This window comes from Panicum virgatum, chromosome 5K (genome assembly GCF_016808335.1).
Source record: "Panicum virgatum strain AP13 chromosome 5K, P.virgatum_v5, whole genome shotgun sequence".
Classification (NCBI taxonomy): Eukaryota; Viridiplantae; Streptophyta; class Magnoliopsida; order Poales; family Poaceae; genus Panicum; species Panicum virgatum.
The window spans coordinates 48,166,787-48,308,443 of NC_053140.1; the positions used below are offsets into that span (position 1 = coordinate 48,166,787).

General features: G+C 48.4%; 6 protein-coding genes and 1 pseudogene across 10 annotated transcripts; 3 read left to right on the forward strand and 4 right to left on the reverse strand.

Moving 5' to 3' along the window:
* Nucleotides 1–474: 474 nt before the first annotated feature.
* Nucleotides 475–10,347, reverse strand: LOC120708020 (zinc finger CCCH domain-containing protein 19-like). Of its 2 annotated transcripts, XM_039993104.1 has the most exons (13): nt 9,957–10,314; nt 8,385–9,926; nt 8,195–8,274; nt 7,212–7,399; nt 4,991–5,969; nt 4,657–4,784; nt 4,173–4,232; nt 4,029–4,079; nt 3,863–3,933; nt 3,490–3,638; nt 2,318–3,403; nt 2,020–2,079; nt 475–1,832 (listed from the first exon to the last, which is right to left on the reverse strand). In XM_039993104.1, exons 2-13 carry the CDS (start codon nt 9,920–9,922, stop codon nt 841–843), a joined length of 5,382 nt encoding a protein of 1,793 aa, XP_039849038.1. In that variant the 5' UTR covers nt 9,923–9,926; nt 9,957–10,314; the 3' UTR covers nt 475–840. The 2 variants fall into 2 exon arrangements, with proteins under 2 accessions (XP_039849038.1, XP_039849037.1); XM_039993103.1 differs by having other exon boundaries at nt 8,385–10,347.
* An 18,158-nt stretch (nt 10,348–28,505) lies between these two features.
* LOC120708021 (nuclear pore complex protein NUP85-like) lies at nt 28,506–42,145 on the forward strand. 4 transcript variants are annotated; one of them, XR_005689219.1, is made up of 19 exons: nt 28,510–29,055; nt 29,495–29,597; nt 29,714–29,824; nt 29,928–30,011; nt 30,418–30,489; nt 30,571–30,627; nt 31,408–31,527; nt 38,012–38,212; nt 39,080–39,190; nt 39,282–39,319; nt 39,405–39,561; nt 40,018–40,119; nt 40,198–40,254; nt 40,493–40,639; nt 40,789–40,859; nt 40,940–41,027; nt 41,237–41,293; nt 41,397–41,708; nt 41,976–42,145. XR_005689219.1 is itself a non-coding variant. In XM_039993105.1 (18 exons), exons 1-18 carry the CDS (start codon nt 28,637–28,639, stop codon nt 41,592–41,594), a joined length of 2,193 nt encoding a protein of 730 aa, XP_039849039.1. In that variant the 5' UTR covers nt 28,534–28,636; the 3' UTR covers nt 41,595–41,878. The 4 variants fall into 4 exon arrangements, 3 of the variants coding, with proteins under 3 accessions (XP_039849041.1, XP_039849040.1, XP_039849039.1); XM_039993105.1 differs by lacking the exon at nt 41,976–42,145 and having other exon boundaries at nt 28,534–29,055; nt 41,397–41,878; XM_039993107.1 differs by lacking the exons at nt 38,012–38,212; nt 41,976–42,145 and having other exon boundaries at nt 28,506–29,055; nt 41,397–41,849.
* Nucleotides 42,146–43,286: 1,141 nt separating this feature from the next.
* On the forward strand, nt 43,287–57,761 carry LOC120708022 (dolichyl-diphosphooligosaccharide--protein glycosyltransferase subunit STT3A-like). The gene is made up of 12 exons (XM_039993108.1): nt 43,287–43,448; nt 49,643–49,763; nt 49,853–49,933; nt 50,016–50,144; nt 55,798–56,001; nt 56,083–56,226; nt 56,302–56,488; nt 56,574–56,671; nt 56,784–56,863; nt 56,948–57,035; nt 57,161–57,248; nt 57,337–57,761. Coding segments are annotated over exons 4-12 (933 nt in total). The 5' UTR covers nt 43,287–43,448; nt 49,643–49,763; nt 49,853–49,933; nt 50,016–50,102; the 3' UTR covers nt 57,339–57,761.
* Nucleotides 57,762–80,162: 22,401 nt separating this feature from the next.
* On the reverse strand, nt 80,163–85,712 carry LOC120708023 (carotenoid cleavage dioxygenase 8 homolog A, chloroplastic-like). Its single transcript, XM_039993109.1, has 6 exons — nt 85,515–85,712; nt 84,668–85,426; nt 82,058–82,254; nt 81,825–81,942; nt 80,626–80,800; nt 80,163–80,504 (listed from the first exon to the last, which is right to left on the reverse strand). The coding sequence occupies exons 1-6, from the start codon at nt 85,695–85,697 to the stop codon at nt 80,341–80,343; spliced, it is 1,596 nt and encodes a 531-aa protein (XP_039849043.1). The 5' UTR covers nt 85,698–85,712; the 3' UTR covers nt 80,163–80,340.
* A 6,259-nt stretch (nt 85,713–91,971) lies between these two features.
* Nucleotides 91,972–95,158, forward strand: LOC120710743 (glyceraldehyde-3-phosphate dehydrogenase 3, cytosolic-like). Its single transcript, XM_039996333.1, has 12 exons — nt 91,972–92,064; nt 92,193–92,216; nt 92,307–92,407; nt 93,084–93,199; nt 93,272–93,371; nt 93,466–93,612; nt 93,694–93,754; nt 93,834–93,931; nt 94,177–94,319; nt 94,510–94,593; nt 94,715–94,804; nt 94,903–95,158. Exons 1-12 carry the CDS (start codon nt 92,061–92,063, stop codon nt 94,946–94,948), a joined length of 1,014 nt encoding a protein of 337 aa, XP_039852267.1. The 5' UTR covers nt 91,972–92,060; the 3' UTR covers nt 94,949–95,158.
* A 9,174-nt stretch (nt 95,159–104,332) lies between these two features.
* Nucleotides 104,333–106,702, reverse strand: LOC120710744 (annotated as a pseudogene).
* Nucleotides 106,703–108,429: 1,727 nt separating this feature from the next.
* On the reverse strand, nt 108,430–112,219 carry LOC120708024 (carotenoid cleavage dioxygenase 8 homolog B, chloroplastic). Its single transcript, XM_039993110.1, has 4 exons — nt 111,777–112,219; nt 109,578–110,515; nt 109,133–109,425; nt 108,430–109,007 (listed from the first exon to the last, which is right to left on the reverse strand). The coding sequence occupies exons 1-4, from the start codon at nt 112,134–112,136 to the stop codon at nt 108,850–108,852; spliced, it is 1,749 nt and encodes a 582-aa protein (XP_039849044.1). The 5' UTR covers nt 112,137–112,219; the 3' UTR covers nt 108,430–108,849.
* Nucleotides 112,220–141,657: the final 29,438 nt, after the last annotated feature.

Below are 141,657 nucleotides of genomic sequence, written 5' to 3' on the forward strand. Positions count from 1 at the left end.
GACGGTCTAACAACGTAAGTGGGGGAAGAGTAGGGACATATCAAATATCAACGAGACGGGGATGACGAACTGAAGAACGAGGAGTCATGGGCCATCATCATGCCCGATGGGCCTTTCATGTGCCGTCGACAGCGGGTCTCCTCTCTACCTGCCCGGTCCAGATCCTCCCGACCATCCGAAAAAGAGTTGTATTGTTTGATCCTCCGTTCTAAAATATAGATCATTTTTGTTTTTTAATTCATAGTATTTGTTACATCTCCCTCTGTTCCAAATTTTAGATCATTTTACAAAATCTAGATGCAAAATTTTTATCATGCATCTAGACATAATATTTATCTAGATGTATAATCCAATCTATGTATCTAGATTTATCAAAATGATATACGGTTTGAAACAAAGGGAGTACCTAGTATTGTTAGATTCATACTAGTATTTAGTAAAATCTATAAACTGGATCAAGAATATACTGGATCATTAGGATTTCAAAAACATCCTCATGTAGGTAACACTACCAATCTTCAAACCCTTTAAAAACACACGCAACAGTCGGGACCATAGAGAACCAGGATGTGGAGTCCCAGGCCCCAGCTTTACATCAGAGTTCATACACCACGATTTATTAGAGTAAATTATTAAATTCAAAACTAGGATACCCACAGCATCAAACTAGGATACCCACAGCATCAAACTACAACTGTTGTAACATGATGATTCTTGCACATGTATGCAGCTCGCTATAAGGCGGAGTTCAAAACATGCATGGATGCTACTAGGCTAGTATGCTACTTCACATACAACAAAACGGAGGGAAGTTGCAAGATAAAAAAAGGAAAAAGGGTTCTAGTGCGGATCTCTTGACTGAGACCTATCAGCCTGCCTGTCATCATCCCTGCCACTGTGCCTGTCATCAGACCTATCATGGTGCCTTTCATTGTCTGAAGGCTGCCTATCAAACTGCCGATCATTTCTTTCATTATGATCGTCATATCGCCTATCATTGCTTGAGTGCTGCCTATCAAAGTGCCGATCATTCCTGGAGGAATATCCATCTGTGTTTGTTGGATGGACGAACCTGCAGTCAACTTTAAAGCACTGCCCCCGTTCAAGATAGGTCCAGCATACTCCCTGCGGTTTATTTACCCTTGACCCTCCATCGCCACTAGAACGTGGCTTCCATGGCCTTCCACCTGAGTCACGGTGTCCAGAGTGCCTGCCCCCATTATCTCTCTGCTGATTGTTCCAATCAGGGTTACCATTTGGTGCATTCCAGCTCATGTTATTGTTTGCCTGACCTGGATTTCCCTGCACAGGAGCACTCCAACTGACATTTTGGTTCATGTTTCCAACTTGTTGGGTTCCCCAGCCAGGATAAGGGTTTACATTCCCTGCTGCAACGCCACCCCATTGAGCCACTGCAACTCCTTGCATCTGACCTCCCATCATGGCCGCTGCATTTGGAGTCCCCTGGCCTTGAGTTGCCGCCCATATCATGTTCATGCTTGTGTTTCCAGGATTTGGTAACCAACCCATGTTCGGGACTGCATTTGGCTGTGATGGCATAGTTACCCCCATGTTGTAGCCTGAAGCACCTTGAGCTGATGCTACCCAAGGCATATTCATATTGCTCTGTCCCATCATTCCCCAGGCCATGCTTGCATCACCCTGAGGTGCGGTTCCCCAGGTCATATTTCCAGCTACCTGAGGTTGGCCAGATGTGTTGGCCGCTTGTGCAGGTACAGCCCACCCGCTGTTTTGAGTATCACTACCAGCAATGGCTGTCACCGAAGGTTGTACTGATGCAGCAGATGGTGTTGACATCTGGTTCCTTGTGTCTGCACGTGATACCACAACAATGTTGTTAGGTTGGCTTACACTAAAACCTAGTAGCACTCACTAAGAGGAAATGGTTAAGACTGAAATCACGAAAGCACACTTGACATTAAAGGAAATAACAGAATCCAACACTTAAGACTGGAAAGCAAACATAGCATAAACAATGGTCAAGCATTGAGCTAACACCTTCAAGTTGCTGAGTGTTCAGTTGTGCTGGTCCACGCTGAGCACCCAGTGCTCCAACAGCTGCAAGAAACAAAAAATTTTTACATCAAACAAAAATATTTCTGTATTATAATTTCCAAATTTTAAACTTATCACCTCCTATTAAGGTAAAATAGGTGGAGTTGCCACCTAAACAAGTTAGGATAAATTTATAACATAAATTTGGTTCCAGATTCACAGTTTTGGGCAAAACTCAGTGGATCCAAACTGGCTGTAAATGAATTTCATTGAAGCAGAAAAACTTTCTCGAAGGGCCTACCTTCATCCGAAGAGCTCACTCTTCCATGTGAAGCATTTTCTCCTAACTTAGAGTCACTTCCATCTGGTAATCTGTCACCCATTTGTGGTAAAGCAGATGATATTTGGTTCTGGGAGGGTAAATCTGAGGTTAATTCTGCAGTTGCAGTAGCAGGAGTCATCCCAGGAGTTAAATGACCCATATTTCCTGCAGCCACAATATTTTGTCCCGAAAAGTTTCCCATGGCAGGCTGGGTAGGTGTCATCGGATTTGCAACTCCAAACTGGCTAGAGACAGCATTCCAACTTCCAGTAAGAGACTGTTGGTTTGTGTATGCTGCTTGAGAATTTTGCATTCCATAATAACCTTGTGTGCCAGAATGGATCATGGTTGCTCCAAGGTTCGGTGAACTGTAGTCCTGCCTTTGATCACTACTTGAGAAAGACTTTGGAACTACTGATTTTGGAGTTCGCTCACCAGCTATTGTGCTTTCCTCAAGTGGGGTTTTGCCAATTTGAGATGCACTAACATGTGGTGGTTCCCATGGAGGAAGGTCTTTCTCAAACTTCCCCGCCAAAGCATCAGTCAATAGTATTGAATCATTCTGCTTCTCACTAGCTTTCCATATTTTCAAACTGGGAGGGAAGTAACCATTGCAGTTCCATTTCCGCAGCTGTATGATTGAGAAAGGGCCTTGGATTTTATTAGAAGGATCCATGTACTGCCAGATCTTCTCAGATTCGTTAACAGCTGATTGCGGTGCAGTTTTTGCCCCTGAATCTATGTTAGTAGCCAAAATTCCAGATGAGACACCAGATGGCCCTTGTGAAGCACTGCGTGTGGTACCTTCCAATTTCACTGTTTGTGCACCAATGTTAGGACTTTCCGATTTACTTGTATAACCAGCACTTTCACCTGGAGAAGAGAATGTGGATCTCCGTGAAAGGGGTGACTCCACATGAGGACTTGATTCAGCCCATGTGTTTCGATTAGATTCCCAGTTAGTTTTTGGATCTCGCTGTAAAGGATTTCTACCATCTCCTTTAACTGGAGACACAAGATTACCATCTTTCCTCAAGAAAGAACCTCTCGACTTATTAAAGCTACCTGTACAATCAAAATATGGAAGTCAATGTCAGAGTTGCAATAAAGTAGAAGACGATACTATGGAAGGGAGTAATAAAGCCAATTACTTCTTTCAGTCTCCTGCTCCTGTTCCTCCGGAGATTCATACTCTGGGTCCATCGCAGGGTCAGCATGTATCTCAGGTTCTTCATTTAGCCTACGAGCACGCTCCTCTGGAGTGCTTAGCAGCTTCAGTTTCTCCACACATTCCCTAAGCGTGGATACCAGTTAAGTCATACAAGCCAAATTCTCAGTTAACAAGGAGCAAAGCACACTATAATTCTCCACACATTTCAAATTCCCAATCTGAAGCTTCTTCAGCACAGAAAGGAGCAAAGCCTCCTGACAACTGTGACAAAAGCATACTAACTGAGCACAACTACACTGACAATATACAATGCTACTTTATAAATGATAACTATAATGTCATAAAAAGGATATTCTTTTCTATGGCCCATATCACTCGCGCGGTCACGAAGATGCCCAAGTCGCATCTTTTCACTTTCAATCCACTGCAAAGTTTGTAACGCAGTCAAGAATGCATCAGCGAAACAGATAACTTAGTGGCAATAAAAACTTCTATAGTTCATTAATGCAAGTTTCATACATCATTGACTTTCAAAGTTTGGAGAACCCTTGCTTTCTCCTGAACCTCTCCCTGGAAGACAAGATAGTTAAGGCAAAAAAAAGTGTAATAACACATAAAATGTGCAAGACACAGTCTGTAATAACTAATAAGTTAGTATGTTACCACTGTCAGCCTTGGAATGAATCCATACTTTATGCTTTGACGCAAGCGTTTGCATTCCTCCTAGAAAAGAGAAAAAAGAACAATTGCAAATCAGCAAAAGCATGATGTTTGAACCAATTAGAGTAGCAGATTTAGAGGCTGTTTGGATGCCAGCCGTAAAGCGGCCGACTGTGGCGGCGCCACAACTGTGGCGAAAATTGCTAGCTCGGAGCACTGCTTTTTTTCTGTGGCTGCCTAAAGCTACTGACCAACCAAACAGGTGCTTCAATCGAGGTGGCAGCCACAGTTGCGGCATGGAGATTTGTGGCGTGCAACCAAACAGCCTCTTAGAAATAAAGTGTGTTTGTAGGTCCAGTAGCAAGGTCAGGATATACCAACAGCAACTAACGTTAACATTATTTAGTCTGAAAGATGGCCTTCTACTTGATTAGCAAACTTGGTGAAACTAGTAAAACTATTATGTTCATACTGTGAAAGAAAATACCTCAGTGAACTCCTGGTTGGAGATTATGTCAATAGTTACTGCCTCCCGTTTGTCTAAGTTTAGTATCTCTAGCGTTATATCAGTAGTTTTTTTCCCAGATTTATATTTTTCCGCAGCTCTTCCAGTCCCTGTAAACAATAGAAGGAAAATTTAGTATAATGCAGTCAAAACAAATCATGCCAATTAGGGCATGTTTATTAATCCTCTTCCCAAGGGGATTGGAGGGGATTAGGAGGGATTAAGACTTTTAAGGGATTTAATCCCCCTCAACCCCCTCCAATCCTCTTCAATCACCACCAAACTGAACAAGCCCTTGGGACGTAAATCCACTTACCAACAATTTGTACAAGTCGATAAATGTCTTGCCTTTGCCCTGTACCAGGTATTCTTATTCTTACAAATGATCCAACAACTTTCTCATCAAACGTGTCAACATCACCGATCAACTCTTCCATTAGGTTGCGACGCAGGTACATCAATCCAATGTTATGGTTATCTATTGCTGCGTAGTCATCAAGATTAGGCTGACGTTTCTGGTCATACTTGCGTGATTTTCTTCTTTTTTCTGAACTCATAACAACTGAAGCTTCACTGTTACCATCAGCATCCAGACTAGGATCAGGATCTACTACACCACCATGATTTTCATCGGCTGATGGTGAAACCTCACTCATGGGAAAATGTGATTCAAGAAGTTTAAGCATTTCAAAATGGCCAACACGTTTTTTGCCAAAGAGACTTTGGAGCAAAGAATCACAAATTATCTGGCTTGTTCGACGAGGATCACGCAGATTATTGCGTTTGATATAGTCAAGTAAAAGGGGTTGAACGTCAAACTGACTGATCGCAGATTTATCACCATTTCTCATATGGGCTACAAAGTTCAAGAGTTCCTCAGAAGCCCAGCTGGCCTCTTCAGCTGAGGATGTAGATGTCCCAACACTTTCAGATACTTTGGATGAACGCCTGGATAATTTTCTAACCTTTTTCCCCGAAGAAGTCTGAGCATCACGGATGCCTGACAGGCCTTGTTTGGTAGATTTTCCAGAGCTTTCTTTTCCTTCAGAACCATCCTCGATGGCAGCTTCTTTTGATCTTTTCCTTCCCCTCTTTTTTGGTGTATTGTTCTCTAGATGTCGCCCCGATGAACTCTCCGAATTAGCCTCTTCATCATTAGTATCAGGTAGTTCACCACTCTTTTGAGATTTGGCTGCTGATATTTCCTCAACTGTCAATGACAAGTTTGTCTTCAAATTTAACCAATAATCCTTGAACAAATACCACCAGCTGCTTTTGTCGTCAAAATCCACATCCTGTTAAACAAATTCTCATAAGAAAAAAAAACACAAGTAGAAAAAAGCTACTGTAAAACCAATTGTTCTTTTCACAGACAGAGCTGTGGACACTACAACAGTTTGAAAGTAATGAACACAACATAGAATAACAGGGAAAAGGAATGAAGCCAAAACCAACCTGAAAATTTACCAACAGCCTAATTTGTACTCGCTACAAGAAACTGATGTTGGTTGATGAGTATTGAAACAGGATAGGTCTTTTGTGCATTATGATATCTTGTGAAATCGCATGCTTTAAGTATTGATTGTGGTAAATGCCAGAATTACCTTCCGCAGTTGTGACCATATGACTCATTATATCATCCGCATCACCAAGAGTTAGATCGGTACTCTACGCATAATTTTACATGATGAATATGATAGCAGGTAGAGATTAAACTCGCAGTAGCCCTAGACTAAAATATATTGTATAATACTTTCACCCCCCAAGTAGTCACATTTGTTATTTTAAGGTGTGTCCAGAATGCAGAATAATCTCTTTTCTTTCCAAAACTCATGCAGAACACATTTAAGGTCCCATTTGGAATGCAGAAATTCCGTAAGAAATTTAAAAGAAGGGACAATCTTAATGTTTGTGCAGTGTAGAAATAAGAAAAATAATAACTTTTGCATCAATGGATATAAATTGTTATGCAAGTGTTGCATCATAATGCCATCCATCCATTATCTACCCCCTCCAGTCGAAATTGAGTGATGCTTTTTTAAGCATGCTGCCTTCCATACTTTTGCTATCCATGTCTTTGTAGGCATCTCATATCAGACACCAAAAAGAGACATTTGTCGTATAAAAATGTTAGAATCTTACCAAAATTATACAAATATATACAAAGAAAATAGCAGTCAATGTTGTGTTTTGGGGACAGTATAGATGATCACCTCCTATTTGTGACTAGGAGAGTGGCAAACTGTAAAAACGTATAACATCAGTTCAGAAACACAGTTCTCGGTACAGCAAATTGCCTACAAGTTGGACTTGCTCACTAGATTTAACAAATCAAATATTTCATTCACATAAGGATCAACAACTTAATTGTATTGTGTCACTTCTATAGCTGTGTGAATAGGGAAAAAACAATATGCATCATGCATGCCAAGTCTAAATCATCTCCATGGAAAAGTCATAAAATAATACCTTGTGACCTCATGCCATAAAGAAAAAATCGAAAAAATAACTAGACTGAGGAAAGTAGAATGTGGTACCATTTGATCAGTTGCCTCCTCTCTATTTTCTATCAACATCACAGTGTTCATGCATGTCTCACAAAAGCCCTTGTTTTCTCTGACACAGCTGAACTTCGCATCTTTCATGCATGCCTTGCACAATGAATAGGTGCATGTGTAACACATATGGCGTGCAGGTTTCTGACAGTTGCTGCAGATGTGCCACCCTGGCAGCAAAGTAAACAGAATCAAATAGGTATTTTAGAGAAATCATATCCATGCAGTACACAAGAGCACTCACAACTACCATAAAAAGATACACCTCTAATATATAAAAAAGATACTAAGAAATAGATCCCATGTTTCAGAAGCCAGAATACCAGTAAAATATCAAGTTTTTGAAAGTAAATGAGCATCCATGAGTGTACAGTGCAAAAGTTAAGCATACTTCCTAATTCATAGACAGCAAGATACTTTCTAAATGATATGTTAAACGAAAAAGAGGAGCATGCAAGACAGATTTCACGAATTTCAATGTTAAGGAACAAATAAAACATTTTATTATAAGTAAGAAATGGTAGTAAGAACAGGAAAGTTGTGTGATGACCAATGTTGCAGGGTCATTGTAAAATTCATACAAGTTAAACAGATTGAGAAGAGCATGCTAGACAAATTTTAATATATCAATCAGGGGCGGAGCTGCCCTTAGTTGTCGGGGTCGGCAGACCCCCACAGATTTGTGCAAAATCGATAGAGATTACTGTTCTATACTGTTTTTTAAAGACAAAGACCACAGTGTGCAACAGCAACACACAAGACCCGAATGCTATTTTGATCTGGCTTCGCCCCTGATATCAATGTTCATGAACAAAAGAAACATTTTCTTAAGTTATGACAGTAAGAACAGGAAATAAACCTTCAAGAACACAATTCTTAAGGATATGGTACACACATATCACAAGATTCAAACACAAGCATTTAAGCAAGCAATGTGGGATGGTCAGACAAAATATCATACATACCACAATTCCATCGACCCTTTGACTTGAAGAAATCATCATCCCGATTAACACAAGAAGGATGATAAGCTTTAGGGCAGCCCCTGAAATGAGATCACATACACGATGTCACGATCGACCAAAAGCTGTAACATGTTTTATGTTCTATATCTTGGAATAAAAAAATATGAAAAAGTCCACATGAAGCACAAACCTACGATCACAAATCACAAGGTCACCACCATCAAAGCAAATGAAGCAAACCTCCTCCTCATCTTTCCTCTTTACAGATAGCTTCGCCACAGCCTGGGCCTTGGAAGATGGACGGCCTCTCTTTCGACGCCCTCCGCCTTTCTTTGCCATCAAAGGAGGAGGCTCGTCGTCGTCGTCGTCCATATGCGCAGCATCTTCTTCAGGGGTATCATCACCAACTGTGTTAGTGACAGCTTCTTCTGCAACATCTTCACCAACAATTCCGTCGTCTTCATCATCATCGTTAGTTGTGGCAGCTGCATCCATCAGCACGGCATTTTCTTCCACTCCATCATGATCAGCTGTCACAGCCTCTTCTTCAGGAATATCATCACCATCCTCATCCATCTGCACGGACTGTTCTTCAGGGACAGCTACAGCATCAACAGCTTCATCTGCAATGTTTTCAGCAACTACTCTGCCTTCCTTGTTCATGTCTCCAGTAATGTTTACTGCACCCATCCGCATGCCTTCCTCTTCCACGCGATCTTCACCAGCTGTTGCAATCTCCTCTTGCTCATTATCATCTCCAATTAGTCCATCTCGATCCATCTGTATCCCCTCATCAGATGCATCAACACCCACTGCCCCATTATGTTTCTCGCTGTCATCTCTGGTCATGGTAACTGCATCCATATGCTTGCCCTCATATGTAGCAGCATCAGAAATAGTGCCAACACATTCCGCCACATTGTCATCTCCAGTTTGGAGCAGCATATCAATATCTGTGCCCTCCTCTGCAACATGGTCTACAGCTTTCATAACCTCTGTTTCCCTCTCATTTAACAGATCTGTTGCCACATCCATCTGCAGCTTCTCATAATCTTGAGTGTGCACAATATCATCACTAACTGCAACATTTTTATCCATCCTTGTACTGTCATCCTGTGCATCATTTACCAAGGGAGCTGCCTCGCCAGCATCAAGGGAGTCACCACCAACCTCCTTATGAGTCTGGTCATCCGACCTATGCACAACTTCAGTGGAAACTATATTGCAGTCATCATTGACCAGAGAAGTACTCACCTTTGTGGGATCATCCACCGATGTAGATGATACCAGGGCAGCACCCACCTCTGTGAGATCATCCACAGCAACAACCTCGTTGGTTTGCATGCCAACCTCTGTGGGAACATCCACCAATGTTGAGGATGCCGCAGCAGCACCCGCCGCCGCGTGAACATCCACAGCAGCAGCAACAATATTTGCGTGCAGCTCTGCACCAGCATCCCCCTCTGACCTGTCAGCCTTAGCAACATCGGGAAGATTCGGGTCTTCCGCAATCACCAAGAGTTCATCTGCCACAGCATAATCACCACCGGATTTTGCACCCTCCACCTTGCCACCTCCACCTTCACCATAAGGAGCTCCGCCATCCTTCTCACCCTCAGCAGCCTCAACATACTTGTAGCGCTCATTGTCACCGTCTAGGGCAATATCCGGGGTGGTCGGCATGGCCTCCTCCACCTCCACTGTAGGAGGTGGCTCAGCGTCGGTCATAGGGATTGTATCAGTGGAACCGTCGCGGACCAAGATTTGGTGATTGGGTATTCCCAACCACCCCTCCTAGACACCGTCTAACTGGCGTGTGCGCGGGAAGGGCAGGACGCGGGATGCTGCCCGCCTCCTCTGCTGACCGCTGGCTGCCTGGCACCCCGCGGTGCTCGCGCGCTGGGCGTTGGCCGCGCGGTCGCCGCCGTCGGCCTGTTGCGGCGTCGAGCTGGGCCTTTGCCGCGCGGTCTCACCGTCGCTCCGTTGCGCCTGCTTGCCGGCGCCTGCTTGCCGGCGCCTGCCTGCTGGCTTCCCTAGGGTTTGGGATTGGGGATTGGAGTTAGCAGAGACCGAGAGAGACGAGAGCGGCAGGCCCCGCAGGAGAGATCGAGGGAGAGGCGAGAGAGACTACTGACGACGAGAGATGAGATGGGCGTCGGACGTTGCGGTTGGGCTGTAGTTGGGCATTTGGGCAAGGCCTTGCTGTGACGGCCCATAGATTTACTCGTGTTCGACCTCTCGTTTGCCGAAGAAATTGGCGCAACCCATATATGTACTCCTGTTCCTATTGTTATTGAATTATTTTATTGTCCTAACGATAATAACGAATCGATTCAAAAAATAACGACAATAACGAATAGTAATAACCATGGATATGTTGGGTCACCCAATTTTCAAATACAAAGTCTTTTATTTCTATATACTCCCGTTTCAAATTATAGATCTTTTGATTTTTTCTATACTCATAGTGAAACTATGGGAAAAAGTTCATGGATATGTTGGGTCACCCAGTTTTTCAAATACAAAGTCTTTTATTTCTATATATTCCTGTTTCAAATTATAGATCTTTTGATTTTTCTACACTCTCAGCAAAACTATGGGAAAAAGTCTATATAAACCCCCTCCCCCCAACGTATCATCAATGGTGGATCACATCACCCCTGCAAAACCAGACATTTATCCCCCTGATTTTGCAGCCCGATTTTGCTAAAGTGGTGCGGTTTATAATATAGTATATTTTAGTACAATTTTTCTATTTAGCTTTAGATCTATGATTTTTATAAGTAATTGAAATAATTATAGATGCAGCTTTTATGGTCCGGTGAAATTTTTATGGTGGGCGGATTGTAGTATGCTTGAATTGTAGTAAAAATTTCATACTCATTGGATCATGTATAACTTCAACACAATTGGACCATAGAAACTGCATCCATGAATTATTCCAATTAGAGTAAAATTCACGGCGGGTCCCTAAACTTGCGCATCTGTGTCATCGCAGTCCCCGTACTTCCAAAACTGCATTTTTGGGTCTCCAATCTTGGGTCGGGCATCATCCACATCCAAATGGTCACAAACTCGACCTGATCGCCGACGTGGCCCCTCCATGCTGGCGGCGACGTGGCAGTGGGCGCGGCTAAAACACATGGGGCCCTATTTTCCGCTCGCCCCCTCCCCCATTCGCCGCCGACCCGACTCCCTCCAGTTCCCCTTCCCCTCCTGTTTTCCTCGTCGTTGCCGCCGCCGTCCCAGGCTGCTCCGGCAGCCGGCGAAGGGCGGCGGGCATTCGGCGCCCGCCCGCGGTAAAGAGAAGGAGAGCCGATGCCTTGACCCCCCCCACGCTGCTGCAGGAGGCGCCGACCCAATTCCTTCCCGTTCCCCTTCCTCCGAACCCTAGAGCCGCCGGCGTTCTTCTATTCGCCGGCCTGAGCTCCGGCGTGAGGTACGCGCCCCCCCTTCCCCCCACCTGAGCGATTTGGGCTGCTTTCGACGCCCATCGCTCCACCTATCCGCCATGGATTCGAGCTCTAGTGCCGCGGGGGAAAGACTCCATAACGGCATGCCGGACCTACCTCTGATTGATTGCCCGAATTGCCAATGTCGGAAGCTGAAAGGCATGAAGGCGCGAACAAAGAAGAACTTTGGCCGCTTCTTCTTCGTTTGCCTTACTCGTCAGGTTAGTCGGCTATTCTTGTTTGCCGTTGTGTGTTCTGTCTTTGGTCTGAGTGGACTTTGCTGCTTTGTTGCCGTGCAGAGGGATGGAAGTGGATGTCAATTTTGGCGCTGGGAGGATGAGTACGAGGAGTATTTGATTACCCATGGACATGTGGATGCTAGTTACCAGCCCATCTTCGCCAGCAATATGAAGCTGGTGCAGAGCCAAGTCATCCCAGAGTATGAGGCAAATCAGGCAAATGAAGGTCCAAGAAGCCCCAAGGCAGTGCAAGCTGTGCAGGATCAAATCCTTCAAAAGATGAACAAGTTGGAAACAATAGGCAGGGAAATTGTTCTGTTGCTAAAACTTGTACTTTTGGCAAGTGTGTTTGCTGTGATTGCCATCATTTGTGGCTTATGTAAGATTGCTTGACAATATGTAATGGTTGAAGTCAAAATCAATGGAAAATTCCTTTTGAACTCAATCTGTGTCATTCATTTTGTATAAATATCAATGTCCCACAAGAAAGGAAATATTTATACCCAAAATACCATCTCAAATTGTTCTGAGAGGATTTTTTCAGACCATAATATCATCTCCAAATGTTGTTAAAAGGACATAACTAGACACCATCTGTATGATATCATCTCCAGGTGGACAAAAGATATGGAGTACTCAAAGATAATGATATGTACAAGGGCATAACTAACATTCAAAAGATATAATCTCCTAACATTCAACAGATCTCTTGACATCAAACACGCTTCTTGGTTTTTTTTTGCAGTTGCAGTAGCCTTGCCGTCCTTGGTAGCCTTTCTCTTGGTTGTTGCTGCCTTCCCTTCCTTGGTGGCAATAGTTAGAGCTTGTGGCCTTGGTAGTAGTTGGTTTGAACTAATGAAGTGTGAGTCTAGTAGAGGCCCAACATGCTGATTGGAGTAGGCTGATTGAGCACCCTGCAAAAAAAAAAGAATGTTAGTGACTAATGGGCATGAAAAAGATATGCAACATATAGAAGTTACCATTTTTACCTCTTCCATCATCCTCATCAGCATGGTGGAACTCATCTGTGAAAGTCGCATAGTTGGCTGGCTTGAACCTTGTGTACTTTCTGTATACATAGCAGTTTGACTTAAACCTTGCAGGTCATCTTGTGTCAATATAGCAGGCTGACTTGCAAAGGCATTCATGCTGATCTCTTCATGGTACTGGTCAGTTTGGACCTCATCTTCAACTGGAGGGACATCTGTGATGTAGTTTTCAGGCCTTATTTTCATTTTCTTCAGTTGACAACCTTTTGCATTGTGTTTTCTCCCTTACAATAGCCATATTTTATGATAACGTTGTGTTTGGACATTTTTGGACCATGACCTCCCTGAACTTCATGTGGTTGCTTCCTCCTAGATTTAGGTGGCCTTCCCACTTTCTTCTCATATACAGGTGGCAGCACCTGAGGTCCATTCACTCTCTCCCAAGTTTCCATATCATGGTAGGATAATATTTTCATATGCTCTCTGGAAAACCTGGACTGAGTAACATTCATAAACAACACTCTCTTGGGGGATCATTTCATGTCTCAGACATGAGATGGCATGTTGACAGGGGATCCCTGTTAGTTGCCACCTCCTTGACTCACACTCCTTGGATCTGATATCCACGATGTACTGCTTATCTCTCTCATGAACTTGAAAGATCCCTTGTCCAGCTGGAAGTGCATAGCACACATTAGCAAACTCTGCATTTTTTGCAACCTTTTTCCTTATCTTAGGACAAATAGTGCCTACAAAACCTTCACATTCTTTCTACTTGCTGAAGTACCTAGTCATCAGTTGTTGTTTCACTCTCTGCAGCATACTAAGGATAGGCATCTCTCTGGCCTCAAGAATGTATTTGTTGAAAACCTCACAATTGTTGTTCAACAAAAGGTCACACTTAGGAAATTCAGCAAAAAAGGCTCTTACCCAAGTCTTTGGTGGCATCTTCTCTAACCACTCAAAGGCTTTCTGATCAAGTCCTTTCATTAAATCCATATTATGATTCCACCTCAGCACTGTGCTTGATCTTGCACAAGTCCACAGTTGGTTCTTCAAAATGTCTCCTTTGAAACCTGCATCTCTAAAATTGGCCCAAAGATGCCTCACACAAAAACGGTGCTCTAAGTCTAGAAATATTTGCTCCACTGCAGGAATCAGACCCTGCAAATAATATAACAACAAATATGTAAGTTAACAAATATGTTTAAGATTTCAGGAAGTTAACAACAAATATGTAAGTTAACAATTAGAGTCAACAATTATATGCACAACATTACCTTTTGTTTATCAGTAATGATAGTCCAGGGATAGGTATTATCAATGCCCAAACCATCTTTAAGAGTTTGTAAAAACCACTTCCATGTTGCCAATGGCTCCACTTCAACCACACCCATTGCTATTGGGTAAATGCAATCATTGGGATCAACTCCAACTGCTGTGAGTATCTGGCCACCAAATTTGGTCTTGATGTGGCAGCCATCCAAACATATGACAGGCCTACACCCAGCCAGAAAACCTCTCTTGCAGACATACAAAGACATGTAACAATTGGAGAAGTGACTGTTAACAATGTTCAGGAAAAATGTGCTGCCTGGATTACTCCGCCTTAATTCCTGCCCATAATCCCATAGTTGGTTGTACTGCTCACTGTCATCTCCATATATCTTCTTGAGAGCCAGCCTCCTTGCTCTAGCCAACTTGCTTCTAGAAGGAGTAAGATTCCATTCCTTCTGCACAGTTCTAGCAAAGTTGGTGAGACTCATCTTGTCATCAGCTCTGAAACGGTCTAGGTACTTCTCAGCCAGCCAATTAGAGGTGCACTTCTTCAACTCCCACTCCCTTTGGCAATTGTGTTCTCCAAAATATGTCTTGATCATGAAAGCCTTCATCTGCTATCTTTGAAAGCATACAGTGTCCAAGGACAGCCAGCAGCACAATGTGCTCTAATTCTCCTCTGATTATTTCTTAGCATCTTAATATCAACCCTATTCTTCAGGCTATACTTAGTTATTGCCTTCCTCGAGATCTCTACTGACTCAAACACCATGCCAACCTTGAATGTAGGGTTACTCAAATCCTCTCTAGTAAAATTCTTGAACTTGAGATTAATGTGACCCTCCACATCATCATATGGTACTTGCAGATCTTCATCATCACTGGATTCATTATTTTCTTCCTCACACTATATTGTAGTAGACCTTCTCCCAATTGTCTTCCCTTTAGCTACTCCCTCATCAACCACATCCTGATCAATATAATCCACAAACAAATCATCATCTCCATGCTCAACCTCATTGTCACTGTCCACAAAGTCTGAATCGTCACTGTCATCATCACTGCTACTGTCATTTTTTCCTTGTTCACTCTTCTGTTCTTCATCAAAAATGCCTCTCAAGTTCTTATAAAAATCTGGGAGTACTTCACTGTAACACCCGGTGTTAATTTTGTGCTTAATTTGCTAATCATGATCCTAATTTGGTCATTAGAGTTAATTAAGCACGCATAGTGTTCATCAACTTAGCTATGTTCGATCTTATTTTTCTCCCTAATCCGAGCTCTAAATCAACTTTCACCCAAAACAAAAGTTATAGATTTTCTCTTCCTCTACAACTTCTATTTTGGCCAAATTTCAAGTCTCTATATGAAATTTTGAGTTCTGGATGGTCAAAATCGGGTCAAAATGTTTCAAGATGGGCACTGTGCTCCCCTGTTCTTTCCCGTAAATAAACTTACTGTTTGTATAATATTTCTGTGATGTACTGATTTAATCATGAGTAATGCTTGTTTTAGTTTGTTTATTTAATATCTATAGTTCTGAAAGTCGAAAAATTATGAAATTTATGTAGTAGCTTACTCTTTGTATGTTTAGTTCGCTGTAAAAATTTCAGAACCAGAAGCTATGTGCATGTTTGTAAATCTATTTTTGTTCAGTTTGTCTTGTTGAGGCTAAAATAAATACTTTATGTTAGCAATAAATATTGGTAAATTGTTTTTACACTCCTTATTAGTATTTTATCATGTGAGTAAATCTGTGCTATCAGATCCTTGCTGCATGTCTGTTGGCGCTCCTTAATTATCCATTTTATTATATGATTAGGAGTGATTTTGGTAAATTCATCGGGATGATTCATGTACTAACCCGCCACTTGGAACCCGAACTTGACCGTTTTAGATTTCGTCCTGGATTTTGGAGCATGTTGTGTTTTAGCAGGAAATTGGACATTTTCGGAGATGTTTTGACGCATGGTCACAACTGGGCTAAGATGAGGAATAAGGAGAAGAGGCCGCATGCGAAAGATGGGACCGAAAGGGGCCAGAAAGGGCCCAGGGCGGCCGGCCTGGGGCCCTTTGAGCCGGCCGGCCCAGCCCATTCCGGGGCCCAATCGGCCTCAGTTTTCTTCAGCGCGAAGAATGCGTCAACCCTAATCTGTGTTTTACCAAAACCGCCGACCAGAACCGCCTATATATACCCCGAAGCCGCCGTCAAAGTGAGATAGTAGGGAGATCGCAGAGAGAGAGCATCCAGAGACGAGTTCCAGAGATCCATTCGAATTAGACACAAGAGAAAGGCAACACCGGAGGCCTCATCGTCCCTCGGCGCCGCTGCAAGTTGGAGGACATCAAGGGATCCATCCCTTGCCGGAGATTTCGTTACCATGATCGACTACGCTTCGCTTAGCTTCATGGGGTAAAGTCCTCGTTTGTTCATGGGGTTGTAAGGAGATCTTGAGTTGTAATTGCCGAATCCTTTATGAGATTGATCTATCACGATTCTTGTTGATGATGCTTTGATGCCTAATAGTTCGCGACTTGGCTTTGGGTTTGCTTTGTTCTTGCATGGTTTACTTAGATTACATCAACTATCGTGTTCTTGTTGATTCGTTACCGATTATCCTCGTGTAGTGACAGTATGCGGGAGGGAAAGGTTTTGATCTTGGAACACACCTTTGGTAGATTAGATCTGTTCTTCGTTGCTTGGCGATTACATCTCTAGTGATCCTAGACCCTTTGGACAAATGCTCTTCATATCTTGTGCACACACCTATCGTTGCTCACTAGTCTAGATTAGATTAGATTGGTTAGATTAGATCTATTTCACACTCAATCATTCAATATAGATCTTTTACCAACATTATTAGTGCTTAGTTAAGCATAGTAATACACTTGTTCCGTGGATTGATAAACCTTGGGAGAATACTCTAAGGGAAAAGCTACACGATCCGTGCGTTTGCGGTACGTAAATTGGCGCTCTAAGGAGCGTCAACAATGTCAAGTTGTTGCATTTGTTTGGTTCCTAGATATAGTTTCATTTTGTGTGTTGCTAAGAGGTGCTTTCCTACATGCTAATTTTAGTAGCTAATTCTTATTCCTGTGTAAATCATGTTAACCCTTTTAGGACCAGAAAATGGTTTGTGTTTATTCACATTGCTTATGTTTGCTTCTTAAGTTAAATAAAATCTATAGTTAATTCTTCTTGATTTATAACTTGAATTTTCTAAATGAGTTTACTAATGGTTTTTGGAAGAAAACACTTCAGGCTTAAATAAATTGAATGAACTCTTGTTTTGTAGCACCAACCCCTTTTGCCCTTTAAGTTTGTTTGTTTTGTTTACTCAATAAATGATTGTCCAGTCATATCTTTCTTTATAATCGCATTGAATTGCATTGCATCATCAGCACCCATGCAATTGTGACCTTATAATTGCCTTTGTATGCTTTTTAAATGCATCATGTGGTGTTTCCTTAAGTTCATGCACTTGGATCGTTGCATCTCATCTAGGTACGCTAGATGCGCGACGCATGGAACTGAAGGATAAAGTTGGAGCCGAGCCAGCAGATGGTGTACTGGTGGACGCATCTAGAAGATGGACGGATGGATCCCGATGGGCATGACCGAAGGCCGATGCTCGCCAAGCGAGTATCATCTAACTAACACTGACTTAGTGTTACTTTCAAGCAAGCCCCGGAGCATAACCCCTACTTTAAAACTTATGCAATGTGTTATTTATGTACTTGTGCATTAAGTTCTAGGAGTTACTTGGAACCTTAAATGCATTATCTTTAGGAGACCCCGGTCTTTTACTAGCATGATAGGTCGATAGCACTGCCATGCTTAAGTAGGATACGGTAGAAGACGGGTGATTTTCTGTCACCCGCGAGATATAGGTTTGGTACTTCAGTAAGAAAGTAAGAAATAATACTATGAGAATGGAAATGGAGACCGGGCGGAGGGAAAGTTGGACATAACCATGGAATAAAAGGAAAGTTGAGTATCCGCCTGTGTCGATTGAGGACCGTACCGTAGCTGGCCGTGCTGACCAAGATTGAACAATACTAACCACATGCCGGAAGTAGGAGGTAGTCGAAACCGGTAAGCTCATTACCTAAATTGCGTCGGAATCTGATTCTCGACCCGTGGTGCTGGGCAAGGGTTGACGGATGGTGAAGTCGTCCACGGGTTCACCGAGTGTTCGCACGTGCGGGGCTCATCATCCGGGTGTTTGCGGGCTTGACTTAGGCTTCGGGTTAATCATGGGAATAGTTGCTCGGTGTGACTTGACGGGGTCGCACTTGGCGTGTGAGTTAGGTCCACCTTGCAAGGTTAAATCGGATCGATTCGCCGTGACTCGCGGTTATGAGAACCTTGGTCACTTCGTCGCATCGTAGTAAAGAAGTGGAATGAGACTGGAATGAAAAGGTTGAGTTGTATGTTACTAAAGATTAATATGATCAACCATGTATGCTCTAGAGATCTAGGCAAACCTAGTTTATAGCTGTCAACTTAATTGGAGCTAAAATATTGAAAATAAGGACCCAGTATTAGTAGCTTTACCGCAAAATAACTCCAGAGCCAAACAGCTTTGCATGTCTAGATAATGGGCTAAGTATACCCATAGGCGGGTAAGTCTTGCTGAGTATTAGAGTACTCAGGGTTGGTTGTCACCGTGTTTTCAGGTAACTGTTGCTGGTTGGAGCTAACCAGGATTCACATCGGTGGGCTCGATGTGACGTCCTCACGTCATCGTAGTATCGTTGTTTTTCTAAACTAAACTTCTGTTAAATTTTCGCTGCATTTTTGAACTCTGATATTTCACGTAAACTTGTTGTAAAACTCCGCTTTGTAAATTAAATTTAAGAATTTTTGTCTGCTTGTAATCATCTGTGCTCGTCTTCGTGCGAGACTTCCAGTGTTTTTTTATCCTTAACCCGACAGATGACCGGATTACACCGTTTTAAGTGCGGGATAACTTGATTAACCATTAAGATGATAGTTAGCGCACTTAAGCCGGTTTAATTTGGCCGGTTCTACTACATTCACCTTCCTTCTTTTCAACATGTACTATCTTAGTTGGGCTAAAAACCTTGGGTAGATCAGCTGAGGGGTTCACTACCACATCATCCCAAATTCCACCACAAAGTGTGTCTCCATGATCAATGTACACTACTAGGGTTTTTACTCTACCCACTACTGATCTCATAGCATCATTGTCTGCACGATCTTTGATTAATCTCAACCCATCTGACAAATCCTTACCTGGTAATAACCAATATACTTTCAAAGGACTCCTCAAACTGTCACTCATATTACTGTATCCTACAACTTCCAGTAAATCCTCCCACCATTGCGGATACAGAAAATTACCCTCGCAATAATCAAACCAACTAATCTTCTCATCAACATATGTCCTCAACTGACCAGACCCAACAAAAAAACCCACCATGATGCAACTGGATTGTGAAAAGATTGTCACTGACACCTACATTACAAGGCAAAATTCAACCTAGGTTTAGTCTCCAAATCGAACAACCCTAGGGCAAAGGTCCAACCTTTCAGACTCCTCCCCCACCCTAACCAACGAATCGATAAGATGAATGGGCTGAAGAACTTACTGTACATAGGAATTGGGTCCGTCTTCTCCCGCAACCTAACGTACCTATCTGCCATCCCCGGTCGACGCCTCCTGCAGCAGCGTGGGGGGGGGGGGGTTGTCGGTCAAAACCCACTGGCGAGTAGTGACATGCAACACAAGGAGCCGGGAGGCTGCCGGGGCGCTGGCTGGCACCAGTCCCTCGGTCAACGGCCCAGATCCTGGCACACGCCGTCGCTTCCGGAGATGCAGGGCGTGCCACCTGATCTATACCCGATCAAGTCGTATTCGCTTGGGTACGGCTTGGAATAGCCAATCGCCTTTCTCTTAGGCAGAATGCCGAACTGATCCCTTAGTATTGCGCTGATCTGATCCACACTAAGAACTCATGGGGCCGAGGGCTTAGCACTCGGCCCGGTAGCGTACTTCGCTAGCCATGCCTGTTTCTCCGCATCTGCCCCTGAAGCTGTCAGGTATGTACACGCGTGTGTAGCCGTGCGGGATCTCCTTAGGCGGCTCGTTTAGGAACTGGCCCTCCCCGGGATCACCGCCGATCTTGTAGACGACGTAGATCGGCGAACCCTGCGGACCTGGATTTGTGAGCGAATACGATATTGGTGGCCTAGACTGAAGTGAGTCCTCTCCCCTGTGACTCCCCAGGATTGGTCTTGATGGGGAGTACTGGTTCTTGATCACCTCCTGGACGACACGATGTGCCACACGCTCGAGCTCATTCACCAGGCTTTCTGAGTGCCGATGAAGCGAGCGAGCCACCATGTAGTTCATCTCCTGGCGCAGGGGTCTGGTGCGCTCCTCTGATAGTACGGACAAGTCAATGTTGTCGAGAGCGCCTTCGGGTGAGAACCCCTTACACCTGATGCCGTGGTTGCGGGTCCTCTCGAAAGAGCCGATGAGATCGGCTTCAAACTGAGCTGACCTCATCGTATTTCTTCTTGTGCTCGGGGGTCAGCTCTTCATACATGACAGGGCTGGTGATCGGTGCTTGGCTCTGAGGTCCAGTCATTCCGGCAGTGGACATTGTTGCTGATGAGTGTCCCACCGAGCGTGCCAGAATGTGTTGTCGGTCAAAACCCACCGGCGAGTAGTGACAGGCAATACGAGGAGCCGGGAGGCTGCCGGGGCGCTGGCTGGCACCAGTCCCTCGGTCAACAGCCCAGATCCTGGCACACGCCGTCACTTCCAGAGATGCAGGGCGTGCCACCTGATCTATACCCGATCAGGAGGGTGCGAACGTGCCTTTGACGATTTGCCTACAAGCACAGACACGTGTAAACATTAGTCCGAGCCGTGGTCGGCTCCCCGGGACGACTCTTGCATCGGCTTTAAAGAGTCGATCGAGTCCCGGTGTCAAATTGGATCTGCATATCCAGATGGTAATGGATAAAGCAAATAACTGCAAAAACTGCTTCAATTAAATCTAGCTAATCTAATCCACGACGGTAAAAGCTTCACTGCTAGATCGGAACATCCTACACATAGTTAGGCCTAACGAGCGTAAAAGATAACCGAACCTTGACCAGAAAAGAGGCCTAAGAACAAGCGAAAGCCGATTCCCGGATCAAACCCTATTAAGATCAAGGCAAAGCATCTAATACGTCGTCGGATCGTCCAACCCGTTTGCAAGGCCTAAACTAGCAGATATTACACCAATTCTTAAGTATAAGAACTAACCATAACGGATTAGATCTACTAGATAAAAAAGGAGCAGAGTGTCATCTCTACGCGACTAATTCCATGCAACGAGAATTAATATAAGATTAAAACATGATCGCGCAGAGATGACATGATGTTCGTAGATGATAAGCAACAAAAGCACGATGAATCTACTAAAAATCACGCAAGAAAATCAGGATAACTAGCACTACTCGCCATAAAAAACGCTTCAGTACGAGTAATACCAAGGTAAAAGTAAGAACAACGCTGCCCTGATCGCAAGAAGCGATCAAGGCAGCATGACGCTTACTTGGACGAAACCCTAGAATTAGGGGTGGCGGTGCGCCGAGAGTTATTGTTTGCAAAACGTGATGACGTTCTCCCTTGACAAATGTCGTAGAGTACATATTTATAGTCTGGAGACTTGGACAACAATCTAAACTAACGTGTCCATATCGGACTCTATCTCTAACTCAAACTGAACTAAATCTAAAGATACATGGCCCACATGGCCCAAACGCTCACGCAGGAGCCGATTCGTAAGCCTCTTTTAATTTCTTCATTAAGCCCAATTCACTTGCGGCCCATTAATTAACCTGTTAATTTATGGCGATAACAGGGGATCAAGGTGCCGGCTCTCCTTCTCTTTACCGCGGGCGGGCGCCGAATGCCCGCTGCCCTTCGCCGGCCACCAGAGCAGCCTGGGACGGCGGCGGCAACTGCGAGGAAAACAAGAGGGGAAGGGGAACGGGAGGGAGTCGGGTTAGCGGCGAATGGGGGAGGGGGCGAGCGGGAAAGGGGGCCCCACGTGTTTTAGCCGCGCCCACTGCCATGTCGCCGCCAGCGTGGAGGGGCCACGTCGGCGAACGGGTCGGGTTTGTGACCATTTGGATGTGGATGATGCCCGGCCCAAGATTGGGGACCCAAAAATGCAGTTTTGGAAGTACGGGAACCGCGGTGACACAGATGCGCAAGTTTAGGGACCCGCCGTGAATTTTACTCTTCCAATTAATTTCAGAAAAGCACGGATCGAAAGGTACTACAAAAACTTTGTGCTAAAGCATACTATATTATATATTTATAGATCTACTCACGTGGAGTCCAACGAATTTTCTATTTTATGAGTTTCCTATGATTTACTATGATTTTTTAAAGATTTAGCGAAAATAAATAAAAAGGACAAAGACGAAACCGCGCCACTGTAGTAAAACCGGTCCGCAAAACCATCTTGGGGTGTTAAATGCCTGGTTTTGCAGAGATGAGGGGGTCAGAAATCCAGTTTTGTAGTTCAAGAGGTGATTTGATCCACCATTGATACGTTAGGGATTATATAGACTCTTTTCAAAACTATGTACCTGCATATAGCGTATGTCCAGGTGACATGATGATCTTATGTCCACGTGACATGATGATCTTATGTCCACGTGACATGATGATCTTACATATTACGCCAAATCCATTACATTGAATTTGTCCTAAGAGAGCATGGTGGCTAAAGTATACATCTAAAGCCTTTTAAAATACCAATACACCTCATTGTTGCCACCTTGAGAAAAGTCATGTAGTCAATGTCCTAAACAAAATTCTTGTAGTGGATTTTTTTGCCTAGTGTGCAATTAACTCATCCGAAAAATGAACTCTTGAGCTTGTTGTTCACGATCTTTGAATTGAATGGCATCTCTTTGGTGGATTAGAAGCATATCATTTAATGGGCCAGAGATGTATTAGCATTTTGTGACTTAGTGAATTATTGTCTTACTTTTGCTAGTCTATGTTTTCTCTTTATCAATTCAACTAGTATGTCTAACAATTGTTTGGTTTGATAGTTTCTCATCCAAATAAAGTATACGTCTTTCTATACCTTCATCAATAATGTTGGTGGTGATGAATCTTCCGATGTTAGTCCCATTCAATTTTCTTATGTGGTTTCTTTTATAGAGGTTTTTTTTACCTATTGGGTTTGTGTTTGCTGTATCATTGTCCAGTAAAATTGATAGGAGATATACTAACTATCCTCTTTCTCTATGCTTTCCGGTGGTGTATCCGATAATGATAGAGGGCTTGTGAAAATTGTAATTTCGTTGTTAGATTGTGGCGCTGTAGCGAATCTGGATTGGGCTTGCGGCGTGAACTCATTGATGTTTCTTCAACAATTCTATATATTTTTTTGAGCGGACAACTACGGCAATCTTTAGAAGCCATCATGTGATTGGCATTCATCTAGGTTTTATTTAGTTTCGGTCTGTCATCTTTTTCTGCTGCCAGTAGAATTAGGATCAATGTGATAGAAAATGACATAGAGAGGTCACGACTGAGATGGATGCAATAGACAATGCCAGTTTGAAGTTTGATGGTAACTTATTTTTAGCACAACTTTTCACATTCCTATGTTCCTTAATATAAATAAATCAAGTATAAGAAAAAACTAATGACCATACTAAGTATTGGACGTATGCAATTGATTGAGTTTTTTTGTGTAGAAACTTGTTTCGGAGATTAGTATACGTGATAGATGAAGAGGTGGCTTCAACAATCTTAGAACTTCTGTTAGTGCAGCTTTTCAAAGATACTAATAAAGACTTGTTATAAATTTTTTATCACTGGAGAAGATAATAAATTATTAAAAAAAACTTCTACCAAAACTTATCAAATATCGACTCGCAACCCTCAAAGCTCCAAGTAAAGTTGCAGCAAGGGAATAACATAAACAATAAAATGCTACTGTTTGTAATAATATAAATAATATATATTAATAGTATACTATAAGTACTAAAATAAATTGAATTCTTTAGATTTAGGGTATATTTAGAGGAGTTAAAATTGAGTGCTAAATTTTAGCACATATTAGCATCACACATATGCTAAAGTTTTTTTAATCTTTACTAAAGGCCACGGTTGTTCTAGCTTATGGCCGATTTTAAAGTCTTAATTTGAAAAATCCAAAAAAGATAACTCTCATAATCAAGAATCAAGAATTCAACAGATTATATATTCTCAATTCTCGATTCTAGGAGTCATCTAATTTTTAGATTTGTCAAAATCGAGTCTACAAAATCGGCCATAAGCTAAAATAAACAGAGCCAAATTTAGCCCACCCCCACTATCACTCCCGGCTGGATGAACTAGTGCTAAAATTTAGTACTTTCACCTATTAACACAGCCTAAGTAAATTGATTTGGCAGGGTAAATTTGGAGAAACAACAGTAAAAATCGCATCCCACATACTCTCCTCCCCCCGCTATCCCGCTTGGCATGTTCTCCCCTTCGCTAGCCTTTTTTGCTGAGCGCTCTCCTCTCGCCATCTTCCTCCTCCCACGCATGCCTATTTCTGCGCCAAATTCCCTCTCCTTTTCCTGCCGCACGCGCTACTCTTGCCCCCTTGTGCCTCTCCCGCCCGCTCGCGTTGGTGTTGCCCCCTCATGCCGCTCCCGCCCCATCACTTCAGGCCGTGTTTGTTTTCGTTTTTCTGAAAATCAGGATTCTGAGATAAACCAGCTGTCTGGAGAATCGGCTGTCTGAATAAGCTGGGTGTTTGACAATTCTGATTATTTTCAATCGATTCTCTGAGTTGAGTGGTAAAATAACTAAAATGCCTTTGAGCCTGATGATATCTCATTTTCTGCTGAATATGAACATAATTCAATAATACTTATATTTTTTTGAGTTTCTTGACTATATAATTATATTACTATAAGATCAAATAGATGTAGCAGTACTAATTTCTAAGGATATCTCCAACAATGGAGACTCAAATCAGATACCCATTCTACAATTTGGGTCATCCACGGAAAAAAAATCACTCCCCAAAATCCCCGTTACTTCCCTGTCTCCCCTACCTCGCGTTCGACGGCCGGACGCCGGTGCCGCCCATACCCATCCCTCTCTCCCTCTGTACCTCGGCGCCGCCCCTCCCTCCCCGGATCCGGCGGCGGCAGCACCTTGGTGGCGGCGCGGCAGCAGCTGGGCCGAGGCGGAGGTTGCAGGCGCGCCGGGCGCGCGCGGCGGCTTTGAGCAGCGAGCTCCTGTTCTCCGCGCCGGCCGCCTGTTCTCGTATAGCTTCGAGCTCGCTCCGGGCCGCGCGCGGGATCTCGCGGCGCTCGGCTCCCCGCGCAGGATGCTGTCCGCCATGGACGACGCGGTCGGCGACAGCGTCGACGTCCTGAGCATCTCCATCGGTTCCACGGGGGCCCCGATGCGGTTCGCGGAAGACGGCATCGCCGTCGGCGCGCTGCACATTGCCAGGTGCGGCGTGGTCATCTCGGTTGGGGAGGGGGATACCGGGGTAACGGAGCTGCAGGTGGTGCTGCTTCGGTTGGGGGAATGACAGGGACAGGGAGGGCAGCGCTCAGTAAGGGAGTTGCAGGCGGTGCAGGGAGAAGGCAGGCGGGGAGGGGCCGTTGCGGAGAGAGACGGAGGGCAGGTGGGGAAAAGGACCCTCGCTTGCCAGGTAAGCGACCTGGGGAACACGATGGACAGAATCGATGTTCACATTGCATCCAAGATTTTCAGCTGAGCGGCGTCCACGAGAAGCGAAAATTAATCGAAGCGTTTGGGTGGGATTTTCACTTATTTTCAAGCGTTTGGGTGGGATTTTCACTTATTTTCACCGAGAATCCGCTTATAAGCGGAAACAAACAGGGCTAGTCGAGGTCGGGCTGCTGGAGGAGGAGCGCGGCGTCAAGATTGGGCTGCTGGAAGAGGAGGTGGTGCCGACCCGTGGGGCAGAGCGCCGAGAGGAGCGGGAGGAGGGGCGGAGGAAGATATGGCCCAACAGCACGCCTTGGTGGGTAGCGGCAGGGGCGGAGCCCAATAAGAGCCCGTGGGTGCCCCGGCACCCCTCCAATTCCAAAAATTCTTTAGAGCAAGTGAATTTCGGCCCTATAGGCACCCCATGCCCAAATAAAGACACCCCATCAGTCCAGCCAACAGTCCGACAGGGAAAAAAGCCCACCACGAGTCTTTCCTTCCATCCGAAGCGTCGCACCTTTCGTCTCCCTCGCGATCACCTTTTGTCTCCCTCGCGATCGATCATTTCGCCTCCCTGGCTCCATCTGCCGCCGGCCGGCCCTCGCCCACAGGGGCCTGCTCCGCTGCTCGCCCAGGTTCGCTCCCTCGACCCTCCCAGCCTCCCTGGCTGCTGCCTGCCTCAGTGTCGCGTCGTCACCTCGCCTGTCAAACCGTTTGGCGGTCAGGGCCAGCGCCACGCTTCCTACCCGCCCTGCACTGCAACACTCCAACAGGCCTGCCGCGGTGCCGCCCCTGCCCAGTTCGTCACTTGGTCAGGCAAATAAGATGGAGCTAGCTAATTGATTTTGGCTTGCTGCCCAATCATCACGCCGCCACCAACAGGTACTCGCCTACTTGGTGGTGTTGTCCGGCTAGAGTTAGCTAGCTAATTGATTTTGCAATTTAATTCTATATAATTGATGCTGCAATTTACTGAATGCAAATGATTAAATTTTAGGTAATTATGGAGAGGTATTTTAAGCGGAAAGCTAGCTGCCTGGCTGAAAATGAAATTAATTGGGATGAGGAGATTAAATATGACCCTGGTTTAAGGAAAGAAATTGATTCTTATCATCCTAATCTTAGAGAAAAGGTGAGAAGAAAATACTTGGAGAATGGACCTTGTTAACCTCGCGGCATAAACTTCCCACTTCTAAAAATTGGAGACAAAGAGAAGCCAAGAAGATTTATGCAAGAATGGTTTGATGAGTTTGGTCCATGAACAAGTTTCGGCCACAACAATAGCTGGCGGGGTGACGGACGCAGCTCCGGAGGGTCGAAGGGCGCCGGCGAATCCGTTTTACCTATCTCCAATTGGAGCTGGAGATCGCACAGACTGATTTTTCTAAACACAGGCGTGACTTTCTGGCTGGCGGCGATGGATATCGGGGTAGAAGCAGCATGGAGATTGGAGGAGGGGGAGGGGGAGGTGCTGCGGGGCTCCTATATAACTTCTGAAAGATGTATAAGCTATGCATCTATAAAGTCCATTAGACTCAACTTAAATTCAACATTTTAAAAAAATAATTCAACATTTAAAAATAGTAGATTCAATATTTTTATAGACTATTTCAACATCTCAACAAAATAGATTAACAAATCAAAAATTTAGATCAACATTTCAATCCATCTTCTCCGGTGCCGGCAGGGAGCGCCGGCGCAGCGGCGGCGGCAGCGTGCCAGCAGCAGCAGCAGGCCGGCACAGCGCGCGCGGCAGCAGCAACAGGGCGGCACAGCGCGCGCGGCAGCAGCAACAGGGCGGCACAGCGCGCGCGGCAGTAGCAGGCCAGCAGCAGGGCGGCACAGCGCGCGCGGCAGCAGGCCAGCAGCAGGCCGGCAGCAGCACGTGCGGCGGCGGCAACAGCAGGCCAGCAGCAGCGCGCGAGGCGGCGGCGGCGGCAGGCCGGCGCAGCAGCAACACGCCGCGACGGCAGGGCGCAGCGGCGGCGGGCGGGGGGACGGCGGCGCTGGCGAGGAAGCTGGAAGGAAGAAGGTTAGGATTAAAGAGATCTAACGCACGAGAAAGTTTGCACGAATTTCAAACACTGGAAGGTGGAGAAGAAAAAATCTTGCGGACGATAGATAGGATTTCCGAGGTGCTGTGCGTGAAGGTAGCAGCCCAATTATAATGGGCCTAATTAAAATGATGGGTCTAATTATAATGATATGACATGTTTTGAAATATTGGGGACTAGTTATTACTCCCTCCTTCCCCGTTTATAAGGCATGGTGGAACATGACACGGTCTTCTAAACAACACTTTGACCATTTATTTATCATATATTATATCACTTTTGATTATAAACTTATAATCATTGTAAAATATATTTGATTATGAATCCAATCATATGAAATTTGCATTATAAAAATAAAAATTTAATAGTCAAATTATTGGTCAAAGATGACAAGGTTTGAATCTTGATATACGTGTATGCCTTATAAACAGGGAAGGAGGGAGTAACAATCTGGGATTAATATATTTTTGGAGAATTTTTTTTAGAATGAGCTCCCAATACATAGTTTTGAGGAAAAAAATTATGGTATGTCCTTGGAGTTGCTCTTAGCTGTCCAAATTTCAGCTGAACTCTTCAGTAGTCTTTGGATTTCGAATTCCTAAAACCCCCTTCTCCAGACGCATTGCTCACCCAAATCCCGCTCGCAGCTGTCACCCGCCTCCAAAACCCTAGCCCGTGCTCGGCCGGCGACGAGGATGCCTGGCATGCCGACGACGGACGGCAGCGGCGCTATCGTCGCATTTAGAGGGGAGCCTGGCCAAGGGACGCCGTCGCCACCACCTGTGCGGCTTATCCGCCACGGCGTGGCCCCGCCCATCTTCCGCGTCTACATCTCCTGGTCCAGCGGCAACCTTCTGCAGGTCGCGTGCCTCCGCCCGCCGAACTCAGAGGTGTACGGCGGCGCGGAGGGGGTCGCTGGGAGTGTGGTGGAGGTGAACCTCGGCTGCGGCAGCAGTGGTGGCGCGGAGGTCGAGGAGGAAATTGACGATGCAGAGATGCGGCGGATCGAGTACGGGTCGGTGCCGGCCTTTGCGCTGCTGCAGAGCAGAAAGAACGCCCTCGCTGATGCTGCCGCTATGTCGCGCATGTCCGCAGTCCCTGATTGCGCAGAATGGTGAGCTTTACTTTGCGGCTGTGTACACTTACATGCTTATGGTCAATTATTAATTTGGTTTCTGTTGTAACAGCTATCTCCTTATGGTTAGAAATTAACTGTTCAAGCTACTGGCTAATTCCCACACGATCCTTATGCAAAATTTCGTAATGTAACTCTGCTATTAGAAAATTTTGACTTTACCAACATGTGTTACAGTAGTATTTTTAACAGCTATGCAACTCTTATGAGTTCAGTTATCCTTAGTATTATGGATTGTAGAAGCATTAAGTTGTAAGTTTATACATTCACACTGATGCACGAGTTTGCACCAGTGAAAATATGGTTGACACCTCTATTGGCAAAGGGGAACAACAGGAGTGTTGTTTACTTCACTGGTTAGCTAAGGTATGATATATCGTAGTTGTGCTTCCGTTTGATTTCAGTGGTGTTTCATTAGGTGGCAATACGTGCTCGAATACAGCAAAACCATTGGCAATCTCCTTGGGAACCCGGATTCTTCCGCTGCTTTCATGATTGAAGACCCCAAGACAATTCTTAAGGTGTCCATATCTATTTGTTGTGCTTATATTTTACTGGTGACATGGTATCCATTAATTCACATGATATTGTTCAACTACAAATGTAGAAAGTAATTCATACTTCATACACTTTACAGGTTAGGGAGAAGCCCACAAGTTTAAGGGCTGCCTGGGAGTTGTTGGAGATATTCTATGTTGATAAACAGTTGCAAAGCTGGCTTCCTGAGCGTCTTGTTGATTGGTTAGCCGTAATGCTCTTTCCTTTCACCATTTCCTTGTTCCACTTGCAACAACACTTCATTCTAACATTGCCCAGGGATGGCTATCTCATTCTACTTACTTTGATTTTAGGATTTTGACTGCCTCTTGTCAGCTAAGGAGAGCACAGTGTATTCTAAACTCAGCAATTTCCAGAAACAGCTCATTAATTTGCAGGTTGGTTTCAATATGAGTAGTGCCTTGCTATGTAGCACCGATACGGATAGGTGTATCAGTATCGGCCCGATACGGATATGTGGATACGTCAAATTTCTGCAAAACTTAAAGGCACAAAGGTGTATCGGAGTATCGGATACGCGGATACGTATCGGATACGTGATACGGGGTCATGTTGAAGTATCGGGGTTACAGAGGTGCCTTGGCATCTTCCAAGGTCCAATTAAGTGGTTTGCATTATTTTTATACGGACTGTCTGACTCCTAGTATCTTGTGTTAATATGATGAGCCCAGCTTCTGATTGATTCTCTGCTTTATACTTTGTACTACTGTTCATCTGTGTTACTTCCATCCTTGTTGTCCTTCTGTTGATGAGGTTAAATGCATAACGAGAGATCATTTATAGATTGTTGAAGATGACCCTGATTACTGGAATGGTTTGTCAGCAGCACTTTCGGTTGGGTGGCTTGACATTGTGGTATGTCTGTATTCTTCTGCATTTTCTGATAGGTTGGTGTTTTGGTTGGATGCCTCCCATCTTAAGATGTTTTCCATGCAGGTGAATATGCTACGGTTTCATGGATCATATCAATTGGATCAGATGGATAACCGTGAGGTATTTCAGTTGCTGTTGCTAGTTTGTTTGAGGTTATATTTATTTCTTATTTTACTAGTTTATGTTTCAAATAAAATGCATAAGATTTATCGACGGTTCTATATATTGATTATGTTTTGTGTTTATAGAATATGTTGTTTTTACCATTTATCTGAATCATGAGACTGTGTCCAGTTGTAGAATAATAGAAACATATGGATTACTTTTATTTTGCTCCATGTCATTTTTCTGTGGAGGTTGGAGTGGTTAGCCTGTTGCTACACATACAATTAACTTAAATGGTGGCTGTCTAATGAATGATTTCTGTGATTTCAAGCCAATTCGGTTTGAGTTGAACAGTAGCATATAAGTAGTAACTCTACTATGGTTCTTTTATTTTATTTTTTGTGCGCGACTGTTTTGAAGATGAAAGCGGAAATACTGGATGGATCTGTTTGAACTTAGATTTAGGTGGTGGCTTGTATTATGCAGACTTGAATTACTCTCTTCTGTTTTGGATTTGATTATATCTTTTCTTCCCTCCTTTAATTCATTTATTTTGCTAGTAAGATTCCATGAAAATGTAACTGTGCTATGTTGTAATGTTTTCTTTTGCTTTATGTATTTTAGTTTTTTTACTCTTTTTTGGGACATCGTATTTTGTTCAAGAGTTATTTTGAGGCTATAGTAGTAATGTATTCCTTTAGGCTTTGGCCATATGCCACAATGTTATGTTGTTGGTTGATTTTATGTTACCTGGTTGCCTAAAATCATTAGTTTTTTTTCTTCCTTTGGCTACAGACAGAAAATGGATTAGTCGAGGCTGTTGCTGTTCTTGTATCAATGATGCCCCTCTTGAGACCGAATTTACCAACCGGTAAATTAGGCCAGTGCTGCAAAACAAGACCCGATTTTATCAAGGTTTGTCTTATAAAATGATGTCATGTCTTCTCTAGCAAGGATCACTATTTCTTCTGTATCCCTTTAATTTCGGACATAGTGTATTTGCAATAATTTTACACCACTAAAAAAGAAACTTGACCACATGATGAGGTGTTCCCTTTGTTTCCTCTTAAGTGAGGAGAATAGTGAACACTTTAGGAGGTGCTCACACGATATGTTAGTGATAGAGGGAATAATTGTGTGTATTCCTCCAAACCCTAGAATGGTGGGATATATAGTTTCTATACATGAGCCTCTAGATGTGCCTCTATACATGGGCTCACATATACACCAACACCCCCCGCAGTCTGAACTACCGGCGCAGCGGTGTTCAAGACTGGACAACAAGAAAGCCAACACCCCCTGCAGTCTGAACTACCGTCGCAGCGGTGTTTAAGACTGGACAAGAAGAAAGTACAAAGGGCAAATACCCCCCCCCCGCAGCCACAACTAGCCATCTGCTACGTTGAGACTGGAGCGAAACTCCGAGAAGGTTGAGGAGGGTAGTCCCATGGAGTGCCCGAACATCGCCGACGGCGACCTTGTCGCGCACGAAGTGTAGGTCGATCTCCACGTGCTTCGTCCACTGATGTTGAATGGGATTGGTGGAGAGATACACGGCGCTGACGTTGTCGCAGTAGACGAGCGTGCTCTTGGCGAGCGGGCTGTGGAGCTCCGCCAAGAGCTGTCGTAGCCAGGACGCCTCTGCCACGCCGCTAGCGACAGTCCGGTACTCCGCCTCGGCACTAGAGCGGGAGACAACCGGCTGCCGCTTGAACGACTAGGAGACAAGGTTGCCGCCCAGGAAGACGGCGTAGCCGGAAGTGGAGCGGCGAGTGTCCGGGCAGCCAGCCCAGTCAGCGTCGGTGTAGACCACCAGCTCAGATGTGGGAGAGCGGTGAAGAACCAAGCCGAAGCCAACAGTGCCACAGACGTAGCAGAGGAGAGTAATGTTTTCAAATCGCGCGACTAATCGCGATTAATCGTGATTAATCGACCTTATCGGTCCAGCGTGCTCGACTAGGCTCCACGACTCGATCAGGCACCCTGATCGACCGGTCGACCGACTAATCGGCGACTAGAAGCGATTAATCGTCCGACTAGGCGTGATCTCGACTAGGTTTGTGTAGCTGGTTTGCTTGTGGGCTGGACTGGAGAGTGAGAGGCCCAAGCCCACTTGGTTAGAAACAAAACTGGAGGGGCACGACCGCGTCTAGGGTTGTCGGCAGCCACTCGTCTCGACAGGGGGCGGCTCCCGCGACCTCCCGCTGCTCGCCAACGGGGAGCTCCACCCCGCGCTGCCGTTCCCTCACCTTCTAGCTCAGATCAGCCGGACAATCCAATGCGCCTCGCTCTGCTCTCGCCACTCATCCAATTCCCTAGCACAAAGCCTCAAAGCTCACGCGCGTATTAATTGATTTTCTTGAGCACATGTTGCTGCTGGCCGTCGAACCCTCCTCTCCAGGCCGCTGTCCGGCCCCTCATCTCCTGGCCTTCGCGACCTCCTTCCCTCCTTTCCCTCCGGCGAGCTCCCTTCTTCCCTCTGTTCTCTTCGGTGAGCTACCCCGACTGGCGACCTCCTTCTGCCGGCGCGCGAGCGTGAGCACGGGTGACTGGTCCGGCGAGCTCTAGATAAGCAAGGAGCAATAAGAGATAGAGATAGAAAAAATCCTAGTAAGTTTTCAGAAATTGTCTCCTTCCTTTCCTTTGTCCTTCTTTGTTGAAGCTAATGAATATTATATATATATATACATACATACATATATATATATATGTATATATATATATATATATATGGATCCTAAATGTCCTGGACGACTAGCGTCGATCAGTCGTCTGGTCCACCCATTGTTCGATCAGACGATTAGGCGATTTAAAAACATTGGAGGAGACGCTTCAGTGCAGCAAGGTGAGACTCCCGGGGATCATGCATGTGAAGACAGATCTGCTGAACGGCATAGGTGAGATCCGGCCGGGTGAAGGTCAGGTACTGCAAGGCACCGGTGAGGCTCCGGTAGGCAGTAGGATCAGCCAAGGGATCACCCAGATCAGCAGACAGCTTCGCCTGAGTATCAATAGGAGTGGAGCATGGCTTGCAATCAGTCATCCCAGCCCGCTCCAAAATGTTGAGTGCATACTGCCGCTGGTGAAGGAATAGGCCAGACGGGCGAGTCTCAACAGTAACGCCCAAGAAATGGTGGAGCTAACCAAGATCCTTCATAGCAAACTCCCGCTGCAGAGAGGAGATGACGCGCTCAAGCAACTGCTGACTGGAGGCGGTGAGCACAATATCAACAACATAGAGCAGCAGGTAGTCAGTCTCATCCCCACGGCGGTAGATGAACAGAGAAGTGTCAGCCTTGGCCTCGGTGAACCCCAAAGTCAGCAAGAACGTGGCGAACCGAGAGAACCAGGCCCGAGGAGCCTGCTTCAGACCATAGAGGGATTTGTTGAGCTGGTAGACCATATCCGGACGACTCGAGTCCACAAATCCCGCTGGCTGAGAGCAGTAGACAGTCTCTGACAGAGTGCCGTGAAGAAACACATTCTTCACATCCAGCTGGTGCACATGCCAGGAGCGAGAGAGTGCGAGCGAGAGGACCGTGCGCACCGTAGCGGGTTTCACCACTGGACTGAAGGTTTCATCGTAGTCCACACCAGGCCGTTGGGTGAAACCCCGGAGAACCCAGCGAGCCTTGTAGCGCTCCAGTGTGCCGTCAGCCCGACGCTTATGCGTCCAGATCCACTTGCCTGTGACCACATTGCCACCAGACGTACTCCTCTTCCATCGCGCGACGCCAGTGAGGGTCTGCCAGGGCGTCGCGGACAGAGGAGAGTACCGGAGAGACCTGCGGCTCCCCCTCGGTGGCGGAGAGAGTCGCGGTCTGAGACGCCATCCGCCGAGTCACCATGGGGTGGATGTGCCGAGGATCCCAATGGACGACTGGCGGGTGGTACACCTCCGGCTCGACTCGAGAGCGAGTCGGCGGCGGTGGCGACGGCTCCGGTGTAGGCGTCGCAGGCGCCTCCGGTGTACGCTCAGCCGGAGCAGGTGTATCGGCATCGCTCGGCCTCCGCCACCCCCGGTCTGGCCGGTGAGAGGAGCACCAAGGAGGGGGCCGGGCGCGTGCAGGGAAAGTCTGGCAGTAGGGGTGGCGCCAGGGGCCTCGGGGAAGACGGTTCCGGCGGCCGGGGTGGCGGCGGCGCCCTGGGGCAGCCACGCGCCGGGGGCGGTGGCCTGCGCGGCGCGCGCGGCGGCGAGGGAGGCAACGGCCCGCGCGGGATCCTGGGCGCGACGACCTGCGCGGCGTGCGCACGCGCGTCGGGCGCGACGGCCTGCTCCCGCGCGGCCTGGATGAGCTTGGCCTCAAGGTCCCGCAGCATCTCCTGCGCGCGCTCGTAGGTCGGTGCGGACGCGGGCGTGTGCACGGGCGCCGTCGGCGCGGCCATCGCGGGCAGAGGCGCCGCGGGCGCGGCGCGGCCACAAGTGCGGCGGCTGCCGGCCGGCCATGGATGTCGGCAGCGGCGGCGTCAGCCCCGGCACCCACACCCCCTGCGCCCTGAGTGGCCACTGGCACGGGTTGCAGCGGGAGGAACGACTGCAAGGGTGTGGCAGGGGCGTCGTGGGCGTCGGGGGCAGGGGCAGGGGCTGCGGCAGGGGCAGGGGCGACGCCCGCGCCCACCCCCTGCCCTCCCGGGCCGGCGACGGCGTGGCCGGCTGCGACCAGCTGGCAGTGCGCCTGCAGGAGCACGCGCGGGTGCTGCCACGCCGGCGGCACCGCAGCCTGGTGCAGCACGGACGCAGGGACGGGTCCGCCGGCGACCAGCGCGGCGGCGGCGGCGGGGCTCGCTGCGGGCTGGGCAGCGGCAGCGCTCGCTGCAGCAGGGCCCGCGACCCCCGCACACCAGGCAGGGGCGGGGGGACCAGCACCCCGACGGCCAGCGCCCGCCGCGCCAGATCGAGAAGCAGGGGAGAGAGGACCGGCGGCGGCACCAGATCCGGAAGCAGGGAGAGGAGGGAAGGAGAAGGGAGGGAAGGAGAGGAACGCCGGCGGCGGCGGGCGGGCGGCCGGCTATGGTGTGCAAACCCACAGCCGGGTGGCGTAGTTCACCCGCCTAAACCCAGAGGGTGAGTACTCGGGGGTTTGCTAGGATTAGCCCAATCTCGGTGGAAGAACACGATGAACACAGAGGGTTTAGAGTGGTTTGGGCCGTCGGAGCGTAATACCCTACGTCCACTGTGTATTGTATTGCTTGTGCTCTCAAGAGGTTGAGAACGGGATTGTTCGGAGTGAATCCGAGCTTGTGTTGTATGTGCCTTTTGCCTGGCCTTCGAGCGTCTCGGTCTTGGCCTGTGTGTATCTGTTTCTAGCGGGCGTGCTCTCCCTTTTATATGTCCAAGGGGAGCACGTACAATGAGCGGGGCCCCGACATGTGGACCCGGTGATGTATTATAAACTACACTTTAGCCTTCAATGCCTCAGATTCGGAGATCTTGTCGTCGGCTTCCGTGCGTAGCTTCTGACCAGGGATGGTCTTGAGCTGTCCTGTCAGAGTAGAGTCTAGCCTCTGCAGCCGCGCGTCGAGGTCATTATGAAGCGCCGAACTACTGACTCAGTCCACTGTAGCAGCGTGCACTGTTGCTCCAGTCAGTAGCTGGTCATCATGACTCGTCGCCCATGCTCGCGGCACCGAGTCTTTAATGCTTGCCTTGGTAACTGACGAGCCGCCTCGGTAACTGGCGATCCACAGTGTGGACTGACAAAAGCTGCCCCGTGCCCAGAGGCAGCCTCTGTTACGCGGATACTCCTAGGAGGTGGCGTATCCGTATCCGATACGTATCGGATACGGATACGCCCCGGATACGCCTCAGATACGTTTCTAGCCGTATCCTGAAAAAACGGATACGTATTTGCTTGAATACGCGTATCCGATACTTTTGGGCCAGATGGGATACAGCTCAAAGCAGTAATCAGCCCACCCAAATGCTGTTTTGGTAGAAGAGATGATACAAAATGATGAACTTGCTGCAATAGAACTAGATGAGCAGCAACTGAAGAACCCCTTGTGGAATCAGTTATGCTTTTAGAGAAGACTAGTTATAGAGGTAATGTTATATGGACACGCAAGTATTGCACATCTGAGTATAGGGGAAGTTACTCAAGAGTAAAATCTCACTTGCTGAATATCTATGTGATATTTATATATAATTATTAATTATCCTAGCCGTATCCCCGTATCAGTGTTTTTTGGGAAAGTGCGTATCCGCGTATCCGATACATATCGTATCCGATACCCGTACCAGTATCCGTGTAACATAGGAGGCAGCAGAGCCCGCCTCAACCACTCGCACTTAATGCGGGTGGGTGAGGGAGCTTCCAGCGGAAGGCTTGCGCCCGCGCCCGCGTCTGCGTGACACGTGGCGGCTCCGGACCCCTCCCGAGCAGCTAGCTGAGCCGAGAGCTCACGGGGGTCCGGATAGGCACGTGGAGGTCCCGGACCCATCTGCGGGAGTCCGGATGGCACGTGGAGGTCCCGGACCCACCTGTGGGGGTCCGGGTCCGCGGCCACAGGTGCTGAGCATTTCCACCTCTGGGACACGTGGTGACACCGGACCCGTCCCCGAGCGGGAAGCGGGTCCGGGACCGTTGGTCCGGTGAGATGGAGTCGGACCCCAGGGGTCCGGCTGCTCAGCTCCTTAGGGCGTAGTTACGGATAACTACGCGAGTCTTGGCACAGTAGGAGTGGGTACCCCAGTTGCAGGGTACCGACAGTGGCGGCGGCGGCGCACAGTGACTCGGCGGCTGGAGAGAGAGCTAGGCTATTGATACCATGATAGACGGAATAATTGTGTGTATTCCTCCAAACCCTAGAAAGGTGGGATATATAGTTCCTATACATGGGCCTCTAGATGGGCCTCTATACATGGGCTCACGTATACACCAACAATTAGCACCCGGGGTTGAGCTTGAGTGGGCAGCCACTCAACTGGAAGCTGTACGGAGCCATTAGCAAAAGCTATTTTTTTATTTTATCATTGGAAAAGTCCTAAAAAATAATAGGTTAGCACATTTTACCCTTCTCACCCTGTTAGTTTTGAACTGCATGCTAGAATCTAGTTTTTTTCACACCTATGTCTTGTATGATCAGCTTGATGGTTGCTGGGCAAGTGGGCACTACTGCAGATGGAAGTCCCTAGGGCACACTATGATTTGACCATCTGATTGATCCTCGTTGCACATGATGTGACTACTATGCAGCATTGTCTCTACCTTCTGAAACTGTTATTTTGAATATAAAGAAGTGAAAGATGCACAGTTTTGGTTATAGAAAATAGAATATGGACTACATGCTCCAAATAGAACCCCTTTCATGTGCCTATTTGTAAGTTCTTTTTGTTCATATTTGTGAGCCTTCTGATCAAGACAGTGGAAAGCTTTTTCTACGGTATATGTATTTACAGGCATGGGAAAAGTGGCGAGGTCAAGTAACTAAACTGGAGTGCAGTGCATTTTGGATCCAGTGTGGTCACCAAAAAACCCGTGATGGTTTGAAAAAATTGCTTCATATTATGATGGGGAACATAAAGGAACTCACTGCTTCTACTTCCCATTGGCTGGAGCTGTTTGCTTCTCATTTTCTTTACATAAGACCATTTACAGTGGTTAGTACATTTGCTCTTGTAATGTAAACTTAAGAGCTTTGTGGTTCTCTGCTTGATTAAGTTATTTACTGCCGATGTAATTGCATTGCTTAGATCTGTAATGGCCTTTTCTCCTTAATACCGGAAGGGTTTGAAATGTTTCCACTGGAAAAAATCCCATTTCAGAATGTCATGAAACCACCTGCTTGCCAGCGAGATCATTTATTTGATCTCTTTGATTTTAGATGTGAAACTGTGTTTTGGACCCTTATATGAGTCCAGATGTGGATTTTAACCATCTTCTCTAGATCAATGGCCAGGCAAATTGCCAGTATTAGTTTAGAGCTGTACTGCATAGTGATTGTGTAGTGACCAGATGTTTTCTGGGAGCGAATTTTCTATGAGTCTGTGTCCTATTTCCTTTTTTCCCATGCAAACACTTCTGTTATATAGTTTTATTAGTTTATACCCTCTTTCAAGTTTTTTTTGAAGGAAATATGTATTTGTGTTAGCGCGCCCCACCTAGCCAATCCGACCATAAAACCCAGGTGTTATAGTGGGAGGGGTGATGGCTTTTATCCATAGTCCATCATTCCCCCTACGGCGTGCGAGCCCGGCGTAGCCCGCAGCAGGTTCTAGTGCCCGGCGTAGCCCGCAGCAGGTCTCAGCAGACGAGAGGCGCAGGGGAAATCGCGCAGCGGAAATGCGTGGCCGGGTGGGTTCGAACCCGGGACCTCGGCTCTGATACCATGTTAGCGCGCCCCACCTAGCCAACCCGACCATAAAACCCAGGTGTTATAGTGGGAGGGGTTGGGGCTTTTATCCATAGTCCATCAATTTGAAAAGTTCACATAACTTCATGTTGCTTTAAAATCTGCATTTTTTCAGGGTTTTGAAGGGATGCACCATTTAGCACAAAAATGCATACAGCTTAAGCCATCCTCTGGCACTAATGGATTAATAGGCCTCGTTATTGGTGTCCTTTCAGAAAACCCAGAGGTTGGAACATAATGTGATTCTCTATACTCCTTATGTCCTTTGACTTTCGCATTCTCCTTTCTTGGTGTAACATCTTCTTTTCCATGATTAGGTTATCCTGGCAGAATGCACACAAAATTTTGGCCCATGGTAAAATGGACCAGCTGCTAAGTTGCTAATCTCTATTCAACATTGAGACACCATCCTAAACTGATTTGGGCATTTGTTACCGCAGGTTTGTCACGCATGCTATGGAACTGCTGACAGCTGATAATGACTATGCTGATACAATGTTGCATGAAGAGCGGCCTAACTTAGGTGGTATAAGCATAGAGGAACTACACCGGCTAGTCTATGCTCAAGTTTTGTGCTCTCATTCTTTAACTTGGCAGGTTAGTCATGTAACACTAACACAGTAACAGTAGTATACCAAGGACTAACTAGATTAGTTTTATGTATCAGTATTATTATTTGGTATTAGGCATTTTGCCATTGTCCATATGTTTTCGGAACTAGCAACTGCATGGATAGCATTCGATGCATACCTCTTGTTTCGATCCTTGATTCCTTTTGCCTCCCTTCCATTTTGTTTTTTTGCCACTAGGCTGGGTTACCGAAGTGTGGGACCATCCAATGTTAAATAGGAAACAGGTCACAAGTAAAGAGGAGCTATTTTATTCTGCCCATGTTTGCTCAATATTTAGATGTGCAGCTTTAATTTTCTACTGCTGTTTTATTTTTATTTTAAAATGAGATAAACTCATGAGCTTTTGCTGTCTGTTGATTGTAGCAAAAACGTCTCCTTTTGACAACATTTGTCTTGGCTATCTTGCATGTTTGGTTCTCAGATTGCGCCGACTTATCTGTCTTCATGTCTAAACCAAGGCCTAGGGCTCTTGGAGATTCTACTTCTCAAGCAACCTATACAAGATAATCGCCTAGTACTCAAGGTACCATGTATTTTAATTCGATACTTGCAGAGTCTTAAATCTCATTATTTGTAATCTAATGCACATATCTGTGAGCAGACTATGGAAATTTGCCGTTTGTATGAACTGGACAATGTTAGCGCAAACATAATGAAGGTAAATATGGTTTCTAATGGTTGCACAGCTTTGATTTTCAAAAAAATAAAAGCTCGTAGAACTTTTCTGTTATTATATAGAAATAGGAACATGTGTAGCTTATGGTTTGGATGTTTCTTAATATCTTTCTAATTATTCAGACTTTTACAGGTAGCTTACATTTTCCATTGTTCTCAACTGAACTCAATTTTAGCTTAACCTAAGATTCTTATCTAATTAATTTTAGCTTTCTCTTTAGATTGCTGGCATTTACCATTGGAAACATGGGCGAAAAGGGGCTGGTGTATACTGGTTCCAGCAAGCTCATGATAAAGTTCGTCTTGACAGAATTGCTCAACAGTTATTTGAACGCATTGGGAAGTCAGTCACAGATGATAGTTTTAAGGTATCAATCTTTGCTTCTTTCTGAACTCCTTGGCTGTAATCTGCAGCTTGTTCTCTGTGCAATAGTAACCTTAAAAAACGATAAAGAAATTAGAATATCCCCTTCAGCTAGTTGTTTTAACATAGAATATAACGATTTTGCATGGTCAGCAATGGGAAGGGCTGCTCGAGCTACTTGGTCCTGATATTGGTAGTGCTGGTGGTCTCGAGTTTCTTCATAGGTATTTCTTTCTTTGCCCGTCAAATTTGTCTCTGTACATGTCAATGTTGAATGCCAACTTAAAAGTATGAGTGTGCAAAGGTACCGTGACTTTAAGAGGTCTCTGCAACAAGCTTTAGATGGAAGGTCTGGTGAGGCTGCTCGGCAAACTGTAGATTTTCTTATACAGGTGAATTTCTTACACATCATCTGTGTGTGTGTTTTTTTTAACACATCTGACACTTCAGGCCCCATATCTCGTTAGACATGATAAAAAAGGGGTCCCTGCAATTCAATTTGAAGCAGTCAGCAGAGGATTGTAAATAACATGCGCCTTGGAGGATGCCAATAGTTTGTTGCCTCCAGTCTCCTGACCTCATAGATGTGTTTTGTTTGTAGCTTATGAGGAACCCATCCACACCGCAACGATTCTGGCTGCCCCTTTTACATGATTCAGTAAGTTATTTCTGTGTTTGTTTAGGACGCCAGTAACCTGTTGTCTCCACTCCTGGCTGCAGAAATCAATTTTATTCTGTTTTTTTTTCCACCACTTTTCCAGGTGGAGCTACTTAATTGCAAACCCAGTCCACTAATGAATGTTGCTGAGACGACCTTGTTGCTCAACAAGCTGCAAGAGCTGTTGCTCGCCAAGCTGCGCCCTGATTTTTCGAACAGTCACCTACCAAGCCATGCGTTGAGCTCCGTGAGATTGGCTGTGGCATCGAATCTGGCACGTGCCATCCTTGAAGACCCCTGAGTCGAGCACAGTGTAGCACAAGTTTGCTGGTGAATTGTCGTCATGTTCCCTTGTTTATCAGACTTGAGAAACGGTTGATATTGGGTCTGCTCTGGACGAGCAGTTGTGCTATAGGCTGTGTTTAGATCCGTAAAATGGTGGTAAAAAGGGTCACATCGGATACTGTAGTACACTGTAGTATTTTTCGTTTGTTTGTGATAATTGTTGTTCTATCATGACCTAAATAGGCTCAAAAGATTCGTCTCGTCGTGTACATTAAAACTATACAATTAGTTTTTTTATTTATCTACATTTAATGCTCTATGCATGAGACAAGATTTGATGTGATAGGTGAATAGTAAAATTTGGACAGAGAAATTTTGAAACTAAACACAGCCATAGATGTACCGTACATTGTACTTTAGTTTAGTGCGTGCGGCGAATAGATCATAATCATTGTAGTTTGAAGGAAAAAAGAACCTATTAGCATGTTGTTGCTTGTAAACACTTTCTTCTGCGGAGTATACTTTTGTTGTGAAAAAGAGAACAAAATGATCTGGTCGGTCAACTGCTGTTCTCTGTTTGGAAAAATATACTAGCTGTTTGTTTTGCACAAGTTCTTTGATTTATTTAGTCACTGATGTATTTTTTTATTTTTTACTAACCTTTTTTTTAGAAGAATGGATGATGTCCTTTTCACTTCGATGCCATACAGCCATCGGGGAAGGGGCATAGCATCATTTAGTCCTCACGCGTAGCAACACACGAGCGTTATCTAGTGATTTTGCCAACACGCTTCACTTGTACAGAAGGATGTAACCGGCGCTCTGGTTTGATAGGAGAACTGTTCTGCGTCCGTGTCTATTTGCGTGCAAGAACCTAATATGCGATCGGGTTCCGTCTCCCGTTGCCAGCTTCATTCCACTGATTTCTCATTCATACGAGTGTTGTTGAGTATCACTCAGGTCATGCTGTCCATTTCGACTGTCTTAAGTGTCTCCACTTTTTTAAGATCAAATAACTCCATAAATTATTTCTGAATTCAATTTATCTCTAAACTATATAAATTGGTTTAATTTACTCAAAAATAAATTATATTAGAAGGCAAATTGAATCAAATGATATAGTTTAGGTGCTAAATTGAACCAAGAGATAGTTAAGGAGGTATCTCAACTTCGATCAAATTTGAGGGGAGTAATTTAGACTTTTTTTTATTATTTAAAATCAAAATAGGAAACCTCAAACGCGACCTTTAAACACGTGCAATGGTATGCACAGAACTTCTTTGATTTATTCGGACAATCATATGTCATTTTGATTGTCGACGAACCTTTTTTTAGAAGAATCCTTTTGTTGAGGGAAGAACATGAAAAGTTTCTTGGAAAATGATTCAGGGGACTTCTCTGACAAATACTCCTACTAATTAGTGTCCAAACACGAAAATGTTCAACAAAACCTCCTCTACCCTGCTTTGCCTTTCTTCCTCCGCCCCAAAACTCTGCTTCTCGGCATAAAAAAAAAAACTCTGCTTCTCGGCAGCAATGCCGGAGCCTCTATCCTCTACGGCGGCGGGCGGGGGCGGCGGTCGCCTTCGGAACGCCTTCGGCGGAGTGCTGTGCGCCTTCACCCTCCTCCTCATCGGCGTCCTCGCATTTTCGATCCGCCTCTTCTCCGTAAGATCGACCCTAACCGCACAGTTTATGATGTAGCAGCTGTTCATGATGTAGTTGCTGAATTGCTAACTATCCACTGACACAGCTAATGGCAAGAATCCTGCAGGGCTGTTTGTTTTGCTGTTGTAGCAATTCTCATTGCATTGGTGGCATCTAGCCCAACAAAAGGTTGGAGTGGTCGCAATTTGAGTCTGCTTGACCCGTAAGTTCTCATCAGTCATCACGATGTGATTGGTAGTTGAATTGTTGAGCTCTCTTTGTTCTGTTGCTAAGTAAGATCTCAGGATTGGTCTCTAGGAGTACATAACTTTTTAAACTTTATTATTTAAGTTACTAAGGAGGTTAACTAATGCTACTTTTAAACTTAAGATTCCCCCTTTTGGTACATAAAGCGCAATGATGTTTACAGGTGTACATGAGACAACTTGAGTTTTTTGCCTGATGATCTTTGAACATAATCTCCTGTCATAATGAAGTAGCCAAATCAACGTGTGGCTTAGCTTAATTTATTTGCAAATTCTGAGAAATATAGTTAAATCTGATACTATAAGAGTATATTTGTTGACAAATTTCAGTCTTAGCTTCAGATTAAACTCCTGTAAACGGGAGTGCGCTATGTCGATTATCCTGAAAATTATGTGTTATGTTCGCTGATGGATGGAGGAGTGTTGGTGGAAGGGATGAGGCGTAGGTTGTAGTCGTGGTTCGTGGCTGGTCGAGGTCCGGGACCTCGGTGTTTTGGCGCCGTCGGAGACGTCGCCGATAACGGAAGCAGGGGGTATCGGGAGTAGAGAGAAGGGATCAGGGAAGACTAGATTATTTTCTCATTGCTTAACTTCCAAGTCCGATACAACTCTTTCTTATATATGTTTATCTCTAACAAAGGAAGGATACTAACTGACTATATAATATATCTAAACTGATCCCCTAAATCCTCGCTTGCCAAAACTGCAGATCTTCATGTTTCTGAACCTGGGCGTGTAGCCCATCGGGCACGCCAACTAGCCGCCACTATTCTCCGTCTCCTGCTCCTGCGTTTGCTTCTTCTTGTTGCGACGTTGATAAGCTTTTCCGGTCATACCCCCCCCGCTCCGGAGCAACAGCTCGTCCTCGAGCTGAAAATCTGGATAGGACCGGCGAAAATCTTCAAGAGAGACCCAAGATGAGGACACTGGATCTTGATCACGCCACTGAACCAGCACTTCATACCGGCCACGAGCCAAACGACCTCGGAGCACCTGTGCCGGTCTCGTGCAAGCTTGCCCATTCTGGATTGGAGGAAGAGGTGGCGGAGCTCCCGGCGGCGTGCCATGGAATGGCTTGAGCAACCCAACATGGAAGACATCATGCAAACGAGCGCCTGGAGACAAGGACAGTCGATACGCGACGTCGCCAATCTTCTCGAGCACCTGATAGGGCTCGAAATATTTGGGTCCTAGCTTGCCACGGCCTTGTATCTTGAGCGAGGCGAGCCTCGCCTGGTTCGTATGCCCGTAGTGCCGGCGGTTCCCGCCCATATACCACTTTGAATGGAGAAGTCTTCAAGGATATGCCTAATACGAGGAATTGTAGCCGAATTCTGCCCAAGGGAGCCATCGAACCCACTGGCGAGGGCGGTCACCGGTCAAGCAACGAAGGTACATGGCAATAATCTTGTTAGTGGCCTCTGATTAGTCATCAGACTGGGGGTGGAAAGCTGATGTAAACTGAAGCTTGACCTCAGCTAAACTGAACAACTCCTTCCAAAAGGCACTAGTAAATACCGGGTCGCGGTCACTCACAATAGAGGAAGGTAGGCCATGCAGACGCACGATTTCTTGAAAGAAAACCTTGGCGACCGAAGCAACAGTATATGGATGGCTGAGCGGAACAAAATGAGCAAATTTGGAGAAACGGTCCACCACTGTTAGAATGACTGATTTGCCGTTTACCTTGGGTAGTGCCTCCACGAAATCCATGGCAATATCCGTCCATACAGCAGATGGAATTTCTAGTGTCTGCAGCAATCCCCCAGGTCTGAGATGCTCAGTCTTGTTCCGTTGACTGACTTCACAATTACGGATATTGTCCATGACTAGGCGGCGATCCCTAGGGATATAGAAATCTCAACGGAGTCGGTGTAGTGTTTCTTGAATCCCCTCGTGGCCCATGCCATGCGCCAAATCCAGTAGGGATGGCACCAGTGCATACGAGGCTGGAACAAAGATTTTCCCCTCCTTGAGTAGCAGGTTATCAACCACCGACCAGCCATCCTCGCCCTTCCCAGCCTTGGCTCAAGTATCGGATAGAGACGCGTCTGCTGCTAGCTGCTGTCGTAATTAATCAAATAGGGCGAAAGATGGGGTGGACAATACCGCCATAGTTGCAGAAGCTTCCTCATCAAGACGCGACAATGCGTCAGCTACGACATTGGCCGCACCGGGCTTGTACTCCACACGGAAATCAAATCCCAGCAGCTTAACAGCCCAATGATGCTGCGGAATTGTTGAAAGGCGCTGGTTGAGCAGAAATTTCAAACTATGATGGTCTGTGCGTACCACAAATACCCTGCCCCAGAGATAAGGCCGCCAATGCTTGACCGCTTGTACCAATCCAATCAACTCACGTTCATACGCTGCAAGTTTAGCATGGCGAGGTGCAATCGGCCGACTGAAAAATGCGATCGGTCCACCTCCTTGATGCAATACTGCTCCAAACCCGGAGCCCGAAGCGTCGCATTCGACCACAAAAGCAGATGAAAAATCTGGCAAATGCAGAACCGGCGCTGATGATAGAGCTTGCTGAAGTGCTTGAAAAGTTGTCGTAGCCTCTGCAGACCATTGAAAACCATCTTTTCTGAGGAGCTTGGTGAGGGGAGCGGCAATTAATCCATAATCCCGTATGAAATGGCGATAATAACCCGCTAATCCAAGGAAACCTCGGACCGCCTGAACAGTTTTTGGCTGCGGCCATGAAAGGACAGCCTTCACCTTGCTTTCGTCCATGGCAACCCCTTGAGCTGAAATAATGTGGCCTAAATATGCCACCGAGGGCTCACCAAAGGAGCATTTTGATTTCTTCAAAAACAGTGTATGCTGCTGCAATACGTCAAACACCGCCCGGATATGCAAAAGATGGTCAGCCCAAGATGTACTATAAATGAGTATGTCGTCAAAAAATACCAGCACGAACTTGCGGAGGAAGGCCTTCAAAACTGCATTCATAAGTGCTTGAAAAGTAGCTGGAGCATTGGTGAGACCGAAAGGCATGACCAGGAACTCAAATAAGCCTTGATGGGTGCGGAAAGCCGTCTTCTCCACGTCAGCAGGATGCATGCGAACCTGATAATATCCCGAGCGAAGATCCAGTTTAGTAAAGAACTTGGCACCCCGTAATTCATCAAGGAGCTCTTCAACCACTCGGATAGGAAATTTATCCTTCACTATGCATGCATTGAGGCGCGATAACCCACGCAAAGGCGCCAAGACCCTTCTGATTTGCGCACTAACAAAGCAGGGGATGAAAATGCAGATGAACTGGGTCGGATGATGCCTTGGCGAAGTAATTCGGCGCATTGTTTTTCGAGTTCATCCTTCTGGAGGTGAGCATATCGGTAGGGGCGCATTGCTACTGCATCCGTGCCTGGTTTCAGGTGAATCCAGTGCTCGAACTGTCTCTGTGGTGGCATGCCATGAGGTTCTTGAAAGAGGCCCGAAAATTCCTGGAGCAATTCCGGCAGGAGATGGCTGGGACTGGCATCCATGGAACGGAAAGAATGTGGTGACGGCCTGTCAATCCCACACCATAATATCCTCTTATCGGCCACACGAAAACCAAAAGTCTGTTCATTGAAATTCCACTGAATATCCCCCAGCTGACTCATCCAACTGACACCAATGACCATATCCAGAGCGCATGTCTGGAAGGCCCGGAATGCGATGATCTTCGAGCATCAAAACCTCTCCCCTGAAGATATTCTCCGTCGAATTGTAAATGACATGGACGCTTGGTCCTGTCGCTATAGGAGACTACGCTCTGTTCTAAACGTCTGGCGTGAGTGGATTGTAAACTGTCTCCCCTCCCCTTCTTCTCCTTCATCTCACCCCCTTGTAACTCCCTCTACCTCAGACTGCTGAGGTCCGATTGTAAACTGCTCCATGATTTCAATGAATGGTAGGTGGGGATCTTCCCCCCGATACGATTCAAAAAAATATCCAGAGAACCAAGTTGCAATGAGTGAGAATCAAACCAGAAGTAGTCGCTGCCTACCATGCCCCAGACCTCAGCTAACCTGCCCGGGCTGCGGACGTGATCCCCATTACCCACAGTGACATTGAGCGCCTCATCGGGTACAAAGGAATGCCCAAATCTTCTGCCACTTTGGTGTTGATGAAATTCTTGGACGAGCCTGAATCAAGAAGAGCTATGAGCCTGCGGCCTCCCAAGAATACCCAGACATGCATTGTTGGCACCTCCCGGGGTCGGATACCTGTGAGCGCGTGGAGTGATATGAACGGCGGTGAGCCTCCGTCGGCACGAGGAGTTGGCGGGGCATAAAGGAAATTCAATTCTGATGCCAATGTCTCCTCCGTGACCTCGTCCCCCTCGGTGTCGTCGGGCACGATCTCGATGACTGCTAGCTGTTTGCAGCGGTGGCCGACGAAGTATTTCTCAAGACAGTTGTAACATAGACCTTCCACGCGACGTTGGGCCATCTCCGTGACCGTGAGCTGTCGCCGGGGAAGCGCCGCGGCGCGAGGCGCTCCTGCTGGACGAGGGGCTCCTGGTGGAGGCCCTGCGGCTGGCCCGGCATACACACTGGTCGGGTGGCCGACCTGCTGACTTGCCGAACGGAACGGAGCACGACCACTTTGTCGTTGCGGAGCCGGCTCTAGGGCCAGCCTCTGCTCATAGGCGCGGGCATAGCGGATGGCGTCGTCCAAAGTTGCCGGTGACTAGATGGCAACGTCTGTCTTCAATGGGTTGGTCAGACCCGTGATGAAGAGCTGGACTTGCTGGCGTTCCAAGAGCTCCATCTCGCGGTAAGCTAGCGACACGAATTGCTTGGCATAGTCCTCCACCGTGCCGCTGCGGCGCAAGAGAGCCAACTCGCCAAGGGGAGATTCTGTAAGGGCCGGTCTGAACCGGCGATTCACCAATTGACAGAAGCGACGCCACTCTGGTTCACCTTGAACCATCTCAAGCCTATAATACCAAAGCTGTGCTGCGTCCGTCATGTGCAATGAGGCCATCCAAACTTTCCTGTGATCTGGTGTATTATGGCCGCGAAAGTAGAGCTCGCAGCGGTTAATCCAGGGCAACAGATCACCAGGGCCATCATAAGAGGGAAACACCATCTTGGGTTTGAGGAAGGATTGGTCGTCCTCCAGGTCCAATCGAGGTCCTCCGCGGCGCGGGCCGTGTGAACGGTGGTGGCGGTGGCGGCGGCGGTGGCGTGTAGGGTAGCTGTGGCCTAGGGCCAAGCAACCCGTCATCCTCCGTGCCATGCCCGCTCGAACTGGACGCTCGATCGCCCACTTCAATCCGTTTCACCGCTATGCTGACGGACTTGAGTTGATCTCCCGCTTCCTTCATGGTCTGTTGGAGCGACTCCACAGAAGCCGGAAGTGCCACCAGGGAGGCGATGCTGGGGACCAAGGGCGCCAGGGCGGACACCGTGGTGTTCATCTTCTCCATGAGAGTCTTGAGATCATCCATCGATTGTTGGAGAGCATCCATGGTGATCAAAAGGCCTGAGCAATCTGATACCGGATTGTTATGTTTGCTGATGGATGGAGGATTGTTGGTGGAAGGGATGAGGCGTAGGTTGTAGTCGTGGTTCGTGGCTGGTCAAGGTCCGGGACCTCGGCGTTTTGGCGCCGTCGGAGACGTCGCCGATAACGGAAGCAGGGGGGTATCGGGAGTAGAGAGAAGGGATCAGGGAAGACTAGATTATTTTCTCATTGCTTAACTTCCAAGTCCGATACAACTCTTTCTTATATATGTTTATCTCTAACAAAGGAAGGATACTAACTGACTATATAATATATCTAAACTGATCCCCTAAATCCTCGCTTGCCAAAACTGCAGCTCTTCATGTTTCTGAACCTGGGCGTGTAGCCCATCCGGCACGCCAACTAGCCGCCACTATTCTCCGTCTCCTGCTCCTGCGTTTGCTTCTTCTTGTTGCGACGTTGATAAGCTTTTCCAGTCATAACATTATGTTTGCCTCTGTTTAGTTTCCTCTTTGATCTCCTTGTGGACCTCTGTGTGTGCGCGCACATGTGTGTGTTTTCCTTCGCTGCTATTGAACTTGTAATCAACTTCCATTATACAATCAATGCGTGTTTCTTCCTTTTCTGTATAAGTTGACACCTCGACCGTTTGCCCTTTATTTATTATTTTTTCTCCTGACAGAACCTATGCAAGCAAGTACATCCCTATTATTGCTAGTGTGAGTGAACACCAACCACCAACCTGGCCTTCGTATTTTATGGATATCAATGTGCTGGTATTCTTAGTTCCTGCTGGGATCATAGTAAGTATTTCATTTCTTTTTGTTGAACTAGCAGTTTAGTGTTACCATGGTTTTGACTTCTGACTGATTGGTGTCAACTCAATTTGCAGTCATGCTTCTTACCGTTGTCTGATGCAAGCTCATTTTTGGTCTTGTACTTGGTCACATCAGTGTATTTCTCTGGAGTAATGGTAAGACTTTAGTATGAACTTTTGCAGTCAGCAGTGCTCTGCTGGTTTATTTATTAAAATCCTGATATTACTGCAATGGTAGGTCCGACTTATGCTCGTCCTTGCTCCTGCTGCATGCATTTTGTCTGGGATTGCTCTATCTGAAGCTTTTGGTGTCCTTACAAGATAGATGAAATTTCAGCGTCCAACATCAGATGATGACTCTTCTACAGTATGATTGTTTTCTTTGTGTTTTTGTTTTCGAGTGAAGTGCACCATCGGTCCTTGAACTTGTCATGGGGTGCCATCTAGGTCCCTAAACTATTAATTTGCCATTTTGGGTCCCCGAACTTTCCTAGCGTGCCATTCAAGTTCCAAACCACCCTGATTAGTGTTAATTTTTTTTGTGGCATCCAGAAAGTGTTGATCCTCCCCGCACAGTCGTTGCTCGATTCATAGGAGATGAGGAGAGAAGTAAATGAGGCAAGGAGAGATGGGTCGTTGTCATGTGGGTTGCTAGGATGCCATGTGGGCAGTAAACAGTATGTAGGAGAGAATGAGTAGTGTATTCCTCCAAATCCTAGAAGGGTGGGTAATATAGTAACTGTACACGGGCCTCTAGATGGGCCTAACACACAGGGAGGTGGTCGGGACATGGAGGACCCGAACATCGCCGATAGCGACCCTGTCGCGAACGAAGTGCAAGTCGATCTCCACATGCTTCGTCCGCTGATGCTAAACGAGGTTGGTGGAGAGATACACGGCGCTGATGTTGTCGCAGTAGACGAGCGTGCTCTTGGTGAGCGAGCTATGGAGCTCAGCCAAGAGCTGTCATAGCCAGGACGCCTCCGCCACACCGTTAGCGACAACACGGTACTCCGCCTGGGCACTGGAGCGGGAGACAACCGGCTGCCGCTTGGACGACTAGGAGACAAGGTTGCCGTCCAGGAAGACGGCATAGCCGGAAGTGGAGCGGTGAGTGTCCGGACAGCCAGCCCAGTCAGCGTCGGTGTAGACAACCAGCTCAGCAGAGGGAGAGCGGTGAAGAACCAGGCCGAAGTCAACAGTGCCACGGACGTAGCGGAGGAGACGGTTCATTGCAGCAAGATGTGACTCGGGGGGATCATTCATATGAAGGCAGACCTGCTGAACGGCATATGTGAGGACCGGCCTGGTGAAGGTGAGGTACTGCAAGGCACCAGCAAAACTCCGGTAGGCAGTAGGATCAGCCACGGGATCACTCATATCAGCAGACAGCTTCGCCTGAGTGTCGATAGGAGTGGAGCAGGGCTTGCAATCAGTCATCCCAGCCCGCTCCAGAATATCAAGTGCATACTGCTGCTGGTGAAGGAGAAGGCCAGAAGGGCGAGACTCAACAGTAACACCCAAGAAATGATGGAGTTGACCAAGATCCTTCATAGCAAACTCCTACTGCAGAGAGGAGATGATGCGCTGAAGCAACTGTTGACTGGAGGCTGTGAGCATAATGTCATCAACATAGAGCAGCAGGTAGGCAGTCTCATCTCCACGGCGGTAGATGAACAGAGAAGTGTCAGACTTGGCATCGGCCTCGGTGAATCCCAATGTCAGCAAGAACATGACGAACCGAGAATACCAAGCCCGAGGAGCCTACTTCAGACCATAGAGAGACTCGTTGATCCGGCAGACCATGTCCGGACGACTGGAGTCCACAAATCCCGCTGGCTGAGTGCAGTAGACTGTCTCTGACAAAGTGCCATGGAGAAACGCATTCTTCACATCCAACTGGTGCACAGGCCAAGAGCGAGAGAGAGCGAGCGAGAGGACCGTGCACACAGTAGCAGGCTTCACCACTGAACTGAAGGTCTCATCATAATCCACACCAGGCCGCTGGGTGAAACCCCGGAGAACCCAACGGGCCTTGTAGCGATCCAGTGTGCCATCAGCCCGACGCTTATGCGTCCAGATCCACTTGCCAGTGACCACATTGCAACCAGATAGATGTGGCACGAGGTCCCACGTCTGGTTGGCAAGAAGAGCCGCATACTCCTCTTCCATCGCGTGACGCCTGTGAGGATCCGCCAGGGCGTCGCGTACAGAGAAGGGTACCGGAGAGATCCGCGGCTCTCTCTCGGTGGCGGAGAGAGTCGCGGGCTGAGAAGCCATCCACCGAGTCACCATGGGATGAATACGACCAGGGTCCCGATGGATGACAGGCGGGTGGTACACCGCCGGCTCGACACGAGAGCGAGACGGTGGAGGCGGCGCGGTGCCGGCACCGAACGATGCCGGTACACTTGCTGAGCGTAGCGCGCAGGTGCAGGAGGAGGCACTGGGGCCACGCGTGGCGTAGCAGGGGACACCGGGACCGCGCGTGGCGCGACAGAAGACACCAGGGAGGCGGTGCCGGGGTACCGGGAAAACCTACAGGGAAAGGACAGACAGACAAAGGTGGCTGAACCACCGGGTCAGGCGAAAACAGGGACTCCAACTCGGGGTCAGGGGAAGGTATAGAGGAGGTGGAGTAGGGGAAATCCGACTCGTCAAACACAACATGTCGGGAGATGAGGACCCGGCGAGAGGTGAGGTCAAAGTATCGGTACCCCTTTTGGTCAGGGGAGTAACCAAGAAACACACAACGAGTCGAGCGGGGCGCCAGCTTGTGAGGAGTAGTGGCGGAGATGTTAGGATAACATGCACACCCGAAGACACGAAGGTGGTCGTAGCGAGGAGGGGTACCGAAAAGAGCGTGGTGTGGTGTGGGAGCAGGGGAAGCCGTGGACGGAAGGCGGTTGAGCAAGTAGGTGGCGGTGTGGAGACTCTCAGCTCAGAAGCGGGGGGACAGAGAGGCCTGGATCAGAAGCGGGGGGACAGAGAGGCCTAGATCAGAAGAGTGCGCATGACGTCATTCGTCGTGCGAATCATCCGCTCAGCCTTGCCGTTCTGGGGAGAGGTATACGGACAAGACATACGCAGCTGAACACCCCGAGCGAGGAAGAAAGAACGGGAGGTGGAGTTGTCGAACTCACGTCCGGTGTCACACTGGACAGCCTTAATGGTGAGGCCGAGGACACCCAGGCAAAGAAGTGGAGGAGGGTGGGAAAGGTCTCAGACTTGGCACACAAAGGAAAAGTCCAGGAGGAATGAGAGAAATCATCAACCATCACCAAATAGTATTTATAACCAGAAATGCTGAGTACAGGAGAGGTCCACAGGTCACAGTGAACAAGATCAAAGGCATGCATCGCATGCGAAGAAGAAGAAGAAAAAGAAATTCTAACATGATGACCTAGCTGGCACGCATGACAGAGGTGCTCAGCAGGAGCCCTAGTACAAGGAACATCGGTACTACGACTGAGCTGAGCCAAAACGTTGTGGCCGGGGTGACCAAGCCGGCGGTGCCCGTTGGTGGAAGACGGCGTCGCGGCAAAGGCAGCAGACGAAGAAGAAGTCGAATGTGGAGCAGCGGAAGTAGGAAGAAGAAGGGTGTAAAGGGCCCCGAGTTGTCACATCGGAGGAGCGGACGCCGAGAAGCCGAATCCTTCACAGTAAGACTAGAGGAGTCAAATTCGATGAAACAAGAATTGTCAGCAGTAAACTGGCGAATGGAAAGAATATTATGAATCATCTGAGGAGCAACAAGAACATTGGGAAGCCGGAAAGAACCAAGAGCAGAACCCACGGCGGTGACAGGAAAACAAGACTCATCGCCAACCATGATGGAAGAAGGACAAGAGGGATGTGGGGGTCGGACAGAAGAGAGGATACCGCCATCTGGGGTGGTGTGGAAGGAGGCACCCGAGTCAGCGATCCACTCGGTGCTGATCGGCGGTGTCAGCCCCATGGTGCTGAAGGACTGCGCCAGCGCAGCCTGGTCCCACCCCCCAGACCAGGTCGGTGGCTGGCTGGGCTGAGCAGGTGGAGTGCAGGACGGCGTGAACAGGGGAGCAGCACCGGTGAACATGGCCGCCGGCTGGAGCTAAGGACGAGCCCCCCTGACCCTAAAATGGCCACATCGAGATGCGCCCTGACCATGGGTTGCTGAAGGATGGCCAGGGCGTACCTCCAGAGGTAGGAGCAGAAGCAGGAGCCGGAGTCGGCGTGCCCCGGCGACCCCCACCAGCACCACCGGTGCCCGCACCACCAGGAGCAGTGCCACCAGCACCACCACCACGACACCCCCCCCCCGACGATGTCCACCACGCCCCCCTCCCAGTCTGCCCGGTGGGAGGAGCACCAAGGAGGGAGGTGGCTGGCGAGGCGGAGGAAGTCGGTGGAGCATCCACGAGCGCGGTGGAGGAGGACGAGGACGAGCCGGTCGTGGGACCCCTGGTGATCTCGAGAACGAGGTCGTCCCGGACCTGCAGGAAGGAGGGGAAGGGCCTCTGGCGGGTGATCCATGTCCGCAGATGGTCATAGGTGCTGTTGAGACCCCGTAGGACATTGAGCACCAAGACCTGGTCGGGAACCGGACACCCGAGGTCGTAAAGAGCATCAGCCATGCCCTTCATCCTCCTGCAGAACTCACCAACGGAGAGGTCCCCCTGCTTGAAGGTGCGGGAGGCGTCGAGCTGGAGAGCGCAGAACTCGGCATTGCCGAGGAACTGCCCCTCGAGTGACGGCCAGGCCTGTCGAGCGGTACCGCCGTGAGTCCTGACGATGTCCTCAAAGATCCAGGACATGACGATGCTGTTGAGGCACAACCACACCACGTCCATCGCCTCGACCGGCGTGTCGAGGAGGACGTGGTCGTCGAGGGCATAGCGGCGGAGGGCGAGGAGGACCTGGTCCCGCCAGCCCCCGTAGGAGGAGGACGTGGGGTCGAGGAGGACGGAGACCAAGGCCTTGATGTTCTGGACGTCGACGGCCTGAAGGTGGAGCTGGGCGACCATGGGATCGGTCGGGTCGAGCCGGGGTCTAGAACTAGAGGGCGGAGCCTGGTGGGAAGAAGAGGCGCCGTGCTTAGTGAAGGGGACGAGGGCAGCCGCACGGACCCGCTCCTGAGCCGCCGCAGCCTCGGACTTGGCGGCGAGGAGGGCCGCGGCGAGAGCATCGTCGGCCGTAGCAGCTCCTGCGACGATCTGCTTCCCGCGGAGGTCAGCGGCGGCGTACGGCGCATCCGCGGGGGGCATCCCGAGCGCAGGCCATGGAGGAGGAAGGGCGGCATCGGCCGCGGCGGCGGCGGCGGCGGCCCACGCTCCTGCCGCGGCGGCGGTGGCGGCGTCGTCGGCCTCGGGCGCCTGCTGCCTAGGCGGCGGCAACGGCCGAGGCGGGCCCATGGTGGGGGCAGCGGCGGCGCTAGAGCCCCCCGCCCCCGCGGCCCTCGCGCGCGCGCCCGCAGCGGCGGGGGCGGCGCCGTCGGGCGCGGGCTCGAGCAGGGCGAGGGCGGTGGCGGGTCGGGGTGGCCGGATCTGGGGCCAAGTGGCCGGTGCGCCAGGGGCAGGGAGCGTGGCAGCGCCAGCGCTGAGAGGGAGGGAAGAGAGGGGAGGGAAGAGAGGGAGGGAAGGAGGAGAGGGGTGGCGGCGGCGGCGGCCGGCCGGCCATGGCGCCGGCGGCGCCGGCGGCAGCTGGAGGGTGGGAGGAGGAGAGAGAAGGCTAGGCTAATGATACCATGTAGGAGAGAATGAGTAGTGTATTCCTCCAAACCCTAGAAGGGTGGGTAATATAGTAGCTGTACATGAGTCTCTAGATAGGCCTAACACACAGGCCATATGGGCCACTCATATATACACCAACACAGTAATTAGCTCAATATAGCAAATTTAGGGACATGAAACTACAAATTAACTGTTCAGGGACCTAGGTGGCACGCGCAAACAAGTTTTGGGACCGATGGTGCACTTTACTCCTTTTCTATCTATTATGTTGAATTATTCACTTACACATGAGATTTTGTCAAATTCAAGGCACATGATGGTAGTTTTAATACTCCTGCCAACTCAGAATCTGTTTCAAAGGAAAAGCCATCCAAGAAAAATCGTAAGAAAGACAAAGGCTCAGAGGGAAGTTCTCCTGTTAATCCTAGAACAGAAGAAAAACTTTTAGTGCTGCCTTGTGGACCATCTGCTGTGGGTATAATGTTGCTCATCATACTTTCTGGGTTTTACGTGGTAATGAATCTGTTCCTTCTGAAAACAACATTCTCCCTAGATTAGATGAAGATTACTAGTAAATGATGCATTGGTTTGTAGGTCCATTGTGTGTGGGCTGCTGCAGAAGCATACTCAGCACCCTCAATTGTGCTGACATCTCGTTCACATGATGAGTTGCATGTTTTTGATGATTTCCGTGAAGCTTATGGATGGCTGCGCCATAACACAGATGTAGATGATAAGGTATGCCTTCTTGCTTCTTCTTATTAGTACACCTCCTGTGTTTGTTCTGAAATGAAGATGGAGCTGATTGTTCAGGTTGCATCTTGGTGGGACTATGGTTACCAGACAACTGCAATGGCCAACAGAACTGTTATTGTAGACAATAATACATGGAATAACACACACATAGCAACAGTTGGGACAGCAATGGCATCCCCAGAAAAAGCAGCATGGGAGATCCTAAATTCCTTAGATGTCAAATATGTGTTTGTTGTCTTTGGAGGTTGATACATTTTTGGCTTCTCGAAACTAACAATTGCCGTAAACAAGTGCTGCCATACTCCCTAACACCTGGCAAATTTTTTCAGGGCTTATTGGCTACTCAAGTGACGATATCAATAAGTTCCTCTGGATGGTCCGAATAGGAGGTGGTGTATTCCCGCACATAAAGGAAGCAGATTACCTTGTAAACTGCGGACTTGCCTTTTGCAATTCCTCGTTCAATTGTCCTGTGCTCTATCAAATACCTGAAGCTTCACATTTTTTGAATATTCTTGTGTAATTGCGTCATATTTCAGAGGGATGGCAACTATCGTGTTGATGCTCATGGCACCCCAACGATGCTGAATTCCCTCATGTACAAGCTTTGTTATTACAGGTCTGTGACACATAGAAGTTATTATACTGTGCTTAAATGACACATTTGTGAAAAAATGTTTAACTTTGTTTTCCTTTGCCACAGATTTGTTGAAACTGATGGCAAGGGCTTTGATAGAGTGAGAAGATATGAAATAGGGAAGAAGCACTTTAAGCTGACCCATTTCGAGGAGGTGGAGTGCTTTTCGTTTCTCCATTTCTTTTCTTTTGTGAAAATATCGTTTCTCCAATTTGGATGTGAAAATTTCCCTACTGCTTGAATAGTGCATTCGTTGTGTTCACATGCTGCTGAACGCAGGTTTTCACTACCCACCATTGGATGGTTCGGATTTACAAACTAAAACCTCAAAAGAACAGAGTCAGAGGGAAACTGAAACTAAAAAAATGTAAGCCAGAATGCAAAATTTGCTTAGATACAACCATATTGAAACTTCTGCATTTCAAACATCTTTCCACTCATTTCGTTTGCTGCAGAGTTCAAAAACAAGTTCCAGTGGAAAGAAGCGTCCATGGTAATATAGATCAGAAAGGTGGGGTGCTGGACAACTGGAATCGTCCATGAACCACAAAGCACAAACTAATGAAAAAAGGAATTAGACTAGAAAAATCAGCATTGGTTTGTTCTTGATTATTGTCATTGAGCATGGTATAGGGATACTCTGCAATTCATAGTTTTTTTGCCATTCCACCCTCCCAATACGTTTCTCCAGACAGTGGAGGTCTGATGATTTTTTTTAATGTGTTCTGGAGTGCGTCTTTTATTATCGTTAAAAATACGGCATTCGTTTGTAGGGATCTGACTGGGTGCCTGCCCATTAGGAATTATTGGATTCCAGTTTCTATCAAGTAGACATTAGTGACATGTTGTAGCAAGTTGCTTACTATTTACAGTTTACAGATATCCATGCAATGCAAACATATTATATACTGTCTCAGCATTCTAGTTCTTGGTAGGATCATCAGTTTATTTCTTGTATCGGTTTGGATCTAAGAATTATTATTGAATAGATACTATACTGTCAATTTCTGAGCAAGTTGCAACTTGCAAGTACGCCGTTATGTTTACTAGACTATTTTGCCAAACCACAAAGATCTAGTATACAGATCTGGTACTTAATATATTTATTGGTGATTACCACCTGTAGAATGAAGCTTAAGCCAGAAGAATGCTGCAATGTGAGTTTTGTGCAACATATTTATATTTGTAGAATCTCCCTGCAATTTGAAAAAAAAACAAACGCGAGCAGCACTATAAATTTGCGTGCATAACAAAAGGAAAATGTGAGGCTCGGTGATTTTAATGAGATCGTTGCTCCTGGAGCTGTCTTGAAGTCAGCAGGCGAGCATCTTTAGTAATAGCCTCTATTTTCAGCTCCTACTTTATTAAGTTTTTTTAGGGAAAACCTACTTTATTAAGTAGGGGTTGACACTGGCTTTATGGGCTGTATCTTTAGCAATAGCCTCTGCTCCCGGCCCGGCCCGCGGTGGCGGCACGGAGAATCAGGGGTGGGGTGGAGAAAAGCGGCTAGCTTGCGGTCGAGCTCGAACTAGCGGCGGTGGATCCCGAGCTCGGTAGAGGAGGGCAGCATCGTGGCGAATCGAGCTTGGGGTGCAACAAATCGAGCTCCGTGTGGATCTAGGTTGCAGCACTCGAGCTCCCCTTGGCGGCTGGTAGACACGGCTCGGTGGCACTCGTGACAGCTCCCCCTGCGAGGCGCCGGCCGGATAGAGATGGGGGCGAGAGGGCCACGACGCGGCGGGGGAGGGGAGGAGGGGATGCTGGAGCTTGGGGCGGCGGAGGTGCAGCACCTTGGGGATGGCGTGGTGCTCGACCTAGGGCGGGGGTGGCACGGGTGCTGCAAACCCGGGGATGGTGGGTGCTCGAGGGCGAGGGCGGAGGAGGTGCTGCAGCTTTGCGGCCGCGCGTGAGACGAGGGAGACCATGTGAAAAAAAATAGCCCCTCCCTAGCCATCCATGAGAGAAAGGGCCCTGAATTTGGAGGCCTCTACTTTAGGGACTTCGGCTTTGCTGGAGTCAATTTTTTTTTACCTTCGGTCCCTACTTTAAAAGTAGGGATTCAAAAACAGCAGCATGGACGGGAGGTAGTGCTAAGGTTAGATTTGTCATCTGAGTGCTACATGGAACAAAACTCTCCAACATATAGCAAGCATACTCTAGTCCCTACTCCCTACTCCCTACTCCCTACTCTTATTTAAATACCTAGTTTTAGATTTTTACGATTAATTTTATGCCGTGCTTAGTGATACAGAAACATTCGCTCTTCTGAACACTTCTTCCTAGCGAACAGTCCACACAAGGACAAGCTGCGTCGGTGCCGCTTCATCCACCCGTGCGACATGGAAGGTCCCTTTCTAGATTGCTGCTGTGACGACGGTGGTGTGACCTGACTGCTTTGCCTTCGAATTTTTTTATTTTAATCCTTTTTAATTTAATATTTTAATAATAACTTGTCCAGATCTAAATTTCCAACAACTAGCTCTTTTGGTTGCGCTAAGTCTCATGACGCGACTCCCTGGAGGGTTAAGCCACATGCTTCGACGCGACTGAGCTGCTACCCTGGCACACGCGTGCCAGCGAGCCTGACGTGGCAAGGCTAAGTCGCGCCACATGCTTTGGCGCGACTCAGTCGCGCCATGCGCCGTGGCGCAACTTAGCCTAATATAGGTCCACCCGGCCAGCCTTCTCTTCCTTCCCCTCCCATTCTTTTTTCCTCCACTCCCCACTCGATCCGACCTCCATGGCGCCGCCCCTCCCTCTCCCCCTCTAGATCCACTCCATCATCTACCCGATTCGAAGGGGATGAAGGGAAACCGATCTTTGAAGGTAACTTCTCCATTTTAACCGATTGGTTTTCCTCCATTTCGCGGATTTTTTAGGTTTTGAGTTGGTTAGGGTTTTGTAGGGTTTGAGTTGAAATGGGGGATTGAGTACGAATTGGGTCATGTTGCGGCCGCTAAGCTTGGCATAGGGCAAGCTAAGATGAGTGCAAAGTTGGAGATCGAGGAGATGGTAAGGGAGGTTCAGATGGAGGCAATGAAGGCTAGGGATGATAAAGGAAAGGGAGTCGCCATTGACAGCAGTAATAATGATGATGACTGTGGTGATGATGAGTTGCTTTACGATGACAATTTCGACTAGGTGAAGAAAGCGTCTTTTGGTGCACATGGACCTTGTTTATCTATCATGGACTGTTGTAATTTGAATAATTCTTGTAGTGAACTTGTAATGTGAACTTTGTGGTCATCTATTGGGACTACTATTATTAGACGTGTAATGGACGACACTTTGTGCAATCGAGTATATTGTAATGTCCTATCAAACTGGTAATGTGATATCTACAATCTTGTGATGGGCAATCAAATATCTTGTCTTGCAAGGAGTCGAGCCATTTTCCTTGGCACCAAAGTATCTTGAGCCAAATCTGGTCGGCACCAATGCGAGGAAGTCGTGTCATTTCCCTTGGCATGACTAATTGGCGTGTAATTACCCTACTCCAGATCTGGTCGGTGCTATCACGTGGTGTGACTCCTTTATAAGTCGCACGGAGTGGCTTGGCACGACTCTTCAAAGAGTCACGTCATTTCCAGCAGCGCGACTCAGTGAGGAGTTGCGCCAACCTTTGACCGCGACCAGATTTGACTCAGGCCAAATTTTTGCTAACTAGTCACGCCAAGATAAATGACACGACTCCTGATAACTGAAAAGAGTATGAAAATAAAATATAACAACAATTTAAAAAGCAAACATAGTAAAGGAAGTGCTATGCCGAGTTTAGCTTCTCATAAGAAAATCAATGCCAAAACATCTATCATTTAAAAAAATTGCTCTCCACATCATTATGAAATAGCACCACACTAATAATCTTGAATAGATACATCCAGACATACAACAAGTGAACATGGACACTGAGTTATATAATCCTACAATTTAAATGTAGATAGAGTAAAACAATTAGCTATTTGTGGACAGGTCCTGATAATGACTTCTCATGCATAGGAGGCATCGTCAGTAGTGGCACAAAGGGAGCCAGATAGTTAGGATCACTAACGATATCTTGAGGTGGTGCCTCCTTGCCCCTCCTACGAGGGGTTGCAATACCGAGAGCCCCTTGTTGGCCGTGTCGTCCTCCTATGAAAGAGAATTTATTCAACATATGTATAGCTAATCACAATCATAAAGTATCAGAAATAGAAATAATATTGCAAATACGGCACCTGTAGATGATGTGGCCAACGAAGTTGTTCTACTCGTGCTCCTTCCACCACAATAGCGTGATCCAGAAGGTTCATCTTGATCGGCCTCGTTATGAAAACGACCAAGTTGTTGCCCCTGCAAGTGCACAGGTCACACACAAGGGCGAACCTAGGACTTTAACTATGATGCACAACTTTAGCAAATATATATAAAACATAGACTATTATATAGTCAAAATTAGCTAATTGCTATTATTTTTTATTCTTCTTGCTGCAAATGACTATTACTCCTACTTTTACGTAGTGACAACACAAGGATTGATGACTCGATTGAGCTATATTATATATCTACTATGGTACATGAGTATGGCCACAACGGGAGCCATAAAAGCATGCTAAATCCCATCTGGATGACTGAAATCATACCCAAACATCTACACACTTGATCTAGCCTTGTTTGTGGACAACAGAGAGATATACGTAAGCAAATTTGCATCAGTCTTTAAATTTGTAAACACTAAATTTTCAAGATTGGTATATTTAGTCCTCAAGCAGTAAAACAAATAGAAGAGAGGAAGCCAGAGGGAGACGACCTGCTGAGAGAGAAGGGGGGCGTCGAGGAGGGGCACGTCGGGGAGCGGCGGGCCGCACGACTGTCGGAGAGGCCCGGCGTTGGCGGCGGGGCAGCCGGACTGGAGGTCGGTGTTGGAGGTAGGGCGGCGTCGGCAGGAGGGGTGCCCTCTGCGCACCCACAGTAGGGCCGCGGCACCCGGCGCAGGCGGGAGGGGTGGCCTCAGCGCTAGCCAGGTAGGGCCACGGGCGGGACCCGACAGCGACAGGAGGCGCAGGTGGCGGCGGCCTACAGCGCCAAGGAGCCTAGCGAATTGTTGGGTCCATTTCAACTCAACAAAAACCCTAACTAACTCAAACCCTAAAAAATCCGCGAAATGGAGGAAAACCAATCGGTTAGAATGGAGGAGTTACCTTCAATGATCGGTTTTTCTTTGTTTCCCCTTCGAATCGGGTGGAGGATGGAGTGGATCTAGAGGGGGAGAGGGAGGGGCGACGCCATGGAGGTCGGGTCGAGAGGGGAGTGGAGGAAAAAAAAGAATGAGAGGAGGAGGAAGAGGAGGCTTTCCGGAAGGACCTATATTAGGTTGAGTCGCGCCACGATGCATGGCGCGACTCAGTCGTGACAAAGCATGTGGCGCGACTCAGCCTTGCCACGTCAGGCTTGCTGGCCAGCGTGGCAGTTCGGTCGCGCCGAAGCATGTGGCGTGACTTTCAGGGAGTCGCGCCACGAGAATTGGTGTGACCAAAAGGGTTAGTTCTCGGAAATTTAGATCTGAACGAGTTATTATTAAAATATTAGATTAAAAAGAGTTAAAATAAAAAAATTCTTCGCCTTTCAGCCCTTCACTGTACCCTTGTGGCCTCCTGCAGCGCCTGGCCATCGTCCGGTCCGGCAGGCTCTACTGCACCTTCACGGCTGTCACGAATCACGATACCGCTGTCAGTGAGAGACAGTGGTGACTGGTGAGGGCGACCTGACCTGACAGGCGTCGGCAAGCTTCGGTAGTGGCGGAAGCTGTTACTACCTCAATGGAGCAAGCATTTGGAATGGGACTTTGATTGAACAGCGTGATAACCGTATCTTTGGAAGTGAACGGCGAAGCAACTCTGGGAATGGTTGGCACAATCCTTTGCACTAGTGATGTTGGACGCAGCCACACAGGCTACAGCTACCGTCGTCCTACCGTGACCAGGGCGGTGGATAGAGGCAGCAGCGGCAGAGACGAGAAGAGTCTATTTTTCTTTCGATGAAACAGTATCCTTGCATTATTGGCGTCATTAGCTGACAAGAGTATTGCCCGCAGATCTCATCTAAAAACTTGACTGCACATATAGGTTGGAAGAAATTAAAGTTAGAATTGTTTTGCTCCTATCAGAAGAAGAAAATAATTTTCCCTACCAAATGTATCCTTGCATTATTGGGGTCATCTACGTTCTCCCCGTGAAAGATGTTAGTAATCTTAGCCATTGGTAATAGCCTATCGTCCTTGGTCTTGGTCATCATCCATGCTCACAGCCTTACAACCATCGTCTACAATTACTGTCGGTGTCCTGACCCGGCGGTCCGGACCCAACCAATGATGATGCTGCGTGTTCCTCGTCACAAATGTTGATGCAAAAGGCAATACAGTAACACACGGGTTTATCCTGGTTCCGGCCGTGGGGCCGTACGTCCAGCAAAGGGGTGTGCGAGGGCACTATACTATCTTGCACCGGGGGTGCCTGTAGTAGGGGGTACAGGCGAGGCGAGAGAGGGAGAGAGGCTCCCAAGTCTCTGCTAGAGGAAGAGTTAATTGAGGCGAGTGCCAATATCGGGGTTCAGAGGAGCGTGTGTGCTCTGCTAGTTGTGCGAAGCGTTGTGTTATACCGAATGGGCCGACCCCCCTAAGGGAACGCCCGCCTCCTCCTTTTATAAATACAAGGAGGGACGGTTGTACATGCACAGGGGGTCATGAAAGTCGTCGTCTTTTCCCGAATCTCGGGGGGGGTGCAGTGATCGAGCACTGTGGGAAGTACACTGTGGGGTATGGCGCCGGGCGTGGCTGTCGTCCTGGGCATCGTCCTTGGTCTCGCGGAGATCACGCCGGCGTCCTGGCGGCTTCAGCGGGCGGTGTTCCGAAGGTCCTGCAAGCCAGGGTCTTGTCCTGGTCAAGGCCGGAGCCGCTTCCGAGGGTCGTGCCCATGCCTTTCGGGGGCTCCGCGGAAGGGAAAGTACGAAGGAGGCATGGGGAGTTGGCAGCATAGTGGCTGGAGCAGTGCCGAGCACGTCTTGCACTGCGTCGCAGGTTCCCACAGTGTTGTCACAGCACCGGGGAGCAGTGACAGGAGTTGGCGAATGGGACTCCGGTCCCAGCCACTGTGGGGAATGGCGGCCTGACGTTGTCTGACCCGGGCGCTGTGGAGGAGTGGTTGGCATTTTAATGCCTTCGTACGGGGGCTGTGAGCGGAGGCCGGTTGCCCAGCGGCTCCGGACCCCTCCCGAGCAGCTAGCTGAGCCGAGAGCTCACGGGGGTCCGGATAGGTACGTGGAGGTCCCGGACCCATCTGCAGGGGGTCCAGGTGGCAAGTAGAGGTCCCAGACCCATCTGTGGGGGGTCAGGGTCCATGGCCATAGGTGCTGAGTGTTTCCACCTCTGGGACTTGTGGTGACACCGGACCCGCCCACGAGCGTGAAGCGGGTCCGGGACCGTTGGTCCGGTGAGATGGAGTCGGACCCCAGGGGTCCTGCTGCTCAGCTCCTTAGGGTGTAGACGATCCGCTATCTCGAGGGCATGCCCGCTACCCTCGAGCGAGGCGGAGGCGCGGGGCGCGGTCGAGGGCTTCGGCGGGGAGCCCTCGAGCGAGGCGGAGATCACCCCGCGGGTCCGAGGGGGGTGCGGATGGGCCGCACTGCGCATGTGGTCCGCGTGCTGGGCTTCTTTGAGTCCTTTCCTTTCTTCCAGATTAGAAGGAGCTACAGGCCTTCGTGGGTCCGGTTGCCCAGCATGCGTTTATTTTTAGGGAGATTTTAGTCCCCTGATTAGGGTGCCCCTAATCATGGTACCCGGCAGTAGCCCCCGAGTCTTTGGTCGAGTCAGAGGATTCGGCCAAAGGGTATTTCGGCGAATTTACCCTTTGATTTGATCGATCGGTGCTGCGCTTCCGCCAAATGCATCCGGATGCTGGCCTGGTGGATGCGACGACTCGTCGGTTGGGGTAGTGCGCCTGGAAGAAGCGCTCCGAGGCGCGTGCGCGCCTTCTTGTCTTATTCGGGTGGCGAGTCGCGTCAGCGCGCTGAGCAGGCTAGGGTCATGATGGCCCCGCTGCCCTGCAGCTGGTGCTATTGCCGCGCTGTCCCGCGTTCAGGGCCTTAGCCCTACTTTCCCTGGTTGCCTTACGACGCGCCGTTTGAGGGCAGTCGGCTAGCGTCGATGCTGGGCTGCTCAGCGTCCAGGGGCTCGGCTTTGTGTTGTTTGGTCACATCTTGGTACGGTAACCGAGGGCATCTTTTGCTCGTGGGGTGTCGTACCGTCACGGGCAGTCCAAGCCTTCTCCTTGCGACAGGCTTAATGCTTGGCGCCCGATGCGGCTATAAATAGGGATCGTGGTACTCCCTTTCCTCTCCAACTTCCCTGCTCTTACTTCTAGCATCGCCTAAGTCTAGTAATGTCTCCTTCTGCCTTTCACGGTCGTCCCCCGGATGGGGTGGCCTAGCTTCTTTAGGCTTTGGTGCTAGAAGAATGTTTGCGAGTGGCAGGGGAAAGCTGGAGAGGGCGTGCTCACCATCCCTCGGCTTCAGTGGGATTAGCAGAAGAACACTGGGCCCGAGGGGTCCTGCTTCTGCGATGTCCCTTAGCCTGAAGGGGCGTTGAGACGCCTGACCACGGCGTCAGCGCCAGGTTTGGTGGCCGTTCTTCACATCGTCCCTCTTGGCGACAACGTCGCTCCCGGGGAGATGGTGCAGAGGGTGCTATCCGCCAGCTTGACCCCCCGCAAGGTCTTCGGTGGAGGAGACGCTAAAAGAAAGCTTGCGAGGAGGGCATCCCGCCGGACCTGTGCGGTCTGGGGGCTGCTCGTCGCAATCTCGAGCAGCCTGGTCGCGTTGTCGGCCAAGGACTCGGTGCTCTTCATCGGCGCTCGCTCCTCCCCAAGACAGGGAAAATTGCCACGCAGGTGGCAATGTGTTTGTACTTTTCGACGGCTTCGAGCCGGTAACCCTTTGTAATCTTTGTTTGTAAAGAGTAATGAAGTCTCCTTCTCCTTCGCGGAGAGGATGATCGAGGTTGTAAGGGTGAGCGTCACCCCGGTAGAGGATTTTGGTCCTCGAATGTGTGAAGTTTCCTCCGCGGGGGCGCGTCAGCGCACCCGCGGGTGTAGCCCCTGAGGCCTTGGAGGAGTGTTTGCACTCGTCCAAGGGCTATAAACATCGCCCTGCTTGGTTGCTTCACTGAGGTGGCCGTCCAGCGTCTTTTTCAGCCGGCCTTGGCTTTTTTCGTGCTGGCACAGCGACCCAGTGTCTAGCTGAACCATCTGGCAGGCGTGCGTCAAGAGTGAGAGTTTTTGTTCAACACATGGAACTTCATAATCGACGGTCGTCGATCCATTCGACAGTGCGGCCTGAGCCGCGGTGTGCGAGGAGCCCCCGAGCCCCGGCTTGCGTAAAGGCATTCGGGGAAACCTCGACTTTTATTACGACCCTCGTCGCCCTTCCACAGGGAGGAGGGGTGAAGCACACCATGCTACCCATGCCCGAGTCGCGAGCTATGGCTGCTTCAGTGAGCTGTTATCGGGTAGTTCAAATGGACGTCTGTGCCCCGTTCGATAAGGGTCGGCTCATGGTCCATGGACACGTCACATAAAGCGCTCGCAAAGGTTCGCTAGGCGGGGCTCGGACCCATTCGATAGGTCCAAGGGCTCGATGCTCTCCCTCGATGGGATCCCCTGCTAGGCACCCTCGACTGGCCTTGAACACTGTGTAGGATGTCTCGAACTCCGTGTTCGAGGGTAGCTTGTACGTCACATCCATGCAGTCCCTGACTCTGGTGATCTGGGGCACCTGTCGAACCCTCGACGGGCCAGGCTTCAAACCCCTGATCAGTAAGGCCTCGGAATGAGGTTCCTTCGAGGGCGAAGAGCCCCCTAGAGGAACATTCCGTCATGGTTCGAAAACGGCGCGGAGTCGCAGGTCGTGTGCACAGGTCTTTCGCTGGTCGTGGGCGACGTGGCCCAGTATGTACGGTGCAGTGCGGGCGCGCCTTTTCAGGCGGCTGCCTTAGGTAGGCGAAGAGGCGTGGGCGGCGGCTGACGGATAGTACAGTGCTACAGTTGCGCCGCGCCCGTAATTATTGCCAAGTGCGCGTGTGTGAGACTCCGCGGTCGCGGGGCCCAGCTGCCAGCGACAGTGAAATCTACCGCATTGAATGCGGCGGATTCGGGCCATGGCGGCGTATCCGCCCATTTTGATGAATAAAAATGGGAAAGGGGGATTCTTTGGGCTCACCTGGCCATTTTGCCTTCGTCTCCCCTGCCTTTTCCGCCTCCCCTGCATCCTGAGCCCAGAGCCGAGAGCGAGAGGAGGAAGAAGGAGAGAGCGAAAGCGCACCTTAGCCGCCGTAAAGCTTGCCTTCCCGCACCCCCAGCGGTTCGAAGCGATGTCGGATGTCCAGGAGCCGTTGTCGTGGGGGAAGTCCACCGCCACCGAGGCGGTTTCGGAGCAACTGGCCAACGACAGGCTGCTGCCGGTGAACATCAACTCGGAGCGGCCGGCGTGGATCCCCCCGCGGCCAGAGGAGACCGAACCGAATCCCCCCGAGGGCTTCGTCGTGAGTCTCGTGCGACTCCACGAGCGGGGGTTCAGCGTCCCCGTTGGCAGATTCATGCGAACGCTGTGCGGGTACTACAGGGTGGAGCTGCACAACTTCGGCCCCAACTCCATCTCGCAGGCGGCGGTCTTCGTCGCTGTCTGCGAGGGGTATCTTGGGATCGAAGCTTACTGGGATCTGTGGATCCATTTGTTCCGCGGAGAGCTCTTCATCGAGAACGTTTGGGGCCAGCCGAAGAGGTTCACCCGCGTCGGCGGTCTGATGCCCCACTTGCGCCCAACACAGAGCAGTTTGTACATCCCCAACAGAATGACGACGAACAACGCCGGGTGGACTCGAGGGTGGTTTTACCTGCGCAACTTCGACAACCGGCTCCCGGCGTTCACCAATAAGGTGCTCCGGGAGAGGCCGGAGAAGTGGGACTGGGGGTTATCGCCCCCAGCGCATCAGGCCAGGCTCGAAGTGCTCACCGAGGCTTTGCGGCACCTGGCGAGGAAGGGGTTGACGGCGGCAGCCGTTATCATGAACTTTCACTGGCAGAGAGTGATTCCTCTCCCGGAGAGGAGCCTGCTGATTTTCGATCTCACCCCCGAGGCCCGTGCCTCGGGCTCGAGGACGTCGCTCGTGCTGCTCCCCCGTGACGTCGCTGCCCGAAGGGCGAGGAATGCGGTGAAGGAGTTTCCTGACAACCCCGAGGATCTTTGGAAGATCAAGATGCGCCCCGAGGCGGGGTACCTTTCTGTGGTGATTTCCAGTTTCGATTCGTTACCGATTTGCGCTCCTCCTCTCCCCACTCCCTAATTCTGACTTGGTTGCGTTTCGCAGGGGTTGAGCCGGAGGGGCTACACCTCGAGGCCTCCGGTCCCGGAGGAACGCGAAGTCAACCGCCTGCACGCAGAGGCGGTGAAGAAGTAGAAGGACGCGGCGGAGGCGGCTGGCGCCAGGAAGAGGCAGAGGAAGCAAAAGCAAGATAAGGCGTGCAAAATCGCGCACGCGGAGGGGAAGCCACAGCCCACTACGCCCGAGTCCACCGAGGAGGAGGAGGGCTCCTAGGATGCCGAGATCAACTTCTCGGACGACGACGAAGCGGCGACAGGGGCGGGTTCCCCGCCGGTCTATCGAGGGGCTGGCGACGAGGATGTGCCCGTGATGCTGGGTGAGGCGAGGCTCACACCAGGGTCGTTGGTGAATCCGCCCCTCGTAGGGGCGGAGCGGAGATCGCCCACGCCAGCGGTGGGACGAAGGTCGCCCACGTCGGCAGCGGGCGGGAGGTCGTCTACACCCGCGACAGGACAGAGGTCGTCTCTACCGGCGATGGGTAGGGGACTCCCACGCCCGCGGTGTCGACGGGTGGCGGCGGGTCCGTAGCGAGTGCGGAGACGCCCGCGTAGACGGCTTCGAGTCTCCTGGCCGATCCGAGGGCGACGCCCTCGGGTCAGTCATCGAGAGGTGTCAGTGTGTTGCGGGCCCGATGGAGCGGCTCGGGCAAGCGCAGCATGAGTGCTCGATCAGGGTGAGTGATTTTGATTTTATCCTTCGCATTCGTTTATTTGGCCCCCCAATCCTACTGACTTCAACGCTCCTTCCCCGATTACCAGCTCTGGGGCCATCGCCAGGGATGCAGCCCCGCTTGCGCCGACCAAGGCCCACAAGACCGGGGTGCGAGCCACACCGCACATGGCACCGCAGCCCCTGCCCGTCGTGGACATTGTGGCGGAGGCCGCAAAGCTCCAGGAGGCGATGGTTCGAGTGGCCCAGAAGGCCCAACAGGCTCTAGCGCCGGAGAGTAGGGGCGACACTGGCCAGAGCGGCACTGTAACAGCCGCACAGGCTGACGCCGAGGGGAGGTCGACCGTGGCGGCGTAAATGGCGCCACCCGGCTGGACGTCGAAGTCGGGGCCGGTCGGGACGACGCGGATAGCACCGCCCGACCGGTCGCAGGAGAAGGGGAAACTGGTGGGGGTGCGCAGGAATGCCCCGCCAGCCAAATAGGGGTGGAGACCCTCATCCTCGTGCCCCCGAGGGCTGGGGTCAAGGGTGTTGCGAAGGAGGAGTCGGCGCCAGGGGCGCCGATAAAGGGGGGAACTCGTGTCCCTGAGCCTGTAGGGGCCCAGGACGACGGGGTTGTTACGGCGGTGATGGCGCTAGCGGCACCGGAGAACATGGCGCCGGTGGTGCAACTGCCAGAGAGCAGCGAGGAGTACGGGGACCCGAGGGACATCGACCCTGCTGGTGCCGCCAGCGCCGCCGACCGGGTTGGCGAGTTCACGTCGACCTCTGAGGAGGTACTCAATGCGGGGACGTCCGAGGGGTCCCGTCCCAGGGCGATCGTCCAGTCCGGGGTCCCTCTGGAGTTTCTCCGCAGCGAGCAGGAGGAGGAAGCCGTCTGGAAGGCGCAGATCGAGGCCGGCTCCCAAATTCTGGGCCACCTCGACCACGCCTTAGTGCTTCATAGAACGACAGATTTCCAGATCAGCCAGGTAGGTGGCTCCCTCCCCAGAATCGTTTGTGTTTGGCCTTGATTTTGTTCATTTCATTCACGCTCTTCCACTTGCAGCGGCTGAGGGACATCTCGTGCAAAAAGAGCAACGAGTTGAACCGGCTTTACTCCCAAATGCGCTGGCTTGGGCAACACAATGCCGACTTGGTGCTGAAGAACATCGACGCCAACACCAAGATGACAGATCTGGGGACGTGTCAGCAGGCGTACAGGAAGAGTTGGCGCGAACCGCCAGCGAGCGCGACATCCAGAGGGCCGCGGCGGAGCAGAAGGCTCAGGAGGCCGAGGCGCGGACTGCCGAGCTGCACATGTGAGGGCGCTGCTCGAGCAGAAGAAGGTCGAGCTCCAGCACAAGGAGGCCGAGCTCCAAGACAAGGAGGCCGAGCTCCAACGCGAGAAGGCAACCGTCGCCATGCTCTCTGGGACCCTTGAGGAAAAGGAGGTGGCCATCCGGAATGCGGAGGCCGTCCTGAAGGAGAAGGAGGACTCCTTGTCCTCGATCGACGAGGCCGCCCGAGTCTAGCAGGAGGAAGCGCAAAAGAATATCACGGGTGAGTGCTCAAGATTTCACTGTTGTCGGATCCTAATTCATCGCAGCTTATCTTGGTTCTTTTGACCAGAGCTGAGGCAGAGAATGACGGACGAGACTATGGCAAAGGAGGCAGTCAACACTGCGCTCATGGCGGCGCAGGCTGAATATACGGACCTGGAGCGGACCACTGTGAGCGTGTGCCAGGGGCTCGAGGGGGAGGGCGCTGTGTCTGGTAGCTCGGTGATCAGCCGCCTACGAGCGCTAGGTGGTCGGATCGCCGAGCACGCCAAGAGCACCTTCCGCCTTGGTGTCCTGCGAGCCCTCGCCGTGGCCTCGAGGCACTACATCATGGACCTCCAGAGGGTGTCATCGGGGTACGTCATCCCAACCGACGCCGATGCGGATGCTGCGTCGACCATCATGGATGATGCCGCCGCCGCCGCCGAGGAGTTTGCCACCGTCCTGGCCGCGAAGCTGGAAGCCGACATCCCCCCATAGCCGAATTCGATGCCGCTGGAGACCCGCAAAGGGGGATGATAACCTGTAGGTAGTCTGGGCCTCGGAGCTAATGTAATGAGTTAGTACTTTATCGCAATAGTACTTCTGGATTAAGTAATTCATACATATGAATCGACAGTGTGGCCCTTCGAGGCCTTGTGCATTCGAGCCCTCGTTTTCTCTACTCTATTTCCGTGTTCCCGCATGCGACTTTGGTAAACTTCTGTGAGGAATTTCACATTCATAAGCGACTTAGGCGTGAGGTGGTGAGGGGGTACCGTATCTCGGAGGCGTAGGCGGCCCCACGACTCGGCTGGCCTCATACTATAGTTGCTTATGCCTCGCGTCCGTTTTTCCCAAGTATGCGAGAAACTTAGATACGGAAATTTTTCGAAAAAAACGTTGGTGATTTTTTGGGGACGTTCGGGGGCTCCCCCCGTAGTAGCCCCCGAGGGAGGCTTGGCTTTGCCGAGGGTAAAGCCAGGCGTACCTCAGTGTTCATGCGCTTCCAAGCCCTCGAGGGTCCGGAAAGTCCCCCAAAAAATAAACAAGTAAAGCATACTCCTTTATTGTTTCGGGAAACTGTAAATGCGAGTACAAACGATGTACAAATAGCTCGAAACTCTAAGGATAGAAGCGACGTAGCTGCTGTACATTCCAGGCATTGGTGAGGACTTCGTCGTTTTCGTTCGCCAGCATGTACGTGCCAGGCTTGATCACTTCGGCGATGATGTATGGGCCTTCCCACGGTGGTGAGAGCTTGTGGCGGCCCCTGTTGTCTTGTCGAAGCCTCAGCACCAAGTCCCCTTTGTTGAGGTCTCAGCGCCGAACTCTCTACGCTTGATATCTTCGCAGGGACTGCTAATAGCGCGCAGAGTGTAGGAGCGCCACGTCTCGAGCCTCGTCCATTTGATCCAGCGAGTCATCACGGGCTTGCTGGCTCTGCTGCTCTTGATAGGCCTTGAGTCTCGGTGACCCGTACTCCAGGTCCGTGGGGAGCATGGCCTCGGCGCCATAGACGAGGAAAAACGGGGTAAAGCCTGTGGCTCTGCTTGGGGCCGTACTCAGGCTCCAAATAACCGAGGGTAGCTCTGTGAGCCACCTCCGGCCAAATTTGTTCAGCTTGTTGAAGATCCTTGGCTTCAGTCCTTGGAGGATCATGCCATTGGCACGCTCCACTTGCCCGTTCGACTGTGGTTGCGCCACAGCCGACCAGTCCACACGTATGTGGTAGCTGTCGCAGAATGCCAAGAATTTCTTGCCTGTGAACTGGGTGCCGTTGTCCGTGATGATCGAGTTCGGGACCCTGAACCTGAAGACAATGTCAGTAAAGAACAGAATGGCTTGCTCGGATCTAATCTTGCTGATGGGTCGAGCCTCGATCCACTTGGAGAATTTGTCGATTGCTACGAACAAGTGGGTGAAGCCCCCAGGCGCCTTCTGCAGCGGGCCGATGAGGATGGGGATGGTCTGTAGAGCGTGGGCCGGGAGGTGCGTCTTTTGAGCATAGAACTGGCAACCCTCGCAGGTCCGCACGACGTCGGTGGCATCGGCGACCGCAGTGAGCCAGTAAAAGCCTTGTCGAAATGCGTTACCCACGAGGGTGCGCAGCGCGGCGTGATGACCGCAGGTGCCAGCGTGGATGTCACGGATCAGCTCCTTGCCCTCGAGGATGGGAATGCATCGCTGCAAGACACCCGAGGGACTGCGCTTGCACAGCTTGTCGTCGATTAGGATAAAGGACTTGGCCCGCCTAGCGAGGCACCGCGCCTGAGCGCGGTCCGAGGGTAGGATCCCTCGAATCATCCAGTCGAGGTACTGGGTGCGCCAATCTTACGAAGTTGGGGCCTCATCGATCTCCATTGCTTCGGCCTCGTCCGTGGAGGAGGTCTCGAAGTCGATGTCCATGGGCTCGGCCTCTTCCGTCGGGGGGTTCCTGCCGGAGGGCCCGGCGTTCGAGGGGCCCGGTTCCGCCGGATCCTTGAATTCGACGGAAGGCTTGGTGATGTCTCGAGCGAAGATGTTCAGGGGGACGGTGGTCCGCCCTGACGCGATCTTGGCTAGTTCGTCGGCATCCTCGTTGTACTTGCGCGGGACATGATTGAGTTCTAGTCCGTCGAACTTGTCTTCGAGGCGGCGTACTGCATTGCAGTATGCCTCCATCTTCGGGTCGTGGCAGCTAGACTCTTTCATCACTTGGTCGATGACGAGTTGAGAGTCACCGCGTACGTCGAGGCGCTTGACGCCGAGCTCGATGGCGATGCGGAGGCCACCGAGGAGGGCCTCGTACTCCGCCATATTGTTAGACGCAGGGAAGTGCAAGCGTATTACGTATCGCATGTGATCTCCGTGGGGTGAGATGAATAGGAGGCCAGCGCCGGCGCCGGTTTTCATCACCGACCCGTCGAAGTACATGGTCCAGCATTCAGCTTGGATTTGTTGTGGGGGTAGCTGAGTCTCCGTCCACTCAGCGATGAAGTCAGCCAAGACTTGGGACTTGATCGCTTTGCGGGGGGGGCGTAGGTGAGAGTTTCTCCCATCAGCTCCACGGACCACTTGGCAATTCTACCCTCGGCTTCCCTGTTGTGGACTATCTCTCCCAGAGGGAAAGATGAGACCACGGTGACGGGATGGGCCTCGAAGTAGTGGCGCAGCTGGCACCGAGCCAAAACCACTGCGTATAGCAGCTTCTGAATCTGTGGATAGCGGGTCTTGGTTTCAGACAACACCTCGTTGATGTAGTACACCGGCCATTGGATAGGCAGAGCATGGCCCTCCTCTTGTCTTTCGACAACGACCACTACGCTGACCACTTGGGTCGTCGCAGCTACGTACAGATAGAGAGGCTCGCCATCTACGGGTGGTGTGAGAATAGGGGCGTGAGTGAGCGATGCCTTCAGCCTGTTGAGGGCTTCTTGAGCCTCAGGGGTCCACGTGAAGCGCTCGGTTTTCCTCAGGAGTCGATACAAGGGCAAGCCTTTCTCGCCGAGACGCGAGATGAATCGGCTGAGGGACGCTAGGCATCCCATGACCCTCTGTACCCCCTTTAGGTCCCGGATCGGTCCCATCCGAGTGATGGCCGAGACTTTCTCAGGGTTGGGTTCGATGCCCCGCTGGGAGACAATGAAGCCCAAGAGCATGCCTCGAGGGACTCCGAACACACACTTCTCGGGGTTGAGTTTTACCCCTTTGGCCCTTAGGCAATCGAATGCGATCCTGAGCTCAGCTACCAGGTCATCCGTCTTCCTGGATTTTACGACAATGTCGTCAACATATGTTCTACGTTCAGCCCAAGATGGTCCCCGAATACGTGGAGCATACACCGCTGATATGTAGCTCCGGCGTTTCTGAGGCCAAAGGGCATCGTGACGTAGAAGTACATGCCGAAAGGTGTGATAAAAGAAGTCGCGAGCTAGTCGGACTCTTTCATCTTGATTTGGTGGTAACCGGAATAAGCATCAAGAAAGGATAAAAGTTTACATCCCGCAGTTGAATCTACGATTTGATCAAGGCGCGGCAAAGGAAAGGGAACCTTCGGACATGCTTTATTTAAACTAGTGTAGTCTACGCACATTCTCCATCTTCCATTATTTTTCTTCACTAATACAGGATTAGCTAGCCACTCGGGATGGAATACCACCTTGATGAATCCGGCTGCCAAAAGTTTCTACAGCTCATCGCCGATCACCCGGCTCTTGAGCTCGTCGAAGCGTCGCAGGCGCTGCTACACCGGCTTGGAGTTGGGTCGGATATCAAGGGAGTGCTCGGCGACCTCCCTCGGTATGCCAGGCATGTCCGAGGGGCTCCATGCGAAGATGTCTGCATTGGCGCGGAGAAAGTCGACGAGCACCTCGTCCTATTTGCTGTTGAGGGTGGCGCTGACCTGCAACGCCTTACCGTCGGGATGATTCGGGTCGAGGGGCACCTTCTTGATACCCTCGGCGGGTTCGAAGCTACCCGCGTGTCGGTGCGTGGAGTCCAAGGGCTCGCTTGCCATCTTGTCGAGGGTGGCTGCGAGGGCCTCGTCCTCCACTTGAGCCTCCGCGTGCTCAACACACTCGACGTCGCACTCGTAGGCGTGCTCGAACGAGGAGCCGATGGTGATGATGCCCCTTGGAGCCGGCATCTTCAGCTTGAGGTAGGTGTAGTTGGGGACGGCCATGAACTTGGCGTAGCAGGGACGGCCAAGGTTGGCGTGGTAGGCTCCCCGAAACCCCACCACCTCGAAGGTGAGCACTTCCTTGCGGAAGTTGGCTGCCGTGCCGAAACAGACGGGTAGGTCGATCTGGCCGAGGGGTTGGACTCGCCTCCCCGGCGCAACGCCATGGAATGGCGACTTGCTGGGGCGGAGCTTGTTCAATCCGATCCCCATGAGCTCCAAGGTGTGGGCGTACATGATGTTGAGGCTGCTGCCTCCGTCCATGAGCACCTTGGAGAAGCGGGTGTTGCCGATGATGGGATCGACAACGAGCGGGTATCGTCCCGGGTGTGGGACGTAGTCGGGGTGGTCCTCGCATCCGAAGGAAATGGTGTCCTCCGACCAGTCGAGGTAGGATGGCGTGGCCTTGGTGACGGAGAAGACTTCCCGGCGCTCACGCTTGCGCTGCCGATAGGTCATGTTCGTCGTCGGCCCTCCAAGGATGAAGAATGCGTTCTCCACTGGGGGGAACTCGTCATCTCCACCTTTGTCGCCAGCATCCTTCTTCTTGTCCTCGTCGCGATGCGCGACGCGGTTGTAGTACTTCCTGAGCATTTCGCACTGCTCGAGGGTGTGGTTGACCGAGCCCTTGTGGTAAGGGCACGGCTTCTTGAGCATGTCGTCGAATAGGCCGCCACCACCTCGAGGGGGGCCTCGAGGTCCTTTACGGTCTGGGGTTTCGACGAAGGCCTCGTCGGAGTCTTCCGCCTGCCCCGGTCCACGCTGGTTTGGTGGGGCTTGCTTCTTCCCTTTCTTCCCCTGCTTTTGTTTCTTGGCGGGGGCATTGATCTTGGCGTTGCCGCCCTCTGCGGGCGCATCTTCCTTGTGCTTGTTCGGCTTGTCATTGAAAATGGCACCAACAGCCTCCTCACCGGCGGCGTAGTTGTTGGCAGCGTCGAACAACTCGTTGGTGTTGGCGGGACGGCTTTGCGCAAGCTCGTGCACCAGGTTCCTGCACATCGTGCCCTCGAGGAAGGCGTTGATGACCTCGACATGGGTGACGCTGGGGAGCTCGGTGCATTGCATGGAGAAGCGCCGCACATAGTCACGCAGGGACTCATTGGGCTTCTGCCGACACCCTTTGAGGTCCCAGGAGTTCCCAAGGCGCACGTACGTGCCCTGGAAGTTGCCCACGAAGATCTGGACTAAGTCGGCCCAGTTGTGGATCTGGTCCGCGGGCAAGTGCTCGATCCATGTTCGTGTGACGTCAGCAAGGTGAAGGGGGAGGTTGCGGATGATGACCGCGTCTTCCGTCGCACCGCCCAGTTGGCATGCTAGGTGGTAGTCGTTGAGCCAGACTGCGGGATCAGTCTCGCCTGAGTACTTGACGAGGGTGGTGGGCTATCGAAAGCGTGGGGGAAAAGGAGCGGTTCGAATCTCCCGGCTGAACACACGGGTGCCCGGAGGCTCCAGTAACTCGCCCCTGTCGTGCTCGGGGTTGAAGCGTCCACCCCGTCGAGGGGTGTACTTCCTGCCATTGATGATGTAGCGGGCGTCACCGTCGCCGGCATGCCCGCGCGTGTTGTGGAGTTGCTCCCTTGTGGGAGCCTTTTCGATGCGGTCGTGCACCGAGGGTGCCTTCGCATCATGTGCTGCGGCTGCCTTTCCCTTCCCTCCTGGTGGAGTGTGCTCCGAAACCTCGTGGTCCTGCCGTGCAGTCCCACCGGGCTGCTTCGGGACCATCGCGCGCATGCGAGACGCAGAGCTCTCGGCCTGCTGCATAGCAGCTTGCTCGATCAGCGCTTGTACCTCGCGGCGCAGGTTGCGACCCGAAGTCGTCGACAGCTCGGGCATTGCTTGGAGTAGGTAGGCCACAGCGACGAGTTTTTCGCCGGCCGTTTTCAGTTCCGGAGGTTTGTCGATGTTGTCGTCGACTAAGATCCGCTCCCGGGCAAAGCGTGCCGCCACCTGGGCATGTGCGCCACGCGTGGTGCGCTGCTGCTGAGTCTGCCGACGCTCCTCGTCGAGCTTGGCTTTAAGCTCCTTGAGCTGCGCTAGCTGTGCCTGCCGCGCCGCCGAACTTGACGAAGAAGAAGGGGCCGCAGCCGGCACCACCGGTTGGTTTGCCTGCGCGTCTGCCCCGCCGTTCCCGTCATCGCCCGGAGCGTTGTCCTCCTGCCCGTCCGCGAGCTGGACCATGAAGCACTCCCGGGAGGGATCGTAATCCCCCTCACTGGAGTCCTCGGAGCAGGTGAGGCAGTAAGCTGCCGAGAGCTGGAACGAGCGGAAAGCGTCGGGGTCGCGGACCCCGGAGTAGTCCTCGGCCTCCTTGGCCGTGAAGTTGTCCATGAAGAAGCTGATGTCGTCGGCGATCGAGCTCGCCGTCTCGGGGTAGGAGTCGTTAGGAGACCATGCGATGAGGTTGCGGATCGACAGGAGGTGATGACCCGGCAGATCCTCGTACTCGGCGAAGTTGGTGCTGGACGAAGAGGCGTAGGTGGCAGCGTTGCGCATCCCAAAGGGGAAGGGCGATGCCACAGTCGCGCCCCCCTGGGAGGCACTAGGGCTGCAGTCGATGATGGTGCCGGCGTAGCTGACGCGCGAAGCACGTGATAACGAAGCGGTGGCCCCGTCGGCCGCGACGCTGAGCTGGGACATGGCAACCTCAACCCAGGTGGGGGAGCTGAGGCGTGCAGCCCGGCGCCGCTCCACGCGCGCTTGGCGCGAGTGCTGGCCAGAGCGCCTATTGCACCGGGCTGGTGAAGTCGGAGTGTCAGGGTTGCGTCTGGGCGAGAGGAGCTCAATGAGGTAACCGTTGCCGGTTGCTCTGAACTCAAGAATCCCGAACCAGATCACGTATCCTGCTGGGAGCGAATCCGAGACGCCCATGGGGAATGGGTTGGATCTGCTCGCCATCCTTGGAGATCAAATGGGAACAAAAGAGAAATGTCACGCAGCGCCCCTACCTAGCGCGCCAACTGTCAGTGTCATGACCCGGTGGTCCGGACCCAACCAGTGATGATGCTGCGTGTTCCTCGTCCCAGATGTTGATGCAAGAGGCAATACAATAACACACGGGTTTATCCTTGTTCCGGCCGTGGGGCCGTACGTCCAGCAAAGGAGTTTTTTGCGAGGGCACTGTACTATCTTGCACCGGGAGTGCCTGTAGTAGGGGGTACAAGCGAGGCGAGAGAGGGAGGGAGGCTCCGAAGTCTCTGCTAGAGGAGGAGTTGATTGAGGTGAGTGCCAATATCAGGGTTCAAAGGAGCGTGTGTGCTCTGCTAGTGGTGTGAAGCGTTGTGTTCTACCGAATGGGCCGACCCCCCTAAGGGAACGCCCGCCTCCTCCTTTTATAAACACAAGGAGGGACGGTGTACATGCACAAGTGGTCATGAAAGTCGTCATCTTTTCCCCGAATCGCGGGGGTGCAGTAGTCGAGCACTGTGGGAAGTACACTGTGGGGTATGGCGCCGGGCGTGGCTGTCGTCCTGGGTATCGTCCTTGGTCTCGCGGAGATCACGCCGGCGTCCTGGCGGCTTCAACGGGCGACGTGGCGGCGTTCCGAAGGTCCTGCAAGCCAGGGTCTTGTCCTGGTCAAGGCCGGAGCCGCTTCCGAGGGTCGTGCCCATGCCGTTCGGGGGCTCCGCGGAAGGGAAAGTATGAAGGAGGCATGGGGAGTTGGCAGCATAGTGGCTGGAATAGTGCCGAGCACGTCTTGCACTGCGTCGCAGGTTCTCACAGTGTCGTCACAGCGCCGGGGAGCAGTGACAGGAGTTGGCGGATGGGACTCCGGTCACAGTCACTGTGGGGAATGGCGGCCTGACGTCGTCTGACCCGGGCGCTGTGGAGGAGTGGTTGGCATTTAATGCCTTCGTACGGCGGGCGGGTGAGCGGAAGGGCCGTTTGTCCTTTCTGCCGAGGGGTGGCCTTGCCCAGCAGCAGAAGAGCACGCCTCAACCACTCGCACTTAACACGGGTGGGTGAGGGAGCTTCCAGCAGAAGGCTTGTGCCCGCGCCCGTGTCCGCGTGACACGTGGCGGCTCCGGACCCCTCCCGAGCAGCTAGCTGAGCCGAGAGCTCACGGGGGTCCGGATAGGTACGTGGAGGTCCCGGACTCATCTGCGGGGGGTCCGGGTGGCAAGTGGACGTCCCGGACCCATCTGCGGGGATCCGGGTCCGTGTCCATAGTTGATGAGCGTTTCCACCTCTGGGACTTGTGGTGACACCGGACCCGCCCCCGAGCGGGACGCGGGTCTGGGACCGTTGGTCTGGTGAGATGGAGTCGGACCCCAGGGGTGCTGCTACTCAGCTCCTTAGGGCATAGACGATCCGCTATCTCGAGGGCAGGCTCGCTACCCTCGAGCGAGGCGGAGGCGCGGGACGCGGTCGAGGGCTTCGGCAGGGAGCCCTCGAGCGAGGCGGAGATCACCCCGCGGGTCCGAGGGGGGTGCGGATGGGCCGCACTGCGTATGTGGGCCGCGTGCTGGGCTTCTTTGAGTCATTTCTTTTCTTCCAGATTAGGAGACTGCAGGCCTTCGTGGGCCCGGTTGCCCAGCATGTGTTCGTTTTTAGGGCGATTTTAGTCCCCAGATTAGGGTGCCTCTAATCATGGTACCCGACAATTACCGAAACAAATCTGCTTCATCACAAGATAAATATTATGAGGCTATTGGAACTCAGCACCCACATATTGGTTCTAAGTTAAATAATTAGGAAAACACAAAAGTGAAGCTTCTCCCGACAATGCAATGGCTTAGGACCATGATCTCATAAATTAGACACAAATTCGTAACCAAGCGGATGTGATCGCCATTGGGGTACACGAGACGACGATAACAATTAGATTTTAGAAGACAAGACGCTAATTCGCTCCTCCCAGCCAAGAAATCAGCGGTGTGGGATCCCTGTGATGATGATGCAATTGTCACATTTATGTTTCAAATTACTTTTATATGATGTTATAATTTTATGGTCTTGGACAAAATATAATATATATACATTTAGTTTAAAAATGTTATTTTAGAAAAAGGAGAGTTCTCCGTACTCTTCGAGCGCACACAGCCAAGCTTTAAAACTAATACACCCTTACATTTGAAATGAGAGTAGCTAGGACTAGGAGTGCATTTGTTTAGATATTGGCGCACTATGGCACTTTGATAGTACAGTACTACTTTTTTTTAGCATCACCACCAGATTTTATTGATCATGGACATGATAAGAGTTACACACGGTCTGGTAAGATCTTTTCAGGGATCCAGCAACCGTGGAAGCCGTAGGGCAGGCCATAGGGGAAGCTCACACGGGCAATCTCTTGGAACGTCTTCGCGTCCAGCACTAGCGCATAGCCGTCTCCACCGAGGGCGCTTACAATAGATATCACCACTCCTAAAAAAAAGGTTTAAAAATTATAAGCAAAATAGACTCGCGACGAGTCCAAATGAAGTAGAAATGGTTCGATCTATAGCTAGCGCGTTTAACTTTGAGCTACGAATGAACAATCACTGACCATCGTCTTCGTCCGTCGCTCCGGGTCTGGCCACGAAGAAGGGCTCCGACGGCACGGCACCCTCCTCGTGCCAGTTCTTGGCCGCCTTCTCCACCAGGTCGATCTTGGTGAGGGTGTTGGGGAAGTTGCACGGCCGGCGGGCGCCGCAGGCGTAGGCGTACCGGCAGGCCCGGCCCTGAGGGGGGACAAGCGGGGCGGCCGCCCCGGGCCCCCAGAACTACGGGGGCCCTCCGCAGGTACGTATACTGTATACATACCGTATATGCACGTTGGAAGCCAGGAATAGGAAGCGAAGCCCAAAGCAACGTAAGTCGAAGCTATGGCCCAGGCGCCCAGCAATCTGGCGTCTCATCTCCCGCAGGATTAGTGCCCTAACCTGCGCTGCACTCGCATCTTGTCTCTCCTCGTCCGCGACGGCGACGGCGAATCGCCTCACTAGTTCGCTACGAACTACGAAGCCGACGACGGTGAACTGGATGATGGAGCGGGAGCATGCGACAACATAGAGCATCTTGGCAGTGGCGAATCCAGAAATTCTTAAAGGGGGGGCTGATTTCTTCTTTCCTCTCTTCTTCCTCTCCTTCTTCCTCATCTTTTCTTCTCCAAAATGAAGGGGGGGCTAAGGGGGGGCTCCATGGTGTTTTTGGGTCTAGGGGGGCTGGAGCCCCCCTAGACCCACTGCTGCTTCCGCCACTGCATCTTGGCAGTCGGCGGACATGCAGCAGCAGAGGTTAGAGACTTAGTGGTAAATTTGACATAAACCCAATGCAATCCAGTGTCCAATAAATTGATTTGCCGACATTCAATCACTAATTGGTTTTTCCTTTTATTTTCAGCAACACAGTCATGACCTCTAGAAGGTATGCACCTGGTAGTCAGAAAAGGAAGAGTAAAGAAACAGCAAGAAGATGGGTTCATAAAATCACAGAGAAGGGTTATTCATAATTTTTTTAAGAGTAATATAAGCACTTCAAGAAATCCAAAAAAAATTTAAGGTAATATTTATAGTGATTGCTATGAATATTACTTTTAAATAGTCTGAAACTATTAATAGTGTTTGATATATATTTCATACTTACACATGTTTATATATGGATTAGCAAGTTCGATTGTTTATACTATAAGGGCCCCCATTTCTAATCTCGCCCTGGGCCCTCAAAATCTCAGAACCGACCCTGCGTACCGGTACCTCTTGCCGCGCGGTAGGCCGGGTTGATGCTGCACATGTCGATTCCCCGGCCGTGCTCCTCCGGGTCCAGCGCCGTGTCGAGCTCGCCGAACGGGCTGCCGTCCAGCGGTATCCTGAAGCGACCCACCCTGCCAGCGGCTCGCGGCTCGTCGTCATCACGAAACTGTTACTCTCGAAGACAGGAGGAGTTGATGCATCGGCTGCCACAACGCGACAACCATGTGCATGTACATCGTATGGTACCTGGCGTCTGGCAGCACGTCCTGGTCCCTGAACGATCTCAGCCTGTGGAGGGCAAGCGTCTCGATGATGGCGGGATCGCCGTAGTGCTCGCAGCAGTCGACGATAACCGCAGCAGCGGGGCCGTCGTCCTCGCCTCTCTCCTCGTACGCGTTGATGTAGTGGATCGCCATGAACGGCGGCACCTCGACGCTCGCCACCTACACAGCGGATCCAGAATAATTTTTAGGAGGGGTTTATTTCTACATATTTACTCCATGTCAAACGATTGAAATTATGTTTATCTATCAATCGACATTCCAGAGCGTCAGCACTCCATTTTCTTGTTTCTCTATATGTGCAAGTGCGGCCATGAGGAGCGATGAGCAGAGCTCCCATTTCAACCCAGTCCAATTAAGAGGAATGCAGTGTAATGTGATTTGAAATGTAAAGTAATCCTACTGAGTATAATTTCTTTGTTTTTATACAGATTAGTTAGTGCACCATGGGCCTGCTCTTGTTCGTTATCAAGATAAGTTAAGAGGAATTGCAGCTGTAACTTTATTGTCAGCCCAAAAAATTGTCTGTAACTGTTTTATTTGTTGTTTCTTTTGGATTTTTGTTTGCACTCTAGTTGGAGAAATACACAAACAAAACCTATAGCCTATAGTTTACTTGGCTCGGTGTGATGTATTTCTTTTGTTTTTGTAGATTTGTTAGTGCAGCATGGACCGGCTCCTATTTGTGGTTAATATGGGCTAAGAGAATTGTAATTGTAAGTTTGTAACTTTATTGTCAGTCCAAAAAATTTAGCTGTAACTTTTTTATTTGTTGTTTATTTGAATTTTTGTTTGTACTTTGGTAAGAAAAAACAAAAATAAAACATGTAGCCCATTGGGTACAAGGTCATGTATTTTTTTACAGATTTGTTGGTGCATCATGGTGCAGTTCTTGTTTGTTATCAAGATTGGCCGGGAGAAATTGAAATTGAAACTTTACAGTCAGCCAAAAGAATTTAGTTGTAACTTTTTCTTTAATTTTTGTTTCTACTTTAATTAGAAAAACATACAAATAAAATATGTATTTACTGGACTTAATGTGATGTACTGGGCTGGGCTGGGCTGGTAACAAGGAACCCATAACGGGCAAGCTACATAAGAAAGTGGACCCCATAACATCTAGGTAACATAACATATATGGGTAGATGACCGAGCTGTTGGAGAAAAATCTAATGGTTAAACAGGTGATTGACAGATAGCTACTTTTCAATAAATTGTTGTGTAGACAGATCTTATTTCCACCTGTAGATAATTTCAGCCCCTCCTTGCAGTGCATTCATGACAAAAAAAAATTGTAGAATGAGTTTAGAAAGAGTTTCATGGGTCCAACACTGATAGGAGGGCAGCCTCTCCAGACCCACCATTCGCTCCGCCCCAACTGCATATGTACTTCAAGGCACGAGTGTGAGAAAGAATTATTTATTTATGCGGTCACGCGCTAGGGGGTATTCTAATTTACGGGCGGCCGTAGGAAGAGTTATGTACGGCCAATTTCCGACAAACTTTTTTTCTGAATTTTAGTATTTTTTGCCTTTTTGTGACAAAAAAATATTTTTTTAAGAAAAATATTTTGAAGAGAGAAAAGAAAAAAAATTGATGAGAAAAAGTTTGAAATAGAAAATTTACAGAATAATTGAAAAAAATTTGAAGAAAATTTTTTGCATCTAAATCTAAACTAAAGAAGTTTGAGAAAAAATTTCAAAAAAAACATTTTGAAGAGAGAAAAGGAAAAAAAATTGCTGAGAAAAAGTTTGAAACAGAAATGTATGAGAATAATTGGAAAAAATTTGAAGAAAAATTTTTACATCCAAATCTAAACTAAAGAAGTTTGGAAAAAAAATTTGTAAAAAAATTTTACATCCAAAATCAAAAGAAAAAGAAAAAAACAAAAAAAACTGCCCACGGTGCGGAGCTCACCGCCCGCCGCCACCGGCCCTGCCGCGCCGCTCGCTTCGCCTGCACTCCCCTCCGCCGCCGCCACCGGCCCGCCGCAACGCCTCCCCGCCCACCGCGCTGCGCCTCCCCGTTGCCGGCCCCGCCACGCCGCCAGCCCGTCACGCCGCTAGCCCCGTCGCACCGTGCCTCCCCTCCCGCCACCGGCGCACCGCGCTGCTCAGCTACAAGCAAACAGATAGAGAGAGGAAGAGGACGACAGCAGGAAAGAAGTCGCCAAAGACGCGCGTGGGGCCCGCCACGGGAATCCTGTGCTCCTCTTGCAGACTCGGTCGGTCGAATCGATCGTGGGTTCCCGAACCTCCGATCACCCGCACAAACAGCTTTGGGGCGCGCTAGTAGCTGGCTGTATTTAGATTTTTATAGTAAAAATTTTGAAATAAAGTTTTACTATTTCAGAGTAATAAATAAAATATATTTATAAAATATTTTACACGGCTGGATTGTAAATCGAGAGATAAATCTAATGAGTCTAATCAATTCACGATTAATTTATAATTAGCTTATGGTTATTGCAGCATTACTGTTGCAAATTATAGATTAAATAGTATATTAAATAGGTTTATTAGATTCATCTCGCAATTTACAACCCGTGTTTGTGTAAATTTTATGATGGCTTTACCGTCTTCCCGGTGGACCTGCACATGACGTGCATGTAGCTGCCGGACGCCGGGAGCCACTCGAAGGCGTAGTACGGGGCGGGCTCGCCCTTGAGCAGTCTGCTGGCCGAGTACCGGAGCGGCATCTCCGGCACGACGACGTAGTTCTCGGTGACGGCGAACGAGTGCATCCACCCCGGGGTCGGCCCCCCGCGGCAGTCCACTCTGCCAATCACCTCCCTCTTGTCGCTCCCGGCCGCCATCCTGACGACGAGGTGGCCCGGGCGGGCGAGGTCTGGGAGCACCTTCAGGAGCTCGGACTCGGTCACGATCGGGTGCCCGGACTGGATCATCATCATCATGCCGCCGAGGCCGTCGGCGTACCTGAACTTGCCGACCGTGGCGAGCGTCTCCGGGTCGACCAGGACGGAGCTCTTGGTGCTCTCGGTGAGGCACAGCACCCGGCCGTCTCCGAGCGGCAGCACGCCGGCGTTGGGGTTGTCCGTGAGCGCCGCGCCGCTGAGGATCCCGACGGCGTTGCTCACGCGGTCTAGCATGTTCCCGGGCTTGGGGCACTGCGAGAACTCGAGCAGGACGGGTCCGCCGCTCTCCACGGCGGACACATATGCGTCCGACTCGATCAGCCGGTGCGCGCCCGTGGCGCGGCCCTGCCGGAAGGAGACGCGGACGAGAGTGGCGTAGCCGTCGAACAGGTAGTGAAACGCGCCGCCGCCGCCGTCCGCGTCCCACAGCCCCGGCCCGCTCCTCAGGTACGTGCCGCTCTGCCGTGCACACATGAGCAGCAGAGTTAGCAGCACGCGAACGAATCGACAAGGCGTTGTTAACGGCGGAGTGGGAGTTGTGCCGTACCAGCCAGTCAGGGAGGCGTCCTTGGACGGGCAGCTCGCCCTCCCATCGCTCCTGCCGGACGCTGGTCCACGCGGAGAGCTCCGTGCAGCCGTCTCGTGCTGCTGCGGCCTCCTGCGGCCGCGTGGTCGCCTTCGCGGGGCGGGCGCGGTTACGCCGTGCCGTTGCCGTTGCCGTTGCCGGCATGGAGTTGGTCTGCCGGGGGCGAGGGGAGGAGAGGAGTGTGCACGTACTAGGAGCGGCGCAGAGCGTGGGGGTAGGAGTGGTAATGGGCCATGGCCCTAGTGGCCTCTTCACAGTCCAACAAGGCTCTTAAATTATTTAGTTCAAAATTGTATAAGATTAGAGCCCGGCTCTTTTAGGGCCCGGTCTTTACATTTTCTAGTTCAAAATATTGGGTCTTTTACCACCCCTAGCGTGGGGAGAGGGAGACGGGCCGCCATGGTTGTCGCCTTGGCCGTAGTAGTGCTGCTTGTGATCTGATCGTGTCAGATGGATGGTGTCACACGTAGGGTTGAAAACGGTCGGGATAAATCCCGTTCCGTTCCGCTCCGATTTCTATATTTTACCTGCTCGTTTTCGTATTTTCGGACAAATTCAGAATCAATACGAAATACGGGATGTCAAATTCGAAAACGGGTCGAAAATGGTTTAGCCCTTATCCCGATCGTTTCCGTATTTCCCGTAATCGATCGGAATATCCTGTTTTCACAAATTCGAAATATCCCGTTTTTACAGCCCAGGCCCAGGTCTTGACGATCGGGCCTAAACCCTCCCCAACTCCCGTCCCCTCGAGGCCTTTACGGCCCAGCCCAACTCGTGTCTAGGGTAAGTGAGCAGCTCACCCACGCCCCTGCCTGAGCCTGACTGCCTCCCAACCTTGCGCCGCCTCCGGCCTCTCTCAGTCTTGGGCGCCATCAGGCCGATAGGCGAGCTCCTCCTCCGATCCAAGACGGCCGGCGTGGCCTGGCCTCACCGGCTCACCCCCACGCCCACGCCTCCCTCCCTTGCGAGCCGCCTCCGGCCTCTCTGTCTCTCGGGCGGCGTCAGGCCGCCAGCGCCTCCTCTAACCGAGACGGCCGCCATCGCCATTGTCAGCCACCTCCCTGGCTCTCTCCCTCTCTAGTCTCGCCTGCCAGGCACCAGTCGCCGAGCCCCTCCTCCGATTCTCCCCGAGCCGGCCGCACATCTCCATCCTCCGATTCTCCCTGTAATCGCCAAGTCGCCGTAGCCTCAACTCCGGTCCTCAACCCAGCCCGTCCTCGCCGCCAGACGCCAGTCCCTCCTCTAATCCTCCATGCGAGACCTCTCTGCCAACGTGCACGGCTGACAAGGACGTTGCATCCTGCAACCACGATGGATCCGCCGTCTCGTCCGGGAAGGGGCAGGGTAAAGACCAAGAGCATCCTCCGTATTCTCGATCCGTCGCCGCCCCAGCCAGCGTCTAACTTAGGTACTGTCCTCGGGTTTTGTCTATTTTATTGACCTGTGCTTGTGTGTGCTTGTGCTGCCTGTGATGTGAATTGGAAGTGATCCCCTAGTATGTGCTTGTGGTGTGCTTGGTACTGATTTTGCTTTTTTTTGTTGCTCTTGGTAGGATCCAAGTCTAAAAGGGCTGCAACTGAAAGTGTCACAGCTAGTTCAACTCCAGCATATACTTTTTTTTTGTTGTGCTTGTCATATACTCAATTTGGTTGCTAGGGATGGGCTGAAAGTAATTTCAGCAACAATTGGGAAGGTCAAATCACTTGTGCTAGCTGTGAAAGGATCTCCATTGCAATGGGAGGAACTTATGAAGTGTGCCACTGAATCTGGATTGGATACAAAGAGGGGTATCTTGCTGGATATAACAACTAGGGATGGGCTTGATGAGTTTGTTAGTGTGGTAAAGAAATTATATCAATTTTATGCTAGTTCTGCTCCTGCACCAACAAAAGAAAAGAGTAAAGCAGCTGGTCCTAGTAGTACAGCAGATGTGTTAATGGAAAATGTAGACAATAACCTTGAAGCCTTCTTATATAGTCAAAATCAACCTGGTATGATTGAGTCAAATGAGTTGGAGAAGTACATAGCAGAACCACTTCTACAAATTGTTGGTCAGTTTGACATCTTAGCATGGTGGAAGAACAAGAGAGAAGAGTATCCTATTCTTACACAAATTGTTCGTGATGTTATGTCCATACAAGTATCAACTGTTGCATCTGAGTCCGCCTTTAGTGCTGCTGGTCGTGTTGTTGATCCCTACCGAAATCGTCTTGATCCAGAAATTATAGAGGCATTGATTTGCACTAAGGATTGGATAGCTGCTGCAAGAAAAGGTAAACATCATATATTTGGTTTAGCTGCAAACTCTAATGTAGCAAATAAATGCATATCTGATTTTTCTATGTTTCATTTTACCTTCAGATTCTAGAATTGTTGGCTCAATTGTGAATGATCTCGATGTTGAAACTTTATCTATTTCCATGGCTAACAAATTGAAGGTTGAGGTATGTGTGAATCAATTCAATAAAGTTGTGTTTCTACCATTATTTTTGTCAAGTCTGGAGGATCTCCTTGCTGTCTTGCTCTAGATGCTAGATCTGACTATTTAATTTTGTAGGACAAAAACAAGGAGGGGGATGAGGAACAGAATGAAGATGGAGATATGGAAAGTGATCCAGATATCATGAATGATGAAGATGAGCTGTAGCCTACTGTACCTTTTAATCAAGATGCTTGTGTTTGTTTGAGACTTTTGTTTTATTCTATATGTGGAACAAATTAAACTATTTGTCTATGAGATTCTCTCCTTTGCACTACTATGTGTGAAGTGTCGTCGTGTGGTGGCTGTGAATTTGTTCAATGTTCTATCTTTATGTGTGGGATTGAGAGTTGTGGTTGACTTGTGAGGTTGTTAATTATTATCATGTTTACAAATACTTGTGCTATTAATATTTGTCTAGTGTTTTCATGTATGCATGTCAAGTTTGTCGGATGATTGCGTACGATGCGATCGTAGTGGGTCGGTGTTTCCGTTTTGCCTTTCCGTAGACCGTTCGCTTTCGACACATTTCCGTTCGAATTGGTTCGTTTTCGAAATACCGTGAGTCCGTATTCGTATTCGTGTTCGACTTGTTCATTTTCGATATCGTTTTCGTATTAAAATGTAAAAGTGAAAACGATAAAGGGGTTATCCCGACCGATCCCGACCGTTTTCAACCCTAGTCACACGCACTACCGGAAACTCGATGTTTGCCGTGTGTTTCATTGTTTGCCGTGTGCTTTCTATCGGGCACACGGCAAAGAGCAACTTTGCCGTGGGCCACGACAAAAACACTCGGCTTAAAAAAAACACACGGCACATCCATACTTTGTCGTGTGCTTTTTTTGGCACACGGCAAATCCATACTTTGTCGTGTGCCTTTTCTTTGGCACACGGCAAATCCATACTTTGCCGTGTGCCTTTTTTTTGGCACTCGGCAAAAGAGTAATTTTTTTTCTCCTTCTACCTCAAAACTTTTTCTACTCCCTACATATAACTTGTGTTACTTCATATTTCAATTTGGTATATTTTTGTATTTGTTTGCTATATTTAACTAAATAATTTCATTTCAAGTAATTTTTTGAATTAAGTCAAATTTGAACCGAAAGTGATTCAAAGTCTAGAGTAAAATGAGTGGAAAAATGAAATTCATGCTATTTAACCCAGTTTGAGACCATACCCATCAAATGAAAAGAAATTTCGAACATATTGTCCATGAAACACAACCACGAACATGTGTCCGAATTATTTAAAAATTCTAAAAAAAGTAAATGAAGTCTGAAAATCAAGAGATTTGTCTTGATGTGATGGTATCACACGTGGATGCTATGATAAAAAGTTGAGAAGATTTCGCACACTTTATCATGAATGTATTATTTGAAGTATATGTGTGATTAGATATTTGAGAGTTAGTGAATGTATTATTTGAATACAAACTTTTATATATGATGTCATATGTAAAAAAAGTTTATACCAAAGTCGTACACCTCGATGAAATCTAAAACTTTGTAGTTGTCAACTTTTGTATTTGAGATTATTTAGTATTTTAAAATATTATCATAAGTTATCTAATTTGAAATAATAAATTATAAAATATTCAAATGACCTCGGATATAAATAAGTTATATATCAAAGTTGTACAACTCAACAAAATATAAATCTTTGTAATTGAAAACTTTTTTATTTGAGATTGTTTGGTACTTCAAAAGTACATTATTAGCAATCTGATTTCAAATTTGAAAATTTTAAAAATTTCAAATGGCTTCGGATGTAATTAAGTTATATACCAAAGTTGTAAAGCTCGTTGACATCTAAAACTTTCTAGTTGAGTACTTTTTTATTTGAGCTCATTTGTCTATCCAAAAATACAGTATAAGATCATCAAAGAAACACAACTCGCCACGTCAGCAATCCAGGTCTTTGAAACGAAGGCTTCCTATTGGCTAAAACACCTTCCCACGGATCCATCCTCACCAGCGGCCTTCTTCTTCCCTCTCCCGTGTGAGCCTCTCTCCTTCCCTACAGCGGCGGCCGGCGCGACCCCGGCATGCGCGCGCGGGGGTGGCCTCGGTGGCGGCGGCGCGTCCTCGCGCGGCGTCCCCGGCGGCCTCGGGCGGCGGCCCGGCCTCGCGCGGCGGCGGCGGCCCGGCCATGTGCGGCGGCGACCGGCGGCGGCGCGGCCCCGGACGACGGCCCGGCCACGGGCGGCGGTGGCCTGCGGCGGCACGGCCCCGGGCGACGGCTCGGCAACGAGCGGCGGCGGCCGGCGGGGGCTTGCGGGCGCCGCCCCCTCCCCTCCTCTCCTGGCTGGTAACAGCCCCGGGCGACGGCCCGATCACGGGTGACGGCAGCCGGCGGCGTGGTGGTGGTGGTGACGGCGGCCGCCGGCGTGGTGGTGGTGGCCGGCATGGTGGCGGCAGCGGCTGCCACTGTTTTTTTTACTTTTCTGAAAAATATTTGCCGAGTGTTGTTGACACACACGGCGAAGTCTTTGCCGTGTGCCCAACAAAAAACCCACGGCAAAGAGACCCTTTGCCGATACTTGGTTGCCGTGTGACCTTTGCCGTGTACTTACACACGGCAAAAGCTTTGCCGTGTGCATTTGGCACACGGCAAAAGCCCTGTGTCCCGTAGTGACGGCTGCCACGGGGGTTGGCGGTATATATGGACATCGTGATCTCTGAAACAGCCTGCCAATGGCATCAGTCTCCTTTCACTCATGTTGGCGCCCGCGGCGGTCACCCAGGGTGACCACGACAGCATTTTTTTTATCTGTGTGACGTTTGAGTCTCATGTCCTGGGCGGAGCCATGTTGATGCATGGGTATTCCTAGGAATACCCAACTTCTTTTCCAAACAATCAAGTATATATTAAGGAAAGTATGTACATATGTATAGGTTATATTATTGCCTAAAGTACGCACACACTAGTCTACTCTCTCACCAAAACATGCACAACAAAAGCTCTTGCCGGCTGCTTTTCAAAAAAAAAACATCACAACTTACTCTTATGATCATATGCGTACACACTCATCTCTATAAATATTTCTGAGAAAATGACACAGTAGATTGAGATTGATAACTCGTACGTGCCCTTTAGCCATGTCACGTGTTAGTGAAAGGAATAAGGATTAATTAATTAGTCAAAACAAATACTTGACATGCAAACGACAATGGATCGATACAAATGCAAGTCAATACCCATGTATAGAAAGTGGTTATGGTAAGTTTCAAAAAAAAGTGGTTATGGTCCATCCGTTCTGAAATCATTAGAAAAATATTTTGACACCTAATCACTGTATTAATTCATAATTTTATGATAGTTAATATTTTTATATCCATACTTAAACAAACATACCTATGATTATGATTTTCAGCTAGTGAAATAATTATCGCTTAAAATCTTGCCCCATTGAAACTAAATACATCTTGAATCGCAAATGGAGGGAGTATAAACCTGAGTTTACATAGCGTCAATGTTGTTAGTTTTATGAAAAAAAGGAGTTTCTTCTCAATCAGATCATGGGATCGCCACAACAAGGCACACAATCAAGCACCCCCAACGTCAACCGAATTTTTTGCCATCCACGGCTGCCTAAAACCAGCCTAGCCGCTCAATTCTTCTTCTTCTGACGCAAGAAAGAAGCACAACCCCCCTCCACCATACATTTTTTCTCCCAATTTCCAAGGTCCAAAGTTCCAACCCATGGAAAGCTTCTCAAAATAAACCATCGCCCTCTTCCCCCTGGAGCCCCCACCTGTGAGCGACCTGTGGTCCAACATTTTCCTCGGTAGCCATAAAACAAGGCCCCGCCGATCTGCATTCCGAAGCCCTAGGTGGGCCTGCCTATCTAAAAAAAGCAGCAACAGTGGCCGCCGAACCGTTGACATGTATTTATATACCCCTCCGACTCTGATCCATTGGCTGCATGCACTAACGAACCCCCCACCCCTCCCCTATCTCGGTCCTGTTTCAAACAAATCCATTCCTCCTGGTTTTCTCCATCGTCAGAAGCTCTCATCCCCATGGGTAATGCCGTTATTCTGCTAGCATTGATATTGATTGTTTCCTTTTGGATTTGGTATTTGTGGATGTAATGTAAATTTGGGTTCCACTGATGTTTCCACTGGTTTGGTTTGGTTTTGTTTGATGTGTAGCAAAGATCAAGATCGGGATCAACGGTGAGTTTGTGGCTTCAAATCTGAGTTCTGATCTTACTTAGTTATGTGGATTTGTGTGGGTTTTGACTTAGTTTTGTTTTGGTGGTGTAGGGTTCGGTAGGATTGGCAGGCTTGTGGCCAGGGTTGCGCTGCAGAGCGACGATGTCGAGCTCGTTGCCGTCAATGACCCCTTCATCACCACCGACTACATGGTATATCCTCATCTTCTCGTTCATCGTTTGATCTTTTGCTTATTGGTGTGTACTACTGAGTGCTGAAATATGCTTGTTCGATGGTACTAGATTTGTACGGATTATTTGGTTTAGTACTTTTTGGATGTGGAACAACGAAATCATATGGGATCATGTATTATGAACAATTTGGCAATTTGGTCCTTGTTGGATGTGCAACAGGTGTACTATATGGGATTATATTTTCTTGAAAGGAATATTTAGATCCGATGTAGATGCCATTTATTTTGTTGACTGGTTAACTATCCATTCCGTCAAGCATATTGACCAGATAGCGATGGTTGTTGTGCCTTGCTCTGCCTGCCGTGTGGTCTGAAATCTGGATTAGTATTTTTTATGATGATGTGTAATTTATTAGACTATCTGTTTTCCAAGGTAGAATTTGAATTTGCATCTCCTATAGAACTATTAGTATAGAAGTTATAGCAAATATATGGTTTGGATTAGATTTAAATTCCAGTGTTGTAGGTTTAGTAGAACCTATAGCACCCAAATTCGGAGTAGGAGTATCTTGTAAGTCTCTCTTTGATTGATCTGCATTGGAATTCCTATTTGTGCATTCAATAAATTGATAGTGTAGATACTCCAAATGGTTTATTTTGTTGTATGGTTCCTGAGTATGGTTTTGTTTTTGCAGACCTACATGTTCAAGTATGATAGTGTACACGGACAATGGAAGCACCATGAGGTCAAGGTCAAGGACTCCAAGACCCTTCTCTTTGGTGAGAAGGAGGTTGCTGTGTTTGGCTGCAGGTTTGTTACCATTCTTTTCCAGAGTAATTTCATACCCAATTCAACCGTTGTGGGCTAATGATTAGTATTTAGGAACCCTGAGGAGATCCCATGGGGTGCAGCTAGTGCTGAGTATGTTGTTGAGTCTACTGGTGTTTTCACTGACCAGGATAAGGCTGCGACTCACTTGAAGGTACATTATTCTACTTGATCTTTTGTTATCCTAAGGTACACTCTGCCATCTAAGTTTTGAAAGCATATAATGGTTACTATGCTTGCGTTTACAGGGTGGTGCCAAGAAGGTCGTCATTTCTGCTCCTAGCAAGGATGCCCCCATGTTTGTTGTTGGTGTCAATGAGAAGGAATACAAGTCTGACATTAACATTGTCTCCAATGCTAGTTGCACCACCAACTGCCTTGCTCCTCTTGCTAAGGTGCTCTTCATTGTGATGTTTAGTTTGGCATTGTTCATTGGGATCCTATTATCTTATATTTGGGTCTTACTTTTGCTGCAGGTCATCAATGACAAGTTTGGCATTGTTGAGGGTCTGATGACCACCGTTCATGCCATCACTGGTAAGCATTGCAATAAGGTTTAGAGGAATATTATGTTTAGTGGTTTTTATCTTTACATGGTGAGTGTGAATCCTTGCAGCCACCCAGAAGACTGTTGATGGGCCCTCAGCTAAGGACTGGAGGGGTGGAAGGGCTGCTAGCTTCAACATCATTCCCAGCAGCACTGGAGCTGCTAAGGTAGGGTCTTTTGTAATACTTTAGCAATAAAAAAATTTAGAAACTGAACTTTATTCTTTCTTTTGCTCGTGCACGACGTTGAATGTCACTATTCACACGCTTCACATAAAGATTATGTAAATATAAATTGGTACACAGTCACAAAATTTCCCAATAGAAACTGGAAATCTAAATGTTCTTCAGATTACTTTATTACTCTAGATTTTTTTTGTCATAGAAGTTTGGTACTACTTGATTTCTTGCAGGCCGTTGGCAAGGTGCTTCCTGCCCTCAATGGAAAGCTGACAGGAATGGCTTTCCGTGTCCCCACTGTTGATGTTTCTGTTGTTGATCTGACCGTTAGACTCGAGAAGTCTGCTACCTATGATGAGATCAAGGCTGCGATCAAGTGAGTTTTGCATCCTTAGTGTTGTAGCTTGTTTTCTTTTTACGAATTCATACATTAATATTTAGCTTGTTTTCTTTTTACAAATTCATACATTAATATTTGAACGGTGCAAATTAACCTCATGGACTGAGGCTTTGTAAATTAATGCGGTTAGTGCTTTGTAAATTGATGTTTAAAAACTTCTTTGTAGGGCTGAGGCCGAGGGTAACCTCAAGGGCATTTTGGGTTATGTTGAGGAGGACCTTGTTTCCACTGACTTCCAGGGTGACAATAGGTACTATGCATATAGAGATATATTATTGGTGGAGAACTTTTTTGATCGTTGGTTTATATATGTCACGGTAATATCCAAAGTGTCTCCTTACAATGTTCTGTGATGGTTTTCTCAATTGCAGGTCCAGCATCTTCGATGCTAAGGCTGGTATTGCTTTGAATGGCAACTTTGTTAAGCTCGTGTCTTGGTATGACAACGAGTGGGGATATAGGTTAGTAGCATCTAACAGAGTTTGACCTCACAATAAATTGTGCTGTTGTGCATTGCAATATCTAAATCGTGACTTGTTTGCCCTTTGTATATTCTCAGCTCCCGTGTGATTGACCTGGTCCGCCACATGCACAACACCAACTAGACGAGCAAGCTGAAGGCCACGTGATATAGGGAGTTGGTGTTTCTTCTCGGGAGAAGAGTGTAGAGCCCTCTTTTGAGAATAAAATTTTTGTATGGAATCATATCTGAAACTATATTGGGTGTATCCTAGTGGTTGGTTGAGCATGTAATGGCTCATATTTTGTCTGGTCTATGTACCATCATACTTTAAATCAATTGTAATTCCATTTTTCATCGTGCATTTTCTCTCTGATTTACTGCAAAATTTCCTATGCTTCTTTCTCTGGGCTGTTTGGTTACCAGACATCACTGTTTCTGCTCAGAATTCTGTGTGTACATGTTGGAAAACAAAATTTCTTCCCAATCACGTCATGGGATCGCCATATATAGCAAGGCACCAATCAAGCACCCCAACATCAACCGAATCTTTTGCCATCCCGTGGCCACCAAAAACCAGCCCCGGTCGTTGTTTCTTCTTCGACGCAAAAAAGAAGCACCACACATCTTTTCTTTCGGTTTCCAAGGTCTAACATTCCGAACGATGGGAAGTTTCTCGAAACCATCGCCCTCTCCTCCATCGAGCCCCCACCGTAGCCAAAAACATGGCCCCACCGTAGCCCCGGGTGGGCTCACCTTTTAAAAAAAAATCAGGAGCTATGGTCACTGAACCCTTGACCTCTATATACTCCTCCAATCCATTGTCCGCGTGCACTCATGAAAGGGGTGTTTAGATCCGATGTAGATGCCATTTGTTAAGTCAACTGGTGAACTACCCATTCCGTTAAGCATATTGACCAGATAGTGATGGGTCTTATATTGTTCAGGATATCTGAAGCTGTTATGTGGTCGTTGATCTGTGGGTGCACTTATTTGTACCTTGCTCTTCCAACAATGTGGTCTAAAATCTGGATTAGTATTAATATAATGATAATGTGTAGTTTACACAATCTGTTTTCCAAGGTAGATCTTGAATTTGCGGCTCCTATAGAACTATTAGTGTAAAAGTTTATAACAAATCTATGGTTCGGATTAGATTTTAATTCCAATGTTGTAGGTGTAATAGCACCCACATCTGGAGTAGGAGTATCTTGTCTCTCTTTGATTGATCTGTGTCAGAATTCCTATTTGTGCATTCAATAAGTTGGCTATTTCTTCATAGATTACTGGACTGTCCTTAGCTGCTGAGAAAATCAGTGTGGCTCGAGGTAACTCGAAGCAACCATGATGAACTTGCAAGGAGATATCTTCATTCACATGATCTCTTGTTGCCAGGATAGATTATTCTCTTTCATTCGGCTCATCATCCTCATGGTTCAGTTCCTGCCGGAAGGGCAAACAGCCAAATGTTAAGTTCTATCAATTCTAGGAGTAGATCGAGTGGGTATAGAACTGTCTGTGGACGGCGTACCTTGTGCACTTGTCGGTGAAACTGTAGCCGGCACCATGGCCGGTGACGAGGTGGCGTTTAGCACATGGCAGAGACCGGTCGGTGTAGAATGAATGTGCCATCACTGCACGTGGTCGAAGGGGTGATGATGGCTTGCTGGTGGCGCATCCCGCCGCTGGCAGCCTCTCCCGTAGATCGGCTAGGGTTTGGAGGTGGGGAAATAGTAGCGGCGACAAATCTCGTATCTTGTGCCGCAGTCCCCACCTCCTCTATATATGGCACTGCGCGACGGGGGCCCACCAGCCGTCTATTGGGCTGGGCGTCCCCGATCATGACGCGAGTCAAGGGCCCAGTTCGCCGTTGGGCCAACTGGTGGAGATCAATACTAACATTCTCCCCCTTGATCTCACCTTACACTTTTAAACTTTTCAACTTGAACTTAACTCTTTACTTTTCTTTACTTGCTTTACTTTCGGTCCTCATCTCATTGCAGATCGGTACGTAGGGCGTGCTTCGTCATGATAGTTATCACTTACCATCAGATTAATAGCCACAATACACCTTTCTGTATTGAAACAAGACCTTAACCTTTCTTTGGGCCCTTTAGTAATCCAAAAATCATAGGCCTCCCATAAAACCCATGTCGACTTGGGCGGTAGGCCTTTTGGTAAGCGGATCCGCAAACACTTGCTTGATACTTTGGTGCTCCATGATTTCATATGATTCTAGATTTTCTCCTTTGCAACATATAACTCACCGTCAATGTGTTTGGCAGCAAACTTGACATGTTGCCATAGGAGAGAAAATATTCGAATGGTATATTACTGTTGTGTATCATTATCAATTCCGGGTAAAGGTTTCCTCAACCATTTTGCCTGTCCTGTAGCCTCATATCATGCTAAACTTTGGGTACACGACCCACGATATCACAACTATTTTGCTTTGGAGCTTTTCCACAATAAAACTCCAAGCGCAAGTGTTAGCTACTACTGTGGGCTTCACTAAATATCTCGCTAAAACCTAATTCCTTTTACTCACATCCTTTTGAGAGTACATGTTCCTTTCTTACTTAGCATGAGGCTGACAATATTTTGCAAAATTGCAAAATATTCTATAACTCCATTCCAGTGATCTATTGCTGGACTGGACTTCTGCCAAAATGTCCCGGATACTTGCACTATGTCAGGGTAAATTCTTTTGAGCACTAATTTTGCTTCCAACAGCTGAAGCACATGGAACCTTTTTCTTTTGATCGATCATACAACGGTTCCTGGAATTCTGAAAATTCCAAAACTATTACCCTTGACAATAGGACAGGCGTAGGCTTACTCGCATGCATACTATATATCTTTAGAACTCTTTTCTAAGTATGCTTTCTGCGATAGTCCTGATACCCCCTTTTCTTTTATCCCTGTGAATTTCCTTTCCTAGAGTGAATGGCTCTTCACTGAGATTATTTTTATCAAAACTAGAGGTCATAATAACCTTCTTTGAACTTTGCGGGAAAAAGAATTTCTCATCTTTAAACTTTGCATATTTGCAATTTGTCATCTTGACCTTTACTTAAAACTCTAAAATTTTATTCTCACAAAACTTTAGAGGCCACTGTTTTGTGATCTGATTTCATCAGGTGGTATTCCAATGTTCTTTTCTTTCCACAACAAAACCATTTGGTTATGTCATGTATATACTTTCTCGCACAAATCTCTGTTAGGAGATATCGTTCCAACATCCATCTAATATGATCCTAAAAGTAGTATGCACCAATGTCATTATGATTCTAAAAGAATCCTTTCATGAGACTGCATAAAATGTCTCATTATTTGCATAAAAACTTTTGCCACAAGTCGCGCTTAGCAACTTTCCATGTTCCCTCCGGAGTCATGTTTCAATCTTGTAGACCCATTATAGCCTACTGTCTTGACTCCATTAGGAACTTATTCTATGTTCCAAAATAAATTTGGAACTTTTAGGTCTCATTATATCTTTCATGGCTTCTCGCCACGTCGATGAATGAGACAACTCAATTTATGACATTCATACAACGTGAAAACATATGTTGAGACAATTTCAGTGCTTGAATCATAGGAGTGAACATACAGTCCCACTTCTCTTCAAGCTTTAGTTCTCGACATACTTTACTCCCCCAGATTATCCCATCTATTGCAAAGATGGAATATCTTCAAACTTTTGTTTGGGTTTGTTCTTTACAAGCCTCAAAGGGTGCTTTAAGCACCACCTTGCTTTAAGCACCACCTTTTTTGTGTGAAAAACTCTAAGAACCTTGCTTATTTTTATGGTTGGGATATCAACATTATTACCGTTGTAATCCCTTTTCGGTCGGTCATATTCACTTTAATAGATCAACTTTGCTTTTAAAAATGCATCGCATTTAACTTTGCGGGGAAATTCTCTCTAAATTTTAATCTTTCTTCTCCCCCTCGAAATATGGCACAAACTTTGCTGCCATAATTTCGAAACTATTTTTAACACTTGTGAACGAGGAGCATTTCATTACTAGAACTTTATTCATATGACCAAGTCATAAAAAATAATTGGAGCACCATTTCCTCGTTCCTTTTCAAGAACTCCTCAGAGTTCTTGACTTGTTGCACTTTTAAGAACTCATCAAGTTCTTCATTTTTCTATACTTTTGCAAGTCATGCTTGCAATTTTGGTTCGCATACAACTTTCTTTTTGTCCTTCGATTCTTTTCAAGTCACTATCCAACATGCCACTATAGTAATGCATGTGAATTGTTTGGATAACTTTAAAAGCTTCCCCAGATTTTTTCACTTTTATGTGATACTCATGTCGCATGTGAGTCATCACAAAAACTTTCCCTTTCATGTAGGATATGAATGGCACAAGTGCCAAAACTTTTCCGACTTGCGATAATAAACTTTAAATGCATTGGTAACACATGTTTAATTCAACGTTGGTCAAATTGAACATGCGTCAAACTCATTTCAACCATTATCTTTACTGTTGTTGAAGGACGAAAAAACTTTGGTCACAATGACTAAAACATGCATATATACTTTATTTTCTGATTAAATCTTCCCATTGGTTCCAATTTAATCAGAAAAATTAACAAATCTCTATATTACAAAAACTTTAGTGAGAGAAAAACCAAAAACATTTCCGAATAAGTTGCATCTCTTTCTCATATCAACTAAAAATCAGAATGGAACAAGCACTTTTCTTTCTTAACCTCAACTATACAGCTGAGTAACCTTAAAACTTTATCTGTAATGTTGATCGAAATCAACTTTTGTTTGTTAATTTCTCTCTACTTGGGAAGAATTGTATGTCTTAATTTAACGTTGGTCAAAATTAAAATATACAATTTTCCTTTACTTTCAATTCTATATCACCGTTGGGCAGAAATATAACACATGACAAAAATAAAAATTATAATATTGCCATCATCAATTTTGGTCAGAAAATGACAACATCATAATAAACTTTAAATTTTGTTTCTTTTAAGAGTAAATTAATGCTCAACTTGACACTTACAATGGTAAAATGGTGCCAAAACAATCTTTCTTTGATTTTCAACATCGGAAGCTTTTCTTAAACTTAAAATTATAGGCTCCTTTTTCCCACAGAGAAAAACTCATCTGAGTTTATCTTTCTTTATTACAGCGGAGAACTTTTCTTTCTTTCATAAGCTTTTCTTTTTATTTTTCAATTCTCTGAATTAACATTGAACTTAAAATCACAATGAAATTATAATATTGTTATCATCAACGTTGGTCAGAAAATAACAATACCATAATTAACTTTAAACTAAATATCTTTTACTCCTCTATTTAAATTTTCCCGTTGGTTCCAATTTAAATAGAGGATGAAACTTTTACTTTGCAGCGGAAACTTAACAAAATTCACTTATTCAAAAGCATTTTTGTACTCTTTTGCTCTCTAAACTATTTATCCCGTTGAATCAAAATTGAATAGAGATGCAAGTATGCACAAAATCAGCAAACTATCATTGAAAAAAAAATTCTGAAAAATGGAAAACCGTAAAACTTCTTTAATGTGCTTTGCAGCCCATACTGCAAATTTGGCCCGCAGCCTTTTCTTCGCGCGCCACCCAGCTCGGTCCGCGGAGTGCCTCCGCGCGCGGCCCACGCGCGCACTCGCGCGGCCCAAAAAGCCTAGCAGCAAAAGCAGCCCGCGGCCTGCTTGGCGCTCGCCCGTCTGGGCCTTTGGCCCGATAACCGACGACCGGGCCGCCAAAACAGGCCGCAACCCCTCTTTCCCTCACGGGCCGCAACCCGCCCACAAGGATCCGGCCGCTCCTGAGCCGTCGGATCGAATCAGACGGTCGGCCTCGCTTTTCGCGGATCAAGACCGCGGCGGCCTGCTCACCCATAACCCTAGCTCCATTCCCCCGCATCCCCCTTTCTCTCTCTTGCTAGAGGCGGCGGCCGGAGTGGTTCCGGTCCGAGCCGGCGGCGGCGGCGCCACCGCTGCACGCCACCCCCCGCGCCGGCCGCGCGCTCGCCCGTGGCTCAGCGGGTGCTGGGGCCCCTTCTCTTCTTCCCCTTGCTTCCCTGGACCCGAGCCGAGCGTAGGAATGGTGGCCGGCGGCGCCACTGTGGTGCCCCTCGCCGGTGCATGCGTGCGGCCGGAGCCGCGCGCTGCGCCGTCGAGCGGCACCTCAGTGGTGCCCTTTGGGACCCGTGCTCACGCGCTCAGAGGAGCGTCGGGTGGTGTGCAGGGCGTCATGGAGCCTGTCCCGCGCCGGCGAGCCGGCACGGTCGTCTCTACCACTTCCGGCGAGCCGGCAGTGGCACAATGATGGCGAGGTCCTGTTAAGTACCTCCGCTCATCCCTTTTCTTTCTTTTCCCTTGCGGGTCCGATCTAGGGTTAGGGTTTGGGTTTTTCATTTCTTTTCATTTTCCTTTTCTGTTCATCGATCCGAGATCGATCCTTTCCCCAAACTCAGATCTACTCGCTAAACCTGGCTCTTGATGCCAATGTTAAGTTCTATCAATTCTAGGAGTAGATCGAGTGGGTATAGAACTGCCTGTGGACGGCGTACCTTGTGCACTTGTCGGTGAAACTGTAGCCGGCACCATGGCCGGCGACGAGGTGGCGTTTAGCACATGGCAGCGACGGTCGGTGTAGAATGAATGCGCCATCACTGCACGTGGTCGAAGGGGTGATGATGGCTTGCTGGTGGCGCATCCCGCTGCTGCCAGCCTCTCCCGTAGATCGGCTAGGGTTTGGAGGTGGGGAAACAGTGACGGCGACGAATCTCGTATCTTGTGCCGCAGTCCCCACCTCCTCTATATATGGCACTGCGCGACGGGGGCCCACCAGCCATCTATTGGGCTGGGCGTCCCCGATCAGGACACGAGTCAAGGGCCCAGTTCGCCGTTGGGCCAACTGGTGGAGATCAATACTAACACCAAACACCCATCTTTCGCTCAGGTCCTTCCCTACAACCCTACCGGCGTGATCTCATTCTTGTGCTCTGCTCCGGCAGTAAGACGCCGCAGTAATGAAAGCTACGCGGGATGACCGGATGAGCTCAAGCAGGCGGGCGCACTGTCGTGATGTCGTCTTCTCTTCCCAAGCATGACAGGCCGCGTGGCCGTCTCCATCCTTTGATCCATTTTATGCTTCCTCTGCATCCAGTAATCTAATCTGCAGCACTCAACAACCATGAGGAACCTGGAGACTGAGTTGGTGCAGCTGTGTTCAGTTTGTTTCCTAGAGTGCTACCTTACCGACGCACTGTCGATAGGACATAGATACATAGTGCTAGCAAAGGTTGGGCAGCCCATCACGAACTTGCAAGGCGTCTATATATCTGATTCGCCTTCCCAGCATCCTCTTGCCGTCGGCGTTTTTATTAGCTTCGCTCTAAGCACAGCACACCACAGGCGGTGCTCCGGCGGCGCTCATGCTGCCGTGCCACCGAGCCCGTCCATTTGGGCGCGAGTGCGTTGCTCCACCGGCAAGCGCGGCAACCCTCGCCGTCGCCGCCCGTGTTTCGGCGTCAAACCTCGCCGCCGCGACGGCGACGGGCGACCACCACGTCGATGAAGGCAGCAGTCGATGGGAACTTCTCCCTGGAAAGGTGGAACACGTTGCGGGCCATCTCGTTCGTGGGAGAGCTGGCGGTGGAGGCCTCGGCGGCGTGGCTGCCGCCAATGGTGCCGCCCAGTCGTGCTCCAAGGTGTGATAAAATAAATGTTGACATGGACATGGAGATCGATCAACCGGAGATGTTGTCTTGCTGGAATTTGGAGCACACTGATTCCGTGTGATTGTGTGAACTTTGGCGCGCTTGGAAGTTGGAACACGACTCGCTTCGCTCGCCTGCGCCCGGCCGCCGCCCAGCTGGAGTACAGCGCCGAGGAATTTGCTCGCGCCGTTGACACAGATCAGTGCCGCCGAGCGCTTAGTGCACTGGTAATCCGTTCTCGTGGACACACGACCAAGGCCTCCACTAGATTGTTGAAGTTCCTCATCAAGAAATTCAGAATGGGAGAGAACCGGGAAGACCACCGCCATCAATCAACTCCAATCCACTGCGCCCGGAATCTCCACCAAGTACCCACGGCGTCCAAAAATCCATGGCGATTGGCGGATCCCCATGTTCTCACGCTTGACCACGGCACCACGAACGTGTTGGCGCGCTCTGCTCGCGTGCCGGCTGGGTCGGCCTCGGAGCACAGTGCACACTGCAGCAATCTCGGCGGCTCGCATGCCGTTGTGCGGTGCGGATCCGTGGCGCCGGCCTTTCCATGTCTAGGTTGACCTGTTTCAGGCTCATGCTCGCCGCGCACGATCTGAATTTCCGCCTGTCCGGCTGCGAGAACTCCAGCCGCCTCAACGCGTCAAGAGAGTTCGTCGCCACAGCAATAATGGAACGCATCCATCTGGACGAGTAGCTCCCCCAGGACACGCCAGTTCCCTTGCTGGCGGCGCCGGCCGGCGGCTTGGCGCGCCCAGAACCGCCTTGCCGCCACGGCGTCCTCCTCTCATCAATAAAGCGGAGAGCGATTGCGCCGCCTTCTCCCTGGCGGTATGGACTCCGGAACACGTCCTCGTGCCGTCTAGGTCATTGGAGAGTTGGCAGTGGAGGCCACGACGGCGTGGCTATCGTCAAAGGTGCCGGCCGGCCCGAACCAGGAGCGGACGGTATTCGCTTTACCGTCCCGGGGTGGACGGTAAATGAAATACCGTCCACCCTTGGACATCTGGAAACCGTCGGATAGAAGTCGTGCGGCCGAGATTGACGCGGATAACTGCATGCAGCGAACATGCTCTTCGTCTTCCTCTCGCGAGGGGCCGCGCGGCACTCTATCCCCGGCGACGACGCGCTGCAGCAGAGTTCCTGCACAAAGCTCCCATGAGGCCATGACCTAGAGCGCAGCGCCGCCCAGAAGAAGCTGCCTCATGGATCGCCGAAGAGGCAACGAAGGAGGAGTCCATATCCGGAAGCTGGCAGCCAGAAGAAAGCGACGCGCATGAAGACTGGAGGCTGATCGTGGGCTTGCCCGGCCGTGCCCGTCTATCTGGACCAGAAGGCGGCGGGGTTCCGAGTGCGTGTGTCCTTCCATCTATCCATCTGAGTGTTCATAGAGTTCGTGAGAAGGCTAATCAGCCTGATTAGTGCCAAACTGCCAACAGAGGTTCGCCTGCTTGCCGCGGAGCTCCGGCGCTCGGCCACCCACTGTGCGAGCGGGGCGGAGCGCAGCGGCGGCCGCAGCCGCAAGCGGGCGGGGCGAAGCTGGCATCGGCGCCGCTTGCTCACCGGTCACCATGCCGAGGAATTCCGGCGGCTGGCGCGCGAGGACCCGCGAGCTACGGGCGGACGAGGAGCTCGCGTGGCCACCGGCAGTCTGGCGCTCGTCGCGCAGGGGGTGCAAAGGATGAACGCGGCGCGGCCACCGGCCGTCGGGGCGTGGAGGAGCGACGGGTGCGGTGCGGCGTTCTTCTAAAGTTCCCAAAAAAAAAAGAAGCGTGATCTAACTAAAAATTTCTGATGGGTGTGGTTCACAAAATTTTAAAATATTATAGATAGTCTGTTGGTGAGCATTCAACAGGCTATATTTACAGCTGACGTATAGTGACAAATCTAGAATTTTAAGTTTGGCTGACTCGATGCGGCCTCGAGCTGTTGCCTGGCTTCACTAGTGGTCCTAGGCCAGCCAATCCAACCCAGCCAATTTTGACCAGCCGAACAGGCTCAATATTATGGAGAGCTACTTTGCAACTGTTACAACAGTTGGGATGCCCACGAGGAGCTAAATCTGAGGCTCAACAAGGCGCAGGAATTGAGAGCACTTTCTACTGCTGAGTTTGATCTGCATGGCGTTGATGTTCGAGCAGATAATTCCTTGATCCTTCAGATATCCAGCAGCCGTGGAAGCCGTATGGCAGGCCGTAGGGAAGCCTCACCCGCGCAATCTCTTCAAACGTCTTTCCGTCCAGCACAAGCACATAGCCACCGCCATGAACATCGCTCACAATAGATATGACAACCCCTACCCGGATCAAATCAGATACAAAAATTATTTGCCCGTTTTTAAGAAAACAAAATTAATTAAGGAGAGACAACACAAACTGATTGCTCAAAAAAAAAAGAACACAAACTGTCTAATGTGTTCAGATAAACTGACCGTCATCTTCACTGGTCGCTCCCGGCCGCGCCACGAATAAGGGCTCTGACGGCACGGCGCCTTCCTCGTCGTGCCAGTTCTTGGCCGTCTTCTTCACCAGGTCGATCTTGGCCAGGGCGTTAAGGAAGTAGGCCGGGTTGATGCTGCACGTGTCCACCCCCCGGCCGTGCTCGTTCGGGTCCAGCGCCGATTCTAGCTCACCGAAGGGGCTCCCGTCCAGCGGTATCCTGAACCTGCCAACCCTGCCAGAGATCATAGCATCAAGGATTTGACACCGGCCGGTAAGTGACATCATCATCATGGTGGCAATCAGGTTTCCTCGAACGGGAGCTGATGCAGTGCCAGTGCCATTGGTGGCCAGGATGCACATGTACCTTCCATCAGGAAACGCGTCACTGTTCCTGGGCGATCTCAGCCTGTGGAGAGCAAGTGCATCAAGGATTGCAGGATCAGCGTAGTACTCGCAGCAGTCGGCGATGACCGCGGCAGCCTTCCCGTCCTCGCCTTTCTCCTCGTACGCGTTGATGAAGTGGATTGCCATGAAAAGCGGCACCTCGACGCTTGCCACCTACAAGAACACCCAAGAGATCAAAGTTTTTACAATCTAGTGCAGATTACGTTCAACTGTAAAGAAAACCCCGGCGAAGAAAGTTGGCACTCACCGTCTTCCCGGTCGACTTGTGTACGACGTGCATATAGCTCCCGGACGCTGGGAGCCAGTCGAAGAGGTAGAACTGCGCGCGCTCAGACTTGAGCATGCTGCCGATCGAGTACCGGAGCGGCATCTCCGGCACGACGACGTAGTTCTCCGTGACGGCGAACGAGTGCAGCCCACTCGTCCCACCACCTTCCTCTCGCTGCTCCCAGCCGCCATCCTCACGAGACGGTGGCCTGGCCGGACAAGGTCAGGGAGCAGCGTCCAGAGCTCGGAGCCGGTCACGACCGGGTGCCCCGCCTGTATCACGCCACCCAGCGCGTCCGCGTACCGGAACTTCCCGAGCGTGGCGAGCGTGCACGGGTCGACCAGGACGGAGCTCCTGGTGGTCTCGGTGAGGCACATCACCCTGCCGTCCCCGAGCGGCAGCACGGCGACGTTGGCGTTGTCCGACAGCGCCCCGCCGGTGACGAGCCCGACGACGCCCCTCGCGCGATCCGCCGGGCTCGCCGGCTTGGCGGGGCAGTGGCCGAACTCCCGCAGGAGCGGGCGGCCGCGCTCCTTGGCTGCCCTGTAGGCGTCCGACTCGAGCTGCCGGTGCGCGCCGGCGGCGCGCCCTCGCCGGAAGGAGACGCGGACGAGCGTGGCGTACCCGTCGAAGAGGTGGTCGAGCGCGCTGCCGTCGTCGCCTACCTCCCACACCCCTGGCCCGTTCCTCAGGTACGTGCCGTTCTGCGCCAAAGTTATGTGACGCGACGGCACGCGCATCGATCACGTGCTCTGCTCTGTTTGGAGGCGTAACTAGACAGGAAAGCGGGGGAAGCTGTACCAGCCAAAGAGGGAGGTGTCCATCGACGGCCAAGTCGCCCTCCCACCGTTCCTGCCGGATGCTCGTCCATGCCGAGAGCTTCGTGGCGCAGCCTCCTGCTGCGGCCTTCGCCGCCGCCGGCGACGGCGAGGCCGTCTTCGCTGAGAGGACGGCGGGGTTACTGAGGCTGGTAGGCCCGGGCCTGGTGCGTTGGGAAGGGAACGAGAACGGAGCGGCGCGCAGCGTGGGGAGAGAACCCACCATGCTTGCTGGTTGCTCTTCGTTGTGTTGTGGATTGTTTGTCCTGGCTCTTGCGCTACTGCTGTGCAGACTGCAGGAGCATGTGCTGCACACGGGGGCTCCACGTGAATCTGTAGGCCGCCGCCTTGACTTGCAATTGAGAGCGTTGACGCGAAAACGCGGCGTCACGCGAGCACGCCACGTGCAGTCGTCGCCGGGACACGCCTGGCAGCGACTCTTCCACGGGTTCTGATGAAAATCCAACAAACTCTTGAGAGCTTTGTACAAGAAAGATGCAATTCTAGATAAGAGCTTTGTACAGTACCTCTAGAAGTATTCCCTACGTTCTCAAATATATAACGTTTGGGGACAACATACATATATAATTAGTTAAAAATATAATATTTTTAGGAAATGAGGTAGTATTAGTTAGTGGCTTCCTGTTTTGAAGGGCATCAACATACCAGCAGGAAGAAGAATCGAGTCAAATATACACCATTTGTTAATCTCGAAATATGCTGATTTAGTCTTTCAAAGATACTCATAGGAATAAGATTGCATGTTTATATATTTATAGGAATGGGTGTGAGTACATGTTTGCATTGTAAGCGTCTAGGGGTGCAAATTGGTCTCTTAGGTGCACTTCCAACTCTCTTTAGTTCAAAATTTTATAATACTCTAAAGTTGGATCCTATTTTGAACAAGTAGTACAAAACTTTGAACTTTGGCAGGTGCACCTAAGGGTCACCTCTTTGCACCCCTATATCTGTATCTATATTGTGTTTAAAAAAGAAAAGGCGCAGCAAAATTCTGGGAGGCAAGCTGGTTGCAAGGCAAGGCACCAAGGGATATTGCGCCAAGTTTGTACAAGTTAGCTTGGAGGAAGCATCTCACAGTAAAAGAGCAAATTGAGAATCAGAGTTGGACCCGAGGCCTTTGGAGGATGAATTCAATAGAGGAAATGGCAGATTTCATTGTTTTGTGGGACTTGGTGCAGGGAGTTCATTTGACGATGGAGGAGGATCAAATCACTTGGAAATGGACAGCTGATGGCATTTACACTGCAAAATCAGCGTATCAAGCACAGTTCAAAGGGACATACTGCACTTTCAAGCCAGACGTGCTTTGGCGAGCTCATGCTGAGGGCAAGCACAAGTTTTTTAGCTGGTTGTTGGTACAAGAGAAGCTGTTGACTGTGGATAAACTGCAGGCGAGGAATTGGCCCTGCAACCCGGCTTGCAGACTGTGTAGCCTCCACTTTGAAACGGCGGAGCACCTGTGCTTGCACTGCCCCTTTGCAATACAGGTTTGGGAGTTGGTCAGGACTTGGTCAGGTGACACGATCAGAGTACCAACACAAGAAGCAACAATTGAAGAATGGTGGTGTGATGCTCTCATGCAGCCGACAAAGAACGAAAGAAGGCAGGCAGCAGCCTATCTCATGTACACGGCATGGAACTTGTGGAAAGAAAGAAATGGAAGGGTTTTCGAAGGTAAAGCAGCCGAACCGAAGATTGTCCTGCAACTTATCAAGGAGGAAATGCAGCTGCGGTTTAGGGCCTGTGGTGCCCCCGTTGTATCTTAGTTTCCCATGTTAAGTTTTTTTCGAGTATTGAGTTTATGCTTCTTTTATGTAATCACAACTATGTAAGACACTCGCATTCTCTTCTTACTTAAATGACATGGCAGTGCTCCTGCCCGAATTTTCGAAAAAAAAGAAAAGGAGAATTCAGCCTTTGTATATTAGGTATGTTTGAACAGAGAAAGGACTGAGAAACAATAAATCACATTATACTCTTGTGCGGTCTTGCTGATTCCAAATAACGAACACGTGTGGGATATATATTGGAAGAAGGGAACAATATCACTACTACTAATACATAATGAACGCTTGAATAGCAGTATGAGCTCGATCACAGGAGAACTATGTACACATTCCACGCGTGCATTACTACGAGACGACGACACTTATGTGTGGGAAGGGCTACGTACAATTCCCCTGTAGTTTCACGTATACGGCCTGCTGTGCCTATACACATCACCACTACAACGTCTATACTTCGATCTCCCCGGAAATTAAATAAACCAGCCATCCTGTGCTTTGACGTCCGGCGATCGATCGAGCGCCGGTACGCTGGGCGCGAGATATGCAAGCAGCTAGCAGAGTGGATCCGATCCGATCCATATCTAGCAGGCGTTCGAGTTCCGGGGCACCCAGCAGCAGTGCAGGCCGTAGGGCATCGCGTACGGGAACTTGGCCCGCGCGACCTCCTGGAACGTCTTGGCGTCCAGCACCAGCGCGTAGGCCGACCCGTCCCTGGCGCTCACCATCGAGATCGCCACCCCTGCCAAGGTTGTTTTCCAAGAACCAAATAAAACATGTCAGGCACGGCACAAGCCGCGCAGCTGAGGGATGCATGCATGCATGCTGTGTGCGATCGAGCCCAAGGAGATCTCGAACAGTACTAACCGTCGTCCTCTTCCACGGCGCCGGGGCGCGGCACGAAGAAGGGCTCGGACGGCACGGTGCCCTCCTCGTACCAGTTCTTGGCCGTCTTCTCCACCATGTCGATCTTGGTGAGGGTGTTGGGGAAGTTGCACGGCCGGTGGGCGCCGCAGGCGTAGGCGTACCGGTACTTCTTGCCGACGTGGGCCGGGTTGATGCTGCACATGTCCATCCCCCGGCCGTGCTCCTCGGGGTCCAGCGCCGCCTCCAGCTCCCCGAACGGGCTCCCGTCCAGCGGGATCCTGAACCGGCCCACCCTGTTCCAACCCATCAGAGGAGCCAGCCCATGTGGTGAGAAATAAACGCAAATCTATCCAGCAAAGCAAGTGGTACTAAAAAAAAAGAGCAAGTGGTGTGGTAGTAGCAGGAATTGAAGGAGCCGCAGGCTAGTAACTAATAACCACCGTACCTGGCGTCGGGGAGGACGTCCTGGCCGGCGAAGGATCGGAGGTTCTGGAGGCGGAGCTTGTCGAGGATGGAGGTGTCGGCGTTGTGCTCGCAGCAGTCGGCGACGATGGCCGTCACGCGCCCCTCCTCGTCCGTCTCCTCGTACGCGTTGATGAAGTGGAACGTCACGTACGGCGGCACCTCCACGCTGGCCACGACCCTGCCGCTGGCCTTGCACATGACGTGCATGTAGCTGCCGGACTCGAGGTGCCACTCGAACTTGTACAGCGGCGTGGGCTCCGCGCGGAGGAGGTTCTTGGCGCAGTACCGGAGCGGCATCTCCGGCACCACCACGTAGTGCTCGGTGACGGGGAACGAGTGCACCCACCCAGGCGCGGGGCCGCCGCGGCAGTCCACCCTGCCGACGAACCGCCGCTCGTTGGTCCCGGCGTCCATCCTCACGACCGAGTAGCCCGGCCGGATCAGGTCCGGGATCAGCGTCCAGAACTCGGTGGCGGTCACGATGGGGTGCGCCGAGTGGATGAGGCCCCCCAGCTTGTCCGAGAACTCGAACCTGCCGAGGGTGTCGAGCGTGTCCGGGTCGACCACGATGGAGCCCTTGATGGTCTCCGTCAGGCAGAGGACGCGGCCGTCGCCGAGGCAGACGACGCCCGTGTTGGAGTTGTCGGTGAGCGAGGAGCCCGAGAAGAGGGTGGCGAGCTGGCCCACGGCGGAGAGGAAGCTATCGGGCTTGGGCACCTCGGAGAACTCGCGGTAGCACACCTTGCCGTGCGCGCGCGCCGCCTTGTACGCCTCCGACTCGATCTGCCGGTGCGCGCCCACCGCGCGCCCGTTGCGGAACGAGACGCGCACCAGCGTCGCGTACCCGTCGAACAGGTGCCGGAAGCCGTAGTCGCCCAGGTTCCACAGGCCCGGCCCGTTCCTCAGGTACGTGCCGTCCTGCAAACAGGAGGTTAGTTAGTTAGCCCATCATCATGGTCGTCGATCGCGTGGTTTAAACAATAATAATTAGACTGACGATTAGTACAATAGCAATCACATCTTGGCGAGCAGATTATTAGCAGCCGAATATGATCCGCAAGGAACCGTATTATTATATTGCACGTACGAGCACCGGCTTTAATTTGTTTTGTTTATGCAGGGTCACTTTCAGATTAGCAGCACACGCACGTAGAGTCAAATGGAGTCGTAGGATAAAGACAATCAAATTGGGAGGAACTCATCGCTTGTGGAAGTTGTGGTTAGGGGACAGCTAGCTGTAGCCTAGCAACAAGGTTTTGTAGACGCAGCGTTTTCTCCTCAAGGCTGCTGGGGGGAGGGAGCAGAGCATGCAAGCAATGATCACAGGACAGCGACGCCATTGTCGCGGCTGCCATGAGTAGAAACAACAGAGAATCTTGGTATATATGTTGTTCCCCGCTAGCATCGTGAGTGCCAAGATGCCATTGCCACCGATCTCCGATCCCTTTCGGTAGGCCTCGCCTAGGGTAAGCCAGTGTCGCCCTCGCGTTCGTTGATCTGATCGCAGCTAAGTAATAGATGTGGGTAAGCAAGTGCGCGATTCTACAACCGCTGATCCAATGAAAAATGACCTAACATTACTGTTCCGACGCCCGTGCGTACGGGCCCAAACCGATGGCCCAAAAGGACCCTATTTGGCTCAAGCTCAATACATTTCTTTAGTTTACGTACCTTCTGTGCACAAATGTTTGGTGCTCCATGCACTAAGCTAGATGATGCGTGTACGATGAAAATGGTTATGTTAATTCAAAAGATTTTGTTCCACACGGTAGTATATATGAGCTGATCTAAAAGTAGCTGTGCCGACTCCCTCTCTCTTTTTTATGTTCTTCATTCTTTTCTTTTGTAGAGGAAGATATGCTTGTCTTTGCCTATGTGTATTGGAGATGATCTGAGAAAAGTGTCATTTTGTAGATACATGGACTGGGGCACTGGGCGGACTTGGAACCAAAGTAACGGAAAGGATTCAGATTCTCCAAGAAAAAGCGTGGCTAACCTTAGCTTAGAACACTCGAAAAATGTTATAGAAATGGAGAGGTTACGGTCGGTTCAAGAATCATCAAAAGGAGTTATAGTTATCACAAAAAAGCCACCAGATCAATCACCCTTTTCCAAAAACAAATAAAAGGCAGATCAAAGACAGCGCGCACGCATGCATGGCGAAGGAAGTGGTACCCACCAGCCAGAGCGGCAGCTCCCCTTCCACCTCCAGGGCCCCCTCCCACCTCTCCTGCCGGACGCTCTTCCACGCCGCGTGCCCGCTGCCGGCGCCGCGGCCTCCACGGCGGCGCGGGGCGTCGACGACCGCGGGCCTACCCGCCGGCAGGGCCGGGGCTGCGACCGGCGCCGGCGCCGGCGTCTCCGTCGCGGCGCTAGCCGCGAGAGGCTGCGCCACGGCGCGCTTGCCCTTGCCGCCCCCCTGCTGGCTGGTCGCCAGACGACCGGGCACCGCCGCGCCACTGCTGCCAGCAGGCCGCCCGGCGGCGACGCCGGACATCGCCGCGAATACACTGAGCGACGATGCCATCGTGGGAGACATTGCGGGAGTAGGGTGCTCGATCTAGCTAGGGCTGCGCAGCAACTCTGTGGTGGTGTGGGCGTGTGGCGTGCACTGCTAAGATTTTGGTTCGGTTCGGGACGGGTTCGTACTCGTCGAGAGGGCGTATATATAGCCGCCGGCCGGAGGATGGAGGAGGAGGAGGCGACGACGGGGCCGGGGGATGGAATGTAACAGCATCTTAAACATGTCATCATGTGCATCTTAAAGCATTAAGCATAATTAGCTCGCAATTAAGGAGAAAATTAAACCTTAGGCTAATCCACTATTTTGGTAATGGCGGACAGTCCGCCACTATACGGCGGACGGTCCGCGACCTTGCCACGTGGCCGACCACGGTTCACTTTGGGCACATCGCATTCACTACCACGTCACCCTACCCGCGGACAGTCCGCGCCTCACTCGCGGACGGTCCGCTAGCGCATCTCCGATGCGTGTCACGCGCGCAGAGTCTGGGCGCCACGTCTCACCCCCGACCCCACCTGTCAGCCCGACCCTCCATCACCTGGGAGCCTTCTCCCAGCTCTCTCTCTCCCTCATTCACTCCCCTCACCTTCTCTCTCAAGCTCCAAGCCATGGAGGAGCTCCCCCATCTTTCCCACCATTGAAGCCCCTCCACCTCGCCGGAGCACCACCGGAGGACGCCGGAGAACGACGCCGACTAGCTGCACCACCCCGATCTTCATCTTCTTCCTTGGGGAGGAGCTTCCCCCAACGAGTTCCTCTTCCACTTCATCTTCTCCTTCAAGCCTCAAGCAAGGAGGACGACCCCGAGCTACTCCAAGCCTTCCCCGACGACTTGAAGCCCTTGCCGGTATCCTACTCGACGCCGGTGAGTGTTTCCCCTCCCCGATCCATTCCCCATTGTCCTAGGATTGAAGCCAAGAAACTCACCTAGAGCCCAATCACCATTGATGACCTAGAGCTTCGAAACCCTAATGCATGTGCGATTTGGTTACCAAAGTGAACTCCCTAGACTCCCAGGAATCTCTAGGAACAAACCCCACCCCAAACCGTGGTCGGAATCGCCGGCGGCGAACTCGCCGGTGAGCCTCGGCCGTGTCGCAGATGGTCCGCCCGACATGGCCGGACGGTCCGCCAGCTCCTGACCAAATCAACAGAGCCCCTGCACGATTCTTAGCCTTTCACAAATTGAGAGCCGAACGGTCCGCTTAACCTACGCGGACAGTCCACGATTTAGTCAGAGGGCATGTTTTCCACCCAGCACGGTCCGCGACTGACCGTGGACGGTCCGCCGTTCAGACCGGACAGTCCGCTCATTCCACATGGACGGTCCGCGATTTAGTCAGAGAGCATGTTTTCACCCAACGCGGTCCGCACCTGACCTGCGGAAGGTCTGCCAAATTGTCCGTCGTTTAGAGCCGGACGGTCCGCTTCTCCCAAGCCGGACGGTCCGCATTTAGTTGTTCTTTACCCTTACACTTAGCTATGATTATTCCACATATGTACTATATGTCTAGACCCTTTTATCATAATTTTACAATGTTAAATCATACCTTCTCATACCATTTGCATACAATGTCAATCATTCATGGTATATTATTTATCATGCATCATTGCACTCGTGTAGAGACCGTGACGCCGGAGCAAGAGGAGCTTGAACCGGAGATCGTTGGAGACTCTACTCCCGTCGAGACTCAAGGCAGGCCCCTAAGCATTTCTTACACCCTATTTTGGATCAATGAAGTATATGTGTCTTGTTTGCGCATGAGTTATTTTATATATATATATATCATTGATTGCATAGAACCTATTTGATGCATTATGAACCTTGATTAGGATATCATCTTTAGATGAGTATGCTTGAATAGGTGTCACGAACTATATGCTTAGCCATGCTTAGCTACGGTACAAGACGAGAGGTGGCCAGGTCACCACCACTCGCGAGCTATAGGGTGTTTGATTAATTTACATGATTAGTCAAGAATGGATAAAAGTTGAGCAAATATGAAAGATAATTCGGACTTCGGCAAGTATGATAGGGCCATGTTGGGATGGAGCTCACATGGTTAGTCTTGCTTGAGTTGATTAAGGACCGATGTGTAATCGCTTTGATACTTGAGCACCTTTCCGTACAAACCACATACTATATAATGGTACGGTAAGCCAACTAACATAAGTCACACCTTGCCTTGATCAGATTCGGTGCGAGTTGTGATGGAGTGCGATCGGCTTTTCCGGTGCACTTGTCCTTCTCGACCGTTCGCTCATAGTCGGTTGTGTTTATGCGAAAGGTTGAGGCATGAATCAACACTTATCCTTGGCCGTGGGTATGGTCGTTGGTCTTGTTCTCGTGTGGGAAAAGTTGTGCACCCCTGCAGGGTTTTCGATCTATTGCAATAGTCGCGCTCTCGGACATTGAGCACGCTCTTGTACTTTGACTTTAACGTAGAGTTACCGAGCAAGTTCATGGAAGATTGAGCTTATGATTTATGAACATTTTACTTATGTAATTATTTGATGCATGCTCTAGAGATCATAGATGCTATGCCTTTTGCTTATTACAACTTGATCAAAGTTAGATGTCTTTATGCAAAAGTTAAATACCGTACCCTATCCTTGCTACTAACCAAATGCATTCTCCTTGAGGTCGGGATATTATATACCCATATTGGGTAAGCCCTGCGAGTACCTTTTGTACTCATGGTGCTGTCGTTAAGTTGATGCAGGTGAGGCGCAGCCGGAGGCCGTGTTCGGCTACTTCTACCCCGCGGACGGAGGTGCGGGTGAGGAGTAGATGGCCGGTGGCTATGTGAAGGACACTTATTTTGTTTTGTGTATGGAGTGCCAGTAGTAGAACTTTCCGCTGCAAAAACTCTGAAGACTTGTTGTATTAAACTTTGAACAGCTTTGTAATATGATCTCGTGTGTTGGACGTGCCTATGTAATGGTGTTACTGTTGTGCTCGTGGAGTGTGTTTAAATCCTGGGCGGTGCTCATGACACATTCCAAGGACTACCGGGGTTGGTTCCCTCTAATCAAATTGATCAATGGACGATGACTCGATTAGACGGGATCAACTTGGGCTGGTTCCTCACAGCATGGCATCAGAGCTATGGTTGCATTCCATGCATGATTACTACTAAAACTTGATGTGAGGCACGCTTAGAAACCTAATGGTAATCACTAATTATGAAGTACTTGTAAAAGTGTGACTTATCTAAGGTTATATTTCTTATATGGTGTATATAACTCGTAACTTTCCTAGAGCTGATATTCTTACCTTATGGGCTGCACATTAGTTGTTATAAATATGTTCACTAACTTATCTTGTCTTGCTCATGATAGATGAACGGGAACTTGGGCCAATTGGTCATGGTGACTCGGGCCGAGGAGGTGGAAGGCTTTCCTCCACTCCTTGCCGAGATGCTTTGGAGAGGCAACTTCTCGCGGAGGCCGGAGTATTCGGTCTTTGCGAGGGGACTTGGGCTGGGCATGATGGACTACGTTGTCACCGTGTTCATCCCAAGACGCTTTGTTGAAGGGGTCACGGAAGCTCACAATATTTCAGCTCATGGAACTTCAATTGAGATGGCAATCCAAGAAGTGGCGTACAAGGCTATGGCGATTCTCCGCCAAGAAGTGATCGAGTTGGAGCGTCACCCATTCACTCACTTCCCAATTCAAGGACCATTGCAAGGTGTGAATGTGTTTGAGATGGGAATGGGAGGTGCTAGCTTGTATGAAAGACGTATGTCCGAGTTGGTGGCGGCACAAGACCGAAGCCTCCGTTGCATTCGAGAGGAGTTGAGGGAGACAAGACGTCGGTTCAATGAGTTGCAATGCACCGTGGATATGTATGTTCGCATGGGCCGCGTGCCTCAAGATGTGTTGTATGAGCCCAATGATTACACCCCACATGAGGCGGCACCATTGGAGCTTCGCTTTCCTTTAGTTCAAGACATATATCTTCCTCAACATGTGGTGGGGCAAGCACGTATGTCCAATGGGCTGCATGTGCGCCGCTTTGCCTCCACAACTTTGACTAGAGAGATCATTTTTTGTGGTGAACATGCACCCCTCACTCACCCGGAGAACCCCGAAGACACCGGATCCCCTCATTATCACCTTCTTGATGACTTCCCACCATACTTCGCGAGAGGTCCCTATGGTCCCTTTTAAATATTTATGTAATCCTATGGCGGTTATGAGACTCCTCGAGTTATTTAACTCATTGTAATGTATCACTTGTTTTATGTAATCGAATAGTTAATTGGTGAGACCGTGTGAGACACTAGTTAGCTATATGCCTATGTAATGTACTACTATATATTATCTATGTGGACCTCCGTTATGTTAGTTGTGTGCCGTGTTATTTATGCGTATGGCTGCGACATGTCATCATTTATTATCACTCATGCATGTTTCTTTTAAGAATATGGAGGGTACTAGATATTTGATTATGGTTATTTTCTATGGGTGATCATTAGTGTTGTCCAAAATCCTTTAGTCTCATTGTTTCTTGATCCATCCTATCTATGATGTCAAATTCTATTCTCACACATTTGTGGTTGATATCTTACATAGTTGTGCAATTTTATTTGTGCAATTGTACTATATCAAATTTTTCTTTCTCCCGGTCGCTAACTTCCTTTGTGGTTGGCGGCAGGATGGTCGGAAACTCTGATGCCGGTGGTGAGAATGGCGAACCGCCTCTCCCTCCTCCTCCTCCTCCCTTGCACCCAACCCTTGTGGAGATCCTTAGAAGGTCGGAGGAGAGCCGACAAACACAAAATAAGATTATGCAGGCCATTGTGCAACACTTGGGTGGGCATGGACATGGTGGTCAACGCCATGGTCATTCCGCTTTCATGGCCACCGACCCTCCTATCTTTCGTGGATCAAAGGAGCCTTTGGATGCTGATTTTTGGCTGCGCGTCATAGAGCAAAAATTTGGTCTTATTCAGTGCAATGATCAAGAGAAGGTCAATTATGCGGCTCATCAACTTCGTGATGCCGCCGGAGCTTGGTGGTATGGATACATGGCACAAGTTGGTGAAGGTCACCAAGTGACTTGGGCTGAATTTCGTGAGGCTTTTCGTGCATACCACATTCCCAAGAGTGTGCTCAACATTAAGAGGGATGAGTTCTGTAGGTTGCGCCAAGGCAACAAGCCCGTGATGGAGTATATCAACACCTTCAACTATCTTGCCCAATATGCTTTAGAGGATATCAACACGGATGAGAAGAAGCAAGATCATTTCATGAATGGGTTGTCTTTGAAGCTCCAATCTCATCTCTCTACCACGGATTTTCGGGATTTCAATGACATGGTTAGCAAGGCGATCAAGGCTGAGTACAAGATGAATGCATTTGAAAATGAGAATCGCAAGATTGATATGGAGAACCGCAAGCGGGCTGCCTCTTCTTCAACCGGTGGTAACCCGCAACGCCCCCGCACGGGACTTCCTCCTCCACCCCGTGCGCCAGGTTTTGGTGCTCCTCAACCCATGTGGATGGCATGCCGTCCTCCGGCTCCCCAAGGTCAACTTCCTCGTGCTATGGGGCAGCCGGGAGGTGATGGTGGAAATACCTCTCATGGGTCATGCTTCAATTGTGGCGGGCAAGGCCACATCTCTCGTGAGTGTCCCTCTCCAAGAAAGGGTGGAGCTGGCAATACTCCAAATCCACCAACTCCTCCTCCTCGCCAAGATGGGAGGAATGGTCAAAATTCCAAACGTGGCAAGTTGAATCATATCACGGCGGAAGAAGCTAGTGAGGATATGCAAGTTCTTGTTGGTATGGTCTCTATCAATTCTAAACCCACTCGAGCATTATTTGATTCCGGTGCATCTCATTCCTTCATGAGTAAAAAGTTTGACACTGAACATAATTTTTCTATCCGGGTAGTGCCTACTCCATTTATCATTGATGCTCCCGGAGCAACATTAGTATCTAAAGAAGTGGTCAATCTAGCTCAAGTCTCGGGGCTGAATTTCATGGTAAATTTTGTGGTCATTGATATAGAAGAATTGGATGTCATTATTGGGATGAATTGGATGACTAAACATGATGGGGTTATTCGGTGCGATCCTCGCTCTATTGAACTTAGGCACCCTTTCGGAGTTCGAGTTAATCTTTATCTCCATGAGAAACTTGATTCTCAACTTCATGGTCTTAATGCCACTATTTTGCTGGAGTTAGAGGCAATTCCGGTAGTGTGCGAATTTCCGGATGTATTTCCCGAGGAATTACCGGGGATGCCTCCCGACCGGGAAGTTGAGTTTGTCATTGAGCTACTCCCTGGAACGGCCCCGGTATCTAAAAGGCCCTATCGTATGCCTCCCAATGAGCTAGCTGAATTGAAGAAATAATTGCAAATTCTTCTTGACATGGGATTTATTCGTCCGAGCTCCTCACCTTGGGGTGCCCAGTTCTATTTGTCTCAAAGAAAGATGGTAGCCTAAGGATGTGTGTGGACTATCGACCGTTGAATGAAGCGACCGTGAAGAACAAATATCCTCTTCCTAGGATTGACATTTTATTTGACCAATTAGTGGGTGCTAAATTCTTTTCCAAGATTGATCTTCGCTTGGGATATCATCAAATTAAAATTCGAGTGGAGGATATTCCCAAGACTGCTTTCTCTACTCGATATGGGCTTTATGAGTACACAGTTATGTTATTTGGGTTAACCAATGCCCCGGCATATTTCATGTATCTCATGAATTCTATTTTCTTTGAAGGGCTTGATGTCTTTATGGTGATTTTCATCGATGACATTCTTATCTTCTCCAAGACCGAGGAAGAGCATGCCGAGCATATTCGCATTATTCTTCAAAAGCTCCGTGATCATCGTCTCTATGCCAAGTTTAGCAAGTGCGAGTTTTGGCTCAAGGAAGTGGCTTTTCTTGGGCATATCCTTTCGGAGAATGGTGTGGCGGTGGATCCAAGCAAGGTGAAGGATGTGCTTGATTGGAAGCAACCCCAAAATGTTAGTGAGATCCGGAGTTTTCTTGGACTTGCGGGTTATTACCGTAGGTTCATTGAGAACTTCTCCAAGATTTCCAAATCTATGACCGAGTTGACAAAGAAGGGTGTGGAATTCAAGTGGACCGATGCTTGTGAGAATGCATTTCAAACCCTCAAGACCAAGCTCACCACTGCTCCGGTTCTCACTCAACCGGATATCACCAAGGGATTTGATGTATATTGTGATGCATCTAGAATCGGACTCAGTTGTGTTCTTATGTAAGAAGGCCGAGTCATCGCTTATGTTTCACGCTAATTGAAGCGTTATGAAGAAAACTATCCTACCCATGATCTTGAACTTACGGCCGTTGTTCATGCTCTCAAATTATGGCGTCATTATCTTCTTGGAAATTCTTGCAATATCTACACCGATCATCAAAGCCTCAAGTATATCTTCACTCAAGCGGAACTCAATATGAGGCAAAGAAGGTGGTTGGAATTGATCAAGGACTACAAACTAGAAGTTCACTATCATCCCGACAAGGCCAATGTAGTTGCCGATGCCTTGAGCCGAAAAGTCCAATGCCATTGCTTGCGCACTCGATCCGGAGTCAACACTCTTTGTGAAGAATTCCAGAGGCTAAATCTCTCTATGGTAGAGCATGGGTCACTCGCTTCTTTAGTTATCACTTCCAATCTCATTGATGAAATCAAGAAGGCTCAACTTGAAGACAAAGGCATGATGAAGCTTAGAGCAAGAATCAATGAGGACAAGCTCAAGTGTTTCCAGCTCGATGATCAAGGAATCCTTTGGTTTGGAAAACGTTTAGTAGTTCCCAAGAATTTTGAACTTAGAAAGAAAATTCTGGATGAAGCTCATGAATCTCAATTTTCTATCCATCCCGGTAGCAACAAGATGTACCAAGATTTGAAGAAGAAATTCTGGTGGACTCGCATGAAGAGAGAAATTGCAAGCTATGTAGCCGAATGCGATGTTTGCCAAAGAGTGAAGGCCGAACATCTCAAGCCGGCCGGAACTCTCCAACCTCTTCCTATTCCTTCTTGGAAGTGGGAGAATATATCCATGGATTTTATTACCGGGCTTCCTCGTACTCTCCATGGATACAATGCTATTTGGGTCATTGTGGATCGACTCACAAAATCCGCTCACTTTCTTCCGGTGAAGGCTAACTACTCAGTTGAGAAATATGCAGAGCTTTATATCACCAAGATTATGTGTCTTCATGGAGTTACTAAATCCATAGTCTCCGATAGAGGTCCTCAATTCACCGCTCGATTTTGGAAAAGTCTCCATGATGCTATGGGCACCAATCTCACTTTTAGCACAGCTTATCATCCTCAAACCGGTGGACAAACCGAGCGAGTCAATCAAATTCTTGAAGATATGCTCAGATCGTGTGCAATTATTTATGGGAAAGGTTGGGATGAATGTTTGCCCTTTTTTGAGTTTTCATACAACAATAGTTACCAAGCAAGCATTGGGATGTCTCCATTTGAAGCTTTGTATGGGCGGAGTTGTAGAACTCCTCTCAATTGGTCGGAATCCGGAGAGCGAGTATACTTTGGCCCGGACATTGTTATGGAGGCCGAGGAAAAAGTGAAAACCATTCAAGAGCGATTACAAGCAGCTCAATCTCGTCAAAAGCGATATGCAGACCGAGGAAGACGGGAGCTATATTTTAAAGTTGGTGATTATGCATATCTCAAGGTTACACCTTTCAAGGGGACACAACGATTCCAAGAGAAGGGCAAGCTTGCCCCCCGCTATGTTGGTCCACTTCGGATTTTGGCAAGACGTGGGGCTGTCGCTTACCAATTAGAGTTACCACAATCTCTATCAACAATCCACAATATATTTCATATTTCACAATTGAGGAAGTGCCTAAGAGTCCCTATAAAAGCCACCAATTATGAAGATATCGATATCCAACCAAATCTCTCGTACAAAGAGCATCCTATTCGAATTCTTGATCAAGTGGAGCGCAAAACTAGGAACAAGACCACCAAGTTTGTGAAGGTCCAATGGAGTCGCCATTCCGAGCGTGAGGCGACATGGGAGCAAGAAGACCGATTTCGGCAATCTTATCCCGATTTATTTGGAATCGAGTATGTGCACTCACAACCCTCCCACTCATCTTGTTCAATATATTCTTATTGATTCTAAGTTGATTGTCACAAAATCTGAAAAATTTCTGTTGTTGGATGCTTCATGTCTTGAGAAAATCCACTTCTCAGTTGTGCCATTTCTGGGCATTTTTTGTGACTCGCGGACGGTCCGGCATTTTACAGCGGACAGTCCGCCGTACAAATCCAAAATTCCACCAGAGAGCTTGTAATCTGTGTTCCTCAGCCGAAATCCCCTGTGGACGGTCCGGCTTTTGCCGCGGACAGTCCGCCGTAGCCCCAAAAATTGTACCCGAACCCTCCCCGAAATTTGTGGTTTCGCTGGTTTAGCCGGCGGACAGTCCGCAAATATGTCACGGACGGTCCGCAGTAGACTCGCCAAATTTACACAGAACCAACCCGAAAACTTAGAGTTTTCAGCCTTTCAACTGCAAACGGTCCGCATATCTGGGCTGGACAGTCCGCCCTCTCTTTAGGTCCTTAGCCAAATCTCGGGACGAGATTTTTCCAACGGGGAGGGGGGATTTGTAACAGCCCTATGTTGATTAACTAGTTAAACATATCATCATGTGCATCTTAAAGCATTACGCATAATTAGCTCGCAATTAAGGAGAGAATTAAACATTAGGCTAATCCACTGTTTTGGTAGTGGCGGACAGTCCGCCACTATACGGCAGACGGTCCGCGACCTTGCCACGTGGCCGACCACGATTCACTTCGGGCACATCGAATTCACTGCCACGTCACCCTACCCGCGGACAGTCCGCGCCTCACTCGCGGACGGTCCGCTAGCGCATCTCCGATGCGTGTCACGCGCGCAGAGACTGGGCGCCACGTCTCACCCCCGACCCACCCGTCAGCCCAACCCTCCATCACCTGGGAGCCTTCTCCCAGCTCTCTCTCTCTCCCTCATTCACTCCCCTCACCTTCTCTCTCAAGCTCCAAGCCATGGAGGAGCTCCCCCATCTTCCCCACCATTGAAGCCCCTCCACCTCGCCGGAGCACCACCGGAGGACGCCGGAGAACGACGCCGACTAGCTGCACCACCCCGATCTTCATCTTCTTCCTTGGGGAGGAGCTTCCCCAATGAGTTCCTCTTCCACTTCATCTTCTCCTTCAAGCCTCAAGAAAGGAGGACGACCCCGAGCTACTCCAAGCCTTCCCCGACGACTTGAAGCCCTTGCCGGTATCCTACTCGACGCCGGTGAGTGTTTCCCCTCCCCGATCCATTCCCCATTGTCCTAGGATTGAAGCCAAAAAACTCACCTAGAGCCCAATCACCATTGATGACCTAGAGCTTCGAAAACCTAATGCATGTGCGATTTGGTTACCAAAGTGAACTCCCTAGACTCCCAGGAATCTCTAGGAACAAACCTCACCCCAAACCGTGGCCGGAATCGCCGGCAGCGAACTCGCCAGTGAGCCTCGGTCGTGTCGCAGACGGTCCGCCCGACATGGCCGGACGGTCTGCCAGCTCCTGACCAAATCAACAGAGCCTCTGCACGATTCTTAGCCTTTCACAAATTGAGAGCCGGACGGTCCGCTTAACCTACGCGGACGGTCCGCGATTTAGTCAGAGAGCATGTTTTCCACCCAGCACGGTCCGCGACTGACCGTGGACGGTCCGCGTATGATAGGGCCATGTTGGGATGGATCTCACATGGTTAGTCTTGCTTGAGTTGATTAAGGACCGATGCGTAATCGCTTTGATACTTGATCACCTTTCCGTACAAACCACATACTATATAATGGTACGGTAAGCCAACTAACATAAGTCACACCTTACCTTGATCGGATTCGGTGCGAGTTGTGATGGAGTGTGATCGGCGTTTCCGGTGCACTTGTCCTTCTCGACCGTTCACTCATAGTTGGTTGTGTTTGTGCGAAAGGTTGAGGCATGAATCAACACTTATCCTTGGCCGTGGGTATGGTCGTTGGTCTTGTTCTCGTATGGGAAAAGTTGTACACCCCTGCAGGGTTTTCGATCTATTGCAATAGCAGCGCTCTCGGACATTGAGCACGCTCTTGTACTTTGACTTTAACGTAGAGTTACCGAGCAAGTTCATGGAAGATTAAGCTTATGATTTATGAACATTTTGCTTATGTAATTGTTTAATGCATGCTCTAGAGATCATAGATGCTCTGTCTTTTGCTTATTACAACTTGATCAAAGTTAGATGCCTTTATGCAAAAGTTAAATACCGTACCCTTTCCTTGCTACTAACCAAATGCATTCTCCTTGAGGTCGGGATATTATATACCCATATTGGGTAAGCTCTGCGAGTACCTTTTGTACTCACGGTGCTGCCGTTAAGTTGATGCAGGTGAGGCGCAGCCGGAGGCCGTATTCGGCTACTTCTACCCTGCGGACGGAGGTGCGGGTGAAGAGTAGATGGCCAGTGGCTATGTGAAGGGCACTATCGGCATATAGTGTTACCTTCTTATTTTGTTTTGTGTATGGAGTGCCAGTAGTACAACTTTTCGCTGCAAAAACTCTGAAGACTTGTTGTATTAAACTTTGAACCGCTTTGTAATATGATCTCGTGTGTTGGACGTGCCTATATAATGGTGTTACTGTTGTGCTTGTGGAGTGTGTTTAAATCCTGGGCGGTGCTCATGACACATTCCAAGGACTACCAGAGTTGTTCCCTCTAATCAAGTTGATCAATAAACGATGACTCGATTAGGCGGGATAACTTGCTGGTTCCTCACATGGAATCTCTCGCTGCGGAAATTCTCGGAGCAAGATGCCGCGGCGCCCTTGTTTGGATTCCGTTGTCACGTTGCCGGTTGTCGCCGCGCGCGCGCCCAGCTTTCCTCCGGTTGGTGGTAAGGATGGATTCGGATCGGATACGGATGAAATCGAATCCGGATGTCACATTTTACCACATTTTAATCCGGATACGAATACGAATGCGGATCTCATCGGATACGAATATAAAACGGATAGTTCGAATCCGGATACGAATCCGGATACCTTCTCGATTTGAAACATAGGGCTATCATAAGTATATTTATTTTTTCAATAATTTTATAGCAGATCAAAATCATTATACAAGTAGGGAGTAAAGGATTATGAGATAGCTAATAAAAAAGAATATAATTATCTATGCATAGCTTTTATATTAAATATATAATACTAATTATAAATGTAAAATAAATAAATATTTAAATACTTAATAATTACGATATATAAAAAAAGATTTTATCATTAAATAAATAATTAATTTGACTCGTATTAAATAATTTTAATCATGAAATAAATATATTAAATAGTTAAAGTTAATTTTTATATCATTATTAATTTTAATAAATATATTATTAGTTATCTAGCTTTCTAAATAATTTAAATAGTGTACATCATTAAGTAATAGGTATAAAGATAAGTTTAAGATTGTCTCACTAGTCATTTTTTCTTTGCGGATACGGATGGATACGGATGTGATCGGATATTCTTCGAATACGAATACGGAATCGGATAGAGAAAAGTTCTTAAAATCGAATTCGGATGCATCCATATGACATACATATTAAATTCGAATACGGATACGGATATTCATATTTACGTTTTAAGCGGATACGAATACGGATAATTTGGATGTTCAGACATCCGAATCCATCCTTAGTTGGTGGGGCTGCGAGCGACCACTGCGACCAGGGGGGTCGCGTACGTACGTCACGTCGCCCGGCGACCCCTGCGCGCGCGCGTCCTTGTCGCCCGCACGCGCGGGTCGTCGCCCGGACCCCAAGATAAAGCCGCTGCAGGTGCGTGAGCCGGAGAGTGTGTGAGCGAGTGTCGCGGTCGCGGTCGGCGGTGACGATCGAGGGGAAAAGGAAAACCGCCGGTTTGGGACTTCGGGGCCGGAAATCCAAAATAGGATTCGCGCGCTATTAAGTTTCCTGGCGCGCGACGCACACCGCCACACCGGTGAAGCAGCTGTCCGCCTGTCTGTGCCTGCCAACCCACGTGACACGCTAAGGTATTGATTTGCTTTTCTTTTTCCTTTCTATTTTTACCTATGTGTGTTTCGTAATGGAAGCAACTATCATTCCTTTTTTTTTAAACACTACCATATGTCGCTGATGATGAGGTATTTATATTATGTTTTCTCTTTGAGAAATTTTGTTGACAAAGATTTTAGAAAAGTTATAATAAAAAATTATATGGAGCATTGTGCTTAAAAGTTGTATGATGAACTTGTACGTAAAACATTGTCCAAGAAGTCTTCCTGATTACATTTTTTCATAGAAATTGTGCTGAAAAATTATCGTCTGCAAAATTTTGTAGAAAAAGTTGTCTCAATAAATTGTATTTTTATAAGCTTACGACTAACTTATGCCCCAAAGTTGTGTGAGAAGTTTTCGTGAAAATTATGTTCAAAGTTATCATTTAGTAAGGAGGCTGAAAAAAGTTGTGTTTGCATAAAACTTTATGCAAAACTTATGCAAAAAGGAAGTAATAACTTTATTGACTCTGAAAAATTATGTATATAACTTTTAATTCAAACATATTAGATATATAACTTATGCTACAAAAATAGAACAGTGAACTATTAATATAAAAATTCGTTTACACAACTTTTCCTATAACCTATATATGAAAATTTTCTAGTGCATCCAGAAAAATGGAAAATAACGTTTTTAGTAAATATATTGTTTTTCTTATTTTTTAAAAATTATTTTTTTAGTTTGAATCTAACTTTTATTTCACTCCCTCCCCCACCTGAAATACTACTCTCTACTTTTCCACGTTCCGCTCTGAAAGAGAATTGTGTGCACGGCCCAACAAGAAAAGGACCCGTGCAGTGCAAAGGGAAACAAAATTAACGTGGACGGTGCGGTGACCCAAAAGAGGAAAGGGAATTAACTCATGCCCAAAGTGGAATGTACAAGGTTAGTTGTCTGATCGTTTGTTAGTTCCTGTGCTGGGGCGCGCGCGCGAATTAGCTAGCCCGCTTCGGGGCTACGCTACATGGCGCACGCAGCTGTCGGAGCGCACGGTGCCGCGGCGGTGTTACGTGCTGCCGAGATATATAGGGTTAATCTCGACGGATCGATCGGTCCAGGCGATAGAGCTAGCGAGGGTTTTGACGTTTTGGGAGGATTATTGATATGACATCGATCGCGTGCCAAGATCGATCGAGTAGTAGTCGTCGTCCTTGGCTCTTTTTTCTTCTTTTTTTTTTACAGAGTTTTAACCGGTCGTTGCAGACGAAGCGATCGATAGCGGCTCGATAATGTACCGGAGGTGGCAAATGGGAAGTGATGGCAACCGAGAAAAGGAGAGATTTGGAGGTATATATGCAGTTTAACTCCAAAGTTGACCAAAAAACTAGCTATTAGATGAAATGATGTAGATGATACCAATGTAGTTTAGTTGGTTCTTATATGTAACAACTGTTTTTGTGTGTTAGAATGGCAACTAGCTGGAAATTGTCTACATGTATGTTGGGTAGTGTGCTTTAGTCTCATTTCTTGACCCATATCCTTTCAAAGTTCCATTTTATTACTGAGCTTATCCGCCTGACAATAGGCACCTTTTATCATTACCGCGTGCACACCGGCGAATCCTTTCAGTTTAGCGCTCATATTCTCTATATAAAGTTAGGTTGCTAGATCTTAAGTTACCCAAGCGCTGTAACACCTCAGGTGTTAATCAATTATAATTAAGACTAAGCACAATCATTAGTTACAAACCTATGCGACAAAACTTCACAAAACCAAAGTTTGGGTCTCAACCCAGCCGGATCGGTCTGACCAGTCGGGGCAACCGGTCTGACCGGTTGAAATGATTTCAACCGTTTTGGGCCCCACAGCATTTAAATCACTCTTTCTCTCTTCCTCATCAATTTACCCGTTCTCCCTCAGCTCTCTCACTCTATCCCCGAGCCCCTTCTCACCCAAACCCTAAACTCCTCAAATCCTCCCCTTCCACTTGATTCCAAGGCCAAGGAAGGATCAAACTGGCGTGGGGAGCTTCTTTTTCACGATCCCCTCTCCTGGGGAGCTGTGGATCCAAGTTCTTCGTGGGGGAAGGACTCATCCAAAGTATTTTAGCTAGGGATGGATCGATCTCCTTCTCTAGGCGATTTTAAATGATTCTCTCTGGTCAAACACCTCCAGTAGCACCCCTGAACTAGTTCCCAGAAGGGTTTTAGAATTTGTGGGCGGGTTTCACCGCGACGTGGATTTGAGCTTCTGGCCTGGGTAGGGCCGGTCTGACCTGTCGGAGGGACCGGTCTGACTGGTAGCAGGTTTGGATTATATGGGACCGGTCTGACCGGTCGGGTGGACCGGTCTGACCGGTATGGCAGTGGCTGAGAGGGTTCAATAAGTGGGAGTTAGTGCAATTAGTTAGAAATTATTTTGGCTATTGATCACCTATTATTTTCATAAATCATGCCCGCATTTCTCATGTCATACGCATGTGCATACGTGTAGCGGCCGCAGCGGAGGAGGTGGTATATGAGGTGGTTGCGGAGCCACACGAGCCGCAGGGGCAAGCCCCGCAGCAGGAGATTCGTGAGGAGTTGACCCAATACCCAGCTGACCCCGGTGCTGAGCAGCAGACTCAAGGCAAGCCCCGGTGCATGTTCTAGTATTTTTAAATTTATTACTCACTATATGTATTTATTACTTGTACATTACATTTCAGGAATTGTTTGGGACCTTAGTTGCATTATCCTTAGGTTACCTCGAGTTTATACTAGTATGCATAGGTCGATAGAAATGCTATGCTTAATAGGTCCCGGTAAAAGTCGCGTGATCTCTGGTCACTCGCGAGAATAGGAAGCATTTATGTTCCAGTACTTGAGTATTAAATTCAAATTGGAAGGTATGGGATGGGAGACCGAATGGGGGAACGTGTAGCCCATCTGTGTTGATTAAGGACCGTTCTGTTATCGCCTATGCTGATCGGAGATTAAATTGTACTAACCACATGCCGGGAGTAGGAGGTAGTCGAAACCGGTAAGCCGAGTACTGCCTTGCTTCGAAAGTACAGAACTTCTACCCACCCCTTAGGGCAAGTCGAGTGGCTGCGGAGAATTGAGATGCATGAGTTTACTTTTAGTGGTCTCTCGTAGGGCTCGGCTGACTATATGCAGCTGGGACGGTTCTGTAGTTCGAGGCGGGGAGGGGAAAAGTTGGTGCGTGGGGTCTGACGGGGCTTTTGTGTGCCGTGTTGGTTAGGTTCACCTTGCAAGGTTAAATCGAATCGATTCGCCGTGTCTCACGGTTATGAGAGCATTGATCTCTTGGTCACATCGTAGAAAGGAAATGGAAAAACAAAATGAGATGAGATGCAATGAGGGCTGATGTTATTTAATAAATGGTTTGTTCACCCTAATTGTAGTAGATTTACAAATCATAGATGATTAATAAATCTATTGATATAAATAGGAGCTAAAATTTGGAGAATAAGGACTCACTTCTAGTGCTGTTTCTGCAAAACCAACCACCAGCTAAAAGCCTTGCATGTCTAGGTATGTGGGCTAAGTATACCCATTGGTCGGGTAAGTCTTGCTGAGTATTAGTTACTCAGGGTTTATTGCCACCAATTTTTATTACAGGACACCCAGACGTTGACTTCTGTCCCTGCTGCGCCAAGTTCATCCGCCGGGACGCAGCGGGATGGGAGGTCATGGGATCGGATAGCTAGATTAGGAGGCCGAGGGGTTGCGCATGGGTGAGCTGGATGTGCACCCTGTCTGTTTTGTTGGACCGGTCTGACCGGTCTGTGGACCGGTCTGACCGGTGGCTTCGTGGGGACTCCATGCACACCGATCTGACCGGTGGTGTAAAGACTGAACCAGTAGAGGTAGTGTAGATGTGGGTTCTTTTCCTTTTGAGCTTTGGCTACATCTTTTGTAAAGTTATAAGTTATGTAAATTATGTATGTATATTTGAACCCGGTTTGTAAAACTTATCGCTTCTTCGCGTGTTGTATTTGTGTATTTTTTCGTAACTATCGTGCTTGTACCATCTGCGTTCGTCTTCTTGTGGGACTACCGGTGTTGTTTCGATAGGGTCGTGGGTTGAGAAAGGACCGTCAAATTAAATCATTAAGCTAATGCGTCCGATATGTTCAAATGACAGCCATTACACTTAATTTAGAGTTTTAATTTGGCGGTTCCGTCACAAGCTCGCGCCAGTCTTATTACTGTCAGTGGACATGTCGATGTCAACTGCTAAAAAATTAGTGTTGATAATTCTTAGAATTAGTTTATAAAAAAGTTACAATGTAAGCACCCGTGCCAAGTCTAAGATAAAAATTCGGATGAGTCCCACCACAATAATGAGCATACGCTCAGTTTGTCAGGAATGTACATTTTTCTGCATGCTGTAAATCATGAGATAAATATATGGTATGCCCAAAAGGTAAATCTAATTATAAACTTGTTGGGGGCAAAACGTCAAGAAAAAATATGATGCAATACATAATTGATCCGACTGGAAGGGTTTTTTTGCCAATGCGGATTTATGTGTTTTCTTGAATGAAACCGACCACTAGTTTAAAAGGATCGGAGATTGCTTGTGACGTGTCCCACTACTTCCATTCCAGACACTGCTTTGGAGTATTATACTGGGGTAGTGCTGAATGCTTTGGAGTTTTGAATAGCAAAGCAAGCTAAACTTCTGACCAACGTATGTGATGCCAGCAGAAAAAAATGAGAAAAACTTAGGGAATATACTGATTCCTGCGTGGGCATCAACATCATGTTTCTCTCATCATGGCCAAGTTGCCCAACAAATGCTAAACTTCCACTAATTATCAGGGTCGTCCTGGCTATCATTCTTCATCTTACTAATTTATTTGGTGGATATACGTATATATATTATTTATTTTTACAACAAGGAGAAGAAAAAGAAACAATTAATGTAATTGATAACAGTCGGGGCTAAACATATACTATATGTAAAAGGGATGCAACAAAAATAAATAAATAAATAAATAAATAAACATGTTTACTGATGAATTCTATGCTGCTTAGGTTGATGGCAATCGATATTCAATATTTTGTGGTTGACTTAAGGCTAACAAATTAATTAGTACATGGATTTTTGCGAATAAATAAAAATGATAATTATTTAGCACCTCCTTTAATAAATATTGGCCTTGCTGATAGTTTTCAAGAGTCACGTCAAGAAACCACAAACAGCTAGATAGCTCTCTTTCTTGGTGAAGTGAAAGTGTTGCTGGCCTGTCCAAATATGATTGGGAGCTTTCTTCCGAAACATGCAAAGTGGTATACATATATGTCTATAGGTTAGTTAGGATTTTCTCCCAAAGATTAATGTACTGGATCAACTGGAACAAGAGTTAACTGGTGACCCTGAGTACCTTACATATTATATTAAGTGGGGAGCATATATATTACTAGAGCCTAGAAAGGTACCATTTTTGGGGGAACAAATCTGCATGGATGCGTGATTAAAAGCTATTCTATCATAAGAATGCATATATCCAGCGGAAACAGATTAATTTGTTGAATACCAGAAATTTGAAAGTTCTAACGGTCAGACTCATTTTTCTGAGATTAAAAGTGAGATGTGTCAAAATGCATTTTATTTACTTGTTGGATGTCCAAGAATATTGCATGCTAAAACAGCTAATGCATGACAGAGATAAAATGGATCTATAGCAGTAGACTATAGTTGCTAAATTGTACACTGGCGCAAATATCTTACCGTGCCTCGAATGACTATAGCTATGGATGAAGATTCAAAACCTACGACAACCTTTCTAGAATGGACCATTCATCAGATTAGAAAGGTGTTTAGATTTATCAACTGCAAAACACAATTTAGTATTTTCTTAGTTAATATTATTCGATATAACCTTTTCTTTAACTTTGTGCTAATATATTGATACAAAGACACTGTAGATTGATGTGTACTGATGAAGACCATGGCTATTGAAGGGACCAGTTAATGAGTTAAATGGCACCTTACTAATAATTCGGTGCTTTTGAGGGAAAATTGTTCTCATCCCTCTAGCAAGATGCAGGGAAAAGTACAACTATTGATTTAACTTTTACATTGTTGTATTACAAATTTTACTGTAGATATTGGTACTCCCAAATTATAAGATAAAAATTAAAATTGTGGAAGTAGATACACACCACGCGTGGGAAGATGCTGGAATAAATAGATGCAGGTCGATGCTAGATACCAAATTGGCATCGTCCGCCATAAACATCTAAACTTGACTCACTTCAAAATCGACGCGTATTAATTACTTGAGTTTCCTAATTAAGCAAACACATGCACGATAAACTCGTGATCCTAATTCTTATCCCTGCTGGGCCGTCGTTGATTATGTATATAGACGCCCCTGGTTAATTAAGCAAACACTGCATGTGGTTGGTGAATGTGCACAGCCGTGTACGCTCATCGTGCATTGTACTAGATTTGTGTCATGAGCCTACACTATCGAGTAGCTAGTGCTTGTGTAACAATCTAATAATGCTGTAGACTCATGTAGTCTTCGAGGGCCTTGGTTTTCCTGCAAATATTCTTCATGCATGCTCCCGCGGGGACATGAACGGGATTAGACAGACCAACACAGTTACGTTGTAATTGTTAAATGGCGGCTAACGAGGTAATTAACTAGCCTGCGCAGGTTTATCTCGATCCGGGGAACATATTTTTTTTAGATATATAGTATTTATATGTGGTATGTGGAACATAGCGAATCAGAATCAGTCGATCAGTGGGGCACTAATGTAATGTATATGAAAGACGAAATTTTAACTTTTTTTTTACTTTCTCGGCCTAATAGTTTCGCGGTTAGTACGTTGATGACGAAATTTTAACTTTCTTTTTTGGACTTTCTCCGCCTAACAGTTTCGCGGTTAGTTGATGCATGCCACAACACGTTCTCTTGAAGAAAAGCACGCGTCTACAATCGCACACGGCACACCCACCAGCTCGACCATTACGCCGCAACAAATAAACTTAACACAACTCACACCGCGCGCATCTAATATAGAATACTACTATAATTTGCCTTTGAAATTAAGGGAACTAGCAAGGTGGCCCGCGCAAATAGCGCGGGTATCTAGCTTTTCTACTAATCTCTGGTATCCTTTTAAAATTGAAAAAATAATTTTTGTTTTGTTGTTTCGAGACCAAGTAAATTCTTAGACAATTGAAGTTATATCAAGGTAAATCAAGGCTAGGGTAACCTCATAGAATAATTAAGGTCATTAAATCATCATAAAATTCAGTGATATTTATTCTTTTGTTTTTTCAACTAATGTGATAATTTCTCTAAATTATCTTATTATTTAAAACTTATTTGTATTTATTTGTTGTACTCAACGAAGGTCTCGTCGGCACGTCTATTTTATGAACTATTTAAAGTCTTTCTAATTTCAAGATCTAATCAACCTAAACATTTTTCCATAGATCAATTGATTAGTTCACATAGATCGAAGTATTTATAAGCATTTTCAAAAAAAATATTAGGATTCCAATTTTTTCTCATTACTAAACCACCATTCATTTAATGTAATGCTTTTTGCAATGCCAATCTAAATAGTATAATACAGACTCGCAACCCTTGTGCTCAAAGCTTTTCCCATCCATATTCTCATCCTACCCTTTCTACTATAGCTCATCCAGGTCCCATCGCTTCAGGCCCCTTCCTCTTCTCTTCCGACGTCTCGGCGGTGGAGAAGAGGGAGGTGGGCTGGTTCCTTTCTCCTAGTGTATATGTTGGTATATTATCTATGGTCTGTTGTATTCGAACAGGTTTTCTTTGGCCGTGTCCCACCGCTCCCCTACATCTGTGGCCATTTCCGATGCGAATGGTGTCATCATCGTCTTCTCCATTGTGGTGCCTGCAGGATGAAACCAAATAAAATTTCCTTCTCTCCTTCTTGTTTCTTTTGCTCCGCCCGGCCACATCTCCTCACCGTTCTCTGTTTTCTCGGCCCCGCATGGTTCTGTTCCGCCAGTTCCTCCTCCTTCCTCTTCTCTCTCCTTTCTCTTGCTTCCAGGTTTCTACCTGAATATGCTTGTTTTAGTTTTTATTTTAGTTAGTCGTCACCGTAGATCTTCTTGCTCGTGTTGCGGATTTGCCTATGTTCTTCACATGAATGAATTTATGCGGTCTTTGCTTACTAATTTTTGTTGTGATTCCGGTTTGCTTCACCTCTTTCCTTGCAACTTTTTTTTATTGAAGCAGCTTTGAGCCTTTTTCTCTCCAGGTTCTCATGGATCTCAACCATTTGTTGTGTTGGAAGCCTTCCCATAGATTTAAGGACTTTGCTTTTCTTCTCGCTGGCGCCGTTTTCATCTGCATCCTTGGGTTGGAGGTGTTGGTCTTCGCCAATGGGATCTTCTTCCTCTTCAAGCCTCCTGGCAAGCTTCAACGACACTAGCCCAAGCATCATTATGGGCCAGTTTGGATGTCGGTTCCTCTAGTAGCCTTCAAGGCGAGCTTCATGGTAGTGATGACAATGTTTTGCAGCTTATTTATAGATTCATCTAGGTTTCCGCTTCTGTGATGTGTGGAGGTGTTCATGTGTGTCTGGCCATTTGACCGGGTTTGTAATTGGCTCCTCTTTGAGGTGCCTTTATATAAGACCACAACTTCTATAATATATGTTATATGTTTATTTTCTTAAAAAAATAGCATAATACAGTCAATCCTCATCTTCATCAATTTCTTTTCATTATCAGATGAGGTTGCGACTTGACACATCTGGTGTCTACAGGTTATGCTTCCCCTATCATCTAATTATACTTTGCAACAATGAAGTGTTGTCTAATGTTTAATTTTTTATGGAGTTTTATTAAATGTAGATCAATAGCTCATTGCAAATTTATCTATTTACTAATCATACTTGGCGTAGACTCCTTGGTCATATCCTAATTTTCTTAATCCATTTAGTTCTGAAATTATCTATTTATTAGTTGTATTTGATATTCACCCTTAAGTTTTCTTCTTTTTCTAATTCCAAATTTATCTATTTATTAATCATACTCAGTATGGACTCTTTGGTCACATATCCTAATTTTTTTTAATTTAATTCCAAAATGAGCTATTTATTAATTGTATTTGATATGGACTCTTAAGTTACTCTATACCGTTAGCTAATCATATTCAATATGTACTATTTTATCACGGGCTAATTTTTCTATTCTTTTATTATGAATTTAGGTATTCCAATCATATTCATCATGTACTCTTTGATCAAGTCCTAATTGTTATTTTTTAAATACTAAATTTAGCTAGTTATCAAGGACTCTTAATTATTAATCAGATTTGATATGGACTCTATAAGTTAGTTTAGATCGTTAGATCTTCATAAAATCTAATAACATATATTTTTCTCCTTTTTAGATAATTTTGAGTAATTTTAGACCCTCTCGGCAGACATGGTGACTTCTAACACTGAATCCGTTGTCGCCTTTTGCCTTGTTATTGGTCTTGAAGTTACATTAGGATTTTCGTCATCTTTAATCTACAAATTTGCTAGCTACTTCCAGTAATGTAATGTCATGTCATTCCCCTTGTGCTTGCAAACGGAAAGCGTTGAAGGTGGCCAGTGATATAAGGATAATAAATAGGAAGATACATGATGCTAAGTTTTTTTATGAACTTTGCCAGTTTGTTAGGTTGGTTGGGTGAAGTTGTCCACTCGGTGCGAGTATTTGACTCAGCATGGATGCTTGTATTTTCTTTAGATTTAGGCATTAGCAATGATATCTTAAGCGAGCACAGCAAGTCTCCTAAAGTAACTTTTCTTAATCTCAAGATCAATCGGCTCAGTCTTTCCGAGAGTGCACATAGAGTAGTGTCAAGCGCATATTCATAGAATTAATTAATCGTGAGCATATGTGTGCATCTGTGCTTTTACTTTGTTTTATAAAATTATTTTTTATAGCTGGAGGATAAAATCAAATAAATTAGTTTGTAAAAGAGAATCATAGGCAGCCCAATTCCATATCCATCTATTTACATAAATGCTATTGACGTGTATTACATAAGGTTTACACTAAAAAGGTAGATTACACGTTGCTAGTAGAAGAATGAAGTTACGTAAATTAGAACCCACCTGAAGTCCGTATCTTTGCAATTTCTAAATTGGTAATTTAGCATCACATATTTCTAAATTGCTAATTTAGTATCTCATACCATAATAAGCTTCTCATACTAAATGATATGAGATACAAATTTACTTCTTTTAAAATTTCTAATTGTCTAGTCGTATTTGATATGGACTCTTTAAGTAAGTCTAGATCCATTGTATTTGGTATGGACTCTATGAGATAGTTTAGACCGTTAGATCTTTATAAAATCCAATGGTTTAAATCATTCTCTTTTTTAGATTAACGTGCGAATTTTTTAGTCCTCTCGGCGAACGTGGTGGCTTTTTCTAACACTCAAATATGTATATAACTAGCAAGGTGGCCTGCACAAATAGCGCGGGTATCTAGCTTTTCTACTAACCTTTGGTATCTTTTTAAAATTGAAAAAATAAATTTTGTTTTGTTGTTTCGAGACCAAGTAAATTCTTAGACAATTGAAGTTATATCAAGGTAAATCAAGGCTAGGGTAACCTCGTAGAATAATTAAGGTCTTTAAATCATCATAAAATTCAGTGATATAAGGCTAGGGTAACCTCATAGACATATGCTAGTCGATGATATGGATTCCTTACCGGCCAAAGTGGGAGGAGCTAGATAGGCTAGCTGATGAGCGAGTGTCCCCAATAGGCGGGGAAAAGCGAGGCCACTTTTGCCACGGCTTCGTCGACCACAGCAATCATGCTGTTCATGCATATATCCCTGCTCGATCGGCGACCGGTCGATCGCCCGCCGGATCGCGAAATCCGTCGTCGCTTTTCCAGCCCCCCGGTTCCGATCCGGCCACTTCATTTTCTTTGTTTCTCTGAAATTTATTATTTGCTCCGGCCGCTTCTTCAACTCGCAATGATAGTGCGCGCGGAGAGTTTCAGCTCATGATCATTTGTTGTTGTGCGCATCGCGAGAATCCAAGGAGATCGCTGGAACCCATAAAATATTGATGTATTATTGGTCACTCGATCTGTAGGCAAATCAGAAACGGACAAAGTGGAGGGGGGGAATTAAAGCGCGCATCACATATACATGATGCATAAAGATTTTTTCTCCTCCTTTTTGCTTTGTTCTCGGCACCAGAGAGAGGATCGATCGTGATACTGATGCACGGGACGTCGTGTCTCCGAGTGACACATTGCAATCAAGGCAAAGAGCGGCCAAATTCAGTTTGGACGGTGGACGGCGCAGAGGACTACTAAAAACCTATTCTAGAATTTAAGGATGTTGCGCTTTCAGGGGTAGAAGACGTTTCTATCGACAGCAAGATGGCTGTGGTGACTTTATCAATCTCGAGAATCTGTTCTTTTGTTGTGACTTGCTTTTTTAGTAAACGTTCTTCAAGAATTACTGAAATTTAACTATATTTGTACAAATTTTTGAATAAGACAACAAGTGGTCAAATTTGGGATAAAAAAGGTCAAACGAATCTATTATCTTATTATTTGGACAACAAACGGAGCCTCCACGTTCGCTCTCAAGGCCTACAAATTCCCACGTTAATCGGAGAAAAAAAGAAAAAGAAAAATTACCTACCACTGCCATTACGATAAAAATTAGCCTGAAATACCCTTGTGCCTAATTAAAAATCATCCACCAATGCCATTATTAAAAATTAAATATAAAATACCATTTATTTATGTATCAGTTACAAATATATACTATTAATAAAAACTAAAGCTAACAATAATCAATCAAAATAAAATAAAAATAAGAATAATTATCTTCATAATATTATTAAAGCTCAACAAATCAAATTGTTATTATAGGTGGATCATAGTTCAATTGTTTTAATCAACAATAAGACATAATTTACGATAATGAACATGATAATGTATGGTAAAAAGAAATAGTATAACTTTTAAGTAAGGATACAATGACATGCAAATTTTTAAATTTTTAATACTAGCCGCGCAAATGCGTGGGTTATACGCCTAGTTGTAATTTGAAATAGAGTATCAATTAAGCATAGTCTTTCTATAAACACTTGCAGATTGGTACCCATCGCACATCCTTTTTTTACCCGCAAAAAAGGGAAGTGCATGTACTATATATCCATCACGTGTTAAGTACTAATATGTTTTTTAATTAGCTTTTTTTTCCGAAACAAGTTTCAGAGGCAAATGATCAAATGTCAACTTTAGGAAGTACTTCCTTTGTTGAAGATATGTAACATGTATTTTGTTTTGGCTTGGTGCTACAATTTAGTTAGACTTTCACAATTGTTTTCTCACAAAACATAAGACCAATGCATATACTATAAAAAGCATTTTAAAATTATGAATCCAGCTTTACTTATATCAGAATAAGTGTTGTGGTAGATATACATGTTTGAATTATTTTTCAAAATTAGATATGCCTATACATCAACACACGCTCCTACACGAACTAGTAGTTTCAAGAGACATAAGTACCAGTTCATTGAGAAATTAGAGGTCCATAGCTAACCAAAATTCCCTCTCTCATTTATTCATATTCTAACACAGGACTCAAATAGATATGTCGTAATCTTTATCTGGTTGTGACGTGTGGTAGACGTAATGCTTTAGTTACCAATTCTCTATATATATGTTTTTCCATACACACATCCATTTGTATTGAATTGATACATATGCTTATTTTAATTTAACTTGGCTTAAGATATATGTTTAACATGAAAATTGTTGTGCTCATTAATTGCTTTCCTGCTAATAAATGCACACATGATCTTTATGGTACGGTGACACAGATCTTGAGAAAGATAATAATATTATTGTCATTGGAGGTGACTGAATTGATGGTAGGAATACTGCTTCTATGTTTTTGTGAGAATTGTTTGGATTTATCTCCTCTTTAGGGGGTCTTATGCGGATTAACAAAGAGGCTTCAAACGATGATCTCTAATTATAGTACTAATATTTTCAACGATGGTTACATCGTCCTACCGAATTGGTGAGTGCTGTTTGTTTTTTAGAACTTTAGTAATTTTTTTTCTCATGACCTCTAATTAATAACAGTAAGATAGAATACCAAGCACTTCTGGTACTGCAAACCGAGTCTCTCTCTGAACGTAAGAAGCAGGGCAGAGCATGCACTAGGGGCGGAGTAATCCACATGTGAGCATAGCCACACCGATCGAGTAGAGAGATCATCAGCATCTTTGAAGCTCTTATATTCTCCGTGGAGTCCGTCGCCAGGGCGAACGTCTAGTGCCTTGTAGTTTCGTGCTCAGGTCCAACTCGATCGTGTAGGTTTGTTTACATATTTGCATCTCCATCAATCCTGGCCCACTGTCAATTTTTGGCACGTACACATCATTGCTTGTCTTCATCGACCAGCAGCACCGTTTAGGCCTTAACTTGGATTGCACACTTCGCCCACGGACTAGACGCAGCGTCATCATGCATACCGATCCCCGGATCCCTAAACCGCCCCTGTCAGGCCGTCAAATTGGCATATTCTGTCAGTATAGTACTAATTATTCATCGATCAGGAGGGCATCAGTACGCCTTGTAGTATGCTTTTTCGTCTGACGACAGCAATGCAACCGATCAACGTTGGCACGCGCACACACCGATCGATCGATGGATATATCTGCAAAGTTACTCTAGGATTCAAAATTTGTCAAAAAAAAAAACAAGTATGGTGATGACACGGCTGAATGGCTGATGATGGTATGTGTATACATGATGCGTCGATGCAGGATCATCTGCGCGCGCTTTCTTTCCCTTGGTGCCACCCCGCCCCGTTGCTGCCGCCCTTTTCAGCAGCATGGTGCCGGTAGCGAGTTCCATCCGAATTGAAAACCAGTCAAAAGAGCGGGCAGCACAACCGCACCCGGTGCCACTCCTGGCTCCTGCCCTGCCGGTGGTAGCTCTTGCTTGCATATGGGGCGCGCATTGGGAGGCCGCCACGTACGCCATTTGACGCCGCCTGTCAGTGCGCGTCGTCTTGTAGCGGCACTGCTGTCTGCTGGCTGCCGCCCTCCCGTGTGTGATCACAGCATGCACTTGGGTTCCTACACCCGGCCGGGGTTGTCGCTTCGCGCGCCCCGCACTGCTGCGTGCCGGTACCTGATCAGGTGATGGATCGGAGCGGAGGAGGGCGGTCGTCGATGGTGACAGAGCCACGCACCCGCCCGGGATGACGACGACCGGGCAAACCAGTGGACGGACGGGCGACGATGGGCTCCCGTCACGGACTCATGCACGGGGGGTCCGCCCGCGCGCCTCTCGATCTCGACCGGCCTTAGTGTTAGTGGGAGGGCAGTGCTTGCTGAGCGAAGCTTGGCTTGACCTTGGAGGCTTGGAGTACGACGCCCTTGCACTGGACTGGCCGGCATGATCCATGCAACCCCTGCGCGCGCGGGGCCTTCGGTTTTGCCGTCCCTTCCGCTTGGAGGTCAAGCGTGGAGTTGGAGACAGAGCGTGGAGAGGATCCTGGATCCGACTATCCGAGCGAGTGGTGGCTGCGCCCAACGATCGAGACGGGACAAATGGGAGGGAGATCGATCCATCGAACGCGAGGCTGCCCCAGCGATTGGCCCAGGGCCGTCCGCTCGTGGGATCTGATTGGCCCCCGGTATCGCGCGCGGTGGGCTTAGCCTAGCCATGCTGCACACTTGTGCCGCAACAGGCACCCCACCGTGCAACTGGTCTAGTAGTACCAGCAGGCTACTAGCTAGGATCTCGTACAAGCATGTATCTGGTCGTTTGCAGGACAGTCTCAGGGGAGTGTTTGGCCTAAATAAAGCCTGTTTACAACAGCTAGTAGCTTGGAAAAGGGAGTTCGTTGCTGCATGTAGCCTCATTTTTCACATCTATAAAGTCGTCCAATCTCGACCGTAGGAAGCCCTTATTTAAGCAATAATAATAATGTGACAACGACCACCTGCAAGTTGCAACTTAGACCATTTTTATGATCTTTGCCTGCCATGGAGCGCCGATGCAACTACAAGTCGTAAGGCTTTTTGATCAAGCAGTGCCACCTTTTGGAGAATCTACCAAAGCCGAGCGCCCCGGCCGGACAGCCGCCAGTAGTTGACATTAAGCACCATGCGAAGTGATGTCATTTTGGGCGAGATAAACGGTGGCACAAGCCCTTTTTCGCGGGAGCACGCACAGTGCGGGTCGCCAGCTCAATCAATAGATTCCGCGGTGCAGTGAAAGTGCGGGCTTTGACTAGGCGCATCTCTACACGGAGATACCAGCGGCGGACAACGACGGGCACACATGCATATATGCATGGGGCATCCATTCACCACCTGTACTCCCTGCACCTAAAAAAAGCCGCTTCTAGTAGCAGGAATGGAATCTGCCCAATTTGGCATTATACCACGAATGCTATTGCTACCCCACTACTGTTCTTACAATTCCTGGCCTCCCGTATACGAAATAAGTACCTGATTTCCATCGAGTGAGAGAGAAAATTGAGAAGAGATCAGAAGTAGGAGTAAGATGTATGTACAGATAGACGAGCATATGCTGATCTATACCTTCCAGAGAGAGGGGGGAAATGTTGCTTTTCAAAAAAGAAAAGAAAAGAAAAGAAAAGAAAAAGGTCACAAGATTCTGGTGCCGTCCTAGTGTGCTTACGAGTTGCAGCACGACAGGTTAAACATCTACCACAACGGGCACCAGTAAAAAGGGCCCGGCCGGGCGGGCAGGCAGGATCGAATCGGTCGATCTTGCGGTCCGAGCGTGAGTGGCGGTTCAATTATGCTGCTACTGGCGCCCTCAGCTCCTGCCTGCCAAAGCTTTGCTTTGCTAGTGCGGTTTCAAGGGGGGCAGTAGCTAGTAGCGAGCTGGTGACGACGGCCATGTAAAAGAAAAAAATGATACGCCAGAGCCAGAGGGTGCCGCGGCCGGCAGCAATGGCCGACACCCCTGAGGCTCTGACGCCGGCCGGGCAGCCTCCCGGTGCGTGGATTTTCTCCCGACACTTGACGACGGCCGCCGGGATGCTGTTCTGGTTTGATTTCGTGCCTCGGAGTTTAGGGCCGGATTCGCTGACTCCTGGTCTGTTTTCTTTCCAGAAATGACGGCGAGGAGCAACGCCGGCCGGGCGAGACTTTTGCGTGCGTGGCTGCCGTATCTTCATTCATTTGCTAGAGTTAAGCTTCTTTCCTTTTCTTTTTTTTTTTGAGAAAAGTTAAGCTTCTTTCCTGCTGAGCTTAAGAAGAAACATGTTCGACTACTATTCGACAAACATTTTACAATTGGGCATGTTTTATTAATAACGTGACTAAAGGAACTGTTTTAACTTGACAGGAATCGATCTGTCTGATTTGTTTGTCCTCGATCTTTTTACAGCAACTGTGAGATGAGTCTGGTCACTGGTGGAGAAAAACTGAAAG

Excerpts from the sequence above, each read along its gene's own strand:
- LOC120708021 (XM_039993105.1), top strand. The coding sequence starts at position 28,637 with ATGCCTGGCATGCCGACGACGGACGGCAGCGGCGCTATCGTCGCATTT. Across the intron at positions 29,056-29,494 it reads GTCCCTGATTGCGCAGAATG|GTGGCAATACGTGCTCGAAT; the intron begins GTGAGCTTTACT and ends GTGTTTCATTAG. Across the intron at positions 29,598-29,713 it reads ACCCCAAGACAATTCTTAAG|GTTAGGGAGAAGCCCACAAG; the intron begins GTGTCCATATCT and ends TACACTTTACAG.
- LOC120708023 (XM_039993109.1), bottom strand. The coding sequence starts at position 85,697 with ATGCCGGCAACGGCAACGGCAACGGCACGGCGTAACCGCGCCCGCCCC. Across the intron at positions 80,801-81,824 it reads GCATCAACCCGGCCTACCGC|GGCCGGGCCTGCCGGTACGC; the intron begins GCGGCAAGAGGT and ends GTCCCCCCTCAG. Across the intron at positions 80,505-80,625 it reads AGCGACGGACGAAGACGATG|GAGTGGTGATATCTATTGTA; the intron begins GTCAGTGATTGT and ends CCTTTTTTTTAG.
- LOC120708020 (XM_039993103.1), bottom strand. The coding sequence starts at position 9,922 with ATGACCGACGCTGAGCCACCTCCTACAGTGGAGGTGGAGGAGGCCATG. Across the intron at positions 3,639-3,862 it reads GATATGGGCCATAGAAAAGA|GCTTAGGGAATGTGTGGAGA; the intron begins ATATCCTTTTTA and ends ACTGGTATCCAC. Across the intron at positions 3,404-3,489 it reads GGAGCAGGAGACTGAAAGAA|GTAGCTTTAATAAGTCGAGA; the intron begins GTAATTGGCTTT and ends TTGATTGTACAG.
- LOC120708024 (XM_039993110.1), bottom strand. The coding sequence starts at position 112,136 with ATGTCTCCCACGATGGCATCGTCGCTCAGTGTATTCGCGGCGATGTCC. Across the intron at positions 109,426-109,577 it reads GACGTCCTCCCCGACGCCAG|GGTGGGCCGGTTCAGGATCC; the intron begins GTACGGTGGTTA and ends GGGTTGGAACAG. Across the intron at positions 109,008-109,132 it reads CGCCGTGGAAGAGGACGACG|GGGTGGCGATCTCGATGGTG; the intron begins GTTAGTACTGTT and ends CAACCTTGGCAG.
- LOC120710743 (XM_039996333.1), top strand. Across the intron at positions 92,408-93,083 it reads TCATCACCACCGACTACATG|ACCTACATGTTCAAGTATGA; the intron begins GTATATCCTCAT and ends TTGTTTTTGCAG. Across the intron at positions 94,594-94,714 it reads GACTTCCAGGGTGACAATAG|GTCCAGCATCTTCGATGCTA; the intron begins GTACTATGCATA and ends TCTCAATTGCAG.
- LOC120708022 (XM_039993108.1), top strand. The coding sequence starts at position 50,103 with ATGAAATTTCAGCGTCCAACATCAGATGATGACTCTTCTACA. Across the intron at positions 56,002-56,082 it reads TACTTTCTGGGTTTTACGTG|GTCCATTGTGTGTGGGCTGC; the intron begins GTAATGAATCTG and ends ATTGGTTTGTAG. Across the intron at positions 56,864-56,947 it reads TACAAGCTTTGTTATTACAG|ATTTGTTGAAACTGATGGCA; the intron begins GTCTGTGACACA and ends CCTTTGCCACAG.